This window comes from Dama dama, chromosome 11, assembly GCF_033118175.1.
Source record: "Dama dama isolate Ldn47 chromosome 11, ASM3311817v1, whole genome shotgun sequence".
Lineage (NCBI taxonomy): Eukaryota > Metazoa > Chordata > Mammalia > Artiodactyla > Cervidae > Dama > Dama dama.
In genome coordinates this window covers 77,143,595-77,287,773 of record NC_083691.1, presented here as the reverse complement: position 1 = coordinate 77,287,773, position 144,179 = coordinate 77,143,595, and the positions used below count along the sequence as shown (strand labels likewise).

At 37.3% G+C, this 144,179-nt stretch overlaps 1 protein-coding gene across 5 annotated transcripts; it reads left to right on the top strand.

The window, feature by feature from the left end:
* Positions 1–43,343: 43,343 nt before the first annotated feature.
* On the top strand, positions 43,344–136,267 carry PPM1B (protein phosphatase, Mg2+/Mn2+ dependent 1B). Of its 5 annotated transcripts, XM_061155501.1 has the most exons (7): positions 43,344–43,769; positions 98,350–99,209; positions 107,257–107,374; positions 111,149–111,260; positions 111,667–111,724; positions 131,661–131,705; positions 132,403–132,521. In XM_061155501.1, exons 2-6 carry the CDS (start codon positions 98,364–98,366, stop codon positions 131,703–131,705), a joined length of 1,179 nt encoding a protein of 392 aa, XP_061011484.1. In that variant the 5' UTR covers positions 43,344–43,769; positions 98,350–98,363; the 3' UTR covers positions 132,403–132,521. The 5 variants fall into 5 exon arrangements, with proteins under 5 accessions (XP_061011484.1, XP_061011483.1, XP_061011485.1 ...); XM_061155500.1 differs by lacking the exon at positions 131,661–131,705 and having other exon boundaries at positions 132,403–136,267; XM_061155502.1 differs by lacking the exons at positions 131,661–131,705; positions 132,403–132,521 and adding an exon at positions 121,717–123,458.
* Positions 136,268–144,179: the final 7,912 nt, after the last annotated feature.

Here is a 144,179-nt window from a genome sequence, read left to right as displayed (position 1 = left end):
TTGCTGTTTTATATTTATTACTTCCATAAACTGCTTTTAGACAGATCAGACCCTGAATTTGCAAACCCTGCTATGTTATAGAATGACTGACAGTGCTGCCTCCTTGCACAGCTCCAGGGGACACCATTCACCATGGAGGTGACACCATCCCCATAGGATTAGACACAAGTGGTAGGTGTCCCGTGGAAATAAAACAGATTCCTGGCCCTGAATCAGAGATGCCAAGTAGATATCACAGACATGAATCTCAAGGTCCAGCAGAAACCCCCATTCTTCCATGAAATCTGCCGTGAAGTCTTCTGTTCTAACAGTCCATTATATGCATTGTATATTTTGGTATTTCTTTACACTTAATTTTATTAATTTTTTCATTTTTAATGGCATTTATTGTTTTCTTTCTAATTTTACAAGCAATGCATGTTTATTGCAGACAATTAGGAATATAGAAAGGCATAAGGTAAATAATAATTATCATCCATAATCTCCATCCCCTAGAAATAACCACCAGTTTCCCATTTCCCCTCATTTTAACTAGAATTTATCTTTGTACATTACTCTTCCAAGTTTCATCTTCAAGGATTTGACTCCTATAAGTTTTATCTCTTTCAAAATATGGTGTGACTGAAAGTAGAGACCATATTATTTTCTACTTCTCTAAGCTCTAAGCTTTCTTAAGCATAGTATAAGTACAGTAGTCAACAATTCAACTGAATAAGTCAGTTTACCTTCAATAATTTGCATCATGTGGTATTATAAGTACAATAAAGAATGTAAGTAAATCTACAAACATATCAGTTATGCTGTGAATAATAGTTTCCTTTCAATTACTAAGTTACTTACATTTTATGTATGTAATTTTTTTTATTGTTTTCTAGTTAGTTTTGGTTACATTTGGGAGATCTTTATTTACTTCCCCACATCACCAGTCATGGACTGGTTAAGGCTTTTGTCTCCTCAGGAAAACACAGCACAATTGAGCGACTATCACATTCTTCGGAGAACTTCAGTCTTTGGTCACAGCATTTAAGACCCTGGTGGTGATCCCACAAATGACCCACATATTTTGTGTTTTGATGGTGGGATTATTATCTTAAATCTTTTTGCTTCTATTTGATGAGTCATGTGGATAACACATTTGAATTCTGTTTATTAAGAATACTAGTAAGTTTCAAGTGTCAACTGGTGGTAGAACAAATAGCCAATCATTTGAACTGCTAAAAGAGAAACTGAGGCATATTAAAAATTTTAAGAGTTTATTTGAGCAAAAGTCACTTTGAATCAAAGAACCAAACTGAAAAGCGCTCCAACAGGAGATTCGAGAAAGATTTTATGGAGAAGAAGGAAGCGAAGCAAGGAGATTATTTGATGGGCTATCACTTAAGCATTTGCCTTATTTGGAAAAAAATCTTATTGGCTGTTTGTCATCAGTGTTCTTAAGTTTTAATTTCTTAACCTTGAAGCATTTACAGGATTGGATTTGGTTTGCTTAGGTAATGCCAGGAAGGCATTAGAACCATCTCAGTTTAATGACCTCCTTTTAAATTAACTTAACAATTGCTATATCTGGATTGCATTTTCAAAGAAAGAAGATATTTTGTAGCTCAGAATTCCAAATAGTTAATCTAAAAGTCAGGGCTTTAAGGAAAATTCTGCATGCATACGTGCTAAGTTGTTTCCGTCATGTCTGACTCTTTGAGACGCTGTGGACTATAGCCTGTCAGGCTCCCTATGTCCATGGGATTCTCTAGGCAAGACTACCAGAGTGGGTTACGATTACCTCCTCCAGGGGATCTTCCCAACCCAGGGATCAAACCCTCGTCTCTCATGTCTCTGGCATTGGCAGGCGGGTTCTTTACTATTAGCGCCACCTGGGAAGCCCAAGGAAAAGTCTAAATTAATTTAAAACAAACAAGTATTTCTTAAAAATATTAGTATTAGTGTCTCATGGGTCAATTGTAATTGGACAACATGCATTTCATTTGGCAGTCATAGAAGCAGGCTGTCTAGGGCTGGGGCAGCTGCTTAAGGCTGTTAGCAAGCTCCTTCTAACATTCTACTCTACTATCCTTTCTTCATGGCTTTTGTCCTCATGGTTGCAAGATGGATGCTCTACCTCCAGGCATCTAATCCATGTTCTAGGCAGGAAGACTGAGGGAAAGAAAAATGGAGAATACAATAGCTTTAAATCAATTGAGTTTGATCTTTTGAATCAGGGAAACAATAGCTTTTCTGGAAATTCCATTTCACAGACTTTCTTATGTTTTATCTGCCAGAACTGGGTTGCCTGCAGAGATGGGGAGTAAATATTTTTAACTGGGTACTCTGCCACTGTAAACACATTGGATTCCATTAGGAAGGAAAAAGAGAAGGGTAGACATGGGATAAGGAACATGTGATATCTGTGGCTGAAGGTAAAAGTAATTTTCAACGTCTATTTTGAATTTTATTTTGACCACACAAATATGCATAGTGAATTTGGAAGGTGAAAGAAACTCTAAAGATAGAATTTCCCATTGATAGTCTTAACTAGTTTTAGAGTCCTCTACCTTCCTGAGAAAGTACTGCCCATAAATTTAAGAATAGCCGTAACTCTAGAAAATTAATGGGGAAAACTAAAGAGACTGTTGGTAGTTTTGCCTCAAAAATGGAAATGGGGTCCCTGGAGCCACACCCAAATATTATAGCAAAGAAAGTGGGTCTCTTGCTATAAGATGCATACAGATTATGCATACTGATTTACCAAAGTCCGTTAAAAGAAATTCATTTAAAATATTAGCAATAGGGAATTCTATCTCCATAGGCCAAAAACTCTTAAACCTGATAGAACAACTGTCCTTCCATTCAACACAATTTTACAGTAAGGTTTTCTCCCTAAAGTATTACAAGTGTGATTTTTCTTACCAAGAGACAATTAGCTAACACCAGACATTAACACTTCTCTCGACCTCTTCAAGCAATTAGCATCCAATTATTTCTTGTGAAAACTGAAAAGAAAATTATTAATAAATGGTACCAAATTACAATACTTTTTTTTCTACTTAGTATTTTATTTTGCAGTGGTTTAACAAACACTACTGGTTCTTTTTTTACATCAGGAGTTTTACAATTGTGATGAGACATTTTCTGCCAATATCAAAACGAGTGGCTCATCTAATTTGGGACTATCAAAAGCTGTATCATGTGATGTCTGTAGTCAGTTTCATTTTTCTGTACCAGTAAAGAAGTATATGTAAAATTAGAACATAATTTTCACCATGACTAATGTATTTCCAGTAATTATTACTACAAAGATAAATTCTCAAAGAAAAATAGACATTTAATTGTACAACACTTTTTTCATTTTGTTTTGTTTTTACAGCATGGTGCCTGTCTGTCTTTATTAAGGTAATACTTATTTGATTTCTAGTTAAAATAAAACATTTTTATCCAGCTGAATAAGCAGCATAATTATCTTGTCAGGGAATAATGAAAATGAATATTCCCTCCATTTCTTGGACTGGTGTAGTTTTTACAAGCTCTACAGAAGATATCATTCAGATAAGGTCACACCAAATAGAAGTTTTGCTCACTGGATTAAAAATAGATCAGCTCAATGACTCAGCAGGTAGCTTATTGCAGTTGCCTACTAAGAACACCCTAATTCTTCCTTGTACTACATCGCAGTCAAGTATGCATGTAGCTTTATCAGGATTAGCTTATTCAGCTATTAGAAATAAGATCACAGTATATCTAGGACATTCTGTGAGCTGCAACAACACTCAGGGTATTATGGGTCAAATTCTGATTAGGTATAAGCAAGTACATATTCAAAGATTTAAGTTCCTTTTAATAATTTACAGTAATGTGACTAAATTGAAAGTGAATGGTGGAATCAGATTACAGAGAGCACATGATTGTGCTTAGATTTTTAGGGCAGCACCTGTTTCATTATTCCGTCAATCTTTCTACCTGACTTCCCCTACGCCTGCCATATGGGAACCCTCAGGGGGGCCTTTAATGGTTCCCTTTTTTCTTACTCACATTCAGGCAGCGGCCAAGTCACTAGCTTCAGTCCCTGAACATTCAAGGATGGTCTAACAAATAGAGTTGATATTTCTCTTGAAAGGAGACACAGATAGGACTACCTTCCTCAAAAATATCTCCCTCCAAATTATTGGCTATTCATTGGGAAACACTTTCAGCCAGTATTATTCATTAACATATAATAATATATCCAGCAACTACTTGAAAATCATCCTTGTACACCCTCCAGATATTAGGCGCCTGAGTAACACAGATGAATAAAATTAGACCTTGACCCCTACAGGCTCCATTTAGCTCTTGATTTATCAGACCCCTGAGTAAATAGATAGGTAAGTTACAATGTGAGGAAAGACAAAGTAGGAAGGTGAGAGAGTCAGATTTTGCAAGGCCCTGTACTAAGATAGCATGAGAAGGAGCACAGTGAGGACTTGTACGGGTGTTGAAGGGAGGAAAAAAATTAATGAAGAGGCTCTGAGAAGTACAAAAACAAGTCTCATTGTCCTAAAAATTTGACCTCAGTCTCACCTTGGAAACACTGCCTGGTTCACCCCATTCCTTTCCTAGGTCTGGCCCTCAACAAAAGAGGTAGCTGCAATTTATCTTTGGCAGACAGTCTATTTTCCATTTAGGTGGCTATCTTTCCTCCAGAATCACTAGATTTACTGCCATCTCCCTACACTCCCATGTGGAGACCTATTCTAGAGCTACTGATTGATAAGAAAAAGTTAAGGAAGACATTGATAAAGGCTAAAAGTGAGATCCCTCCTGGTAATGTTTGCATTTTTACATAGGGGTTTGGGAAGCTCTTAATATTATTCAAATCAGACCACTAATCTCCAATTTAATGCCAACTTATAAAGTAAACTTAAAAGCTGTTATATGAATTCAACAAGGAGGGCATTAGACTGAAGCGGCTCTGATGCCCTGGCAGCCTATGTAAGCAAAACAAAATCAAAGCTTGCAAATGCTGAAAAGTTAGGAAATTGAAACTTAAGAACAACCAATCACAAACTGCCATCTAGGCTTTAGCTATAGGCAATCTATAATCTATGATTAACTTATGCGTGCTTAGTCACTCAGTTGTGTCCAACTCTTTTTGACTCCATGGACTGTAGCCCACCAGGCTCTTCTGTCCATGGGGATTCTCCAGGCAAGAACAATGGAGTGCGTTGCCATGCCCTTCTCCAGGGGATTTTCCCATCCCAGGGATCAAACTCAGGTCTGCTGCATTGCAGGCAGTTTCTTTACTGTCTGAGCCACCAGGGAACTCCGTGTTTCACATGCCTCAGCTTATCTTTGCACAAGGATTAATTTTACTCAGTACCCCAAGTCTCTGTCCTAGACTTCTAGTTTTACTTATTTTTATTGTTCATTAGTTATCCTTGTAAATGGCTTTCCATTCATTTGTTCACAGTGAATGCTATTTTTGTTGTCAATTATCAATCCCAATGAGAACATTAAATAAAAAAATTATACTTCCTTTAAGAGTAAATTTGACTGTAAAAATAGATAGATCGATGAATAGGTAGGTGGACTGATGATTTACTAAGCATTATTTCAAGGTTCATTGATCTGGCTTGCTCGGGAGTCAGCAATAAGGCAAATGAATATATCCTCTACTCATGTATTTCTTAGAAACATGATTATTTATAACCTCTAAGAGAGCAGAGTCTCATCTATTGTCTTTGGTCCCCCAGCACATGGTTCTTGCCTGACACTGGTCTGGGATTAATGGATTGAATTACAACAACTTCACAGTTGCTCCCAGGTTCTTGGAGCTGAAAATTGTCACAAGGTTTAGTGTATCTTTTTCTTGGCAGAGGAATTGTGAGTCTATATAAAGAGAGTTTACATCAGTCTAAGAAAATGACTTGAAAAAGTGTACAAAGCAATATAAAATTGAGTATAAATAAATGGAGTGAAAATACAGTGTTTAAAGTTAATCTCTGAGAATACTGTGTGTGTTATTCCTCAGTCATGTCTGACTCTTTGTGACCCCATGGAATGCAGTCTGCCAGGCTCCTATGTCCATAGGATTTTCCAGGCAAGAATACTGGAGTGGATTGCCATTTTTCTCCGGGGGATCTTCCTGATCCAGGAATTGAACCTGGGTATCCTACATTACAGGTAGACTCTACTATCTGAGCTACCAGGGAAGCCCTTGTTCATTCTTAAGTGTTGGAACAAATGTAAGGGCAAATACAAATTTTCTCACCTCTGAAAATAAACAAAGATTTTCCCCTTCTTCTTCTTCTTTCTGAATTTCTTTCTCTGTCCTTTTCAAATGTATGTAAATCTTCATGGTAGCTAAATAAGCCTCTGGCCTGTCTCATAACTCAGGAATGTTTCCTCAAGGACCTGGGAGCCATCTCTTTAAGTATAATCATCAAGGAAAGTAATTCCAATCTCCCAGTTTCCTGGGAAGAGATGGTCTAATTTGTCACCTGACTGCAAATTATAAAACCTACCTAAGTATTGAATGATTTGTCCACTTAGCTGTATAAAAGGAGATTGATTCCCTTCTGTCTTTGTAATCCCTCTAACAGATGATGTGTGTGGCATATCACGTTCTGGTTTAATCTTACTCAATGTAAAACTTTTCATTTTTTTCTACTTTTGTGGAGACCTTTTGCCAGGCTTCAGTAGTTGTGACTCATGGGCTCTAGGGCACTCATGCTCAGTAGTTGCAGCACATGGGCTTTGTTACCCTGAAGCATGTGAAATCTTCCCGGACCAGGAATGGAGCCTCTATCCCCTGCATTGGCAGGCAGATTCCTAACCACTGGACCACCAGGGAAATCCAAGATTTTGTTTTAATTCTATTTCTCCAACACAAACATGGGCTGAGCTTCCTGGCAGCTGAGATACTGATGTTTGGTAGATTTCAATCATGACACTAATTTTATTTTCTTAAGTAATGGAGAATTCATGCAGTGAGCATGGTGGTAAAAAATGTGAACTCTGGAGTTAAGACGCTTGCCTTTTAAATCCTGGCTCAGTGATTTACCAGAAGAGCGACCTTGTATAAATTAATCGGAAATCATACTGATTTTCCTCCAAGTCTAAATTTCCTTATCCTCATCTAAATTTCCTTTATAAAGCCTCAGTTTCCTCACCTTAAATGGTGAATGATGAATCAGTGCTTCCTGAACCTCATGGGAAGCATCCCCCACAAGGAAGAGAGGCTCTATTGTTGATGTTAGCACAATTTATGTGCCCAACGCATAGTGAAGACAAACCCACCAAAATGTTGGAGTTTGGAGCAAAGGTTTATTGCAGGACCATGCAAGGAGGCAGGTGGCTCAAGCCCTGAAAGCCCTGAGTTTCCCGAGGGTTTTAGTAAAGCCAGGTGAGGGAGGAGGGTGCAGGGTAAGTGATCAGCTCATACACAAGTCTCTGATTAGCTGATGGTGAGGGAACAGGGTGGTGTCCCAGGGGTGAACATTATCAGTCCTTAGACTCCAGGAGGCTTGGGGCTACGTGAGCATGGTCATCAAGTAGTTAGCATCTTCCATTTGGTGGTGGGTTTTCACATCTGTAAAACAACTCAGGGAAAAAAAGTGAAAGTTGCTCAGTTGTGTCCGACTCTTTGTGACCCCATGAACTATATAGTCCATGGAATTCTCCAGGCCAGAATATGGGAGTGGGTAGCCTTTCCCTTCTCCAGGGGATCTTCCCAACCCAGGGATCAAACCCAGGTCTCCCACGTTGCAGGTGAATTCTTTACCAGCTGAGCCACAAGGGAAGCCCAGGGTTTTCACATCTGTAAAACAACTCAGGGAATGTGCATCAAATACTGTTTTTTAGGTACTTCAGAGAAGAGCTAAAGCAGAGGATATTGGGGGAAGGCCTGTCCCAGGAAGGCCCCATAGGGTCCTGCTCAGTTACACTGGGAGAAGTGGAAGGGAAAGCTAGCCCAGCCATGAACACTGCGGCGCAGACAACAGCTAATCTCCCGATTGATGAGAAGGCTCTATGAGGGATGGGGCTGTGTCTCCCTTTAGAGTTATATACCCCTATATAGCTGTGGGCTGTGTCTAGTACCTTGAAAAGTATAGTAGTACCAGCTACATCACCCCTGCTTTTATGTTTGTACCTTGAAAAGTATAGTAGTACCAGTTACATTACCCCTGCTTTTATGTTTGCTTCTGGACATCCTGGGCTTGAAATAAATATACTGTACCACTGTACTCTATGCAGTACTGTATAATAAAGTACACAGAACACAACTGCTTGTCGAGGTTGCATGCTTGTGACAGTGTATGCCAGACATGTGAACTGACTTGTGTGTTTGGGCATGCAAATAGCCATTCACATATTTGAAAGTTCACGACTTGAAGGTTTCTGTGTAGGCGACTTACTGTCATAGGGAGGCTTAAATGCTAAACTGAGGTATTTGTGCATGCTTTCCTGGTGGCCCAGTCAGTGAAGAGCCTGCCTGCAATGCAGGAGACCCAGGTTCATTCCCTCAGTCGGGAAGATCCCCTGGAGAAGGAAACGGCAACCCACTCCAATATTCTTGCTTGGAGAATTCCATGGACAGAGGAGCCTGGTGGGCTACAGTCCATGGGATCACAAAGAGTCAGACACAACCGAATGACTAACACTTTCACTTTCAATTCATAATGTAGGCAGTGGGGAACCACTAAAAGTTTTTGGGCAGGGAAATGATATGATCAAAGCTAAATCTTATGAAGAATTAGCAAGAAGTAGCAACGTCTAGAGTGAACGGGTGGTGGGACTCCTAGTAGATGGGAAGATGTTACTAATTAAAAGCAAACATTCAAGCTAGAGCAGTGGTTCTCAATCAGGAGTGATTTTGCCTCTCAGGGGACATTGGGAACTGCCTGGAGACATATTTGACTTTCACAAGTAAGGGGGATACGATAGGTATCTAGTGGGTAGAGGCCAGGGATGTTGCTAAATATCCTACAGTACATCCTGTTCAAAATGTGAATTTTATCCCACTTAAGGAACTCTGGGTTTGACATCGTTAGAATGGATAACAAGAAGAGAACAAATGGGGCAGACATGAGTGGCCCTGTGGAAGTGGATTGTACAGAATTTTGCAAATGACTGTATCTGTAGATCAGAGGAGAATTCAGGATTTAAAAAAGAAAAAGAAGAAAAATTCCAAGATTTAAAGCAGATAATTGAGAATACGATATCAAGAACAGAAACAGAGGAGTCAGAAGGAGGGCCAGATTTTAAAGGGGAATGATGAATTTGTTTTGAGTTTGAGATTTAACTGGATACCTTAGCACAATTCTGGAGGCAACTAAAAATGTACTTGTGGAAACTAGTAAGAGGCTAAGACCAGGGATGTAGATTTTAGGAGACATTTGAAGTGAGTTATTGGTTAAAGGAAGGGGAGCAAGATAAGGGTATTGAAAAGGGGCAAAGAGGAGATGAGGTCTGAGAACAGAAATTTTGAAAGACTATGAGAAAACGCAAAGGTCATATTACTATAAGACCATGATGTTTATTAAATCATGTTATTTTTCAGAATATTTCTCTATTCTAGCAATTTTCTCCCACAAATCCAACATATTAATTAGACTACCTGGAAGTTAGTTGTTCCTAACTGTTCCTAAACTCTTGTTAAATCTGTATCAAAGAACCTCTTGTTCTCTTATTTTTAAATAATAGTTTTATTAAATTCCTCAAATCCTCTTATAAATCCCAAACATATTCTTAAGCTTGGCTCAATAGAATAGTATTTTTAAAGCATTCTTTTCCTTTTATTCTGTGACTGTCTTTTGCATTTAAGATTTATTTAGAAATTATTTTCAAGACTGGCCTTCTGCAAAATTGAGATGTTATTTGATTTCAGACCATAGCAAGCCTCTGGCTTATCTGCTGTCCATAGAGGAAAAAAGTGTGGGCATGAATCTATATCTCAACTCTGCCACAAGGAAGCTGTGTGATCTTTGGTAATATTCTTTCTCTCACTCATTTAGAAAATTTAATTATATCTACAAAAAGTTACATGAGTTTTGTTAAAGACTAGTGTAAATGTTTATTGTGGTAGTTACCCACAGACCCATCTCAGTATAATGTATAATATTACTCATAGCTTCAGTGTAAATTCCTAGGCACAATTCAGAGCATTACAGATTTTTGAAAATTTCCCAAAGTTTTTATTTTGAAAAATATCAAACCTACAAAAAGTTGAAAAAATATTACAATGAGCAGCCATATACCTTCACCTAGATTCACCTATCTTTAACTTCTACAACATTTGCTTGTTCTGTCTGTCTGTGTCTGTTTATCTATCTACCTACCTATGTTTATTTTTTGCTAATTGACTTGAACGTAAGTTACAGATATCATGAAACTGTATCCCTAAATACTTACTAGACATGTGCTACCAACAAGGACATTTAGCTGTAAAACCACAATGTTATTATCTCACTCTAAAAATTTAACTTTGATACAGTGTACTATCTAATATCGGCTTCCTTGGTAGCTCAGACAGTGAGAATTCCATCGGCAGTGCAGGAGACCCAGGCTCAATCCCTGGGTAGAGATCTTTGGAGAAGGGAATGGCAACCCACTCTAGTACTCTTGCCTGGAGAATCCCAAGGACAGAGGAGCCAGATGGGCTACAGTCCAGGGGGTTGAAAAGAGTTGGATATGTCTGAGCGGCTAACACTTTGTATTTTGTACTATCTAATATATATTCAAATTTTAAGATAGTTCCCCAAATGACTTTGAAACAGTTTTTTTTTGTTTGTTTTTTTCAAGATAGGATTTAATCAAGGTTCATGTTTTTCTAATCTGCTTTAATTTAGAAAAGTCTTTTGCATTCTTTGGTATTTTATGACACTAATGATTTTGAAGATTACAAGCAAGCAGTCCTGCAGTCTGGAAATGTGTGATTTTCTCCCCTGATTAGTTTCAGGTTGCGTATTTCTATAAGTACACTACACAGATGATGCTGTACCCTCTCACTGTATCACTTCTGGAGACATGTCAATCAGTTCGTCCCAGTATTAGCAATATTAAGTTAGACCACTAAATTAAGTCTGTCAGTTCTCTCCTTTGTAAAAGTGGCTGTTCCCTATTTTAGTTAATAAGTAATCCATGGGGTGATATTTTAAGACATGTAACTAGCCTATGTTGTGGTCTTGGGGTTCTCATCTGACCTATATTCTTAGTAGTTTTTGCCAGTTTGTTCAGCATGGTTCTTCAGAAGACACTTTTTTTAGTATGTAAACTATCCTATATAATTTGTTTTCACTTGAGTTAGCCAGAATTGGCTTCTGTTATTTTCCACCAAATACCCTGAACCCTACAAAAATTGTGTAAAATGCCTACTGCACTAGGGGAAAGATCAACATTATCTTCAGGGTTTCAAATGTGATTATGATACCACACACAGGCCGATCCATATGGGACCTCCAGATTTATTCAGGTTACATGTAGAAAAACATTTTTTTTTTAATCAGATTTGTAATTGATGGGCCTGACCAGACTTGCTTAGACCAGTCCCTGCTAGGCCTCAGATAAATGATACACAAGCCCATGGACTGCTCGTTGTTACCTAGTTGCAATGAGACTGTGCTGTTCATGATGCTTAGTCATTGTCATAAGTCTGGACAATGTAGCATGATGAATCTAGTGACAGACATTATACCCAAATCCTAGTTGCTAAATACAGATGACCTGACTTGCCAAAGGCAGATTTTATAACCATATTAGGTAATTTCACTGGAATTTCAGGGTGACATGGGTTGTATTTGTTAATATAATAGCCGTAGTCATAGAAAAACTAAAATCTCAATAACAATTTAATAGAAATTTAATTTCTTTCTTAATCAAAGTCCAATTGGTGTTTGGCAAATGATCTTCTACTTAACAACTCAGACTCTCTGATTTCTTCCATCTCATTTCTTCCATTTACTGTCTCCTGGAGCCTTGGAGTCCTTCGCTTCCAGTAGCAGACAAGAAAGATCATGTAGGTTTTTGTTTGGGTTTTGGAAGTGTGTGGTTTATAGAATCAATTTTAAACATAGAACAAAAGGAAAGAGAAGGAGATAAATAACCAAAGTTAAAATAAGGTGCCAGGCAGGTGGAAGGATCACGGAACTCTGTGTGATGCGGTGTTCACAAATGGTTTAGCGAAGAGCTTCAATGTATGGAAAAAGTCAACACAGGCTGCTTCCATTGGAGAAAAGCAAGGGCAAGGACACCTGGCCAGAAGCTGTAGTTCACCAACCACTATGCAGGAGGGTTTAATAGGCCAGGCTGAAAGTGCTACGTATCACTTCTACCCACATTGACCTTCTATCAGCCAAACCTCAGACCATACTCATCTGTGAGGAAGGCAAGGAAATATGGTCTAGGAGCAAAATGATAACAGCTTTGGAAAGGGCCAATCATTTTGTGCCACAGAAGCTGGAGGCGTTGGGTGATCTGTGATGCTGAGAGGGACTATGGATGCTAGAGAAGTTGCAGTCACTAAACACCCCAAGCCTGATGGTCTCTGTTGGTTTTGGCTGGTTTGACCTCACCGCCGCAAACGTTTACTTGTATTAAATATTTGTCAATGAGTGCTACATTTCACTAAGGCCTCAAACTCACTCCTTTGCAGGATTTCTTCAGTAGCTGAGAAGCACTCCTACTACTCTCTTAATGTTTCTTTAGAAAAATTGAAAGCACCTCTAGCTAGTCACCTAATTGCAAAGAGTTGTGTGATCAGTTTTAGATAGAAGCTGAGTTCAGCAATGTGCAAGTATGAAAATTACCCTATTCATCACCACTAATTTTAGTTAAACATCCCTGCCTGGGGGGATGTTCAGACATACATCCAGTTACTCTCCAGACAACAACAAGTCCTTTGGTCTCGTTCAAACATGAGGGGGTTTTGTCTAGATTTCCAGAAGTGGGTGCCTCCAGGAGGAAAGTGACACAGATTTGATGAGCAGCCAAAAGGCTATAAAAGATTTGGTAAACCCTAATTTGTGCTTTACCTGGAATACATTACTGAAAAAAGTATTTAAAAATGTGTTGCTGACTGTGTGATACAGTGAGACCTACCACGGTCTAAAATGAAGTTAAAGCAGGAACTCGAAGACATAAAGTGAGCACCAAAGTTTCTAAGGAACTCAGGTGACCTTGGGATTCCACTTTGATTCCATTGCACAGAATTTGGGGGACCGGAGACCAAGGTTAGGACCTACTCAAGTAGAGAGATCTGAATAAAACCAGAATCCCAAAGTCCCAAAGAAAATTTAACTTATCGCTCAGGGGCAGGCAAGAAACTTGCATCTTTAACTTGATCCTGGTTGAAGACAATAAGATAGAAAATTTCCCCTGTGCATTTATAACACAAGCTGATCTCCAAGTAGATTCTCATTTCAAAAACTTCCTCCCTGTGATGTTTGAAAACCTTGAATGATCATTGAACTTAAAGTGGTCTCAGGTTGGTAGTCCCCTCAGGCAATAGGCAGGACTGCAATTTCAACCTGGACCTCAAAGAAATTCCACAGATGAAATGCCAAGGCCAATCATTCAGCTCACAGTAAAAAAAGAAAAAGGAAAAAAAAAACTAAGAATGTAAGGAAATAAGGCACTCCAGGCAAGGACTAGCAGAAACAAAACAGATGAATCAGATCTGCAAAGACTTCAGAAATTGCAATCATCAGGCCCAACATAAAAGTACTAGGTTTAAAGAAATAAGAGTGGCTTGAAAATACAAGCAAAGAACAAAAGACTATAAAAATGGTTGAGCATATATGACAAAGAGCTAAAGAGAATTTCTGGAGATGAAAATTTTAATAAATAAAGATGAAAACTGAATAGTCAAATTAAGCATCAGAGTATTTTACCTAGCAAAGTTATCATTCAGAACTGAAGAAGAGAGAAAAAGGTCTACAGACAAGCAAAAGCTAAAGGAGTTTCCCACCACTAAACTTGTTTAACAAGAAATGTTAAAAGATATTTTCTAAGATGAAAAGGAAGAGTGCTACTTAGTAATAAGAACACATATGAAAGAGTAAAGCTTCCTGGAATAGTAAATATATAATCAGAGTAGTATGTTAATTATTTATAAAGCTAATATAAAGGCTAAAAGACAGAAGTAGTTAAAACAAGTATGATAATAATAATTAGTCAAGGGATATACAAGATGTGTGTGTGATCAGTAGTGTCTGACTCTTTGTGAACTGGTGGACCATAGCCCACCAGGCCCAGCTGTCCATGGTATTTTCCAGGGAGGAGTAGTACTCCAGGCCTCCCTGTCCATCACCAACTCCCAGAGTTTACTCAAACTCATGTCCATCGAGTCGGTGATGCCATCCAGCCATTTCATCCTCTGTTGTCCCTTTCTCCTCCTGCCCCCAACCCCTCCCAGCATCAGGGTCTTTTCCAATGAGTCAACTCTTCGCATGAGGTGGCCAAAGTATTGGAGTTTCAGCTTCAGCATCAGTCCTTCCAATGAACACCCAGGACTGATCTCCTTTAGGATGGACTTGTCGGATCTCTTTGCAGTCCAAGAGACTCTCAAGGGTCTTCTCCAACACCTCAGTTCAAAAGCATCAATTCTTCGGCGCTCAGCTTTCTTCACAGTCCAACCCTCACATCCATACATGACCACTGGAAAAACCATAGCCTTGACTAGATGGACCTTTGTTGGCAAAGTAATGTCTCTGCTTTTTAATATGCTATCTAGGTTGGTCATAACTTTCCTTGCAAGGAGGAAGCATCTTTTAATTTCATGGCTGCAGTCACCATCTGCAGTGATTTTGGAGCCCCCCAAAATAAAGTCTGTCACTGTTTCCATGTTTCCCCATCTATTTGCCATGAAGTGATGGGACTGGATGCCATGATCTTAGTTTTCTGAATGTTGAGCTTTAAGCCAACTTTTTCACTCTCCTCTTTCACTTTCATCAAGAGGCTTTTTAGTTCCTCTTCACTTTCTGCCATAAGGGTGGTGTCATCTACATATCTGAGATTATTGATATTTCTCCCGGCAATCTTTATTCCAGCAAAAAGCAAGAGAGTTCCAGAAAAACACCTCTTTCTGCTTTATTGGCTATGCCAAAGCCTTTGATTGTGTGAATCACAATAAACTGTGGAAAATTCTGAAAGAGATGGGAATACCAGACCACCTGACCTGCCTCTTGAGAAACCTATATGCAGGTCAGGAAGCAACAGTTAGAACTGGACATGGAACAGACTGGTTCCAAATAGGAAAAGAAGTACATCAAGGCTTTATATTGTCACCCTGCTTATTTAACTTATATATTGTACCCAACATAGGAGTACCTAAATATTAAAATAAATATTAACAGGCCTAAAGGGAGAAATAGACAGCAGTGCAATAAGAGTATGGGGACTTTAATATATCACTTACATCAGTAGATAGATCATTTAGACAGAAGATCAATAAGGAAACATCAGCCCTAAGAAACATGTTAGAACAGATTGACTTAACAAATATTTACCAAACATTCCATCCAAAAGCAACAGAATACACATTGTTCTCAAGTGCATATGGAATATTTTCCAAGATAGATTATATATTAGATCACAAAACAAGTCAATAAATACAAGAGAATTGAAATCATGTCAAGAATTTTTTCTAACCACAATGGTATGAAACTAGAAACTACACAAACAAGACAGGAAAATTCACAAATATATATAGCTTAAACAACATGCTACTGAATAACCAATGGATCAAAGAAGAGAAAAAAAATACCTTGAGACAACTGAAAAATGAAATGAAACATATCAAAATGTATGGAATGCAGCAAAAGTACCTTCTAAGAGAGAAGTTCTGAGTGATAAATGCATACCTTAAGAAACAAAAAAAGTCTCAAGTAAATAAGATAACTTTACACCTTAAGAACCTAGAAAAATAAGAACAAATGTTGCCCAAAGTCAGTAGAAGGAATGACGTAAAGATTACAGCAGCATTAAATGAAGCGGAAAATAAAAAGAAAATTAAAAGGATAATGAAACTAACAGCTGCTTCTTTGAAATGATAAACAAGATTGCTAAACCTTCAGCTTGAATCGCCAAGAAAAAAATAAAGAGGATTCAAATAAATAAAATCAGAAATGAAAGAGGAGATATTACAACTAATAACACAGAGATATAAAGGATCATAATAGAAAAATTATTTGCTGATAAATGGGACAACCTAGAAGAAACGTATAAGTTTCTAGAAACACACAGTCTACCAAGATGGAATCATTATGAAATATAAAATTTGAACAGATCAATTACTGGCAAGGAGTTTGAATCAGTAATCAAAAGCCTTCCAACAAACGAAAGCCCATGACCAGATAACTTCACTGGTGAATTCTACCAAACATTCAAAGGACTAATATCAATTCTCAAACTCTTTCAAAAAATTGAAGAGAGGGGGAAATCCTCCAAATACATTTTATGAGGCCCGCATTTCCCTGATACCAAAGTCAGGCAAGGATACTATTTAAAAAGAAAATTATAGGCCAAGATCCCTGATGAACATAGATGCAAAAATCCTCAACACAGTATTAGCAAACCACATTAAACAATACATTAAAAGGATAATACATCATGATCATGTGGGATTTATTACAGAGGTGCTAGGCATAAAAACATACCCACAGATCAGTGGAACAGAATGGAGAGCCCAGAATTAAACCCATATATTTGTGGTCAATTAATTTATGACAAATGAGCTAACAATATACAATGGTGAAAGGATAATGCCTTCAATAAATGCTATTGAGAAAATTGGACTGCCAAATGCAAAAATTAAACTGGACCACTATCTTACACTATATACAAAATTTAAGTCAAAATAGATTAAAATTTTGAAAGTAAGAACCTGAAGCCATAAAACTAGAGGAAAACAGGCAGCAAAGTCCTTGACATAGGTCTTGGCAGTGATTATTAAAGTCTAACACTAAGAGCAAAAGCAAAAACAGCAAGTTGGGACTACATTAAAATAAAAAGCTTTTGCATAGCAAAAGAAACCAACAGCAAAATTAAAAGGTAACCTACTAAATGGGAGAAAATAATTGTAAATCATATATATGCTAAGGGGCTAATATCCAAAATACGCAATGAATTCATACAAATCAATAGTGGAAAAAAAATCTCTTTAAAAATAAACAAAACATCTGAACAGACATTTTGCCAAAGAAGACCTACAGATGACCAACAGGTACATGAAAATGTGTTCCACATCATTAATCATCAGGGAAATGCAAATAAAAACCACAATGACATACCACATCTGTTAAAATGGCTGTTATCAAAAAGACAAGAAATAACAAGTGTTGGCACAGACACGGAGAGAAAAAAAAAAACCTTCTGCACCATTGCTAGGAATGTAAATTGGCACAAGCACTATGGAAAACAGCATGGAAGTTCCTCAGAAAAATTATAAAAATCGTACTACCATATGATCCGACTATCCCACTTGTGGCTATTTATCTGAGAAAAACGAAAACACTAATTCAAAAAGATATATATATTTTCATGTTCACTGAGGTATTGTATACAATAGCCAAGACATGGAAACAACCTTAAGTGTCCATTAGTGGATGAATGAATCAAGAAATTGGGTATACAAATGCAATGAAATATTATTCAGCTATAAAAAAGAATGAAAACTTGCCATTTTCTATAACATGGATGGACCTCAAGGGCATTATGCTAAACGAAGTATGTTAGACAAATACAAATGCTTCATACTTCTCTTACATGTGGAATCTAAAAACAAGCCCATAGCTACTGAGAACAGGTTGGTGGTTGCAAGAGGTAAAGGCTGGGGAGTGGGAAAACTTGGGACATGGGAAAACTTTTTTTTTTTTAGTTTAAATTAATTGAATAAAATTTATAAAAAATAATTTAAGTTGGAAACTCAGTGGATGAACTAAGCTTTAGAGTAGAAACAGCTGAGAAGAGAATTTGTATGAGTCCTGTTCAAGCTTTTAATCTTGGAACTTCAGTTTGGTTGAGGGCAGTTGCACAATTCCGAACTTGTTCAAAGCTGAATCTTCTCTGCTTCTTCAGCTCAGACCTGCTTCAGGCCTCTGAGCCTGAGGTAGGGAAGGTGGCCTTACTAGCTGCTTCTTTTCTACCAAAATACCTCCCTCACTTCCAAGGGCCATTTCTGACCTCACCATTCCAGTGTCAAAAGAAAAAGAGGATTGGGGAGAAAGGGAAGCAGTTTCATTTGCCTGGTACTGTGTCATCTGGTGTCCATGCCCTCTGGGAATGAAGACTACCCAAAGATGACACTTTTCTCCAAAGATGACACTTTCTCTCCAGACTGTTTCTCAGAAATACACCTGCTTCCATATACCCTGCTTGCAGCTCATTGTTGCAGACAACACTTCTCTGACTGTGAGCTTTTAATAACTCCCTCCAACCTGGGATTTGGGCACTTCTTAGAGAGCAAGGAGGCGTGATTCCTTTTCAGATGATCAGAGACCAATGCTTCTTGTGGATTCCACTTTGTTCCCTGAAAGATACTACCCATTGCCTCCTACATGTGAAAGGCCATTTTACACCCACTCAAACTACTGCACAATTGCACTCATCTCACATGCTAGTAAAGTAATGCTCAAAATTCTCCAAGCCAGGCTTCAGCGATACGTATGTGAACCGTGAACTTCCAGATGTTCAAGCTGGTTTTAGAAAAGGGAGAGGAACCAGAGATCAAATTGCCAACATCCCCTGGATCATCAAAAAAGCAAAAGAGGTCCAGAAAAACATCTATTTCTGCTTTATTGACTATGCCAAAGCCTTTGACTGTGTGGATCACAATAAACTGTAGGAAATTCTGAAAGAGATGGGAATACCAGACCACTTGACCTGCATCTTGAGAAACCTGTATGCAGGTCAGGAAGCAACATTTAGAACTGGACATGGAACAACAGACTGGTTCCAAATAGGAAAAGGAGTACATCAAGGCTGTATATTGTCACCCTGCTTATTTAATTTATATGCAGAGTACATCATGAGAAACGCTGGGCTGGAATAAGCACAAGCTGGAATCAAGATTGCCAGGAGAAATATCAATGACCTCAGATATGCAGTGACACCACCCTTATGGCAGAAAGTGAAGAGGAACTGAAAAGCCTCTTGATGAAAGTGAAAGAGGAGAGTGAAAAAGTTGGCTTAAAGCTCAACATTCAGAAGACTAAGATCATGGCATCTGGTCCCATCACTTTATGGGAAATAGATGGGGAAACAGTGGAAACAGTGTCAGACTTCATTTTTGGGGACTCCAAAATCACTGCAGATGGTGACTGCAGCCATGAAATTAAAAGATGCTTCCTCCTTGCAAGGAAAGTTATGACCAACCTAGATAGCATATTAAAAAGCAAAGACATTACTTTGCCAACAAAGGTCCATCTAGTCAAGGCTATGGTTTTTCCAGTGGTCATGTGTGGATGTGAGAGTTGGACTGTGAAGAAAGCTGAGTGCCAAAGAATTGATGCTTTTGAACTGTGGTGTTGGAGAAGACTCTTGAGAGTCCCTTGGACTGCAAGGAGATCCAACCAGTCCATCCTAAAGGAGATCAGTCCTGGGTGTTCATTGGAAGGACTGATGTTGAAGCTGAAACTCCAATACTTTGGCCACCTCATGCGAAGAGTTGACTCATTGGAAAAGACCCTGATGCTGGGAGGGGTTGGGGGCAGGAGGAGAAAGGGACAACAGAGGATGAGATGGCTGGATGGCATCACCGACTCGATGGACATGAGTTTGAGTAAACTCTGGGAGTTGGTGATGGACGGGGAGGCCTGGCATGCTGCGATTCATGGGGTTGCAAAGAGTTGGACACGACTGAGCGACTGAACTGAACTGAACTGATGGTCCTGCAGGGATTCCCTAGTGGCTCAGACAGTAAAGAATCTGCCTGCAATGCAGGAGACCCAGGTTTGATCCCTGGGTCAGGAAGATTCCCTGGAGAAGGGAATGGCTACCCACTCTAGTATTCTTGCCTAGAAAATCCCATGGACAGAGGAGCCTGGTGGGCTACATTCCATGAGCTTGCAAAGAGTTCAACACAACCTAGTGACTAACACTTTCACTTTCACAGCCCTGCAAACAGGTGAAGCTTCAGCTATGTCCCCAGCCTTCACACTTGGCAAGTCTTTCTTGCTGAAACTCCTGGAGATGGTTCTGGGAGGTCTTCTTGAGGTACTTCTCATTTGTCTTGAAGTGACGGGGGAGCACATTCCTCCCTGACCACATGTGAAGGTGAAGGGAAAAGAGAGCCCTTTTCAAAGAAATCGTCGTCTTTCCACCTTCCCTACCTCCATCTCTTTACTCTGTCAAGGTCAATGGTGGGTTCATGAAAGGCAGAGTATTTACACACTTAGTCCAGAATGACTTGGGAATACTGCTCACCCATTGTATTGATTTCAGCTTTGGGAGCCTGGCCAAAATGAAGAGAGAAGTGTCATTTGAATATTTTGTTTCATTGGATTTTAACCCAAATAATTAAAATCATTATATTTTTTAATGAAGCAAGAAAATGCAAATAAGATGTTATAATTTCTTTGATGTCAAAAATTCAAGACTGAGAATGCAAACCACATAGGGGCAGAAGATATTTACAATGCATATTCCAAAGGTTAATACATATTACTCAGACTACATAAAGAATTTTTACAAAGTAATAGAAAAATTGGCAAAAATTTGAACAGGCCCGTTACAAAAGAAGATATCCAAATAACCAGTGAACAAAAAAAAATGTACTCAAGCTCAGCAGTTATCAGAGAAAAGCAAATCTACAATATAGTAATATATACTATCATATACTCACTAGAACAGTACTCATAAGAAACAGAAAATACCAAGTGCTATTGAGAATAAGGAGCAACTAAGTTTTTCCTTTACCAGTGGAGTGGAGTATAAATTAATACACCCATATTGCAAAACTGCCTATTGCTAGCTATTAAATCTGAACCTTTGACCCAGCAATTTCATTCCTTGGTTATTTACTCAATAGAGCATATATGTGGTACACCAAAAGACATTCTTATGAATGTTCATGACGGCATCATTCATGATAGCCTCAAACTGAAAACAATTCAAATACCTATAGATAATATAATGGATACATAAATTGTGATATATTCATAAAATGGAATACCATGCATGAATAGAAATATATGAACTACTGTTACACACAATAAAGTATATGAATCTCATTTATGTGAAAGAAGTTAAGCACAAAAGTATTCATACTGCACAATTTCATTTATATAAAGGTCTGAAAAAAAAGGCAAATCTATAGTATTGAGTCAGGAAAGTGATTTCCTTTTGGGAAGAAGGAGAGAATAGTGATTGGGAGAAAAATAGAAATGACATATTCAATTTCACACCCTATTGGTTATTACATGATGTATTCACTGCGTGATCATTCATTGAACTGTACCCTTACGATTTTTATACTTTTCTGTACCCATTTTATACTTCAGAAGAAAAGCAAGTTTTTTTTTTCCATTTATTTTTATTAGTTGGAGGCTAATTACTTTACAATATTGTAGTGGTTTTTGTCATACATTGACATGAATCAGCTATGGATTTACATGTATTCCCCATCCCGATCCCCCCTCCCACCTCCCTCTCCACCCCATCCCTCTGGGTCTTCCCAGTGCACCAGCCCTGAGCACATGTCTCATGCATCCAACCTGGGCTGGTGATCTGTTTCACCCTTGATAATATACATGTTTTGATGCTGTTCTCTCGAAACATCCCACCCTCGCCTTCTCCCACAGAGTCCAAACGTCTGTTCTGTACATCTGTGTCTCTTTTTCTGTTTTGCATATAGGGTTATCATTACCATCTTTCTAAATTCCATATATATGTGTTAGTATGCTGTAATGTTCTTTATCTTTCTGGCTTACTTCACTCTGTATAATGGGCTCCAGTTTCATCCATCTCATTAGAACTGATTCAAATGAATTCTTTTTAATGGCTGAGTAATATAGAAACGTGCTCTAAGAAAACAAAGATCAGGGACTTCCTTGGTGGTCCAATAGCTAAGACTCCACACTCCAATGCAGGGGACCCGGGTTTGATACCTCTTCAGGGAAATAGATCCTACATGCCACAATTAAAGATCTTGTATGCCTCAAGAAGATTAAAAAAAAAAAGCCCCATGTGCTGCCATTGAGACCTGGTGCAGCCAAAGAATTAAATATATATATATTTTTTAAAATCAACACTGATCTTGATTCCTTCCTAGGTCAATGATACCAAAGAAATCCCTTGATCTCTTTGAGCCTCAGTTTCTTCATTTATGAAATAGGAATGATGTAATTAATCCTTCCCCGGAGGATTGTTGTGACTGTCAAATGAGAGGATATGTAGAAACATACGTTGAAAACCGTAACAAGCATCAGTTATAATAGCAGTTATATCTATAAATGACAAAAAATTTCAAGGCCAATTTTTTTTCATGAATTGTTCTCTTTCCAAAAAATCATATAATAGCCAGCTCAGGTAACGGAGCCCTCCCATACTGTTTAATTCTCATGAGTCATGAATAGATGTACTATATAGCCACACAGATATGGGAGTCTACAAGATAAATTTAGAAGTGTTCTTGGATCGGGATGGGGAACACATGTAAATCCATGGCTGATTCATGTCAATGTATGGCAAAAACCACTATGATATTAAAAAAAAAAAAAAAGTGTTCTTGGTAGCAAAATATTGGCATCTTAGCACAATTGACATTTCAATGAACAAATGTGGGAAAGACTCTTAATCTGGATATCTCAACTGTTTGGTTGCAAATAACGGAAACCATCTCAAGCTAACTTAAGAAAAAACAATGTGGAGATGTCGCAAGGAACTCAAGGGCAGCAAAGATGTTGGGCTTCCGGAATCAGAAACTACTCAGCCTTGACGAACGTGGCAGAACTTGCTGTCTGTCTCAGCAGTGCGTCTTTAAGGATTGTCTGCATCATTCTTCTCTCCCCACTGGATCTCTTTCCTTCCCTTCGCACAGAATGGGGAAGAGTGGTCCGAAAACAGTTCTTAGCTGACAGCCTTTCCTCTTAAAAGACCAGCCGAGCTCGAGGGCAAATTTCTTGGCTTTAAAATTTCCTGGGAGAAAATCAGTTTGATCTGGTTTGGGATGAATGATCACTCTGGTTTGGTCAGCTGGCCAGAAGTCCAGGGTCATTTAGTACAAATAGGCAAGGTATACATTTTCAGAAAAGGGGGATAGTGAGCTGGAAAGACACCCGGAAAAACTTCTGTTGTAATTTCCTACAAATTTTAACTGTAGTAGTGCATCACGCAAATTGCCTGCTTTCTATCTTTTCTCTTCTCTGAGAGTTGTTCCCACAATCTTGGTGAGAATGGATATCAAACCACTTGTTACTTGCTATCCAGGTAACAGCTGATTGGGCCAGGGATTAAGATCTGATACATTACAGGCCACTCATAGTTTTTGTGTATGAAATTTGGAAATGGGTTGTAAAAGCTGGGTCAGTTACTCATGGATCCTGTACTTGTAAAACCATGAAGATTGATGTTGGAGTAGCCATGCTAAGACACATTCAGGTAAAAGAAACTGACCTACAGATACACAGTACAGTGAGACAGAAGCAGCTGGCTGGAGAAATGGAAGAAACACCATGCTGGTTTTTAGAAAAAGACACTGACTTGTTTCTGACCTTCTGATTCCCAGGTTCAATCTTGGTGCAGTTTTAACCACCATTGTGCAGTTGGGTTCCATGAAATTATCTTATCTGTTTTTTATAGATACCCAACTCCCTCAATCAGCTTGAGTAGATTTATGTTGACTGTAACCAGATGAATCTGAATGAATTTGAAAACTCAGTGAGTGTCCTTTCTACCCTACACAGGTGTGAGATTTTTTTTGCTTTGAACTCTGGCCACAGTTGTACAAAATCAATGACTATTCTTCGATTTTCCAACAAGATGTTACTTCATGCCTACTGTGTTTAGCATAAAGAGGATTAACAAAGAAATAAGACACATGGTCCTAGCCTCAGGGGTTACAATCTAGTTGAGAAGAGAATACAAACACACCTAAAACAATTAGAAACTAGCACACAACAGTTCATAATTAAGTATGAAATTGGAGGGCACAGAAACAGTACTACCACACAGGAGACAGAGCAAGATCCTTGTGGTTGGAACTGGCTGAGCTGAGAGAGGAGGGGGCAGGCTTACACAGTGAGGCAACCAGCAGGACTGGAGAAAAGTGTTCATGTGGCTAATTGGTAGGAAATTTGCTTAAAAATAGTTCTCGTATATTTGATTACTAGCTTCTAGTTGTTGGAGAGTTCTCTTGTAATGTTGGGAAATTATAAAAGCACACTGCTTTAATTGAACTTGTTCTTCTCTATAATCTTACAGCATTTTCAACGCACAATCTGCTTTCACTCACTTCAGCTTAATATAAGGAGATTAAATTTCCTGGGGCCAGTCAGTTCTTTGTCCTACTCAATGAAGTATTTTGCAACAAACATTAACAGTTGTGCCTAAAACCTCACTTTTTTTTATTGTATGTTGTCCTGTGTGATGGTGATTAATAGCAAATAAATCATAGCACAATTGTCTAAATATGAACAAACATGTGCATATTCATATAGCAATTGAAATTCACAAAGCACTTCACCTTATAATATAATCACCCTACAGTGAGTATATAGAACAAATACAAAGAAGTTATAATAAAAGAAAATTGTTATAGTCATTATATATAGTCTACTAAGACACATGAAAATATATCCTAGAGAATGAAACAAAAATATATGTACATTCTTTAATGATTTATTATTACAAAATTATTATTAGAATTCCAGAATTGACCTATATAATTAATGAACAATGACCTTTATTTGGTGTTAATCTTGCCATAGATTTTATGAACCCTGTGTTAATAAAACTACCAAAATAGTTGTCCTAGTGGTTTGATGACTACTATGATACAGTTTGAAAATTATATTTACTTTGTTGTTGGTGATCAATCATGTTCCAAAATAATACAATGAAGACTTTGTTTTAAAAGATGATTCATTTTTTTTCTCTCTATAGCTATTTACAGTATCAAATTTAACCTTATAGTGATGAACACAAAAGAATTCTGAATAGAGAATTTTCACAATCCTTCTGTCCTTTCTATATCTTTGTTTAAAATGATTTTCTGAAAAGGATAATTTTCATTTAATCTTTAATGATTTATTTGATCTTTGTACTTCATAAATGATTAATTAGCATTTATTTTAATTATTTTTTAGAAAATTACAATTTTGTGAATTTTGTATCTCTTGAATTTTATTTGGAATCAATACTTATCAAAAACTTATTTATTCATTAGTAAGAGAACCAGCAAGATGGTAAAACTTGTCTAAAATATATCTCTTTAATTTTAAAAGTTGTTCTATTAGAACTGGGCCCACACATTTTGTGAGTAATTGGAAATTATATTTTGTTACTTTTTAAATGTCCTGTTTTAAAGATATAATACCTAAATAAAACTAAAAGCATATTTACATTAAAATTTTAATTTATGATAGTAATGATTTTGCCTTAAATTGTTTTTAGAAGTACTTTTTAGAAACCATTTTACATAATAAACTCAAAATGAAGGTGCACAGATATTACCTCCAAAACATAACCCCAAAGCAAGCAAGGTAAAATGTAGTGTAAAACTCCAGTTTGGATTTTTTTTTTGCAATTGACTTGACAACAAAATGTTCAAAGAAAGAATCATACTCAAGAAGTTTACCAATCTGGAAATATCCTATTCTTAGACAAAAAAATAGGGAACTTAGGTGAAAGAAACCAGCATTCAGGAAGCCACTATGCTATGCTAGGCATTCACATTCACATAATTATCTCGTAGTAATCCTTACTTTACAATGTAGATGTGATCTCTCTTTTATGCAGCAGAAAATGAACCTCATAGCAGCTAAATAACTTCCTCAAGGAGTCCTGGTTGGTGATTGCTTAGAACTCAGTTATTATCTTGTAAAGTCACTGTTTTCCCTTCTCTCTTCAGTGGCTATTTTATCTGAAACCATATCAGCCAATGATCAGGTTAAATTTCAAAATCCCAGAAACTCAGAACAGCAACATTTTTTGAAAAGGTGAAACTAAAAAGTGTCTTTCTTATAGAATTATTTGACATTATTAAAACTGTTTCTGCCTATCTCTTTTCAAAGTAAAAAAGAAAGAGGGAGAACTCTTTTAGATTAAAGCAGGTAAAGAAATTAATGGGGTCCATGTGGACAGAGGAGCCTGGCGGGCTACAGTCCATGGAGTCGCAAAGAGTCGGACACGACTTAGTGACTAAACCGCCACCAGGGCAGTGGTCAACTACCCTCAAAATATGGAAAACTTTTTCTTCCTCTACAAGATGTAACAACCAAATGTGATGTGTAAAACTTTACTAGATCCCATTTAGGAAAAAGGAAAAAAAAAAACACATAGACATAAGACATATTCCTGGGATAGTTGGAAGAAAATTGAATAAGAGCTGGATTTTGAATGATATTATTATTAAATTGATTATTAGCTTTGCTGGGTATGAGAATTTTTCTTATAGTCATGTAGGAGAAACTCCCTTTTCTCAGGGATGCATACTGAAATATTTAGGAGTTAAGTGTTATGATACCTGCAAGTTGTTTTTAAATCAGTCAGCAATGATATAAAATATTTATAGATAGATCATTGCAAAGTGATGAAATAAATATGGTAAAATGATAAAAATTGTTGAATCTAGGTGGAGAGTGTACAGATATTCATTATAATTTTCTTTAAATTTCTCTCCAGGTATGAATATGTACATAATGACTTTTCATTGGAGTGATAAAAATCTAACCTGTAAATTTCTGCTTAACCTCAGTTTTTTTTTCTTTCTTTTTTTCAAGGACACCACAAATTACGTAAATTAAACAGGTGAACTTCAGTCAGCTGTCCTACAAATTCAAATCAGTTTCATTCAAACAGTGTTTCATTCATTTGTTGAATGTCTACCCAATTGAAAACATACCATTTGTGAAATTCTGATTCAGTGATGGAGAAGATAAGAATACAGCGTTTGAGATTAGGGTTAGCACATGTTAGGAAATTAGGATAATAAAATAATCAAGAGTGCTGGAGAGTTTAAGAGTAATGGAGAATCTCAGAGGACTGCACTACTGGGATCTTCAACCTAATTCTTTAGAAATGTGGAAGATTTGAATACAAAGAATTAAGAGATTACAGTTGAATGAATCAAAATGAGCAAAAACAGAGAAGTGAGGAAGAGTTTACATGTCTTATAAATCAAAGATATAAAATTGCTATTCTAAACTTCAGATCACTTGAAGATAACTGGTATTTCTTCACTGAGTTGACATAGTTCCAGACTGAAGGTAAGAAATATGGCCAATTCAGCCATCTTACAAGTATGTGCATGATTTCCTTTAGATTTTTTGAAATATTGAAAATAGCCATGTTAACCAAAATTTCATCAATGGAGACCTAATTGAAATTAAAAGCTTACTTATTTGGGGTTTCTTAGGACTGCAGCCTAGGAGACACAGATTCAAAAAAAAAGCACTTGAACTGTGTTCCACCAGCTACAAAGAGGGGGAGGCTTATAAAGATGAAAACAGCAACGGTACATTAGTTACATGAGTTGTTTATCAAGAATTATAATTGGAGCTGGCAAGAAGTAAAGGTGCTTGTTAAGTAAGGATTGGTTGGGGTCCAAAATGGCTGCAGTGTTACAAGGGAAGACTTTGAGACCCATGAGGTTGCAGTTGGCAAGTGCTGTTCAGAATATGGCTGGTGGTGTCCTTGGGACTGTTATAGTTCAAAGAAAGGTCAGGTCTTCAGTGGTGCAGAGATGTGTCTGAGACCAAATCCTCAATGGCAGCCCAGTGCATTTTTGTGTGCCTGAACTGTGAGGTCTTAGGTTCCTCTGATTACTTTGTGCATCATTGGAGGTGCTAGCTAGTAATCTAAGGGCTGGTTACTTTCACTGCCAGTAGCTGTTAGGCTCTTTAGGTGTAATGAAATGATTGTCTGTACTAAAATGGTAGGCGATAACTAGTGGCAGCTAGTAAAATAGACCCCGTGTGAAAATTCATCTGAGTTCCCCACTCCCCCGAGCAAGGGGCTCCAACATATGAGGGAGATGAACAGTTAATATCTCTGCACTTTGTATGGTTTTAGTCAGGCCAAGAAGTCATATTCAAAAGTATAGTCCCTGGTTCTTATAAGCATTATCTCAGCCAATTTTAATAACATTCATTTTCACATAAAACTAAGACCTGCTTGAAACCTACTGAGTTATGGAGGGTTATGAGTTTCTGATATTCATAAACCAAAATTAGTGATTTGTTAGAATTTAGTGAGGACAAATGCAGTGTTCTAGGAAGATAGGATGCATGCAGAGCTATCAGTTCAGTTCAGTTCAGTCTCTGTCGTGTCTGACTCTCTGTGACATGGACTGCAGCACACCAGGCCTCCCTGTCCATCACCAACTCCTGAAGCCTACTCAAACTCATGTCCATCGCGATGGTGATGCCATCCAACCATCTCATCCTCTGTCGTCCTCTTCTCCTCCCACCTTCAATCTTTACCAGCATCAGGGTCTTTTCCAATGAGTCAGTTCTTCGCCTCAGGTGGCCAAAGTATTGCAGTTTCAGCTTCAGGATCAGTCCTTCCAATGAATATTCAGGACTGATTTCCTTTAAGATGGACTGGTTGGATCTCCTTGCAGTCCAAGGGACTCTCAAGATACTTGAACACCACAATTCAAAAGCATCAGTTCTTCGGCACTCAGCTTTCTTTATAGTCCAACTCTCACATCCATACATAACTACTGGAAAAACCATAGCTTTTTTTTTAAAAAAAAAAAAAACCATAGCTTTGACTAGATGGACCTTCGTTGGTAAAGTCAAGTCTCTGCTTTTTCATAAGCTGTCTAGGTTGGTCATAGCTTTTCTTCCAAGGAGCAAGCATCTTTTAATTTCATGGCTGCAGTCACCATCTGTAGTGATTTTTGAGCCCAAAAATATAGTCTGTCACTGTTTCATTTGTTTCCCCATCTGTTTGCTATAGCATATGTCTATATATGGTTGGCAGAAATTCCCATGATTTTCAGAAAGGACCCTCTTGTTATCAGTACTTCATCAGTATTGTTTTATGTTGCTTATGGTTTTTAAAAGTTGCTATTCTTCCATTCCATGTTTGATTTAGCTTCATCAGGGGTTTTGATTAACTGACAACATGCAGTAGTGTATGTTTGCCTCAATAGTGTTTCAGCATGGAATTTTACAATATTAGACTTCAGGATATGTACACATTGTTCAAATAATAAATAAGTCAAACTAGAATTACAAAAATAGGTGTATACCTAGTGTTCCCCAATTTTCCCATAGAGTGGCGCTTCACTGTTATTCCCAACTTTCTTTCCATTGGGAAATGAGAATGAGTATATAAGAAAGCAAATATAGGGTGTAGATTGTTCTAGAGTTTTCTCTATTGCCTAAAGCTGTCATTGGCAAAAACTGTTTGAGACCAACAGTTCTATTCCTATTACCTGCTATTAAGTGTGGGAATTTTCTCTTTATTTTGAACAAAACAGCAGTCTAAACCATACAGGGTAAATTTGACAAATACTGTGATCTTTTAAGGGGCTTCCCTGTTAGCTAGTTGGTAAAGAATCTGCCTGCAATGCAGGAGACCCCGGTTCGATTCCTGGGTCAGTAAGATCCCCTGGAGAAAGGACAGGCTACCCACTCCAGCATTCTTGGGCTTCCCTTGTGGCTTAGCTGGTAAAGAATCCTCCTGCAATGCAAGAGACCTGGGTTTGATCCCTGGGTTGAGAAGATCCCCTGGAGAAGGGAAAGGCTACCCACTCCAGTATTCTGGCCTGGAGAATTCCCTGGACTATTCAGTCCATGGGTTGCAAAGAGTCAGACACAACTGAGCGACTTTTACTTATGATCTTTTAAAATATCTGTCTGTTTACATTTCTTCACTAGAGCATAAAATTGCTAATCTGAGAAGCAAGCTACTGATGGCATTCAGACAAACAGAATTTTTCTAAAAAGATTGTTTTAATGGTCAACCATTTAAAAAAAAAAGCAACCCAATGAAGTAATGTAAGAATTATTTGCTGTAATAGTAGTTAGAAGTGACAGTATAATCTTCTTAGATACAAATAATACAAATAATGGTTTAATTTTTCTGAGTAACAACTGTTTCAAAGTATTAAATTGCAATTTTATTTCTGCACATATGTTACATGAATATATAAAATGTATACAAATATTAACTATTTACTATAAGCTTATAATGGATAAAGTGGTCAAATGTGTTTTTTTTTTTCTTTTCTAGGTGTATTTTAAGACACCTAAACTACAAAAAATTCTTTGCCCTGAAAAAGGTTAGGCCACAGAAATTCAGCATGAGTGATTGCTCACTCTTCTGTGTAATATGAGTTTACAGGTATTTATCTAGTTGTGAACTTGGACCTTAAAAGATGTTGTTGATAGACTGATTGGTCTAAAGCTGGCAGAGGTGTGTTTGGCCCATGCAATTTTTTAAAAGGTAATTTAATTAATTCTTAATATTGAAAAGCAGGGAAATTTACATAAAAATCCAGATGTGAGGTTTCTCTTGGAAAAAAAAGAAAGAGGAATGCTTCAGGCACTGGGCCTTTATTCAGTACTCAGCCAGAGTGGTGAATTGGCTGGCCCTTTAGCTGAGTATCTGTTATTGCCTGACACTAATACTGAGGACCAACTGCCATTTAATATCCTAGTGTTGCTCAGTTGTGACCAACTCTTTGCAACCCCATGGACTGTAGCCTGGCTGGCTCCTCTGTCCATGGAATTCTCCAGGCAACAACACTGGAGTGGGTTGCCATTCTCTTCTCCAGGGGATCATCCCAACCCAGGGATTGAACCCAGGTGTCTCCTGCATTGCAGGCAGATTCTTTACCATCTGAGCCACCAGGGAAACATAACTTAACTAACTTAACTTAGCTGAGTACCTGTTACTCCTAACACTGATACTGAGAACCAATTGCCATTTAATAGCATGCTAGTGCTGTATGTTTTTTTATACTCACCTGCTTCACTCATTTACTTCCTGGCCTCTGTAGAGATTTGAGTGTAGGATATCTGAGTTAACTTACAGCGGCCTTGGGATATTTATGGAATTTCACCTACTGTATTATTCTGTAGGCTCAGTCCCATAAAAGTGGGAGGGGGTTCCAATTTCAGCATGCTGCCTGTATATTTTTAAGAAAAATACAAGTTAGTTGATTTCTATTCAGGTACAATTTCATTTGTTAGTTAATGATATCATGTTCTTATAAAAGTGCACTGCCTTAACATTTCCAATTAAGTTCTGTGAAATTCCAGAAAATGGTGACTGGAAAACAAATGCCTGTGAGTCAATTAAGTTAGAGAAGCACTAAACAGTAGTGCTTCTTGATTCATAATTCATGGAAATTTACAGAAGGCTCTGAGGAGTCCTGGACCAACTTCAGTGAATGGTTAATCAAATAAATGTATTTGGCCAAGGAAGATTTCTCTGAAAAAGTATTCGTTAAAAAATCTTCACTTGGAAAATGTCTCCTCCATCCATCCAATCCCCCGTTCACTTATTCAACAAATAGATATTGAGTACCCACTAGACTAGAGTCTGTGAATAAGACAGAGATGGCCATGACCAGTACTTTTACTTTATATGAGTCCCTCGTTTCTCATGAAGGCTATTTCAGGCATTAACCGCACTAATTTTTGTTTTGCCACTAACAGTAACTTTGTCAATGGAGAAAACGAAAAAGTTGGAAAGAAATATTGACAAATCTGGCTAGATATGGGGTATTATAAAGAAGACTGAATGCGGAAATTGCAATGCCTTGACAGATGCAAAAAATCTGAGCAAACTTTGGGAGAAAGGAAACTTATTTGGGGCATATGTATCAATTAGGATGCTTTGGGCTATGAATAGTAGAAAATTCAACGAAAGAGACACATTTAATAAGGAAAATTATCTTCCTTATTGAGAAATTCAGGGGTAGAATAATTCCAAGCTTGCCTAATTCAGTAGCTTGACATCATCAATGATTAAGCTTCTTTCCACATTTTCTCTCTTTGATGCACAGTGGGCTGGTCTTCCTCCTCAAGCTTGCCTCTCCATAGTCATAAGACAGCTGCCACAGCTCCAAGCATCACATCCTTACAAAATAATAATCATAGCTAAAATTTAATTTGCAGTTTTGATAGGCCAGATACTGTTCTAAGCACTTTACATATATTAATTCCTTTGTTCCTTACAACAACCCCATGAGTTGGTTCTATCATCCTATTTCACAGATAAGAAAATTGAGGTACAGTAAAGTTATGTAACTTGTTCAGAGTCACCTAGCTAGTGAGTGGCATCACTAAGATACAACTTCAACAAATGAAGAGGGTACTTTTTCCTGTTCCCTTATAACAGCAAGAAAAATTCTTTAGGACCTGCTGCTGCTGCTGCTGCTAAGTCCCTTCAGTTGTGTCCGACTCTGTGTAACCCCACAGACCACAGCCCACCAGGCTCCTCTGTCCCTATTCTCCAGGCAAGAATATTGGAGTGGGTTGCATTTCCTTTTCCAATGCATTCAAGCATTCTCAGTCGCTTCAGTCGTATCTGACTCTGTGAGACCCTAGGGACAGCAGCCTTCCAGGCTCCACCGTCCACAGGATTCTCCAGGCAAGAATATTGGAGTAGGTTGCCATTTCCTTCTCCCTTAGGACCTCCTACTTCTTGCCTATTTCCCCTCAAGTGTTGCTAGCCTGATGTGCATCACATGCACATTCCTAAACCAATCACCCTAAGGGGAATGAAATTATCATGGATAGTTTAGAATAACCAAGATTAATCTCTGGGACTGGAAAGAAACATACACCAACTAAATGTGGTTTATTAAAGGATGGGGCTGGTGTTCCACACTTGGGGCTCAGATTCACTGAGGCAGTAGTGGGACTCATGAGGGCATGAAACAAATTTCCAAGGAAGATGGTATAAAAATCAGAGGGCTATAAACCAAACCTTAAAAAGGCTGAGGGGAAGGATGGTTGAAGCAATATAACCCGAATGTTGAGAATTGTGGTAGGTACATGGGGTTCATTATTTAATATCATTGTCTATTTTCATGTGTGACTGAAAATTGCCCTAATAAAAATTTTTTGAAAAACAAAACAAAAATCAACCATGGAGACTTTGGAAACTCTCTCACCATGAAGGCACTTCCTGTTGTTTTTCCAACCCTTCTGCGGCCTTGTACTTTCCTTAACGCTTGTCTAAGGTTTGAACCCAACTCGTGCTTTGAGACAATTTCAGGTGCCAGGCTGGGAGAATATAAGCCCTAGGACTTCCCAGGTGGTCCATGGTTAAGAATCTGCCTGCCAATGCAGGGGAAACGGGTTCGATCCCTGGTCCAGGAGGATTCCACATGCCATGAGGCAACTCAGCCCTTGAGCCACAACTCCTGAGCCCAGGCACTGCAACAACTGAACGCCTAGAGCCCACGATCCAGTGCAAGAGAACAGCCCCCACTTGCCACAACCGGAGGGGCCTCCCGGGTGGTGCTAGTGGTAAAGAATCCGCCTGCTAATGCAGGAGACGGAAGGGACTCCCGGTTCAATCCCTGGGTCAGGAAGATCCCCTACAGGAGGAAATGGCAAATCCATTTCAGTACTCTTGTCTGGAGAATCCCCATGGACAGAGGAGCCTGGTAGGCTACATTCCATAGGGTCGTGAAGAGTCAGACATGACTGAAGCGACTTGGCACGCGCATATGCAGCAATGAAGACCCAGGGCGGCCAAAAATAAATAAATACAACTAAAAACTACAAAATAAAAAAAGAAGCCCTCGTTTGGTCTTTCACTGGTTCAGTTTCTAGTCATTTCTGCCACTGATGTCCTCTGGCTAGTCTCTGATTCCCTGACTTCCTCTCCTATCACCATTTCTACTTGTCTTAGAACCTAAATTTCTCAACCCTGATCTTCAGTCTTTCTATGGCCTGGTCCTGATAAGATACCTGCCTCTAGACAAGTCGTCTAACTGCTGGGGCCTGTTATTTTCCAGAAACATAAGGTTTTTATTAAAGGACAGTAATTGTGGGCCTTATTATGAAACCTTTTAAACTAATAGCATTCAAGTCTGGCATGTCCCTTTCACCATGAATATTTCATCTGAGAGTTTTCTTACAACCATATCCCCATGTGCTTATTGATAATATAACCAACCTGAGACTTGACTCCCGTGCTCATCTCCTTGATATTTGCTTGATCCTGAAATTCTGCTTAGATTCTCAAGATCAGCATTCATATCCAGCTTTTTTTTTTTTTTTTAATGCAGTTCCTGATTTGTTTTTAGGGCTTCCTTTGTGGCTCAACTGGTAAAGAATCCGCCTGCAATGCAGGAGACCTGGGTTTGATCCCTGGGCTGGGAAGATCCCCTGGAGAAGGGAACAGCTACCCACTCCAGTATTCTGGCCTGGAGAATTCCTTGGGGTCGCAAAGAGTCAGACATGACTGAGCAACTTTCACTTTCACATGTTTTTATTTATTTATGACTGCATTGGGTCTTAGTTGCAGCTCATGGGCTTCTCTCTACCTGTGGCACTCGGGCTTTGTTGCCCTGAGGCATGTGAGATTTTAATTCTCCAACAAGGGATCCAACCAGATTAAACCCACATATCCTGCATTGGAAGGTGAATTCTTAACCACTGGACTGCCAGGGAAGTCCCCTTGCACAACTTTAATAGCAGGAAATAAAGAGCTTTCAGAGAAGGTAAACTGGAAACGAGTCCTTGCAGTGGAAGGAGTGGAAGAAAGGAGTGGAAGAAAAATAAGGGAAAAGTAGCACAATGTTTCCATTTAGGTTTTTTGAAATGTGAGCACACTACCATATTGCACAAGCAAATGACAGTGCTAACAAGAAGCAAAAGATGAAGTTGGCAGAAATGTATAGTTTATTGTAAAAAGAAAACAAAACATAACAAAGCAAATGAATAATGTAAATGAATTTGGGCATAAATGCTCAACTGCTTACATAAATGGCTGATATTAGCGTTTTCCACAGCCAAGCATGTTTAAACATTTTGTAGTTTTGCAGAATTTATATCACTGGGCTCCAAGTAAAAAGTGTTTCTGATACCACCCACTGTGTTGTAACCATAATCTCAATCATCTCTTGTGCATGACACTCCCTTTAAAACACAAAAGCGCATCTGGCTCTGAGGCAGCCAGCTTTGGCCTCCAAGGCTGTGGGGATTGCATGCAGGATGGTGATAGCTTGATCAACTTCCTCTCTTAAGAGGAAGTGGGGCGGGGAGTTGGGGAGAGGGGAGTTGGGCCAACCTCTGCAGAATGGTGCCAAGGAAAGGGAAAACATCCAGTGAACTACTTGAGATCCCCCAAATTTAATTCATTAAGTAATTACTGAGCAACTACGGTGTACAATGTACAACCAAAGAAATAACATCCTTGCTGAACTGGAGATTACTATCTCAGCAGGGGTTATTATTCCCCATACTATTTTTTTTTTTTTTTTTGACAAAGCGTTCCTTTGGTGAATCCTGTGGGATCCCTTCCCAGGATAATGTTCTAAAATATGTAAAATAAAGTTCATAAGATTTCAAAGGAAACATTTATATTGAAATAGTCATCAGAGTATTAAAGAAACTAAATTTGTAATACAGTAATATGTATGCTCTTTATGAATACCTTAACAAGATCTAGTGGTGAGTCTAATAATTCCTGTAATTTTAAAATAACATTGATTGTACATGTTATTTTGAGAGCTTTGTAACAACTCTAACGTGATATTAAAATATCAACAATCTCTGATGACTACAAAGTCACAGGTATTATTGCTCCTCCTGTGGTTTGTTGTCTACATTCATAAAAAAGAAATGCTAAATTTCAGTTAGAGGTTAATAAAAATAACTAATTTTTCCCCCTCCAGGTTCATAAACTTGTGAATTCAATCTCCTTGGACTTTGTGGACCTCAGGTTAAGAACTTCTCATTGCGGGGGTGTGTGTGTGCGCGCCTATGTGTGCGCACATGTGCTCAAACACATCCTTCAGACAGAGTAGCATGTTGAAACAATAAATTACCTAAATAATTAAAATAGGAGATAGAATAGGATAAGTAGTCTAGGATTGCAGGAGCAAAGCGCTACAGGGAATCAATAGGGAGAGGGAATCCGAAAGGCCTAAAAATAGGTGAAGGGGAAGAAAAGAGAGGGGAGATAAAGGAAGAAGGCATTTTACCTTCTTGGCCATCTTTTTATTCTTCCCATTCTCCTCCTTCGCTCATTATACTGACTAAAGCCGACTGGCCTTTGGAGCTAGCCCTAGGTGGGACATGGTTAGAGGAGCTCTCACTTTGGTCTCACTGTCTCTTGGCCCTCATAAATTATTGAGTACCCAAAGAGCTTTGTCTCTGTGGGTTATATATCTATGAACATTTATTGTACAAAAATTAAAATTGAGAAATTTAAAAATATTTATCAATTTATATGTTCACATAAATAGCACTTTTGGTGACACATCACTTTTTATTTTATTTTCAGTTATTATTCCTATAATAACAAAAATATTAGTGAGGAAGGAGACATTGTCTTATATTTTTGCAAATCTTTTTCAACTGGCTTAACAAAAGCGGGTTGGAGTCTGCCTTTGCTTTTGCATTCACTGTGTTGCAATAGCACCTGTTATATAGCCCCTGGAAAGCTCCACTGTATTCTCGTGAAAGAACGGGAGTAAAACAGGCAGATAATATCTTAATATCATTGTGAAAATGGTTTTTACCTTGTTGATCCTCAGGGGCCCGAGACCTTACTTTGACATCTTTGAGTGAAGAATTTCTTCTGACATTTTTCTTCTTTGTTTTACGATTTGAATTTTCTTCAACTATGGAAAAAGACAAGTTCTATAACTAGAAATAAATGATATGCATGTGCTTGTTGTCTTTAAATATATGTGTTGGATATCTCTTGTTGTCCCTCCATATGTCCAGCTGTCCCTCCATTTCTCCATCTTGTTCTGTGACCTACATGGATAATGTCAACAGGCTCCAGTTGGGCTTGGCCCATGGGTAGCACCTTTGGGAGATCAAAGGGTGGAGGAGAATGAGGTCGGGGTACTTGAAGAGAGCTCACTTGGTCCTTCACCACAGGTCAGACCCTCTGTATATAAGGCTTTCCAGGTTCAGGTTTCTGCAAGCCCTTCCTACTCTTATCCCTTCAGGCACAGAGGTGCTGCCATGTTTCCCTATTATTAGCCTGAGGGGATTAGATTTTATGATTTATCTCTACCCTGCCTGCACCTTTGAAAACATTCCCTTTATTACACTCTCCTCAAAATTCCTAATTTGGGTGCACCATCTGTTTCTTGCCAGACTCTGACTAATGCAAGCTATGAGAGTTACATGACCTTAAGGATAAACTTCAGTTAAAGTATTACCCATGGCATCCAACCCACCTGATTTTTAATGGAAATTGGAAAGCTCTGAAGCCCTGGTGTCTCAGAGCCTAAGGTCTTTAATGGCTTGGGAAAGAGAGGGCTGGGTGCCTTGACAACCTACTGACGTCTGCAGAGATTTCTTGGTTTTGTCTCTGCTTGATTTTACTTTCATCTGTGCACAGATAAAACAGAAACATAGCTGCAAAACTATTTATAAATGCTCTGGGCAGCAGTGTGCCCATGCCAGGCAATAGATCATGAGTAGCCTGAATCAGTGGTTCTCAAAAATGTGGTCCCTGGACTGGCAGCAGTGGCATCTTGGGGGCTGTTGTTAGAAAGGCAAATTCTGAGGCCCTACCTGAGACCTACTGTGTCAGAAACTCTAGGGGTTGGGTCTAACAATCTATATTTTAACAAGTCCTCCAGCGGATTTAGATACTTGTAAAGTTTAAGAACCTCTACTCTAATCAACTCTGACATCACAGTTCTCTAATTTCCTGGCCTCCCTTGCACTTGGGGGTGGTCATGTAACTCCCTCACACCCTACTGCCTTCAACTTGGGCATCTTACTCTGAAGACACGGGAACCATCTTGTGATCTTGGGGCAATAAGATCATTGTAGAAAAACTGACCCTGACATCACTGCTCACCTCCAAAGTTCTTATGTGAAAAAAATGCCACCCCACAGCCTCCAGTTGTTTAAGCCTCTGTTTAAGTTTTCTGCTAGTTGTAGTCAAACATTTCTAACCAACACAATATGATTTTTAGAAAAGACTTTTTCCCCTCATGATGATAAGAATTGTAAACAATATTTTAATATTAAAATAAGTGTTAAGCATGGGGTAGAGGGCAAAATTCTCTGGATTTTTAAGATAATTTTTAGTACATATAGCCCAATTCTTGCTAAATTCTCAGATACCCTGGGATAAAAGAGCCTCAGTACTAAGAAGTCCTTCTCTGAAATTGTTTGAGAAACACTTTCAACAGAAACAATATTGTGGATTCATGAAAGTCAGAGTTGAACATTTCTAAGAAAGTGGCAGTGGTCAATAAAAGGGAAAACTTGTTTTCCTGTCTTACTCACCACACTTCTGACACCAAATGTGTGGGTTGTTTTCCTCATGTTATACAATTCTGACACTAACTACCCGGAGTTAGCACAGATCCCACAGGTTTCAAGGTTTAGTCCCACAAGACCAACCCTGACTTCATCAGTTCCAGGTTGTGACCTGTACTTCTAACCAATTAGGTGTAAGTCAGGAGTTTCTACAACCCCCTCCTTGGGTTTGATACTTTTCTAGAAGAGCTCACAGAACTCAGCTCACAGGGAAACACTATCACCTGCTTTTGATAAACGATAAAACTCAGAAACAGCCAGGGGCTTCCCTGGCGGTCCAGTGGTTCAGATTCTGTGCTTCCAATGCAGGGTGCATGCGTTCTATTCCTGGTGCAGGAACTAAGATACCACATGCTTCTTGGCAAGGCCAAAAAAAAAAAAAAAAAAAAAAAACCACCAGAAACAAAATTCAGGAAGCCAAATGGAAGAGATTCATAGGACAAGCTATGTGAGAACGGTGTGAACTTCCATGCCCTCTCGGGGCTCACCACCCTCCTAGCACCTTGATGTGTTCAGCAACCCAGGAGCTCGCCAAAACTTGTCATCGAGGGTTTTTATGGGGGCTTCATTATGTAGGCAGGATTGATTAATTCATTAGCCACTGGTGATTAAGCCCATTTCCAGCTCCTCTCCCCTCACCAGAGGTCAAGTTGAAAGTTCTAACCTTCTCATTACATGGTTGATTCCTCCAGCAACCAGCTCCCATTCTCCAGGAGCTACCTCATTAGCTTAAATTCAGGTAGGGTTCAAAGGGGCTTATTATGAATCACAAAAAATTCTCCTGTTACCCCTATCAAGAAACTACAAAGGTTTTAGCAGTGTTGAGAAACCAGGGATAAAGACCAAATATATAATTCTTATTATAACCACAATATCAGTTAACAAATTCCATAAGCAGCAATACACATCATCTACCATAGCACGTGATTCACAGCGAATGCTTAGTAAATATTTGTAGAGTGGAGCTGGTGAATTTTTTCTTAAGTGAAGAAAACAGGTTTATTAGTGGAACATTTATTTTCAGTGGTTAAGAAGGGAGTGGATCAGATGAGACTACTTGAAGTTTGACACTGAAGCTCATTGTCAGAGACTACAGTATCTGCATATAGGAGGCACATAAATATGCTGAATGAATAAATGAAATTTCTTCTAAATTTCTCCTAAAAAATTCTTTATAGAGAATTTCTTTCTCTATAAAGAGTCTGATTCAACTGTGACAAGCATTACATTAGGTGCTATTACGTACCATATCCCATTTAATCTTTAAAAGTCATGTGAAATAGGCAGCCCTGGATTACCAAGGGTGGGCTTAGTGCACCAGCAAAACTGGGGCATCCAATCTGTTTGGAGAAAATTGATACCTGGTGTCTTATTTAAAAAAGAACTTGAAAGTACTACAGTCAACATTGGAAAAATCGGGACCTTTTCTACATTACGTTTAGCATTATTTCTGTTTAAAATTATGTGTTGGGAAGTGCTTTGTATTACTAAGAGTGCCCAAAGCTCTTCATCTGACTCTGGGAGAAGATTTTATGATTCCTATTTTACAGAAGAATAAACTGAGGCTTGTTTACTAGCTGAAGAGCTCAGTTACTAGCTAAAGCCACATAGCTAGTTTTTAAAAGAGCCCACTGTGATGATACTCAATGACACATCATATGTTAACGATGATACACACCAATTTTGCGAATCTTCTTGGACCTTCCCTATTAGTTTAGCGTTTTAATTAAGTAGAGTATATAACAAAGTTAACTTAAAATCTTTTTGATCCTTGTTGTATTCTCAGCACCTAGAAGAGTATTCAGTACATCCTTATTTTTAAAGTACATCCTTATTCCTGATTGAAAGAAGGAATGATGGACAATCATCAGTCCACCTAAATGATTGTGCTTTGTATTAATTCTGAGACCAACCAAGGGAAAGTGAGAAGGAAATCAAGCAGACCAAGAAAATTCTCTGATGCCCTTGCTTGGATTCCCAAGATAAGGGTCCCAAGATGTCTCCACTTGTAGGATCTTTAGCATGATTCCTATTTTGGAAGCTGGGATCCTAGATTCCCTTACCCCTATCTAAGGCATGTCAGGCAAAGGAGTGTGATTTAAAGAAATAGATTCTATAAGTCATTTCTTTAAATTTCCTGAGAACTGTATGATCCCATACTGATAATGAGGGGGACAAGGGAAAGACAAAATCTAAACGGGCTATTTCTTTGTTTCTTATTATTTTTCTTCCCAACATGCAAAAGTAGGGAAACTGAGTTTTAACTTACAGTGTTTCCATTACCTATGCTACCTCAATCACTGGAGGGCGTAAAAACTACCCGGGAGAATTGTTTAAAAATTCACTTATCTTATCCCCTGGGTCCCTGCTATTAGAGATGTGAGTGGACCCAGGTGATTCTGATGCTGGTGGTCTAGCCATCAGGCTGTAAGAAACACTATCCTTACACAAACTTGAGTAGATTAAGAAATCTGAATGGCAATCAAGCCTTTATTTCTGCTATCCTCATGACAACCAGGACAATCACCCTATTTTTTTTTTTTTCACCCTATTCTTAAATCTGCCCTTCTCCCCCAAACACTGACAGCACCTAAGTTGAGTAACATTGTTTTGGGTCTTAGCTTAACTGTCTGCCCAAACCAATTTACACCAAGGTATGCACAAAGGTTAAATTCTCTTTCAAGGCATTTTCATTGGGGAAAAAAAAAAGTAACTTAAGGTATTAGAATTTCTTCATTACATTTTAATTTTCTTTTTGTTGGGGGTGGGGAAGGAGCAGAGAATCCCATGGACAGAATCACATAGATAGGTGGGGAAGGGGCCTGGAGAATCCCATGGACAGAGGAGCCTGGCGAGCTACGGTTCATAGGATCATAAAGAGTCAGACACAACCTAAGTGACTTAGCACGCACGAATGCACCTTTTAGTCTAATTCAGTTGCTGGAAGAATTATTTCCACTTCTCTCAGCCTCTTCTTGAATCATTCATTCTAGATTAATCCTGCATTAAGCCTTCCTCCGTAAACTTACAGGAAAGATCCTTTTGGTCATCACCGTCTCTATCATGTTTCAGTTACAGCAACCATCATCTTATACTGTATTTTTGTACCTCAGCTCTACGTCCAGGGCCTGACAAATAGCAGGCGCTCAATAACCGTGGAGCGAACGAATGTCAAAGACTAGGCCAAGAGTTTCTAAAATCAATGTTGACTAAGAAACAAAACACGGAAATGCTAAGGGCTTAATGCCAGGCAGTGCGGGCCTAGAAGGAATAAAAATAACCCCTTACAGCACAGAGGGAGAAGGCGATGGCACCCCACTCCAGTACTCTCGCCTGGAAAAACCCATGGACGGAGGAGCCTGGTAGGCTGCAGTCCATGGGGTCGCTAAGAGTCGGGCACGATTGCGCGACTTCACTTTCCCTTTTCACTTTCATGCATTGGAGAAGGAAATGGCAACCCACTCCAGTGTTCTTGCCTGGAGAATCCCAGGGACGGGGTGGGGGGGGGGGGGGTGGGGGGCTGGTGGGCTGCCGTCTATGGGGTCGCACAGAGTCGGACACGACTGAAGCGACTTAGCAGCAGCAGCAGCAGCAACAGCACAGAATCCTTCCGAAGAAATCACCTGTCTCATTTTTTTACATCGCTTTTTGGTCTCTCCAGACACCCCAATTTCCCGCTCTCTAACTCCTCTTCCCTTATGGCGACAGGTCAGGCAGGTATTCCAGTGCAGCTGCTCTGATTGGTCGGCGATGATTTCATTGTTAGGGAACATCCGGGCCTTTCTCCTCCCCGCACCACCTCCCCCAGAGCCCTGCCTTCTGAGTTTCCCTCTCCCGCGTGCGCCCCACCCGCTGGCTAAAGCAAAACAACCGCCTCTCCTAGGATCGCTTCTTCTGCGCCATCCTTCTCGTCTCTACGTTTAAGAGAGGCGTTTATATCTTCCAATGAGGGCCTAGTCGGACTTTGTTTGCCAATCAGCAGCGAACCCCCTGCAATTCCGGGTGGGACTAGGCCTCCACACCTATAATTGGACAGCCCATTGGCTCCTTTATGGCGTTGGGTTTTACGCAAGGCTTAGAGGTCAAAAATAAAGGGGCACGGTCCTCGCAGAACGAAAAGGCTCCACACAGACTCTCTGGGTTTGACCGTTTTGGAGGACTAGCCAATCGCTTTTCGAATACTTCCCCGCCTTTTGCGCGTTTATTTAAAAAAAGCCGGTGTGACGGACTTGGAAATTGGTTCCGTGACAGACATGTAAAGAAAGCCAATGATTGAAAGTTCGGGCCACCATTTGGGCCAATAAGAAAAGTGAATCACTAGGGTCTGGGCTCTGAGAGGCAGAGCGCAGGTGGGCGTTACTTGATTGACGACGGTCTCTACTTATGGCTGTTAGCGTGGGTTGGTCCTGACGTCTGGGAGGCATAGCAGAGGCGGGGCTGAATGAAGTAAAGGGTAATGAAGGGTTGGGTCTCACTCAGTGGGCGGTGTTTGATGGATAGCTAACCTTGCCAATTGAAGATGGTCACTTGTGTCCAATGGGAAATTAAGAACCCAGGGGCGGGGCCTTGTGGGCGGGGAAAACTAAGGACGGAGGTACTGGGGCTGCCGGACTGGGAGGGCGGTGATTGACGGGCCGGCCAGCCAACCGGCTTCAGTGAGAGGCCGCGCGGCGTCCCAATGGGTGGGAACGGGGGCGGGGCTCTTCGAGGGGCGGGGAAGGACAGGGTGCGGGGAGGGGGTTGCAGAAGGAGCGGAGCGGCTGCTGCTCAATGGCGGAAAAGCCGCCGGTGCTCTGACCGCCTCGTCCCCCTAGCAGTTGCGGGGGAGTTTCCTGCCGGCGCGGCTGGAGTCTCTGTTTCTCAGGGTTTGGTGGCTGGAAGATGCTCCAGAGAGACGAGGCTGCGGCGGAGGAGGTGGCGGCGGCCGAATCGGCAGCGGCGCTAGGGTGGAGAGAAGGCGGCGGCGGCGGCGTGCGGGGCCCGAGGGTGTAAACAGCCCCGGAGGCGGCGGAGGCGGTGGCCGAGACCCCGAGCGGGAAGCGGCGGCTGAGGCAGGGTTGCGCCTCCGTTGGAAGCCTGGGCTCAGTGCAGCAGGGGGGCTCTGCGGCGGTCGCGAGCGGACGCCCTAGACCTCGCCTCCCTCCCTAGCCCCAGGTAAGGCCGCTGAGCGACCCGCCGAAGGGGAAACGGCTCGCGGACACCTCGGAGGCCCCGGGCCGTTTTTCGGGGTGCCGCCGAGCCTCGGCTGGGATCTCTGCCCGCCTAATCTTCGTCTCTTTTCTTGGGCCGCGGAGCCCGGGGGAGCGGTACGCCGGGCCTGGCTCCTGGCTAGGCCCCTTCCCCAGCCGCCGCCTCCGCGCTTGTCCGAGGCTGGGAGAGGCTCGGGGCCGAGAATTTTAGTTTGCTTCAACGTCTGAAAGTAAACTGCTTGTTCCTGTTCTCTGCGAGCATCTCTATCATCTGAAAGCAGTGGGGCTACTCCAGGCCTTAACTCGTTCCTTCCTGGTGCATGCCTATATGAAAACACTACCTTTTCCCATTTGTTTCCTCATTAGCTTCTGCCCTTTGCGCTCCACTTCACTTCCTTGTTAAATCTTCTTTCTCGCTCTTCTGTCTCTGCGTTTCACCACCTCCTTTTTCCTTAGTGACTTTAAGTCGTTTCTCTTTCTCTTCTCAGCCGACTCCGGGCTTCCTTCCCTGCTTTGCCCAGCAGTCCTTTTCGGATGTCTATCTTTTTACCAGTGAAGCTACTATCGTCAGTATTCCATATCTACCAGAGGCCCATTAATAATAGACTCAACAGTTTTAAGCGGCAGATCAGTTTCTTAATTAGCCGAGCCTAACATCCTTTTTAAAAAATTGTGTTTTTAAATACAGAGTGTGGAAATAGCCCTGAGGTTCTTTTAAAAATGAAGAGCTCAGTGAGTGTTGGAAGTAGTATTTCATTTTTCAAGTTGCATGACCTCCAATGTCAGATTGACTAGCTCTAGAACATTTGCCCATTTTAAGCGTTTAATAGCGACTCACATTCATCAGTATTCAAGTTGGCTTAAAAACAACTTGGAAACTTTAGAAAGAAGACATAACAACAACTAGGAAGCTGTTTTGATGAAGGGACTGCTAACTACCCTTTAAAATAGGCTCCACATGTTTAATGTATCAAAATAAAGTTGGCGGGAGTCTTGTAAAAAGGATTATTTAGGAATTTGAGTAGTCTCAGTGTTATGTAGCTATTTTAGGAAAAACATTCTTTTTCGGTTAACAATCGTTTACAACTCCTGTGATGTGAGAATTACCGAGGTTTATTGCGGGATTAACACAGGAACTCATTTTATTTGCGCTACTGCATGGATGTAGAAGTGGTAAATTGTTCAGGGTAGATAGTGCAAGCCAGTATGTTCCAGTGGATGGAAAAGTATGCCACCAACACTGAATGCTTAATGGACGTTATTTCATTTACTTTTTCTGTTGTGCAATAGCAAAGTTACTATTGTTGGCCTACTTTTACATAGTGCATTTCAAAACAAATAGGCAGGTTATTCTAATTATTATTATAGTAGTTTTTTCCAAGTGTACAGCCTTTTAAAAAATATAGCTAAAATTACACTATTGAATAGTGATAATTTATTAAAGGAATAATTTTGTAGGCTTCTTAAATGGACAATGGGTTGTTTCAGTAGCACTTTTATGTAGTAGTTGAACAGATTTTGTTAGTCAACAGATTTTCAGGGATAATCCTGATTTTTACTGTGCTGCTTTCTCTCAGTGGCTTCTTTGTCTATTTTTTTTAAATGGTCGTTTGTGTTTTCTCATCATTTATTTTTGCTCTCGAACTCTTACCACAGTTTCTGCAGTGTTTCTTTATGTTGCATTGTCAATATGGAATAATAGTATTTTTATTTAATCTTTCGTAACTGTTAAGATTTCCAGTTTCTTGGATGTTATCCTTTAGATTTGTTCATGTTGTGATTCTTCTCTTAGATGTGACCAACAGAGCTTTCAACACCTGTTTTCTTATACTGGGTGTCTGATTTTCTGTAAAGACTTGAGGAATAAGTGAAAGCCTTTTCAGTTTGTCTGCTAGGTCAGTAAATACTATTTTATGTTAGTAATTCACATGTAATTATCAAATCCTTTAAGAGTACATCATTTGAAGAAGTGGGATAGTGTCTAAAATAAGAACACCTCAGTTCACAATTTGACAAGGTCAGAAAAAGTGGCTCTCATTGACAGTTTATTTTCTTACACAATTTTTTTATGGAGTCCTTTGAATTAAAATGTTGTGTGGATAGACTCTCTCTTGGCATTCATGGAAGAGTAGAATTTGCCATTGGATTGTTTAGCAGTCTTAGTGTTTCATTAAAAATTGGCTGAGCCTGTAATGGAAGAATTGCAAACATGTCCTTGTAGGTGGATTGGTAAACATTTATTACACATGATACTGGGAGTGAATGTTCCCCCTTAACACAGACACACACATGAACTCATTGGTGTTAGTTACACATTTTGTCTACATATATGAATATGAATATTTGTATACTACATGTAATTATTTAGAAATATTTTTTGACATATAACATAGAAAGTAATAAAATAGTATGACCCTAACTCTACAATAGTTCTTCATAAGATATTAATAGTGTGAATAAAATTAATTTTTTATAATAAAACTCATAGTATTTTACTTTTCTGTGAAATATGACTGTTACAGTTCACTGATTTTAAGCAGAAACTAGTTGACAAAAAACTGACAGTTTCAGAGTTCTAAGAGTTACAAGTTTTTCAAACTCCAAAATTTTCAATTAATACTTGTTTTAAAATTACAGTGAGCAGTAAGAGGATTTGGGGGAAATACGGATTTTCAATGATTTTTTCACACTGTAGCTGATTGTTTAATTTTTTCCTTAGCTAATTTCAGAATTTGGATTGAAACTAAATACTGAATTTATTTTAGCAACTTTAATGTTTTATTTTAGAATATATTTTATATATTCTATCAGAATTGTGAATTAGGAGGATTGATTAATTGGGGATTTGAGATAAGATTCCGGGAAATTGAGAAAACCTCAGAAGTGTAATCTAGATTACCACCCATCTTGCTGACCTGTGCTCAAACTTAACAGTCAAGATAAAATATTGTAGATTGGGAAGTATTGATTTTTATAGTTTTTGCTTTGATTGTCATAATAAAATTTACAGAATGACAGAGCTTGTCATCAGCTTCTAGCAGCTGACCTCACAAGTATAGGTGAAGAAAAAGATACATGGAGTTCAATATCCATTTAATTTTATTCTTGTTTTAGGTGGTGATACTTCTTTACATCAAAACTTTGATTTAAAATAAAATAACTTTCAGTGTTTTAAACTAATTTAAGTATGCTGATATCTCTGATTAGCCATTTTGGAATCTTTTTTCAAATGAAATATTTCTAAGGTGATTTAACCTCCTTGTGTATATTTGACTTGAGTTACACTTTTCAGCGTTTTCTCTGGTTTGTCCCCAAACCACCACCATTTAGAATGATTTGATCAAGTAGTCGAATCAGTGTTATGAAAATAAGTCTTCACTGAATTCTTGCTAAAAACTTTGAAAAGTGTAGTCTGTCTACTGTAGTTTAATTTATCAGACTTTATGATGATTTTGAGATTCAGTTTTTAATATCATCTAGCAACCTAGGAAACAAGTACATATGGTAGCTTATACCTTTTTTTTTTTTTCTCAAGTTTTCAGAGTGTTTTATTTCTACCCTTAATGTTAATAACAGACATAAACATTTTGCTCTGAATTATGGTTGTCATGATACAGAATTTCTCAAGTTTTTTTCTTTTTCTACAGCTAGCTTCTGACCACATCTTCTATACCGTAACATATGTACACTTCATAATAACTTATTTAACTTTGGAACCCAGTGGTTTAACAGTCAAGTGTAGCATTTTAACTTCTTATAATTAAACATTTAATTGGTTTGTAACATTTAAAGCATAGTTTGCCAATTTAAAGCTTTTATGACTTAATAAGTATAATGGTAAACTTATGTGAAAATGGATTCAGAGTTTTCTTTTGGAGTATGTTGAAATATCAAGATTATGTTTATTGGCTTTAAATTGATTTCTTGAAAATTAAAGATCTTAAAGTTTAGAGACATACTACTAGTTGGAAAACGTGCTTTGCATGCTTTTGAACAAAAGAAGATCTATTAAAACATGGTCTGATGTTTAGAGGAGAGAGAAACATTGGAAGATTTCTATTTAATATTAAGGAACTTGTCTCACTTTTAGAGATGGGACCAATTACTGGTAGTCATTTAGGAAGGGTCAGACCTGTGTCTGTCTGGCTCTGTTTTTAATCTCTGTAGAATGACCTCCACTTCAAAATTGCTGGTAAATGAAAAGTACATTTGTATGAAAAACATGAAAAACCTTTTCATGGAAAACTTGTCAAATGTAGTTATGTCATTAGGTATAATTGAATTTATTATATAAGAAAAAAGCCAGGTGTATAGATTTTGTTTGATAAGTAGTACATACCTGAGAAATAGGTTTGATAAATTTGTGAAGTTTTGAAGGATTTCAAAGCACTTTTAAAAGCTTGAGAGTAATGTTACTGATTCTTAAATATAATGGCATTTTCTTGATGTTGGTATATATCTGCACTCCTAACCTTGAAAAGGGATGGTTAATAGATATTCTTATGAGTAGGAGAATCTAAGAGTGTTCATATAACTCTTAGGTGCTTAAACTTGGCAGAGAGTTTTTCCTTCTTCAGATTAAAACAATACTTGAGTTAACGAACTGGCGTTATCTGTTGAACACAGGTGGCCCTTCTTAGTCTCTTAAAGAGAGGAAATAAAGCAACTCTAAAAAGATAGAATGTAAGGGAGATAAAATTTAGATATGAGGAGCTTCCTGTTGCTTTTACTTACTTTAGGTTACCAAGCCCAGTGAGAAGTGAAAAAATTGATAGACGTTAATAGTATCTAGTCTGTAGGCTCCCCTGCGCTCCTGTGTGCGCTCACTGCTGTCTGACTCTATGCGACCCTGTGGACTGTAGCCTGCCAGACTGCTCTGTCCATGGAGTTTTCCAGGCAAAAATACTGGAGTGGGTTGCCATTTTCTACTTGCCAGGCAGGAGTCCCAACAAAACAGACAAAATCCTTGCCTGCAGAGATCTTACGTTCTGATGACAAACTCTTCCTTAGTTTACAACTCTACTTCCTTTGTGGATGACTTGAATTATGAGTGGGATTTGGCATGTGTGATGTTTTCTACACTTTGCTTAAAAGCTGTGATTAGAGCTTTACTATTTTTAACAAGAAAGAAGGAAGAGGAGGTTTTCTATAACTGGACAAAAACTGGAATATGAAAAGAGGAAGTGGGAAGGGGGAAATAGTGTTGTACCTAAGATTAAAATGTGAGCCAAAGATAAAAAAAAAAAGTGATTCCTACATTAGGCATGTGGGAAGCTGGGGAAAACACCATTACTGTCCAATCTTGGATAGGGGAGTTCTTGGACAGGAGAATGGGAGAGAAGATTGAATAGTGGGAGAAGGGTAAACAGGGCTTTTAACAAGTCTAGTTAAAGTAACTTGGGATGTTCCTATAAAATACATGTTCTTATTTGTGTTTGAAAAAGACCCTTTTCCTTTTTCTCTTCTTTTGTGAACATAGTTGAAAGATTAGTGGTTGGCCAGTAGTGTCTGAAATACTGTCACTGATTTGTGACTGCTAATCTGTCTCTAGTTAGTTAACAGTTCTTTTGAGGTTAGCTCATGGAGTCAATCCATCTCTTAGTTTATTGTTCTCAAATTGCCCCATATATCGAACTGCATCCCTTAATTCCATAGCTGTTTATGTATTACTTGAAGTTGTGCCTTTGTTTTCCTGCCTTGTAAGTTTCTGCATGATGATGTCCTGTTGCACTTAAGAGATGAAGCAGGTGCTTAGTTTTCTACTTTCTGTTTATAGCTTGTTTTAGTGATGATCCAGTTTGGTAAAGAAGTCTCTTCTTGAGTTTACACAAAACATTGCACACTTTTAAAGATAAGCATGAGAGATCTTGGATGCTTGTTTTTGTTTTAATGCATAATTGTTTTTTGCTCTCATTTATGAGTCATTCCGTCAGAGTCTCATGTGATCTTGCTTGCTGCAGTGAATTGAGATTAATTTTTTTATTTTAAAGCAAATCAACTTGTGTTTATTTCAGTGCTCCAATATGAAAATGAACACTAGTTCCATTCATGACCTAAGAGACTCCCTTTATAACACCCGAATAAGCCTTCAGAGTACTGGTTTCACTTTTAATGTATTTTTGTAACTGTATTTATCACTTTTATCAAAACTCCGATGTGCAGAACTTGAACTTTTGAATATATTAAATTTAAGACTGTAATTCAGACAAGGTTCATTAAGCTGTTCAACATCTGGACATCTTTGAGTGTCTATTTTAGACTGAAAAATGAAACAAAAATAACCTTACTTGATTTCTAAAATTATCTTTTATAATTGGGTTTGTTTATATAATTCAGAACTTAATTAAGGTGTTGGTGATTCTAGGTCCTAAATGTAAGGAAATTGAGTTTAGCTTCTTTCTATTCAACTGTTCTGGAGTGTTTTGAATCAGAAAGTGAAAGTGAAATAGTAACTTTTAGCTTAAGACATAGTAGATTCAGTTACACTTTCATTTTGTTTTTGTTTTATAAAATCTGACTCGTTTGTAAGGGAAGTAGAGGCTTCTAAGGATTAGTGATGATTTAAGATGTTATTACTCTTAATATCTTGAGTCTTTTTCTCAGTGATAGGTTTGTATTTTAGTTCAGTTTATTTGCTGTTGGGCTTTTGATTTATGTTGCTCTTTCTGCCTCTGTCTTTGCTTACTTGCGTTTTTTTAAGTACAGGTTGGCCACCAAATCTGGAAACAACAACAACAACAGTAAAAAACCATACACAGGAATGGTTTATTGATGTTATAGAATATGTTAACATAATACCTATGTTTTCAGACTTTATGACCATCCTATAGAGTGGAATTCATGTACGTAGGTTTTCTGTTTTTGTTTGGATATATATTAATTACATGGCTGTTATGGAGTCAGGTATAAGGTATTGAATATAAAGGAGTAGAGATGCATAGTTAATGATAGCTGGCTAGAATAACATTGATCCTGGGATTTAAGGGGACTGAAAACTAACAAGGTAAAAATAAGTGTGATGGTTAGTTGGTGTGTAATATTTGGCTACCAAAGTTTGGGAGATGCTGGATAAGCAGTAGCTTCAGGACTATATTTCAGAGATGGTCAGAGGTGCTGACCAAACAGTGATGCTGTTAAAGAGTGTTTTTAGGCCTTAACTCTGTTGTTTGAAAGTAATGCCTTTGGTAATGGTAAAATTCTTAAGTCACTTAAGAATGAAAACTGGTCTACATCCACAGAACTAGATGAGAATGACTTTCACAAATGTGTGTGAGGCATCTTTGCAAAAGATTTAGATATGTATTTCTGAGTTTTTGCTACTCTATGCTTTTCGGTAATGCTGTCCGATGCTTGGCACTGTTAACTTGTATATGTTTGTAGGTGTGTATTAAGTGTAAGAAACCTTTGTACTAATAGGGGTTATGTTTCTTGGAAAGATTTCCAAAGAAGAAAGGTGATAGGAAGCATAGACTCTATAAAGTCAGAATGCTTACATCTGAATCCCTCTTCCACCATTCTATAGATGGGATAACTTAAAGCAATTACTTAATGTTTCCAAGCCTCAGTTTTCTCTTTTGTACAGTGAGGATATTTCATAAAATTGTTGAGTTGGACTATTCCATGTGAAGTCGTTACCATGGAGCCTTGGAATGTTATAATTTGAGTGCTTTCTCTTATTGCTATAACTGCTATTACTACAGCTTCTAAATGATATTGGTAAATCAGAAGGCGGAAGGCCCTGTTTGAGATTCCCGCTGAACCTTTTAATGATTTTGTGACTTTGTGAGTTATATATTCTTTCTTGGATTCAGTGGCCTTAGTCTGGACTGTAATGTTTTTGAGTTAAGGTAGAGAGCTGGACCATATGATGTCTTGAGGTCCTTTTGATTCTTAAATTTAGAGCTCAGTTTTAAAATTGTCATTTTCTTCCAAAGTGTAAGCTACATAAAGATAACTATGTTTTGTGTGGAGATTTATCCATTTATCTCTATTATATAAACATTTGTTGAATACATTTTCCCATAAAAACAATATCTTTTAGGGGGAGGAGGATAGAGAGTAAGAAGAGGGAAGGAAGGTTTGCATTCCTTCTCAAGAACTTGATGCTTAATGTGTTAAAGGTATGAACACAGATTTCCTGCTCTTCAGTTTTTATTTAGTACATAAATAGTGTCTGCTAGCTTTATATACTTTGGGGGACAAAGATTATCAGTCTGCCATGTGTGGGATGAGGAAGGGAGTAACTGTGTATATGAATTGTCATACATGGTGAAAAGTAAAGATGCTATAAAGGAACTGTAAGTGTATTTTATTGGAAGGATTGATGCTGAAGCTGAAACTCCAATACTTTGGCCACCTGATGCGAAGAAGTGACTCACTGGAAAAGACCCCAATGCTGGGAAAGATTGAAGGCGGGAGGAGAAGGGGACAACAGAGGATGAGATGGTTGGGTGGCACCACTGACTCAATGGACATGAGTTTGAGTAAACTCCAGGAGTTGGTGATGGCCATGGAGGCCTGGTGTGCCTGGTGTGCTGCCGTCCATGGGGTCGCAAAGAGTTGGACGCGACTGAACTGAAGTGTATTTTATATATTAAGAATCCTTATAAAATGTATAAAAAATCAAATGGCAGTATAATTAGATTGTCTTGTAATTTGCTTTGTTCTCACTTTTGGAAATCAGATGCTTAAAAGGAAAAGCATCAGGGTTGTGAACTTTAGGAAAGTTTACAACCTTAAGAACTTTTACTGAAACTTACGACTAATATTTGCGGAGGAGATCGATGAAAAAATTTAATATATAATCCAATCTCATTTTGGCCTTTGTATTATGGAAATTTTTAATCCTATGGAATATTGTAACAGTACACAGAGTTCCCATGTGAAAGTGAAAGTTGCTCAGTCGTGTCCAACTCTTTTCGACCCCATGGGACTGTAACCTGCCAGGCTCCTCTGTGCATGGAATTCTCCAGGCAAGAATGCTGGGGTAGGTTGCCATTCCCTCCTCCAGGGGATCTTCCCGACCCAGGGATCAAACCTGGGTCTCCCGCACTGCAGGTGGTTTCTTTACTGTCTGAGCTAACAGGGAAGCCCCCATATACCACCAGCTAAATTCAGTGGTATTTTATATTTTTGCCATATTTGCTTCATCCATAATCTTGCTGAACCGTTTAAAAATCTATTAGAAACATCATGTCATTTCACCCCTAAATATTTAAGTATGAATCTCCAAAAAATGACATTTCCTTTATACTTAAAATATACTTATATCATGCATAGCATGGTTATCTAATCCCTAGAAGTCATGTAATCCTCGGTCAGAATGTCTTCTGTAGGTTTTTTCCTCTCCACACCAAGGTTTAGTGAAGGATCTTGCATTACATTGCATTTGTTGTTGTATCTCAATTCTCTTTTAAATTTAAGCACTAGTTTTAAAAAGTGAGTTTCTGAAGAGACCAATTATTTTGTCAAATGTCCAGTATTCAGAATTTCTCTGATTGTTTCTTTGAAAATTGTTTAAAACTTCACTGAAGACTGTGTTAAGTTCAGGTTAAACATTTGGCCATGATACTTCATAGGTGATGCTGCTTTGTGTTACATCACGTCAGGAAGTATTACAGAATGATTGGCGGCACTGTTTGTGGTGCTGAGTTTGAATGCTGGGTTAAGATGGTGATTGTTCAGTGTCTCCCTGGACAAGAAACATTTTCTCTTTTGAGATTACCAGGTAATTCATGGCATATTTTGTTACTGTAGAAATCTTTCTCCTTCAGACTTTGACTTAATGGGTTTATTGATATCTTTTTAAAAGGTAGATCTGAACAGGGATTACCAAACCATAGCTTACTGGCCAAATTTGGTTTGCTGCCTGATTCCATAAATAAAGTTTTATTGGAACACAGCCATGCTCATTTGTTTACATACTGTTTCACTACTTTCCCACTACAGTGGCAGAGTTAAGTAGCTGTGACACAAACCATACGGCCCTGCAGAGCTCCACATATTTACTGTTTGGTGCTTTATAGAAGAAGTTTGCTGACCCCCTGGTTTGTATTCTCCTTTTTCTCATCATGTTGTTAGTAGTGGTATAAATCTGGTGTTTATATGTTGCCTCTCCTGCATCCTGATGTATTATTCAAGGTATAATTGCTTTTCACATGGTTGAAATTGTGAAGTTTTTGCTTATGTCCCCCCAAAGCATAAAGTATATCTGGTTATGGTCCTATACATAGTATATGAAATCATATGTTAAAAAATGAATATTTCAGACATAGAATGAAGAACCCCAAAGTACCCACTGTGCACCTTTAGTTTACGACGTAGAACATTACTAAGACAGTTGAAGCCCTTCTGTAGTCTTCCTGGATACCATCCTTTCTTTCCCACTGTCTTGAATGTTGTGCCTTCTCTTGCATATACAATTTCCATGTATATATGTATCTGTGTGTAACTAACATATAGAAGTGTTTTAAGAGATTTTGTAGTTTCTGTATATAATTATATGTGGAATGTCTTTTTATACAATTAACCTTTTTTAACTTAACATTTCTGCAGAGTTCTTCCTTGTTGATCTAGTCCTCATTTTAAATAGTGTTGCATTGTATCCCGTTGTGTGATTATAACACATTTGTCTAATGTCTAAGCATGAACATTTGGGATTACTTTACATATGTATACAATTGTGCCGAAACATAAATTACATCTTTTTATATATATGTGTTAAAGTTTCTCTAGAACACAAAGTTAGGAGTATAGTTGCTAAATTGTAGGTTATTCTTATCTTATAACCTACCTAGATATTTCCCAAGTTCTCTCCAAAGTGGCTGCACCAGTTTATACTCTGGCCAGTGGGATATAAAACTCCGGTTTCTGTTGCTCTCGGGCGTCCCTAGTGGCTCAGCTGGTAAAGAGTCTGCCTGTGATGCAGGAGACCTGGGTTTGGTCCCTGGGTTGGGACGATCCCCTGGAGAAGGGAAATGCTACCCACTCCAGTATTCTGGCCTGGAGAGTTTTGTATGGTCTATGGGGTCACAAAGAGTCGGACATGACCGAGCAACTTTCAGTTCATTTCATGTCAATGTCAGTGCTGCCTTATATAAATATAATGTTGGTCATACATGTAACTTAAAATTTTTTTAGTCATTACATTAACAAAAAAGGTGAAGTCAATTTCAGTGATATATTTTATTTAATCATTATATAAAAAATAACATTTCAGTATATAAACAATAAAATTAATGATATTTTTGCATTCTCTTTTCTATTAAATCATAAAAATGTGGCATGTATTTTATATTTAATAGCAAGTCTCAATTTGGGTTAGCCACACCTCAGATTCTCACTAGTCATCAGTGGTTAGTAACTGTTAGCACAGCTCCGCATCGGGACTAAGTCTCCATTCGGGACTAAGAATTCCCCCCGCCCCCCATATTTCATTATAACTTTAATTTTGTATTTCCTGTTATTTGGGAGGGTGAACATTCTCATATGTTTATTGGCCATTTAAATTTCCCCTTCTGTGTATTTACTGTTTTCTTTTGCCCTATTTTCTATTTTCCTGGTTTTTTTCTTAATGACAAAATTTTATAGGTGTAAATATGGGTATACTTTGCCACTAGAATGCTGGTAATTTGGTCAATTGTGTTTTCAGAGTTTTTACAAATTACTTAGATAAGTGTCTCTTTTATAAAAGGACACATTAAACATTTTAACCTAAAGCTAGTTTTCAAATGACTCCAAAAATATTTGGATTGAAGTGGATGCTCGGAAGAGTAGTATTTGAACGCTTATCAGGTGGTGCTAGTGCTAAAGAACCCGCCTACCAATGTGGGAGATAGAAAAGACGCAAGTGTGATCCCTGGGTTGGGAAGATCCTCTGGAGGAGGGCATGGCTACCCACTCCAGTATTCTTGGCTGGAGAATCCCATGGACAGCGGAGCCTGGCACAGTCTACAGTCAATAGGGTCGCAAAGAGTTGAACATGACTGAAGTGACTTAGCACGCATGCATAAACTTGAGGGAGAAAAGGGGGATGGGGTGATTGCTTTACACCTAAATAATCCTTTGTGTGTATTTCTTTTCCTTTCCTTTGTTCAGCTTAATCTTTTAGTCTTGCTTCTTCTTTGCTTAACTGTAACCTCAAGGTCTCTAGGAAGAACTAGCCTGAATGGATTCTGGTCTAGAGTTAAAGATGTTCTCAAAAAAAAAAATAATTCGGGGAAAAAAAAAAGCTGCAAACATAAATGGAGATGGAGTGGGAATGTTAAAGGAGATTTGAGAGACACATAATCACATAATCAATAAAATATTTTAACCCTGGGGGGGGAAAAAGGCTATAGGGCTCCACTGAGGTAGGGACTTGGGGCTTCTTTATATGCTGCATCTGAAAAAAAACCAGGTGACAAATTCATTAGCATGCCCTCTGTCTGCAGTTAAGTGGGTGTAATTGACTGGGTGCTTTAAATGTGAAGATCCCCTGGAGAAGGAAATGGCAACCCACACCAGTATTGCCTGGAGAATCCCAGGGACAGTGGAACCTGACCGGCTACATACAGTCCATGGGGTTGCAAAGAGTTGGACGTGACTGACTGACTAACACCTTAAATGTGAAACACCAAAAGTAAATTTGCTGAAAATCCAGAACTGCTTGTACTTTATAAATGCTACCATAGATGACGGGTTAGTTAGTCTTTTGATATAATATTTTTATGAATGTTAGAATGGCTACCTTGGAATCTTTTCTTACAGGAATATCACAGGAGTATCTTTTAACTTACTACATTTTTTTACTCAACCCCTGTTAGTTGCCAGGGTCACAAGTTAGGATATGAGAGGAGATAAGAAAGGCAAAAATGTTAAAAGGAATATGGATGATTGTATAAGAATGGTGAGATGGTGGAATGAAGGGTTGGAGAAAGCATCAAGGAAGTATTATTTCATAGTTACCCTGAATGATCTGGTTATCTTAGTTAAAGAAGGTAGGGCAAATTGACCATGAGGTAGGAATAAGCGTGATATACTTGATCTGTGTAAGTCCTCAGCAGGCAGATTAGAGAAGAAGGTTCCAGACTGGATATTTCATACTTAATTTTAGTTGGGGAGTGGGAAGAAACTGTATTTTTTTGGGACAGTTAAGGTATGTTTTAAGGAAATCAAATTGGTAGTAATATGGAAAGTGGATGGAAGGAAGGGGAGATTGAAGTCAGGGAGACCAATTAGGAAGCTGTGAGATAATCCAGAGAACAGGTTATATTAAAGGCTTAAGATTGGAGGGTAAGTGATACACTTAAATGGAAAATGTGGTGGGATGAGGTGTTGAAGTAGTTGAATTGATATAAAAGGTTTATGGTTTCTAAGCCCCAGTTAATAAAAGAAGGATTACAAATAGGTAGGTAAACAGGTGGTTAATACAGATAGTAGTTTGGGATATGAAGGTGTTTTGGTGGCAGAGATGAAGATTTTGGTTATGTTTGAAGAAATATGTGCAAACATATTTTGATTAAAATCTGCACTAAAATTCACCTGAGAAGTCAACCTAGGAGTGATAGCTGAAGCAGTGAGATTGGATCAGAGGACAGATACTGTGTTTTAGGTTGAAGGCTACTTCATGTTTTGGGGGGCCCAATTCCCTCTTGAATTTAGGAAGCTGAAGGAAAAAGAATGAACATGAACGGTTGTATTTTGAATTTGAGTGTTTCCAGAGTCAACAGAAGTGTCAAGAGTTTCAGAAAGGGTGGCATTTTCAGTAGCGTGAAGTGTCACAAAGTAGCTTATCTTTTGAAGCCTCCTTTTTAGGACCAGTCATTGTTCAGTCGCCCAGTCGTGTCCAACTCTTTGCAATCCCATGAACTTCTGTATGCCAGGCCTCCCTGTCCCTCCTCATCTCCTAAAGTTTGCCCAAATTCACATCCATTGCATCAGTGATGCCATCCAGCCATCTCAACTTCTGACGCCCTCTTCTCCTTCTGCCTTCAATCTTTCCCAGCATCAGGGACATTTCCAGTTGGTCAGCTCTTCGCATCAGATGACCAAAATACTGGAGCTTCAGCTTCAGCTTCAGCATAAGTCCTTCCTATGAATATTCAGGGTTGATTTCCTTTAAGATTGACTGGTTTGATCTCCTTGCTGTCCAAGGGACTCTCAGGAGTCTTCTCCAGCACCACAGTTTGAAGGCATCAATTCTTCGGCACGCTCCCTTCTTTACAGTCCAGCTCTCACAACCTTACATGACCACTGAGAAGACCATAGCCTTGACTTACATGGACCTTTGTCGGCAGAGTAGTGTCTCTGCTTTTCAACACTTTGTCTAGGTTTGTCATAGCTTTCCTGCCAAGAAGCAAACATCCTCTGATTTCATGGTTGCAGTCACCATCCACCGTGATTTTAGAGCCCGAGAAAAGGAAATCTGTCACTACTTCTACCTTTTCCCCCTCTATTTGCCATGAAGTAATGGGGCTGGATGCCATGATCTTAGTTTTTTTTTTTTTTTAGTATTTAGTATTAAGCCAACTCTTTCAGTCTCCTCCTTCACCTTCATCAAGAGGCTCTTTAGTTCCTCTTGGTTTTCTGCCTTTAGAGTGGTATCCATAAATCTGAGGTTGTTGATGTTTCTCTTGCCTGTCTTGATTCCAGCTTGTAACTCATCCAGCCTGGCATTTCTCATTATGCGCTCAGGAGTTCTCAGGAGACAGGCAAGATGGTTTGGTAATCCCATCTCTTTAAGAGCTTTCCACAGTTTATTAGGACCAGACTGTTGTATGTATGAACTAATAAGTCTTTTAAATGGGAGCTGATTCTACCAAGCAAAACATCAGTGTTTGAGTTGTTTTTGCCAGGAATATTATGTGACGCAGTCTAGATAAGTTGTTCATAATCTAACCGTGCTCCAGGGTAAAGTAAATTCACTTTGGTGGATATTAGGACTATGACTGTACTTTAGAGTCTTATCTATTCCACCTCACTAACTTCTCGTAAATAGATCACTAAAAGGATTATATAATCAAACCTACAAATGAAAATTTCTCCAAAAACTTTTTGAAACCTTTGCTGTCAGATTTTTTTTTCCTCTACTTTTGTAGCCTGAAGTCATTTATTTAGGATAGAGGGGAAGACAAAGAACAATTGGAAGTTAAATCATATAGACCTGAACTTATTTATTGTCATTGCTAATTGAAAAACCTTTGGAATTAGGAAGAGCAGTTACGTTATTCCTGAGCTGCTTTGCTGAAGTTAAGAAAGGTCATTTCTGTCAGTATGTTTGAAGTCAGTCATGGAGTAAAATGAGCAAGTATAAAATCATGACAAAGTCCAAGCTACCTTTAGCTCTTGTTTCATTATTCAGGTAGTCAAATACAGGTAGGACATGAGCGACTTCTGATTTTAGCAACATGAGCCGAAAATTATAGTCTTAGGGTTCAAAGGGAAAATGCTTTTACCTTATAATATCAAGCTTTTAATGGACACATGCAGGTACCTGGTAGTGTGTTCTTTATACTGGCCTAAACTACTTTCTTTGGGTTTTGCCTCAGCCTTTTTTCAAGTCTGTTAGGGCTGAAAATTTTCAAAAGCCAAGGAAGCAATTAAAAGAAACTAATGATAACGATAACATGGATGGATCTCTGAAACATGCTAAGTGAAAGAGGCCAGATGCAAAGGAGTGTGTACTATGATTCTGTGTACATGAAATTTTAGAAAAGGCTGAAGCACGCTGACAGCAGATGAGTGTTTACCTAAGTCTAGAGGTGATGGGGGGATTATCCTCACAGGGGCACAGAGGAACTTTTTGGTGAGATAAAAATGTTCTGTACCTTTATTGTGTATAGCGGTGGTTACTCAAGTGTATATGCTTGTCACAGCTCATCAAACTATATATAAAATGGGTACATTTTATTATACATAAAACAGCAGCAGCGAGAGGTCTTCAGCAACAAGGATAAGTTGGGCCACAGAATGGAACTTTATGGATTGGACTCTAATCCCAGGTTTTCATAGTGAAGTGAGCTTGACCTGCTTTTTGACAGTAAAGCTAACACTGATGTTACCTCTTCATGTGTGCTGACAGGGAGTTATCCATATGAGAAGGTAATTCAGATAAATGCAGTGTTTGTTACTACATCAGAAATAGAAGTAAACGTGTGTGTATATATCAACTGAAATGTTCTGATAATATATAGTTTATTAAAAAATTTTTTTCTGGTTTGCTGGTTTCAGAAGTCATTGAAAGGATTTCAGAAATGAAAAAAGCATTTAAAGAATATTTAAATAGTATAGTTCAGCCTAGTTGGAAAAACTTGAGACATCAGTATATTAGGGCAATCATTCTCTTATATCAGATAGTTTCTCATGTCAATTTATATATTGTTGATCTGGGATATAAACTATACTTTTTTAAAATTTAAGTATATCTGATTTAATTTATGTGTTAGAGTGCTTATGATAGACTAAAGTATGATTTGTGGATTATAATGGTAATAATAGCTAATACTTTTAATGAAGCACTTACATTATGCCAGGGACTGACCATGCAGTTAACCTGCACTATCTCATTCGGTTACTACAGCTGCCCTGTGATACAGGTGTCTTTATTACTCTTCCTCTCTTAGATGAATGCGTCACGGCTCTGAGGAAATGAAATAATTAGGTCAGGGTGGCACAGAAAGTGGTTGAGCTGGCGTTTGAATTTGTTTACTTTGTGTTAACACCCATACTGCGTGTGGTGTTTTTGTTTTTTGTTTTTTTTTTTAAATGTAAACTCTTGAGAGGAGAGTGGTGATTTAACAGAGAGGGCATAACTGCAGATGCTCTGACCCATAATTGTACCTTTGATACCGAAGAATCTGGCATTTCTAGCTTTTGGCAGCCCATCATGGCAGGCAGTGCTTCATGGATCTGGTCATGATGGCCATTGGGAATGAGGTTTCTGTCATTCCTAAGCACTTTGATGCAACAGTTCAGCTGTTTGCCTTCAGGAGACCTTTTCACCTCTTACTCTTCCTCATCCTCATGGGCTTAGGTCATTGTCTCAAATCAGGTTCCCCTGGAAGGCCTCATGGGAACAGTATTTCGTGGGTTCCTGTGTGTTCATGCAGGTTTGTCTATACTCTTCTGTACTTGAAAGTTAGTTTTGCTATATATAAAATCCATGAGAAACATTTTCTTTCCATATCTTAAAATATCACTGTTTGCTGGCGTAGAGCATTGCTGTCAAAGTTTGATGACAGTCTGACGTAGTCTCACTGTATATTCTTCACAGTTCAGATGCATGTGTGGTCTAATTTTTAGAGGACACTATACAAATCCAGAGGATTGGGAAAATCCCCTGGAGGAGGGCATGGCAACCCACTCCGGTGTTCTTGCTCTTATTGACAGAGGAGCCTGGCAGGCTATGGTCCACAGGGTCGCGTAGCGTCGGACGTGACTGAGCGACTTAGCACAGCAGCACATGTGTATCCAAACAGTGATGGGTGTTTGTTTTCTCACTGAATTGGCAGCTAAAGTGAAATGCCACTGTCAACAAAGCTGTTTCCATTTTTTTACCTACTTTTTCTTTATTGAAGGACTATGGAAAGGATTAAGAACTGGTACTGTTGTCCTAAATTTGACATCTCTAACTATGCTTACTCCTTGGAAGGAAAGTTATGACCAACCTAGACAGCATATTAAAAAGCAGAGACATTACTTTGCCAACAAAAGTCAGTCTAGTCAAGGCTATGGTTTTTCCAGTAGTCATTTATGGATGTGAGAGTTGGAATATAAAGAAAGCTGAGTGCAGAAGAATTGATGCTTTTGAACTGTGGTGTTGGAGAAGACTCTTGAGAGTTGCTTGGACTGCAAGGAGATCAGTCCTGGGTGTTCACTGGAAGGACTGATGTTGAAGTTGAAACTCTAGTACTTTGGCCACCTGATGTGAGGAGCTGACTCATTGGAAAAGACCCTGATGCTGGGAAAGATTGAGGGCAGGAGGAGAAGGGGAAGACTGAGGATGAGATGGTTGGTTGGCATCACCAACTCGATGGACATGGGTTTGGGTGGACTCCGGGAGTTGGTGATGGGCACGGAGGCCTGGTGTGCTGTGGTTCATGGGGTTGCAAAGAGTCGGACGTGACTGAGCGACTGAACTGAACTGAACTATGCTTTTGAGTTTGAACACGAAAATACTCTCATATATGATGAACTTCACTTATCATAAATTAATTTCACAAAATCTGACTTACTGAATTATTGTCATAATCTAATCTAAAGCTGTAGTTTCCAAATTTGGGGGGAATTCTAAAACTGCCTAGCATGGTCTCATCATGACATCTCTTAATTACTGGAGCTGGGTGTGGTCAAGGCTAGTTGGTTCTTAGTCATGTCCAACTCTTTGTGACCGTGTGATGGACTGTAGTCCACCAGGCTCCTCTGTCCATGGGATTTCCCAATAAGAATAGTGAAGTGGGTTGCCATTTCCTATTCTGAGGGATCTTCCCAACCCATGGGTTGAACCCATGTTTCCTTCATTGGCAGGTGGATTCTTTACCACTGAGCCACCTGGGAAGCCCCAATGCCTAGTTACCCAGCTAGTATTATAAAAACTGTTAAAAGTATCAATTTAACAGCTACTCAGACCCTTTTGAACTTTCCATATCATTTTTTATAAAAATATTAAACAAATGCCATCCATTTAACAATTCACCAAAGTTGACTTGGAGGCAGGGACAACTTTGAATTTAGTTATAAAAGTATTAAAAATTGGAAGGAAGGATAAGGGATAAAACCCAAATGTTGTCTTTAGTGAACGAGAAAAGTGTTCTTCCTTTGCTTCTTATTCAGATACTAGTATTTAGTATTTGATGCAGATATTTCTGAAAGAATATGCTTTTTAAGGCTCTGGATTGGTATTAGTACTATGTGACTCTTCATGCCTCATTTCAAGCATGAGGGATTTTATTACTACTGTCATTAACTTTAGTGACATATTCTAGTGAAAAGTAGTCATTGTGTCTAGCAATAGGCTGGCAGTGAAGAATATTTGGCTACATCTTAGAAACATTTCTTGATAACCCATAGGAGAATACTGAATATAGAAAGAGACACTGTTCAATGTATTTCATGTGCTTGTTAACTTCTGTTACACTTTGAGGGTAGGTTTTATTCCCTGTGTTTTATAGAAACTGAGGCAGAGTTAAGGTTAAGTAACTTGACCAAGGTTACCTGTTTTGTAGGAAATAAAAGCAAATTGAGATAGTTTGGCTCTAGGTCCTTGCTTTTAACTGCAAGTAAATAGAACCATGCATTATATTGAGGAAGAATGCATTACATTAAGAGGTAATAGCTGAGAATTTTCCAGACTTGATGAAACTGGATTATCTGATTGAGAAAGGTTATCAATTTTCAATCTCAAAGTAGTATTTAAAAGTTTAGAGTGCTTAGTCAGTGATCTAGGTCTGTAGTCTACAGCATGAAGTTAATCAACTTGTATGCTGTTCCTGCTTCTTTTTGTCCTGCTATTGAATTACAGATTTTTAGTCTTGTGCCAAGTTTAAACATAACTTCAGTTAGTCAGTTATTAGCTCAGTTGTGACTCTTTGAGACTCCATGGACTGCAGCATGCCAGGCTTCCCTGTCCATCCCCAACTCCTGGAGCTTGCTCAGACTCGTGACTATCGAGTCGATGATGCCATCCAACCATGTCATCCTGTCGTCCCCTTCTCCTCCCACCTTCAGTCTTGCCCAGCATCAGGGTCTTTTCCAGTGAATCAGTTCTTCGCATCAGGTGGCCAAAGTATTGGAGCTTCAGCTTCAGCATCAGTCCTCTCAATGAATAGTCAAGACTCATTTCCTTTAGAATTGACTGGATTGATCTCCTTGCAGTCCCAAGAGACTCCCAAGAGTCTTCTCCAACACCACAGTTCAAAAACATTAGCTTTCTTTATAGTCCAACTCTCACATCCATATGTGACCACTGGAAAAACCATAGCTTTGACTAGATGGACCTTTGTTGGCAAAGTAATGTCTCTGCTTTTTAATACGCTGTCTAGGATGGTCATAACTTTTCTTCCAAGGAGCAAGTGTCTTAATTTCATGGCTACGTCACCACCTGCAGTGATATTGGAGCCCATAAAAATAAAGTCTGTCACTGTTTCCATTGTTTCTCCATCTATTTGCCATGAAGTGATGGGACCAGATGCCATGATCTTCGTTTTCTGAATGTTGAGCTTTAAGCCAAGTTTTTCACTCTCCTCTTTAACTTCCATCAAGAGGCTCTTTAGTTCCTCTTCACTGTCTGCCATAAGGGTGGTGTCACCTGCATATCTGAGGTTATTGATATTTCTCCCAGCAAGCTTGACTCCAGCTTGTGCTTCGTCCAGCCCAGCATTTCTCATGATGTACTCTGCATTTAAGTTAAATAAGCAGGGTGACAATATACAGCCTTGACAGTACTCCTTTCCCGATTTGGAAGCAGTCTGTTGTTCCATGTCTGGTTCTAACTGGTGCTTCTTGACTTGCATGCAGGTTTCTCAGAAGGCATAAAAGGTGGTCTGGTATTCCCATCTTTTTCTCACACTTTGTTGTGATCCACTCAGGCAAAGGCTTTGGCGTAGTCAATAAGCAGAAATAGTTGTTTTTCTGGAACTCTCTTGCTTTTTCGATGATTCAGTGGACATTGTCAATTTGATCTTTGGTTCCTCTGCCTTTCCTAAACCCAGCTTGAACATATGGAAGTTCATGGTTCACGTACTGTTGAAACCTGGCTTGGAGAATTTTGAGCCTTACTTTGCTAGCGTGTGAGATGAGTGCAATTGTGCAGTAGTTTGAACATTATTTGGCATTGCCTTTCTTTGGGATTGGAATGAAAACTGACCTTTTCCAATTCTGTGGCCACTGCTGAGTTTTCCAGATTTGCTGGCATGTGGAGAGCAGCACCTTAACACCATCATCTTTTAAGATTTGAAGTAGCTCAATTGGAATTCCATCACCTCCACTGGCTTTGTTCATAGTGATGCTTTCTAAGGCCCACTTGACTTTGCACTCCAGGATGTCTGGCTCTAGGTGAGTGATCACACCATCGTGGTTATCTGAGTCATGAAGATCTTTTTTGTATAGTTCTTCTGTATATTCTTGCCACCTCTTCTTAATTATCTTCTGCTTCTGTTAGGTTCATACCATTTCTGTCCTTTATTGTGCCCATCTTTGCGTGAAATGTTCCTTGGTATCTCTAATTTTCTTAACTTAAACATAACTTGCCAGTATGCTATTATGAATGCTATAATTATAATTACTATTTGTTATAAGCAAGGATGTTTCCATTAAGTTTTTTTTTGCCTTAGATTTCTTTATTTTTAAATGTCATTATTATAACTGACTTTTTAAATTCAGAGAAACATGTTTCATATTTTATAATGAAAAGCAAAAAGAAAAGGTAAATTTCAGTTTATTTTGGTGATCTATTAAGTGAGTAGTCTTATCAGCTCAGTAAGGGTGCTTTTATATTTAACAGTTTAAAAAAATCAAAGTAGGATGTACACAGTTAAAAAAACCCAAATTATATAGAAGGCTTGTAAGAAAGAAAATCCTGCTGTACAGAAACAGCATTTTTGATACTGTCTGTGGCTTCTTCTGGTAATTAACTTCCATTATCTTTAACTAAAATGTTTATACAACTATTTAGTGATTTATGTTTTAGTTAGGTAGTATTATTTGATTTTTGCTGTGGGACTTCAAAGGAATTTTCTGTCACATAGTTTTGATGATGAAACATCCCATGTCATCTGGATTCTTGTTTTTATGTAGATGACTTCCTTGCCCTATTTTTACCCCCAAAAGCTTAAAAAAATTTTTTTAAAAATCGTGGTTAAAAAACAAACAAAAGTTACCATTTTAACCATTTAAAAATGTACAGTAGTGACAGGTATATTCATATTAGTTTGAAATAGATCTCTAGAACTTTTTCATCTTGCAAAACTGAAACTATTCCCATTAAACAACTTCCCTCTATCCCGTCCCCCCATTCCTTGGTAACCACCATTCTGCTTTCTGTTTCTGTGAATTTGACTGCTTTACATAGCTCATATAACTGGATCCATACATTATGTATTTGTCTCTTTGTGACTGCTTATTTCACTTAGCATAATGTTGTCAAGGTTCATCCATGTTGTAACATATGACAGAATTTCCTTTGTAAAGCTGAATAATTATTCATTGTATGTATATACCAAGTTTTGAAAAATCCATTCATCTGTCTTTGAATACTTGGGTTGCTCCTTCCTCTGGACTGTTGTGAGTTTTGCTGCCATGAACACTGAAGGGTGTGCAAATATCTTTTTGAGATTCAGCTTTCAGATCTTTCGGATTATATATACAGAAGTGGGATTGCTGGATCATTTAGTAGTTCCATTTTTAATTTTCTGAGAACCACCATATTGTTCCCAAAAGCTTTAAAGACATCTTAATTTTTGGCCATGTGACAGTTCACAAGAATCTGTTTACACATGCATCTTTCCCGCTACTCCCCTTCTCCCTCAGGCAATAAGCTTTAAATATTTGTATCTTCCCTCAGCCTTGAGAGATTGTTTCTCTTTTATTCTTTCTTTGATCATTAATTCTCTTGTTCTGTTTCTGGAATACTTATTTTGTCCTTTGTTGTACTTCCTAGATTGAACCACTATGATGTTCATTTTTTGTGTGTGTATTTGTTTTACAGTCTGGGAGTTTGTTGTGACTTACTTAAACTCCCAGAAACTCTCCAGTGAGAGTTCTTTGGGGGTGAGAGTGGGAGTGGTAAAGTAGTCATATATTTAAATCTAAAGATCTGTTTCTCATCCTGGGTTCCATTTTCATAGCATCCTGTTCTTGTTTTTATGGAAGCAAGAGCCAGTATCTTTTTCAGTTTCTAAGGATTTGGATTTCTGATTTTTTTTAAAGATTCCCTTTTCTTGTTGAAATTCCCTTTACAGTAATACCTTTGTCCCGTCTCCCACTATTTTTCATGGTCTTCGCATTTGATGCTGCTGGGTTTCCTTATATATGTGATTATTCTAGGCTGTCTTTCCACTCTTACTCTTAAATATGAGTAGAAAATTCATCTGAAGTTTCTTGAGAAAAAAGCACTTCTGATTGTTGTTTGAAAGTAAGTCTGATAGAAGCTTTTCTGGATATGGACTTAAGTATGAGGAGAGGGTGAGGTCAGTGGTTCTCTGTTACTTCTGCTAGCTCCCTCTGTTTTCATTTGTGTGTAGTCTCCATTTTCCTGTGTCCACACACAGTCTGTGTCTGAGTTCAGTCTGGGAGTCTCATCACTTCTGATTTGTTACTTGCATTTTCTAAACTGCCAATCCTTCCATTCTGTTTTGTTAATTACCATACTTCCATCTGCTTAACACCTTCCAAAGATTTTTACTATCTCTACCCATGGTTGGAGGGGGCTTCACAGGTATTGCGGTGGTAAATACGCCACCTGCCCATTCAAGAGACACAAGAGACGCAGGTTCGATCCCTGCGTCGGGAAGATCCCCTAGAGTAGGAAATGGCAACTCACTCCAGTGTTCTTGTCTGGAAAATTCCGTAGACAGAGGAGCTTGGTGGGCTACAGTCCATGGGGTGGCAAAGAGTCAGACACGGCTGAGCACACATACCACCACCCTCCATGGATGGCGTACATCTTACTTGCATCTTCTCCCTTCTAAGATGTCATCATTTATTATGTACTTTAAAAAATTTCCTTTACTAACATTTTGATGGTGTATTGGGAGGGATCAGAGATAATGATTGTGTTTTATGTCCTGAACTAGAAAATCCTTTATCGCATAGGTTAGTATATCAATATGAGTGATTATTTTTGTTACAACAATATTTTGTTGAAGAGTAAGCTACCATGGGGCATTTGTTTGTGCACAGATCATTATTTGATAATAGTATAGAGAAATTTAAAAACAACAGGATTTTGAAAAAATACTAAAACTTTAAGTAGCATGTCTTCTTTCCTATAGTACTCTGAAGCTTTTCTCCCATTTCCTTGTTCCCATTTTTAAAAAAATGTTTTTCTTTTCTTTTGAAAATGATTTTAAAGAACCCTCAAAATTTAGTAAGCTGATAAAGTTAAGTGAGTTGATCTTTTATTTGTGTTAGACTAGACGTCTGATAAAACAAGTGACGTTTATTTTGGCTAAACAGTTTCCCTTCTTCATGTGTGTTTACGTACCTTTTTCACACTCCATAAACTGAACAAAGCAAGTACTCATATTTTGGGGTTGACTAAATTTTATTGTAACATTTGTCCAGGAAATGGGTATTGATGACCATTTAATAATAAGAGAAATTGTTGTGGAATTACTGTGTTTCAGTGAAACTGTACTGAGATGTGAATTTATTATATCAAAGTATGCAGCTTTTTGAACAGCATTAAAATTTTCTTGCAGTGTGAAAATTTGATTCTTGACATAATTCATGTGCTCATCATCAAGATTTCATGGACATTAAATTTTGCTATTTGTTTTAAACTGCTCTCATAAAGCAAATGTTATCAGCTTTGTCTGAATATTATCTCATTCCATCTCCTCTCTCTTAGAAGTTGAGTATTATCAAGTAAGTCTTCATAGTAATTTTAGTTTTTATACTACTTTGGCATGTATTTAATACCTTTGCTGTATATTCATGCATCTAAACTAATCTGTTTATTGGTTTGTAAATTTTATAATTTTACATAAATAGCATTACGCTGTATGTATTTTATTCCAGCTAGCTTTGTTTTTGAGATTGGTTTATGGTGGTACATATGGTATGATCCATACATTTAACTTCTGCAGAAGTTATTAATACCTTGCATCAGTGCATGCTACCCTCTAGGGTGAGTATTCTGTAACCCAGCAATTCCATGGGAAGTTACGTGCCTCTTTACTTTATCAGATACTACTCTGAGATTGCTGGTGCTGCCTGGTTCCTGATTTTCTGTGTGACCTGTTTTTTTCCCACTGGGAATTTGCAGGGTTTTTATCTTACCAGTGTTTTGAATTTCAGTTACCTTTTTTGTTGTGGTTGTGGTTGTGCTTTCATCAGTTATTAGGCACTTTCAGTCCTGACATTTTATACTTTTTAGTGCTGGGAAACTTTTCTGAATCATTTCTTTGGTAAGTTTCTTCTCTTTGTTTTTCTTGTTCTTTCTAGAATATCTGTTGATCGGACAGATCCCAACAATTTCTTAGTTTTATTCTGTCCTATTTTATGTCTTTGTTGTTGGTTTTGACTGGGGATGGGTGTGAGGCGCAGACACATCCTTTTTAGGTTGTTTTTCCTACTTGATTTTGTGATCTTTTTATTATTATTATTATTATATACTTTTTGGCTGTACCCTGTGGCAAGTTGTATCTTAGTTCCCCAACCAAGGATTGGACATGCACCCCCCTGCATTCCAAGGCAGAATCTTAACCATTGGGCCACTAGGAAAGTCCCTGTGACCTTTTATTGAAAAACATCTGTCCTCATTTTAGTTCCTAGGAGTACTTTCTTTCTCTCTGGGGAAAAAAAAAATTTTTTTTTTTTTTTTTGGAAGCATCTCATTCTTGTTTCTTGAATATGGTGCTCTATTTCTCTTGATTTTTTTTCCTCTCTTTTCTGTCTGATTTGTTTATGTTTTTGCTTTGATTCTGTTTTGCATATTGTATGTTTTCCTTCAGTGTCTGGTTATCTTTGAATGCCTATTGATATTTAAATTTGTAAGCCTTTTGTGAATGGACAGGGATCATCAGAGATAGATAGACTCAGTAGGATGACCTGACGATTTTGTTGCTTATTCCTTAAATAGTCTGTAAGGGACTACTGAATTTCCAGTTTTACTGTTGCCTTCCTGAGGTTTGTAACATATTTGGAAGTTGAGTTGGGAAAGAAGAATGAGAATTTCAGTAATGCTTTTTACCTGACTCAACTGAGTTCAGTATCCGACTCTTTGCGAACCCATGGACTGCAGCACGCCAGGCTTCCCTGTCCATCACCAACTCCAGGAGCCTGCTCAAGCTCCTGTCCATTGAGTCGGTGATGCCATCCAACCATCTCGTCCTCTGTCGTCCTCTTTTCCTCCTGCCTTCAGTCTTGCTGAGCATCAGGGTCTTTTCTAGTGAGTCAGTTCTTTGCATTAGGTGGCCAAAGTATTGGAGCTTCAGCTTTAGCATCAGTCCTTCCAATGAATATTCAGGACTGATTTCCTTTAGGATGGACAGGTTTGATCTCCTTGCAGTCCATGAGACTCAAAAGAGCTCTCCAACACCACAGTTCAAAAGCATCAATTCTCAACTCTCAACTGAATTTGTTTCTAAATCCAGTCTTTGTAGTTCAACCTTTTCAAAGTAAGTGTCCAGTCTTTGCCCAGGTATAATTTTAGTACATCTGCAAGTTTTTAAATCATCTTAGGTGGGGGGTAATATATGTGTCCTTCTGAACTGGCCTTCGTAACTCGCTTTTAACCTACAGCATGTAGCGGTGGTGACGCTCAGAAAAGGCCACGTAGCTTCTGCTTGGTTCTCTTGGGACATTCTCTCTGGGGAAAGCCAGGTGCCATGTAAGAAGTCTGACTACCCTGAGATAGTCAAAACTGGAGAGACCACTTACAGGCTCTCCAGGGGACAAGTTGCAGCTGAATTCTAGCTAACTGCTTCCAGCAGCTGCTAATTAATAGATGAGTTTTCAAGTGACTACTGTCATCCCTTGGTAATAGTTACAGGACTCCCCACAGAAAATCAAATTCCACAATTGCTCAAATCCCTTCTATAAAATGGCAAACTATTTACGTATGCACATCCTACCGTATACTTTAAATCATCTCTAGATTACCTGTAATACTTACTACAATGTAAATGCTATGTAAATAGTTGCCAGAGCAGGGCAAATTCAAGTTTTGCTTTTTAGGACTTTCTGGAATTTTTTTTTCCCCAAATACTTTCAATCTGTAGTTCGTTGATTGCACAGATCCAGAATCTGTGGGCATGGAGGGCTGACTGTACCTCCCCAGGCTTTACCTATGTGCAGTAATATGAGAAACCCCAAGTGGGAACTGCCCAGTTGAGCCCTTATGATTAATGAGCGAGCCAGTATTGGTTATTGTTAACTAAAGCTCCCATCTTTTTAAGAATTTTCCACCTTACTTGCCTCCTGAGAAATCTGTATGCAGTCAAGAAGCAACAGTTAGAAGTGGACAGGAAACAACAGACTGGTTCTGAATCAGGAAAGGAGTACATCAAGGCTGTATATTGCCACTCTGCTTATTTAACTTATATGCAGAGTACATCATGAGAAATGCTGGGCTGGATGAAGCACAAGCTGGAATCAAGCTTGCTGAGAAGAAATATCAATAACCTCAGATATGCAAATGACACCACCTTTATGGCAGAAAGCAAGGAAGAACTAAAGCACCTCTTAATGAAAGTGAAAGAGGAGAGTGAAAAAGTTGGCTTAAAACTCAACATTCAGAAAACTAAGATCATGGCATCCGGTCCCATCACTTCATGGCAAATAGGTGGGACAACAATGGAAACAGTGACAGACTTCTGTTTTTTTTTGGGCTCGAAAATCACTGCAGATGGTGACTGCATCATGAAATTGAAATATGCTTGCTCCTTGGAAGTAAAGTTATGACCAATTTAGACACCTTATTAAAAAGCAGAGACATTACTTTGCCAACAAATGTCCATCTAGTCAAAGGTATGGTTTTTCCAATGGTCATGTATGGATGTGAGATTTGTACTATAAATCTGAGCACCGAAAAATTGATGCTTTTGAACTGTGGTGTTGGAGAAGACTCTTGGGAGTCCCTTGGACTGCAAGTAGATCAATTCAGTCTGTCCTAAAGGAAATCAGTCCTGAATATTCATTGGAAGGACTGATGTTGAAGCGGAAACTGCAATAATTTGGCCACCTGATGCAAAGAACTGACTCATTGGAAAAGACCCTGATGCTGGGCAAGATCGAAGGCAGGAGGAGAAGGGGACAACAGAGGATGAGATGGTTGGATGGCATCACTGACTTGATGGACATGAGTTTGAGGAAGCTACAGGAGTTGGTGATGGACAGGGAAGCCTGGCTTGCTGCAGTCCATGGGATCACAGAGTTGGACACGACTGAGCAACTGAACTGAATACTGAACTAAAGCTTGTACTTATTCAGGGTCCCATTTAGGATATACCACATTCTATATAATCATATGTCTCCCTAGGCCCGTCTTGGCTATGTGTGTTGCTCAGACTTCTTTGACCTTGACAGTTTTGAGGAGTACTAGTCAGGTATTTTGTAGAATGTCTCAGCTGGACTTTGTCTAGTTCTTTCTCATGATTAGATTGGAGTAATGGAGTTTGTGGCAGAACACCACAGAGATCAAGTGCTATTTTCATCATATTGTTTCAGGAGAACATACAATGAATGTGATTCTGACTATGATGTTGACCTTGCTCACCTGAGTAGTATGTGTCAGGTTTCTCCACTGTAAAGTTACTCTTTTTACCCGCCTTTCCATGTTGTGCTCTTTGAAAAGGAGGTCCCCATGCTCAATCTACACTTATAAGGGTGGAAAGTTTCTACTTATTTGTGTAGTTTATCTACATAAAATACTTGGAATTTGTCCACACTGGAGGTTTGTCTGTTCTTTCATTTTCTTCAATCATTGATTTTTATCAGTATGGACTCGAGTATTTATACTTTGTTTTTTAATCCAGTACCACTTTATTTTATTGCTCAGACTATTTCAGCTTTGACCAGAAAAAAATTTTTTGATCTACCACGGACCAGGAGTGGTGAATTAATTTTACTCTGTTGTTTCTGGTTCTTTACACTTGTGTTACTGGTAGTTTTTACTTATGTGTTGTGGTGCTGTGTTATTCCATTTATAAAACAAAAGACTTTTAGGAAAGACAAATAGGTCTTCAGGAAAGTAGATGGCAGTTATGATAGTTTTGTGACTGTTGACTTCTCATCTCAGGTGATAGGAGTTAGTCTACGCTGTTATTGGAAATCTCCTTTGAAAGAAGCATTTTTGTCTAGATAATTGTTTTAGACTCTGCTCTTTAGATAGATATGGGGAATGGGGTTTAGACAAATCCTTTTCTGCATCTGTTGATTTTCAAATGTCTCAAAATAATTTTTATGCCACTGGGATGAAATTTGCATCCCTTCACATGTTTGAAAGAACAGCAGTTTAGTTTAGAGATAAGACACTTCTGTCATGCCTCCTTCCTTGAAATCTGACGCGGTGCCTCTTCCCTGTGCATTGCACTTCGGAAGACTGAAACTAGCCTGATATCTACTCCTCTCCTGCTTCAGGTGGCTTTATTTAGAAGGGTGTGGGAGAGAGTGAAGGATTGAATTCTTATGGAATTCTTTAATTGCCTTTAAAATCAAATAGCTTAAATATAGTGTGCTGTTTTTTCCTTAAATTGTAAATATGTTGCCCCCAAGTCCTTTGCTGATGCGACTGTATGATACTTCGTCCTGTAGATGAGGGCTTGTTAGCCTCAGCGCGCCGTTGACATCTGAACTGTTCTTTGCTGCAAGGCTTTCTGCAGCATAGAATGTTTTGCAGCCTTCCTGGCCTCTTCTCACTAGATGCCAGTGTTGTCTTCTCCCCACATCAGTTGTGACAACCAAAAATGTCTCTCGACATTGCCAGATGTCTTTCTCTCCTGGTTGAGAACCACTGCTAGAGATTGTTCCATTCCTCTGTTGTTAGATATACAGATTGTTTATATATTCAGTATAAATAACATCATAAGGAGGCTTATTATACACAAAGATTTTTCTCTCTTGATCTGTTATTTTGGAGAATTATATTATTTCCAAATACATAACTTTTTCTGTTCCTGTTATAGAGAATTATTTTTTAACATACTGATAGATCCTATTTGTTAGTATTTTTAATCTTTCAAAATAATATTTTTGTACAGTTGGGCTTATTTCTTTAAGATAACTTCTCAGAAACAGAACCACTGCGTTCGAGTTTCCAGGTTTATATACTGTTGGTATTTTGGGGATACATTTATAAGCCACCCTGGCATGATTGGCCAAATCACAGGTAGAAAGATTTTCTATAGCCAATTTATAATCTTTGCTTTATCCAACACTTTGGTTGGTAGGGGGTGTTCTACTTAATTTTGGTAGAACCTGAGACTTACTTTTAAATTTTTTAAAATAAATTTTAAATTTTGAAGTAATTTTAGTTTTATAGGAATGTTCCAAAGATATCCAAAGATAGTTCCAAAGGTGTATGTTCCTGCATACACCTTAAGCAGTTTCCTCTGTGTCAACTTCTTATGTTACTGTGGTCTAAACTAAGAAACCAACATTGGTGCTGTTCTAACTAAGCTCCAGGCTTTATTTGGATTTCACCAGCTTTTCTAGTAATTCTGTTTTTCTTTGCCAGGATCCTATCTGGGTACGACATTACATTTAGTACCCTTGCCTTTTGGGTCCCCATGCAGTTATAGGACTATCGTTGATTTTTAAAAAAGAAGGAAAAGGTTTTTTTTTTAATGCATTAAGCACTTAAGCCTTAAGTTTAAGAAGTTGATCTCTAGACTAGTCTGCTTTGGTTTGAATACTGACTTGCCACCTAAGTGGTATTGTGAGTATACTAGGTATCTCACTTTTCTCAGTTGTAAAATAAGAATATTGATAGTGCTAACTTTACTACATTGTTATTTGATTTAAATGATATAGTACTGTCAGTCTCTTAATATAGAGCCTGACAGAAAGAGCTCACAAAAAAATTACGCATTTTTGTTACTGCTGTTTATATTAGTTTTTTAGTCAGACCAAAGGAAATGGCAGCCCACTCCAGTATGGAGCCTGGTGGGCTGCTGTCCATGGGGTCGCACAGAGTCAGACACGACTGAAGTGACTTAGCAGCAGCAGTCAGAACACCATACTTTTCTTTAGAAACTCTTGAGGAAAATCTTGTCCATGGGCCTGAGGCCTCCCTGACACCACATCTTCTGTTTGATAGGAAGCAGATGGGATCGACAGATGATGCTGTTGTTGAATAGACTCACCAAGATCCACATGCCCCCTCTAAGAAAACCGTGCCAAATGTAGAAAGGAGAGGGGGAATTGTGCAATATACGAATGTCCTTTGTTGAAATTATATGAGTTGCTTTCTTTAAAGATTTTTGGCTAAAGGTCTCTTTGAAAATTGTTTGCCTTTTTGATATTTGTTATTTTTGAGAGTAGAATTTCAATGAGTTAATGTTTTGTGAAGCATTTGAAACAGTGCCTGTCACAGAATGAGTGTTATAGAAGTATTTACTTATTCTTTGGTGCCTCAAATAAGATAAAAAAAATTATGATTGCTCGTTATGAGAAGCCTCTGTATCTAAAGTTAACTTTATATATAATAAGAGGTGAGAGGACCATTAACCCTCTTAGATTAGTCACCTAGTTGTCCCTGAGAGGGTTTTGTTGCTGACCAAAGAAAGCACTCTGCAGTCTGCCCCCTCAAACTGCTGAGACAGCAAAAGATTCTTACCTTTGGCCATGAGGCTGATAAAAGTGTGAGTGATATTTAGCATTTGTAATCATGAAGGAGTAAAGGCAAAATGACGGAGAAGGCAGTGGCACCCCACTCCCGTTCTCTTGCCTGGAAAATCCCATGGACGGAGGAGCCTGGTAGGCTGCAGTCCATGGGGTCGCTAAGAGTCGGACACGACTGAGCGACTTCACTTTCACTTTTCACTTTCATGCATTGGAGAAGGAAATGGCAAACCACTTCAGTGTTCTTGCGTGGAGAATCCCAGGGACAGCAGAGCCTGGTGGGCTGCTGTCTATGGGGTCTCACAGAGTCGGACACGACTGAAGTGACTTAGCAGCAGCAGCAGCAGTGCATGTAAACTGTTAAATGACTGAAGGACCAGCTGCACTCCAGTTTTTAATTTAATTGCATCCTTTCTTTCAGCTTCTGTAATGAATAACAATTTTTAAAGAAATGTTTTAATGTTAACTAGACACCTGGTAGGTATACCATCAGGAATAGATAAACATGCCATTTCTTCTTTTATAAGGACTCAGGATTCACTGTCAGCCCTGCTGGGACTTAAATGTGTGTGTGTGTTAGTCACTTCAGTTCAGTTCAGTTGCTCAGTCGTGTCCGACTCATTGCAACCCCATGAACCGCAGCACACCAGGCCTCCCTGTCCATCAACAACTCCCAAACTCATGTCCATTGAGTCAGTGATGCCATCCAGCTATCTCATCCTCTGTCGTCCCCTTCTCCTCCTGCCCTCAATCTTTCCCAGCATCAGGGTCTTTTCAACTGAGTCAGCTCTTCGCATCAGGTGGCCAAAGTATTGGAGTTTCAGCTTCAGCATCAGTCCTTCCAATGAACATTCAGGACTGATCTCCTTTAGGATGGACTGGTTGGATCTCCTTGCAGTCCAAGGGACTCTCAAGAGTCTTCTCCAACACCACAGTTCAAAAGCATCAATTCTTCTGCACTCAGCTTTCTTTATAGTCAAACTCTCACATCCATACATGACTATTGGAAGAACCATAGCCTTGACTAGATGGACCTTTGTAGACAAAGTAATGTCTCTGCTTTTTAATATGCCGTCTAGGTTGGTCATAACTTTCCTTGCAAGGAGTGTCTTTTAATTTCATGGCTGCAGTCACCATCTGCAGTGATTTTCGAGCCCCCCAAAATAGAAGTCAGCCACTGTTTCTGCTGTTTCCCCATCCATTTGCCATGAAGTGATGGGACCAGATGCCTTGATCTTAGTTTTCTGAATGTTGAGCTTTAAGCAACTTTTTCACTCTCCTCTTTCACTTTCATCAAGAGGCTCTTTAGTTCTTCTTCACTTTCTGCCATAAGGGTAGTGTCATCTGCATATCTGAGGTTATTGATATTTTTCCCAGCAAGCTTGATTCCAGCGTGTGCTTCTTCCAGCCCAGTGTTTCTCGTGATGTACTCTGCATATAAGTTAAATAAGCACAGTGACAATATACAGCCTTGACATTCTCCTTTTCCTATTTGGAACCAGTCTGTTGTTCCATGTCCAGTTCTAACTATTGCTTCCTGACCTGCATATAGTCACTAATCCAATTCTTTGCGACCCCATGGACTGTAGCCGGTCTGGCTCCTCTGTCCAAGGAATTCTCCAGGCAGGAATACTAGAGTAGATACTCAGTCCTACTAGAGTAGGTTGTCTTTTCCTTCTCCAGGGGATCTTTCCAACCTAGGGGCCTAACCCAAGTCTCCCACATTGCAGGCAGATTGTTTACCGTCTGAGCCACCAGGGGAACCCTGGGACTTAATTCCTCCTCTCTAGTCTAAGCGGTCCCAGCTTCTTCAGATGTTTGTTGCCTAATGTATTTTTCGAGTTGTCTGCTGTTCTCATTCTTTTGCTTGGGATATATTTTAATTTTGTCAATGTTCCTCTTAAAGTGTGATACTTAGAATGAAATTTGTTGCTGTATATGTTTGAATAAATCACGGTGTTGAACCTTATATCAATCTAGACTATTGTATTTTTTAGCTTTACTGAGCTTGAGTTGGGAACTGTGGTTCAGCCATTTTCAGTTGCAGTAGGCCTCCCATAATGTGAGCATTGTCCAATGCAGATTGTTTCTGGTAAGCCAGCTACTTCATTTGGTGCTCACTTGCTCATTCATTCATTCCATATATATTTATGGGCTTCCCCAGTGGCTCCCTTGGTAAAGGATTGGCCTACAGTGCAGGAGTCCCGGGTTCGATCCCTGGATTGGGAAGATCCCCTGGAGAAGGAAATGGCAACCCACTCCAGTATTCCTGCCTGGAAAATCCCATGGACAGAGGATCCTGGTAGGCCACAGTGCATGGGGTCACAAAGAGTCGGACATGACTGAGCAACTTCACTTCACTTTAGATTGGGTAGTCAGGAAAGGTCTCTTTGAGTTGACCGCTGGGCTGAGATCTAAATGTCAAGGAGCCAGCCATGCAGGTATGCGGGCGGAGAAATAAGGGTGATTCCAGGAAGAGGAAGCAGTGAAAACAAAAGTCCAGAGATAGGGAACAAGCTTGACATGTTGAGTGAAAAGAGAAGTCCACCGTGGCTAGAGAGCTTAAGTGATGATGGAAGAGTTATAAGAAGTAAGATTGAAGAACTAAACAGGAATCAGATCATAGAGGGCTGTAGTAAGTTTTTCTTTAAATTTTCTTTAAATTCAGTGGGAAGTCAAGAGTGAAATGCTTTCACCACATTGGAGAAAGATCACTTACTACAAGTTATTGCAGTAGTCTACGCAGTGGACAGTGATCACTTTGCGATGGTGCAGCTACAGATGAAAGATGTGGGATGGATTCAGGATATATTTGGAGATAAAATTGATAGGATTTGCTAGTGAATTAAATGGTGTGTTTGAGAGAAGGCAGAGTCAAGGTTCTGATAAACAGATTTTTTTTTATTCATGTGAAGAAGTAGAGATTTGTTTAAACTCTGGAGGAAAAAAACTTCACATATTTTAAGTATTTACTATGATGTGTGTTGTTGATGGCTAAGTGAATGGACTCTGGAGTCAGACTGCTTGGTAACAATAGCTCTGCTGCCTACCTTGGACAAGTCACTCAGCCATTCTGTGACTCACTGCTCTTGTCTACAAAATGAGGACAATAATAATATCCATCTTATAAGTGTGTTGCAGAGATTAAGTGAGTTGATTGATACAGGTGTAGATAATACAGGCTCCAGCGCCTACGCATATAAAGAATCTATATAAATGTTAGCTTTTATTATCTTAAAGGTCTTTGCAAGGGTAATGTTGAGTCTATATAATGATAGCCATGTGCTGACTTTATATACTAATAGCTATATAAGATACAACTCTTCTCTTTAATTGCAGCTTTATATTTTTTGCCTTTCCCCAGGAACATCTGTAATTTTTTGTTTACTGCCATTGTGAAAATATGAAAAAGATTATTTTGTGTTTTCCTGTAGCTCTGTGTTGCTAGCTAAAATCTGCTTAGGACTGCATTTGTATCAAATCTCTTTCAGTGTATGCTGTACTAGAGTATCTTACACTGAAGAAATGTCTTGCAAAGAGGTACCAGAAATGCTAAGGTTTTGCTAACATGCCTCATAATACAGCTTTTATATTCCTTTTTGGGAAGTATCTATTAATCCTATTTCTGTAAAATTATAAAATGCACCATGAGAATTTTCTCACCTTGTTTCTTACAGAAAAGTACAGTTCATTTAACTAGAATTTGATATTTTGATTTATAGCATAGTAAGTAATACTAAGTATTCAGTCGTATTCTAAATTCTTTCCAGAAAGGAACTTTTCTGTTAGTGGTATATACATCTCTTTATGAATTTATGATATGTTTTGCCCTAGATTGGTGTTAATTTTAGAGATTATTAATTACATCCCAATTTTTTTAAATCTTGCATTGAGTGTAGAATTCATACTTTTTATTTATTCAATAGTAGGATTTTCCAGTGGGTTTACTACTTCAAAGAAGTGCCAGTGTATTGAAACAAGCAGGATGTATCTGCTGGGTGTTAATCGCTCCCTTCACCATGTCACTTTGAGTGATTGTTTCTTCGTTTGCAGAGAGGAAAACCTTTGGGTGTCAATATATTGATATTTCTAATGGTTTACATTTTTATAGGTTATAGCTTTGATTACTGAAGGATTCGTTATAAAGGGATTTTCCTAGTTGAAATAACATTCATGAAATGGTACTAAATTTAAGTATTTAATGTTCATTACATTTACATGTTTTAAATGGTATATACATGGTATATACATTTACATGGTATATAATGGAAATTTTCTCTTTAATTCCTGTCTTCCTGCCTCTTGATTTCTCTTCCCCAAAGGTATCAGTTCTGTGTGTGCTTCCAGGAAATGAATATAAACATTTATGCAGGAATATATACATCTATGCACTTGTCCACACGTGTATATATTCTTTTTTAAAAGTTGTAGGGTACTATGGTTTATATTTTATCTTTAAGTGTATATCATAATTCATCTCTGTTAATAAAATTTGCTGTTGTTCAGTTACTCAGAAAATATTTCATTTTTTAGGCACTGTAAGTTTCTTGGTTCTTTTAAAGTCTAGATTGATATGTATACTCAGAGGTGTAGTTTTCTAGAGTTTCTGTCACATGCGGATTTCATAGATCTTTTCAGTAAAATATGGCACATGGTTCTGATGTTGTTCAGTCACTCAGTCGTGTCCAACTCTTTGCGACCCCATGGACTGCAGCATGCCAAGCTTCCCTGTCCTTCACCATCTTCTGCAGCTTGCTCAAACTCATGTCCATTGAGTCGATGATGCCATCCAACCATCTTGTCCTCTGTTGTCCCCTTCTCCTCCTGCCTTCAGTCTTTCCCAGCATCAGGGTCTTTTCTAATGAGTCGACTCTTTGCGTCAGGTGGCAAATGTATTGGAGCTTCAAAGTATTAGAATTGATAATAAAATTATCAGTTGCCAAATGAGTGATACTAAAATTGTTTTGTCTGCTTTACCGTTGCCACTCACATGTCTGTCCGTCTACCTACCATTCAGTTAACTATTCATCTGTCCACCCACCATCTACCATTTGTACTTTTAGGAGTAAACCTGTAGGTAAATTTTTAGAATGTGGTTGAAGGGTATGTGCAACTGTAATTTTTGGTAGACTTTATTAAATTGCCTTCCAGTGAGATTGTACCACTTTCTTGGTACCAGCAATGTATGTTCCTGCATCATGTCGTCAAGAGAATGATTATAAAACCTTTGACCTTTGCCAGTCTGACACGTGAAGATATTATCTTAGTGTAGTCTTAATTTTCATTTCTTTTATGAGTGTGAAGTTGGACATAGTTTAAGATCCATCTCTGGGGGGTTTTTTGTTCCATTTATCTATCATGTTGTTCATCTTCTTACTGATTTATGGAACCCTTTTTATATTAGGGAAATTAGTTCATGATATGTAATACAATTTTTTCTTCTCCATGCAGTGGGCTATTGTTTTACTTTGTTTCTTTAATATATTTTATTTTCTTTTTTAATTAAAATAACTATGTAGTTTATAGAATCAAATAATTCTTAAAGCTCCTCTCGGAGAAGATTCTCCAGAACCAACCATTTTTAACTCTTGTAGCTGATTCCTTTGGAATTTAGCTTCAAATTTCTAAACAAATGTGCTTCTTGATTTTTCTTTCTTTCTTTTTTTTTTTTAGTTTTAGGAATTATCTGTCCCATTACAGAAGAAGAGATTTAACCACTCCACTACCCCAAACATACATATTCCCTACATACCCCTCTCCTTTCCACCTCCTGTTCTTCCTCATCTTTTCCAGATAGGGTTACTTTTTATTTCCAGCACAATTTCTTGTCTTCTTTGAAGTTCTTAAATTTCATCTGGTGTGCTCATCATTAATTTAACCCCCAACTTGCCCCCAGTTGAGACCGATGCCATTCTAATTCTTGGGGTTTTAAATGAAAACTTTTGACTCAGTGAAAGCACCCTACCTACCAGTTTTGCATGTCGTGCCTTTGTAAGTCTTCTATTTTCATCCACTGTGCTTGGCACAGAGCACACCCCTTCAGTCTTGAAAATCATGGCATTCAGTTTGGAAATTTTCTTAGATTATTTTTTAAAATTATTTCCTCTCTCCAATTTTCTGTGTTCTCTTACTCCTGTTTTTTGACTCCTGAACCCCCTGGACTGATCATGTACTGTTTTACCATGTCTGCCTCGTGCTGTAATTTCTGGGAGTTTCCTTCAACATTTATCTTTCCAACTTTCTCTTTTCTGATTATGTTTTTACTTTACAGGAGCTCTTTGTTCCTCTGAATGTTCTGTTTTTCCTTTTAATAACATCTTGTTATTTCATAGATTCAAAAATCTTATCTTTCTGAAAGGAGTTTGCTCACTTGTTTCCTTCATCTTGTCTGTCCTTACATTTTCTTTTCCTAACCTCATCCCTTTTTCTTCCAAGCTGCCCTTTTCTGCTTGTTTTGCTTGTGAACCCCCCACCCTCACCCCCCGCCACCCTTCTATTAGGGGACTTCTGTGTTTGGCCGTGGGCTTTCCGCTTATATTTTAAAGTGGGCATTGAATAGCTGATTGGAAGCTCTGTGCTTGTCTGTGGAACTTACTGGCTGTGGGCTTCACTACAGGGTAATCTGACTGGCCTGTTTGTGTGAGTAACCTCCAATATTAGCACCTTTTGGTCTTCCCTTAGGGCCGGTGGTGTTCTGAAGAGTAAAAAACTCTTCTCATCTTTTTAAGAGGGTATAAATTTGATTGCCATCATTTTGAAAATCAGGTGTCTGGAAAAGATTTTCAGTTCAGTCGCTCAGTTGTGTCCAACTCTTTGTGAAAAGATTATTATGTCAAATAAAACTTTCACTTAATTTTATGTTTTTTAAATCTCACTTCCAACCTTCATCTCTCTGCCTGGTTTTCTTCAGCACCAAAAGTCCTGTTTACTTTCTTCAGAAATATTATTACTTTAAGTGAAGTGAAAGTCTCCCAATCGTGTCTGACTCTTTGCGACCCTATGAACTATACAGTCCATGGAATTCTCCAGGCCAGAATACTGGAGTGGGTAGCCTTTCCCTTCTCCAGGGGATCTTCCCAACCCAGGGATTGAACCCAGGTCTCCCACTTTGCAGGCAGATTCTTTACCAGCTGAGCCACAAGGGAAGCCTTTAATATAAGGCTTATCATAAAAAATATGTAGTTAATTGTCTCGTGTGAGAAACGCTGCTTCTAGGAGTTCAGAAGGATGATAAGTGATTTGGAGAGTTTTATAAAATTTCATTTAAGGGGATATGCTTGACTTGAAGGTTGTTTCTTTTTAAGTTGGAGCAGACAGTATGGTGGCTGTTACTTTGGGAGCCTTGGGGAACAAGCCCACAAAACTTGTAAGTTTCATTCAGAAATCAAGAAATCTGGTTAAAATTCTTAAATCCTTTTTTCTTCTCTTTCTTTTCATGTATCATTTTTATGAACTATACTTTGATCTTACAGTGTCATATTTAATCTTTTAGCTGTTGGTAGCTGGTAATTCGCTTACTAATCAGATTTTAATAACACAGTTTCAAAGCAGGAGGAGATGCTCAATATTATTGTATATAACTTTTTTCCTAAGAAAACAGATAAGTGGTACAGCCAGAAATCAAACCCAATGTTTAGGCATTCTTTTTCTTGTTTCCTATAGTTCATTGTCTTGATATGTTTATTGCATGTGTATGTATCTTGAGTACAAGTTCAGTTCAGTTCAGTCACTCAGTCGTGTCTGACTGTTTGCGACCCCATGGACTGCAGCAGCAGGCCAGGCCTCCCTGTCCATCACCAGCTCCTGGAGTTTACTCAAACTCATGCCCATTGAGTCGGTGATGCCATCCAACTATCTCATCCTCTGTTGCCCCCTTCTCCTCCCGCCTTCAACCTTTCCCAGCATCAGGGTCTTTTCCAGTAAGTCAGTTCTTTGGATCAGGTGGCCAAAGTATTGGAGTTTCCACTTCAACATCAGTCCTTCTAATGAATATTCAGGAATGATTTCCTTTAGTACACGTTAGTATGCTTTTATTTATTATCAGAAAATACTTCATTTTTTTAGGCACTGTAAGTTTCTTGTTTCTTTTAAAGTCTAGATTGATGTGTATACTCAGATGTGTAATTTTCTAGAATTTCTGTTGCATGAGGATTTCATAGATCATTTCAATAAAATGTGGCACTTGGTTCTAATGTTGTTCAGCCACTCAGTCATGTCCAACTTTTTGTAACCCCATGGACTGCAGCACGCCAGGCTTCCCTGTCCTTCACCATCTCCCGAAGCTTGCTCAAACCCATGACCATTGAGTCAGAGTCAGTGATGCCATCCAGCCATCTCGTCCTCTGTCGTGCCCTTCTCCTCCTGCCTTCAATCATTCCGAGCATCAGAGTCTTTTCAAGTGAGTCGGTTCTTTGCATCAGGAGGCCAAAATATTGGAACTTCAGCTTTGACATCAGTCCTTTCAATGAATATTCAGGACTGATTTCCTGTAGTATTGATTGGTTTTATCTCCTTGCAGTCCACGGGATTCTGAATAGCCTTCTCTAACACCACAGTTTGAAAGCATCAGTTCCTCGGCGCTCAGCCTTCTTTCTGGTCCAACTCTCATATCCATACACGACTACTGGAAAAACCATAGCCTTGACTAGATGCACCTTTGCTGGCACAATAATGGCTTTTTAATACTTTGTCTATGTCCTAATAATCTCTAATAGATACTTTTGTAATTCATATGAGAAACTTCATGGCCAAGCGTTTTAGATGATCCTATTAAATGAAACTTAATAATTAATATGACTATGAGTATGTGTGAGTAAACTGTTACTTCTTAAAAAAAAAAAAAATCAAGGTCTATGCAGGTAGTGGCCAGTGCTCTCATTTGCAGTTCTTTTTCTTAAAACAAAATTACTTTCCCCCTTGGGAGACTCTGTCCATTTTTATTATTGCCTCTCAGTATTAACTCAAGGAATACAGAGATCATTCAGTTTATCTTTAGCGCCCTGTATGGAACATGGACTTGAGACTTTCTGCCCTTAATTTGACATGAGATAATTGAGGTAAAACAGTCAGCAAAAACAAGACTGACTGTGGCTCAGATCATGAATTCCTTATTGCCAAATTCAGATTTAAATTGAAGAAAGTGGGGAAAACCATTGGACCATTCAGGTATGACCTAAATCAAATCTCTTATGATTATACAGTGCAAGTGAGAAATAGATTTAAGGGACTAGATCTGATAGACAGAGAGCCTGATAAGCTATGGACTGAGGTTTGTGACATTGTACAGGAGACAGGGATCAAGACCATCCCCAAGAAAAAGAAATGCAAAAAGGCAAAATGGCTGTCTGAGGAGGCCTTATAAATAGCTGTGAAAAGAAGGGAAGCAAAAAGCAAAGGAGAAAAGGAAAGATATACCCATTTGAATGCAGAATTCCAAAGGATAGCAAGGAGAGATAAGAAAACCTTCCTTAGCGATCAATGCAAAGAAATAGAGGAAAACAATAGAATGGGAAAAACTAGAGATCTCTTCAAGAAAATTAGAGATACCCAGGGAACATTTCATGCAAAGATGGGCTCAATAAAGGACAGAAATGGTATGGACCTAACAGGAGCAGAAGATATTAAGAAGAGGTGGCAAGAATACACAGAAAAACTGTACAAAAAAGATCTTCACGACCCAGATAATCATGATAGTGTGATCATTCACCGAGAGCCAGACATCTGGAATGTACAGTCAAGTGGGCCTTAGGAAGCATCACTGTGAAGAAAGCTAGTGGAGGTGATGGAATTCCAGTCAAGCTATTTCAAATCCTAAAAGATGACGCTGTGAAAGCGCTGCACTCAATATGCCAGCAAATTTGGAAAACTCAACAGTGGCCACAGGCCTGGAAAAGGTCAGTTTTCATTTCAATCCCAAAGAATGCTCAAACTCCCGCACAGTTGCACTCATCTCACACGCTAGTAAAGTAATGCTCAAAAATTCTCCAAGCCAGGCGTGAACTTCCAGGTGTTCAAGCTGGTTTTAGAAAAGGCAGAGGAACCAGAGGTCAAATTGCCAATATCCACTGGATGATCGAAAAAGCAAGAGAGTTCCAGAAAATATTTCTGCTTTATTGCCTATGCCAAAGCCTTTGACTGTGTGGATCACAATAAAGTGTGGAATATTCTGAAAGAGATGGGAATACCAGATCACCTGACCTGCCTCTTGAGAGGTCAAGAATCAACAGTTAGAACTGGACATGGAACAACAGACTGGTTCCAAATAGGAAAAGGAGTACGTCAAGGCTGTATATTGTCACTGTGCTTATTTAACTCATATGCAGAGTACATCATGAGAAACGCTGGGCTGTAAGAAGCACAAGCTGGAATCAAGAGAGCCGGGAGAAATATCAATAACCTCAGATATGCAGATGACACCACCCTTATGGCAGAAAGTGAAGAAGAACTAAAGAGCCTCTTGATGAAAGTGAAAGAGGAGAGTGGAAAAGTTGGCTTAAAGCTCAACATTCAGAAAACTAAGATAATGGCATCCAGTGCCATCACTTCATGGCAAATAGATGGGGAAACAGTGGAAACAGTGTCAGACTTTATTTTGGGGGGCTCCAAAATCATGTGCAGAAGCCATGAAATTAAAAGATGCTTACTCCTTGGAAGGAAAGTTATGACCAACCTAGACAGCATATTAAAAAGCAGAGACATTACTTTGTCTACAAAGGTCCATCTAGTCAAGGCTATGGTTTTTCCAGTGGTCATGTATGGATGTGAGAGTGGGCCTATAAGGAAAGCTGAGTGCCGAAGCATTGATGCTTTTGAACTGTGGTGTTGCAGAAGACTCTTGAGAGTCCCTTGGACTGCAAGGAGATCCAACCAGTCCATCCTAAAGGAGATCAGTCCTGGGTGTTCATTGGAAGGACTGATGCTGAAGCTGAAACTCCAATACTTTGGCCACCTGATGTGAAGAACTGACTCATTTGATCAGACCCTGATGCCGGGAAAGATTGAGGGCAGGAGGAGAAGAGGACGACAGAGGATGAGATACTTGGATGGCATCACCGACTCAAATGGACATGAGTTTGGGTGAACTCTAGGAGTTGATGATGGACAGGAGGGCTGGCGTGTGCAGTCCATGAGGTCGCAGTGAGTCACATGACTGAGCAACTGAACTGAATTGAGGTAAGAACTTTCAAACTTTATTAAAGGTAGAGGACATCTGAAGGGAAATAAGCGCAGAGCACCGTGTGTATGTGTTTGTGTGTGTGTTAGTCGCCAATTTGTGTTTGACTCTCTGTGACCCCATGGACTGTAGCGTGTGTGTGCGTGTGAGTGAGAGTCGCTCATTCGTGTTTGACTCTTTGTGACCCCATCGACTGTAGCGTTCCAGGCTCCTCTGTCCATGGAATTCTCCAGGCAAGAATACTGGAGTGGGTTTCCATGCCCTCCTCAAGCGGATCCTCCCAACCCAGAAATCAAACCCAGGTTTCCTGCATTGCAGGCAGATTCTTGATTGTCTGAGCCAGAGAAGCCGAAGGGCTGTTGATCATGCAAAGTAGCATGTGCTAAGGGCTCAGTGAATGGTAAGGAACCTAGAATTAATGAGGTTTATTAGAGCACGACGGGGTAAGGATTTCTGGAAAAGGAAGGGCTGAAATATGAGTGTTCAGGAAGGATGGGAGGTAATTAAGGAAGGAGGGCACAATTTTAAAAATAATTCATTGTCTAAATTATGGTAGACTAAATGGTCCTGCTTTTGAATTTAGACTATATTAGAATCAGTACACATTCAATTTAATAGTTTTTTTCTTCACTTTTATATTTCCAAGGTACTTTTTATTTGAAAAAATGAAGCTGTGTTCTTTGATGACCTGTTATTGTTTCTTACTGTGCTGTCACTTTTGTTTATAAATACGTAACCTGGTCGGACTTGATTGTAAACTGAGGGCAGCTCCAAGGTAAGTAGGTCCCTCTCACTTTATTGATGAGAACAAGTCAGCCTCAGTCTACCAGGAAAGGCAAGGGAGCTGGAGCACTAAATTCAAAAGAATTTTTAAAACATAATGCTTCAGATAATTTTTCTTGTTCTTTGTCAGAGTTTGTCATCAAAATAAGTTAGTAGCCAAGTGCATTATATTTACTGTTTTTAGGAGTAGTAGAGACTTATACAGGAAATTAACCTTTTTTTTCTGCAGCAGATATGAATTCAGTTCTTTAGATGAAATTATATTCCATAGATATGTTTAGGTCGAAAAGGAGAAAAGGACCTCTATTATATGGATCAGTTGACTTAAGGAATAGAGATGACTCTGAGTGAGCTAAAGCGAGTGTTTAGAGAACAGGAATCTAATATTCAGTTTTGAACGTGTTTTATCTGGGCATGAGTAGTATTAGTATCTTCTTAGCATGTACCTTTGCATGTATGTGACCTTATTTTTAACTTTATAGTAGTAATATTTTAGTTTGAATATTTAACAGCCCTTTAGGTTTCTTTCAACTGTATTTTGGCTTGTTATATATAAAGATTGTCCACCCTCTACCCTCACCCCTTTCAGAGTTGGTTTGTAAGCAAACTCAAAGGTACCAGAGTTTTTTAATGTGGAGGCTTATTCTAGAAAAGGATGTTAGCTATAGATCTGCCTGTCTAAATTGCAGGCATCTAAAATTTTTGTCCAGATTTTTTGTTCTTAGTGGAAAGCATTTTCAGTCTGGTTTGCTGCTTCCCTAGGCAAGGACAAGGACATCCTTGAATTCCCAAATCTATGATTCTAAGTAGACAATGGATATGTCAGTAGGAAATAATGTTATTATTAGGAGTTTTGTGCTTCTGCTTTACTCTGTGAAATACTCATGTACGCACACAAACACATACACATCAGCTCTGCCAAATTAACTGTTCTTCCTCTTTGTTTGGTCTTTGTATATGCTGGCTAATTCCTTCTCCTACTTCTACCTTTTAGGTCTCATCTTAGGCTTCTTCCTTTGGAAAAATTTTAACTACATGAGACTTTTGATGCCTGTTCTTGACATACCTCTACTTATCCCCTTAGATCCCCTGTATCACCATGTGCCTTCATAACACGTGCACTGGCCCTTATCTTCTACCAGATTATACTTTCCTTTAGGGAAGAGGTCATCATATTCCTACCACCCAGAACAGTGCCTGGCTTGTAGTAGGCACTTAGGAAATGCTTGAATGAGTGACTATTGGGTTGGCCAAGAAGTTTGCTTAATTTTTTTTCTGTATCCAATACTACTGTTAAAGTACTTTTAAAGTATTCCTGTGGCAAATACATCATGAATATATATTATTTATTGCTGTATTTTATGCGTTGACTATGAATGAAAAATTTTAGAATCACTCCAGAACTGAATGCTATATAATATGTATAAACACATGTGAAACCTTTTAAGAGATTTTAAAAATGTGGTTACTTAAAGTGATTTAAGCAAATTACTTAAAAAAGATAGCTGGTAGTTCCATCTTCCGTGTATGAGAACTCTTTTTAAAATACTATTTCTCAGGTGCTTACTTTATAGTACAGTTACTCTGTACCATTGGTTAAGCAAGTAAATAATAACGTTATGCTGCTTTGGGTGCAGTAGTGTATTTTTCCTCAAAGAAGGCAATGGAAAAAGACCGATGTGCAGAGAACATTGTTTATTCAGTCTTCAGACGATGTTTGCTGTACATATATTCTCAGTCTTGTAAAAACTTAGGGCCACAGAGTGGTATAGACCAAGTGATCTCTATAAGGACTATACAGGACCATCCATCAGTATTAATTTTTAAAGATTGAACCTCTATTGTCTTTCTCCCTGAAAAAGGCAAATTGCCTTTAATATAGTGATAATATAGTGATTGACATTGGCTTTCCCACGCTGCTATGTCACATGGGCTGGTGAGGGAGCCTAAGGAATGGTAACATTTTCACTTCCTCAGCTGTATTTGTTGTTGCACCACATTGAGGTTTACATGTGATTACAGTGATATCATGGATCTAGTGTTAGCTAAACTGTCTTCCAAAAATTAGCAAGTGATTGCAAAAGATTCCTATCAAATTAGATTGATTGTAATTATAATAAAGCACATGCAAGCACACAACATAAAAAAATGTTAGAACTCTTAATCCCAATATGGGTTCTTATTATGGGGTAAAAATTATAATATCACATCTCAAATATCAACCTCTCAGAATTTGAGATTGTCAAAGATTATTTGAAATACGTGTTTCTCTTTACTGTTGTTGAAACTGTAGCTTGCGTAAGTGTACATACAGTGTGCTTGATAGGTGGCTAAGTGATAGCATAAAATCATAGCAAATTAGCAAGACGTTTTAAAAAATATGCATTCTGAGGATAAAAACTAAGCTTTATGAATTTTTCCCCCAGAAGTGTTTGATAGAGCCATACAACTTTACAGTACTATAGAATTTCTCGATGTTTACAAGGCCCTTTGAGGTTTCTTATTCAGTAGTAAAAGATAGAAAGCATGCCACTGGGGAAACACTAGTTTTTCAGGCCTTGGTCAAAATGACTGAAATAATGCATAGAATATTTGGCCAAAAATTAAAATACGTTCCTTTGTCATCAGATGTCTTTCAGACATGTAGTAAACAGTGCCAAGTTGATGAAACCAGCATGAGACCAATTATATGTGGGAGATTTACTTTAAGAAACTAAAATAAAACATTTTCCCTTACTATTTGCTAGATTTTGTCTTTTGGTGGGGAGTGAAGAGTTACAGCAAAGAGATGCTGGACAAAAGTATATTCTCAACAGTAAATATTTCTTTAATGAAAATTAGCCTTTTATGGAAGAAAAATCATAGTCACTTAAGGTGATAATGGTTCACTGCATCCTTCCTAGGAAGATTACTGCAGCAAAGAAATTGAACCAGGAGTTCAGAGCTGTTAGAGTGTCATCAGTGTAGTTAATTTTATGAAAACAAGACCTTTAACTTTAAAATCCAGGGAGCTGTTTACAGCGGTGATACCAAAATATGCAGATGCTCAAGTCCCTTATATAAAATGGTGTGGTATTTGCATATAACCTATTCACAACCTCCCCTTCCCGTATACTTTAAATCAGATCTAGATTACCTAATACAATATAAATGCCATGTAAAAGTGCGGGTGCTTGGCATATTCGAGTTTGCTTTTTGGAACTTCCTGGAATTCCACGTACACCCCCCCACCCCCCCAGGATTTTCGACTTGTGGTTGGTTGAACCTGAAGACGTGGAAGCAGCGGATACTGAGGGCTTGCTGTGAATGAAATGAGAAATGACCAAGAAGTTACAGTCTGCCACATAGAGTTTTGATGATTATCTTATAACAAAGAGTTTTGAAGAGTTAGAGAACTTAAAATAGTAATTACTAATTGCTATGCAGATATTTTTGGATAAAAGAAAATACACACTTTTAATAATGCTATTCAGGGTGAAGTTTGCTTACTAAGAAAGTAAACTTTTTTTTAGAGAGAGTCGTGTTAGCAAAAGAACATTTAGGAAACAAATGTTTGGAGATGGTTTGTTTTGTGATTTTTGTTGAGTGGAAAAAAAGATATATTACCTGAACTTTAAGCACTTTGAAATTTAGGTATATCTTCTAGGAAAACTCACATATTTGCACCATGATCTTTTTTTTTTTTTTTTTTTTTAAACAGCACTGTTTCCTACTTTTAAATGAGAAATAACTGAAATAGTCATTGACAGTGGAAGGGGGGTACAAGCATGCAGTGGCATATAGTGAATGAGTTACAGCTCTCTCCATCAATGTGAATGAAGTACAATGTTGAGCTGGAAATAAAAGAGTACTAGAGTAATATGTAGGGGTGAATAGTCAGTGCCTGTTGCCCTGGCTAAGCCATGAGAAAATCACCGTGGGAAAAGAATAAAAGCACAATATAGCAATACAGCATAACCCAAATAAAAGTACATTGAGTTGGTTAGTTTGGGGTTGTCATACTCTACTAAGCTAAGGGAAAACATAGTGCGGACCTTGGAAGGCTGGGTCAGCACAAGTTCAGAACACTGCTTGTGCACACACTGAGATGTTTTCCCAAGGCATGTGCAGGTCCATGACCTCCAGCTAGGTGATAGCCCTTGTACAAGAAAATAACACAGATAGTTTAAAGTAATCCATAAAATTGGAGACGTGACCGGGGACGCAGGAGGCTGACTTCATCGTAGCACAACAGATACTTTCTGCTTGCCAAGACACTAAATAAGAGTGATGTGGCTCCGAGGAACAGGGCTCTTGACCCAAGAGGTCTTGAGTCCCCTGATCCCATCTTTAAAACTTTAATTCTGTCTCTAGTTCCTTTTTCCCAAACTGTGCGTCGATCACTTTCCATCCTTACCTGCTGTGCTGGCCGCGGCAAGTGGCGCCCAGCACAGGGCTCGAAAGTGAAGGATCGCCAAGAGCGAGACTGAAGCGGTGCGTGGTCCTGAAGAATAGTGGGGTGAGGCTCTGAAAATCCCCCTTTGTGGTAAATAACACTCTGTTAGGCATTGAAACCGGGGTTAAATATGGGAAGTTCAGAAAGCTCAGAACAGTACCGGCCGTATATATGCTATGCCTTTTAAGGCACCTTTTTAAAGCAGGTACGGGGGAGGTGGCGGCTACAAAAATAAGCGAGGGCCAGCTATTGGGGCTTTTTACAAACCATTGAGAAACATTGCTCATGGTTCCCTAGGAACTTGGGAGAAGGTAGGTAGTAAATTAGAGAAACTTCTTTGCAAGGGAGTGCCCTTGCCTCTATCTGTCTGGTCAATTTGGACACCGATAAAATCTATTTTAGAACCTCTTTCAGACCCCAGAAAGCTCAGAAGGGAGTGAGGATGAAGGTGAAGCCCCATTAAAGGGAGAACCTGAATATGCAAAGCCTGAGGGGAGAGAGCAAAAAACGCTGGAGGCTCTTAAAGCTACAGTTCCTTCTGCACCTTTGGGGAGGACGAATTTCCTTTACCTCCTTTTCCTCCTCCTCCTGTCTTAACGGCTGGAGTGACTCAAGCTTTTCCTTCCATGCCACGGACAATGGTTCTGTCACCTCTCCAGAAAGGCATTTGGTGGCCTCGACAGGAGGGTGACTTGGAGGCTATGACTATGACATTTCCAATGACAATGCATGAACAAGTAGCTCCTGGGGAAGATCCTAATAATTCTAATGGGGTGTATGAGGCTGTACACAGATTCCCTTCAAAATACTAAAGGAACTTAGGCAAGCTGTTCAGAGTTTATGTAGTAAATTCTCCTTTTATCTTGGGAATAGTGCAGGGACTAGCTGAGGGTGATTGTGGTGGTTCATGACCAAGTCAGATAGATCCCCATCTATTTAGATCAATTGATAGGCAGTGGAAATGGGGGACAACTCAAGATCAAGTGCCTTATGGAAGATTAGGCTATAGAACAGGTGAGGCAATACTGCATAAGAGCCTGGGAAAAAATAAAGGTTAAAGGACAGGCTTTCTTTACTTTAAGAGACCGCCCCTCCCCAAAGAGACAATCCCTACTGGGACAACATTACCCCCGTCAGAGGAGCCAATTTGAACACTGGTTTAAATTTTAGTTAAGAAACTGTGACTACAAGAAGGAGAGATGACGTTTTTGACACTGAATGGCCATGATATTCTTTAGACTCCAGAGAAAACTGGTCAAAATGAAGTCCTTTTTGAAATTGCAAAACCGGTTCTTCTTGCACGTGAATTAAAAAAAAAAAAAAGTTGGCTTGTTAAAATACTTTTCTGGAGCTCCAATTCTGCCTGAGAAACAAAAACAGGCCTGGGAAAAAACCTAAAGTTAACTCTTATCGTGTCCTTGGGATCCACAGCCCACTCTGTCTGGGACTCCAGCCATGAACAAATTGGTAGAACTCAAACCAAAAAGAAAAAGAAGGGGCAAAGAGACATTTTAAATAGTAAGCAGAAAACTAGGAGATCTCTGCCTATATGTCTGTCTAAATTTATGTGTGTCTCAGTGTGTGCGTTCATCCTTGGACAAAATTGCTTAAGGCTGATTGGTTTGATGAGCTCTATTTAATTGGCCTAAAGAGAAGTAAGTGCTTACGAATCAAACAATTATAAATTCAAAAAATTAAAATGAATTTCAGGATTGTGTGAACTGGGAAATATTCACTATTAAATTGATACCTAGTATTAATGTTTATTTATTGACTTTGTGAAGATACTTTTGCAGATGACATAGCTTTGGGTGATTTATACTTACCAATCTACAGAATGATGATATAAAGTACAGTTCGTGGTTGCTAAAGGAAAGTAAGATGTGTTTTTAATAGAAAGGTATAAGGAATGGAATTACATTCTATTACGGAAAAAGGAAGTACATCTGAACTTACAGGTGCTATTCTCTGAATGGGCAAATAGAGTGATAAATACAGAAGTATAATAAAGGTTTGTGACAAGTCGAAGAGAGTTTTGTACATGATACAAGTTTCTTAAAGACATTAAACTGCCTTTGAAATCTTTTATTGTTACTTTGACTGGGTGAATAGCTATTGTTTTACAATGAATATAAGCTGGTACCAATCTGAAATTTGATTTTCTCTTCCTGTTAAAAAAACAAAGGCTTCTTGGAATATGGTTTTTGATAACAGACTATGTAAATTTCTTTGTCTTTAAGTGATTGATACTTGCTTTTAAAATCTTTTGTTACTTTGATAAAATGAATGTTATATCACAATGATCTATGGAAACTATGGCACACAGAGACAAAGCTCATTCTGCTTCTACAAAATTAACCCCTCTTCAGAAAATTTAAAATGGATAAAAAATAGCTCTAAACCAAACAGTCGGGGCTTTGGGAAATCCAGGGCAGCCTCTTGGCTTTTCCCAGCTCCCTAACAAACCTCACTTTTATTTGATAGGATAAAGCCTTTCCTGGCTACAGGGTTAATATGTCACAATTCTTTTTTTAAAAAATGATTAAAATACATTTTCTGCAGTCTCCAGTGATGAGGGCACCCACATTGCTGGACAGGTTGTACAGACACTGGCAAAAATTTCATGAGCTTCTTAGAGACTATCACATTCACTGACGTCCTTTGTCGTCAGGCAAGGACTACAAAACAAAAGGACTGGTTACATGAGATTGAACAGACTGCTAAATATGACTGCAATTTTCATGACTTTTTGTCTGACATATTACTGGCTTCTAATCTTTGTTTTCAGATATAGAAAAACTCTTCTCAAGTCACTGATGGTTTAAAACAATTTAGTGATTTACACCTGTGGGTAAAATTAAAACATTTTTCTTTTCTCTGTCTCGTCCCTCCAGAAATTGGAGACATTTGGGTTCTGAACAGCCTCATCAAGGTACAAAAAAGACTGACTCCAGACGTACACAAGAATGTCAGAGTATACTGGGAAATCCAAACTCATATAGATGATTTTAACAGTTTGGTGGATTTAGAAAATGCAGTGCTACTCTTAGGAAAAGAAGTACAAAATCTTAAATTACAATGCATTTATTTTTATTTTTATTATTTTTTATTTTTTTATTACAATGCATTTAAAGTGTGACTGGAACATTACTACTTTCTGTGTGACCCCCCCAGGAATATAACCAATCTAAACACTCCTGGGAAAAGGTTGAAGGGCCATGCGCTGACAACCTTACACTAGATATTAAAAAGCTACAAGCAAAAATCATTGGCATGCAGCATGCTTCTTTCAGACTATTATCAGATACAGATACACTTCATGGACTAGCAGAGGGCCTTAACTCATTGAGTCCTCAAAGGCATCAGAGGTGGTCTCATTGAAACACTAGCTATGTTTTGCTGTTTCGCTATATAATCTTCTGTTTAGTCCCTAGATGCATGCGAAAAACCCTCCAAGAACTAATGAAGAAAAAAGTTGCGAGATCAACCTATCTTCTGCTACAAAAACAAAAAGGGAGATCTGCAGGGGTGAATAGTCAGCTGCCTGTTGCCCTGGCTAAGCCATGAGAAAATCACCGTGGGAAAAGAACAAAAGCAAAATATAGCAATACAGCATAACCCAAATAAAAGTACATTGGGTTGATTAGTTGGGGTCGTTATACTCTGCTAAGCTAAGGAAAAACATAGTGCGGACCTTGGAACACTGGGTCAGCGCAAATTCAGAACACGTGTTTATGCACACACTGAGATGTTTTCCCAAGGCATGTGCAGGTCTATGACCTCTAGCTAGGTAATAGCCCTTGTACAAGAAAATAACACAGTTTAAAGTAGCCAGTAAAATTGGAGACGTGACCGGGGACGCAGGAGGCTGACTTCATCGTAGCACAACAGATATCTTATGCTTGCCAAGACGCTAAATAAGAGTGATGTGGCTCCGAGGAACAGGGCTCTTGACCCAAGAGGTCCCATCTTTAAAACTTTAATTCTGTCTCTAGTTTCTTTTCCCCAAACTGTGCGTCAACCACTTTCCATCCCTACCTGCTGTGCCGGCTGCGGCAGTAATGCATATTGTATTTTACATCAGTGTAAAGTGTCAAACATAAAACTAAACAACCAACATAAATATGGTTAGACTAGAAGGAACACTAGTTATAAAGGTCAGAAATAATAAGACTTCAGTGGTCTTGATGATGTTGTATTTTTTAAGCTATATGGAAGGTATGTGGGTATTTAGTACTCTTTAGCTGTGTGTATACATTGTATACAATAAATATGGTATTTCATGATTAAATAATTAAATCATTATAGGACAACACTAACTTTAAAATGAGATCAATTTTGAGCTTTAGAACAAAGTAGTAATTTGTAAAAGAATACGATCCCGGTTACAGCCAGTGAGTGTGCCGGTGACCAAAGTTCAGTCCATTAGTTAATAGTTTCCTGGACTTTGAATCTTGAGCAAGTGACTTTCAGAAAGGAATCAAGCGGAAGGTAGAAATCACTGCAGCCCCAGGCAAGGCTGTTTTCGGTGTAAGAGTCTTCTATAGTTTCTGTTAAAGAAACTCCCGCTTCCCTTTTCTCCTTTCTGTATTCCTAAATTAAAAACAAATTTGATGATAGAAACTTTCAAGCTCTTTTTAAAACTCTTCTAAATGAGGAGTTCTGGTGACTTTGAGCCCATTTGTTGAAATTTGAAACAGCAGCACCTTAATTGGAAGAACATCAAGATAATGGAAATAACAAAGTTCTTTTTTGGTAATTGGTAGTTGGGACTGAAGAGTGGGTGATAAATACAGTTATCAATTCAGTTTCACTTGCATTTAGATATCTTTGTAAGGTGGTGATGTTGTTTTCTCAGCTGAAATAGGCATTAAAAAGAATCTAAAATATATTTAGAACTAGGCTTTCAAAATCATTGTATCAAAGTATTAAACCAGTGTGTTAAAAAATAAGCACATTCTGTTATATTGTTATCAATACTTTTGTATTATACTTGAATGAAAGTTATTTTTAGGTAAGAGTAAAACTTTGCCCTTTGAAAATTTCTTTTAATAAATATTTGTATTAATAATTAGTACATAATTAGTACACTAGTATATAATGAAAAGTTATAAAACTGCTGCAATTTACAAATAATATGGTGGTTCATTGGGTTTTTAGGAATAGGAATATATATAGTTTTATTGTAGTTAGGTAACAGTTACAGCTGAAAAAGAGCTCTCTCAAAGATACCTAGAGTCAAATGAAAGTAAATTGATCTAGATTAATATGTCTCAAAATGTGATTCTTAAGTCACCAGCATGCTTTTTTGAAGACCCCATACAAGATCTATTGGGGGGCGGGGAAATGGGGGTGTGGGAATCCGCATTTTGAACAAATAGTAACAGCAAACATTTTGTGGTGTTTACTATGTCTCGGGAACTATTCTAAGCACTATATATTAATACATTCTTCCCTGTTAGGTGTAGTGAGTGAGTGAAGTCACTCAGTGGTGTCTGACTCTATGTGACCCCATGGACTGTAGCCTACCAGGTTCCTCCATCCATGAGATTTTCCAGGCAAGAGTACTGGAGTGGGTTGCCATTTCCTTCTCCAGGGGATCTTCCCAACCCAGGGATCGAACCCAGGTCTCCTGCATTGTAAGCAGACGCTTTACCGTCTGAGCCACCAGGGAAGTCAGGTGTGGGTACTATTGTTATTCCCATTTGACAGAGGAGGAATTTAAGGTTTAACAGACTAAGAAACTTACTAAGGTCACACAACTCAGGAGTCTTAGGGCCAGGCTTGTATATGGCAAACATATCAAGGCATTCTCATTCCCACTGCTCTAGTCCAGGCTGTTTAAAATTGAAAAGATTTTATTCTAAAAGTGAAGTTGGGAGGATGATGATGTGTAGTGGATTTCACAGTTCTCTAATGGGTAAAAGTAAAAGCACTTTTTTTTTAACTTTTACTTTTTTTTCTCAGTAAAAGTTGTCCTAATGCCACTTCATGGATTGTGAAACTCGGCAATATTAAGTAGTATGCTCTTCATCACATCATAATTTTATGGGTTAATGGGTTTCCGTCAGTCCAAGTAAAGTTCTTTATTTGATGTGCAGTACAACCTAGATGGAATCACATATTTGTAAAACTGATATTTTGTTTTAATTAATTTTGAGGGTTGTCAAGATCTCTGGTGGGGGAATATACTTGATTATAACACTTACTTTTGGAAATCTTTCTAAAATGTATTAGCATACTTTTCTACCTTAATAAATTGAGCAAGATGTTGCCAAGTTTTGAATATTCTCATTGTTCTGTCTTACATATTGAACCCTCAAATTATAAATTTAAAAAAAACAACAGGTTTTGTTTCTTGGTTTTCCTTTCTCCGCCAACAGTGGTTTTCAGCTTGCTGCACATGCAGATCACCAGCGAGGCATTTTTTAAAAGATAATAATATCTGGGTCCCACCCCTGGAGACTCTAGTGTGTAAGGATTGAGAAAGCACTGTTCTAGAAGAAGGATGTATGGGGCAGTTTGCTTGGTTTCTTTTTTGTTGTGATTCCTATAAGTTTTGATAATAATGAAAAATACACGAGATTAGGAGTTAACTAGAAAACAGATGAACTGTTGTTGATAAATGCTCTTAATTTAAATATGTAACATCTACATTTTTTTTCCCCCTTTCAGATTTATTACTAAACATGGGTGCATTTTTGGACAAACCCAAAACTGAGAAACACAACGCTCACGGTGCTGGGAACGGCCTGCGCTACGGCCTGAGCAGCATGCAGGGGTGGAGAGTGGAAATGGAAGACGCGCACACAGCCGTTGTCGGGATTCCGCACGGCTTGGAAGACTGGTCGTTTTTTGCAGTTTATGACGGTCATGCCGGATCCCGAGTAGCAAATTACTGCTCAACACACTTGTTAGAACACATCACTAACAACGAAGACTTCAGGGCCGCTGGAAAGTCAGGGTCTGCTCTTGAGCCTTCAGTGGAGAACGTCAAGAATGGTATCAGAACTGGCTTTTTGAAAATTGATGAATACATGCGTAACTTTTCAGACCTCAGAAATGGCATGGACAGGAGCGGTTCAACTGCAGTGGGAGTCATGATTTCACCTAAGCACATCTACTTCATCAACTGTGGCGATTCACGGGCTGTTCTGTATAGGAGTGGACAAGTCTGCTTTTCTACCCAAGATCACAAACCTTGCAACCCAAGGGAGAAAGAGCGAATCCAAAATGCAGGAGGCAGCGTAATGATACAGCGTGTTAATGGTTCATTAGCAGTGTCTCGTGCTCTGGGGGACTATGATTACAAGTGTGTTGATGGCAAGGGCCCAACAGAACAACTTGTTTCTCCAGAGCCAGAGGTTTATGAAATTTTAAGAGCAGAAGAGGATGAATTTATCATCTTGGCTTGTGATGGGATCTGGGATGTTATGAGTAATGAGGAGCTCTGTGAATTTGTTAAATCTAGGCTTGAGGTATCTGATGACCTGGAAAATGTGTGCAATTGGGTAGTGGACACTTGTTTACATAAGGTATGTAAGTCTTTTTTTGTTACAATTAAAATGCCCTATTAATTTCTAAAAGGCATGGTAAGTAAGATTAAGCAAACTTAAAGTTTTAAAGCTTTTAATATTTTCATTAGGAAAGTCCTAAGTCCTATATATTTTAAAGTTATTCTTTTCCCCAGAAATGAAATTATTTTTTGCCATCCTCATTTGTCTAAACCTTCTAATTTGAAAATTAAGTTTAATAAATTTATGGCATTTGTTGTCATTTAAGTTCTTTATGACTTGTTGTGGCAGAGGCATCTATACACAGTTGTGACTTGATTAAAATTCTCAACATTAGCAGTACCTGTCTTTTTTGGTTTGTTTTGGCCATTTGGCTTGTGGGATCTCAGTTTCCTGAGCAGGGATTGAACCCTGAGCCCAGGCATTGAAAGCCTGGAATCCTGATACTCGGCCATCAAGGAACTCCCGGCAGTAACTGTCTTATGCCTGATTATGTAGCAGTTTCATAAAAAAAAGAGTGAGAGCATGATTGTATATTAGATACACAAAAGATCAAGAGCCACATAAACTATTGGAAGATATAACAGAAGCCTTAAACTAAGTAACATTTTGTAATTTAGCTCTGAGCCTACTAGCCTTACTAGCAGCTAAGATAGAAACTGAAGTAAGAGTTGTATATTCTGTAGTAGGAAAAGAAGCTTTTTCTGGCCATAAAACCTAAAAGGAATTTATGTGTGACTCTGTGTAAATATGACATGGTGGATAATATAGGAGATAATCAAAATTCTTTCCATAGAGATGCCTTTGTCATCCCCAGTTAGAAAACCAAAGACTAGTATAAAATGTAGTTTTGTTAAGAATTCCTGTGGAACACTAAAGTTTAATTTACATTTGCAATATTATATGAATCTTATTTCGATAGAGTAATAGAGAGGAGAATCCAAACTAACAGGAGGTTAGCAATTTCCTTTAATGTCTTTAAAATATTCAGTAATTTCAGGTGGGCTTTTGACAGCATCTGTATAGCAGTCAATTAAAATTTGAGTTATCTGACTAGAAGCTAAAATATGTAAGTATTCTGTGACTCTGACTGAAGAAGGTATCAGGACAAAACTGACCTTTGGTTACGTGATGTAAAGATTTTGACCGACTGTCTCTGTCTAGATTGGAGCCACTCTATTTCCTCACCATGTGAGTTGCTGTGAAAGACACAAGCACAGCCAGGAGGTTTCTCTAAAGGTCTCTGAGTCTATGGCCATACTCAGGTTTTGTTGAAGTATCTTTTACTTTTCCATAGGATGGGAAGAGACAACTTCAGAAAGAGAAAATAAAAGGTCTGGTTTTCCAGCTTTTTTCTTGGTGGTATCTCTAGTACTCTGCTGTTCGTTTGTTTGTTTTTAAAGCATGTTGTATCTATTTTGCTTCTCTGGATGAATTAAGTACAGAAATATTGGTGGTTGTCAGTCATCAAATAGTAAGTTCTAAAATTTTCTAATCTCTTTGGACTCTATATGGAGAAATTCTGACCTGCGACTTTTTGAGATGAAAGCAAGCATGTGTTTTTTTGCCTAACTGGGAACTGAAAACATTTGTTTTCCCCAATTACTTAAAACAAAAAGTTTGTTTATTGAAAAAAAGGCCAGATAATATAGGATGTATATGTATATTTTAAGGTGATACGGAATATGTAAAGGAACACTCAAAAATTTTGCCACCGACCTAAATGGGCTGTTGTCTTAATTGTGGTATTTATTTTTTTCATCTTTTATGCCTGCCTTGAATGTGTATATTTTTATAAAAAGGAATTCATTGTACTTGTTATTCTGCAGTCTACTTTTTAATTCAACAGTATATTGTAGAGAGATCTCCATGTCTGTATCTATCGATCAAAATCATTTTTCATGGTTGTGTAGCAGAATGACATGTAGTTTTGAGGGGATAGCCAGAAATCTATTACGTCTGTAATTTAGAGTAAGGAGAGAAGTTTGTATTCTGGATAAACTGCACAGTCTCTTTCCTGTAAAGGATATTAGTTTTCAGGAATTTTGACCCAACCATTTTGAATGGGGTTTAAATGATTCTGGTGGTGTATCTTCCTTTGATGGTTTTTATTGGTTCAAAGTGATTAAATATTTTTGTTGATGGTGTTAAACGATTCTAGGCAGAGTCGAAGAATCTTAGAAATGATAAATGATAGTAAAGAGGGACAAGGGGTTGGAATGCCAAATCTCTGTATTGAATTTAGTTGAATGAAGTTGACCATCTATTGCCTTTGAATGAAGTTGCATTTATGTTGAAATCAGTTTTGAGATGCCTAGCTAGCTGTTATTGTGTTGAAATGGAATAGAGGTGAATTTTTTGAATCACCACATGTGACTTATGGAATTAAATAAAGCTCTTAGCCATTCCTGTTTTTCTGACTCCAAAATACTGTCCTTCCACTAGTTTATATTGTAAAGCCACCAGTTAGCAATATTTAAAACACTAGGATTAAAATAGAGCACATGATTGTTTTCACTTTAGTCTGAAAGATTGAATCTAAATTTTAAAATCCATGGAAAGCATGTTGGCCAGTGCTTGCCCTGAGCAATTGCTCAGTAAGTATTAGCTGATTTTGTGTGTGTGTGTGTGTGTGTGTGTGTGTGTGTGTGTGTGTGGTAGAATAAATTTTAAAACATTTTTTTAAATTAATTTTTTATTGGAGCATAGTTGATTTACGGTGTTGTTAGTTTCTGCTGTACAGCAGAGTGAGTCTGGTTACCTGTTTCGTGTATGTCAATCCCAGTCTCCCAGTTTATCCCTCCCCCTTCCCTGACAAGCTCTAAGTTTGTTTTCTACACCTGTGGCTCAATTTTTGTTTTGTGAATAGATTCATTTGTACTTTTTTTTGTAGATTCCACGTATAAGCAATCGTTGATATGTCTTTCTGTCTGACGTATTTCACTTAGTGTGGAATAAGTATATTCTAGGTCGAGGTATGATCTCTAGGTCCAGGTGTTAGCTGCTTTAGGAGAAGGTATGCATGGAGTAGATTGAATTTTTAACTAGATGCTTTTAAGATTTTTTCTGATAATAGATTTAAGTTAAGTGTTGGGAATTTCTTGATGATCCACTGGCTATTTTATAACTTGGCATTTTCATTGCCAGGGCCTGGGTTTGATTCCTGGTCAGGGAACTTAAGATCCTGCAAGCCTTGGGGCTCAGCTATATATAAATAAATAAATAAGTGTTAAAATTTTCTAACACTTTTAACATTTGTCATTCCCTAATAGTTTACAAGGATTTTTATATGTTAACTCACGAAATGTTGGGATATTATGATAACCATCGTAATCACAGTAGTATCAATAAATTGCTTTTTATGAGCCAGATGCTATTTTAAGCACTTTACACATTTTAATTTATTTAATTTTCACAACAACCATAACAGGTAGCTAGCATTATTGTTGTTAATGATGGTCATTTTTCAGAATTGCTATTCAGTAGTATGAAGCTACAAGAGTTGGATGATTCTGGCCAGGTATTACCCTGTTTAGATAATTAACTCTAGGGGAAAATGGTCCCTAAGAAAGCAGCTTTTCCATTTTATTGCCAGTGCTAGTAGCATTTCTGGTGTTTATGCTAACTAATTTCTGGTTGCATAGAATGAAAGTGAAAGTGTTAGTCGTTCAGTTGTGTCTTACTCTTTGTGACCCGCGGACTGTAGCCCACCAGGCTCCTCTGTCTTTGGGATTCCCCAGGTAAAGAATACTGGAGTAGGTTGCCTCATAGTAACCTTGAGGATAAATAGTAACCTTGAGGGAACAAAGTAAAAATTTTTATTTCCAATTTGTAAGTAAGGAAATAGAGGTTTGTCATAAAAGAGTTTAAAAAAAAGAGAAGCTGGAAGTCAGATATTTGATGAGTCTTGAATCAGAGTCTAGAATTCAAGTTTTCTGAGTCAAGTTTAGCATGTATGTTACCGAAGTTTCCCACTAGATTTGATGAAAAAAATTTTTCCCAAGGGAAACTTTAAGACCTTCCTTTTCTTTTTTCAGTAATTGAAAAATTAAAAAAAAAAATTTAAACAAGTAAAATGATATTTGAAGTGAAGTTATTAATCTTTATGTCTCTCCTTGTCAGTCTCATTCCCTTTAGGTAGCCACTCTTTACAGTTTGCTATATATCCTTCCAAATAATTCTCTGTGTTTATTCATAAAAACAGAAGTATAAAAAGTAGGATCATGTATGCATGTTACTTTGCTAGCTCTTTGTTTTTCTTAATCATAAAACTCAATATTTGTTCAAGGTTTTAAAAAATATAATTTGATTTCCTTTAATCAATCTATATACCACCTATTAGAAGCTTATTTATTTTAAAGCATGAGATATAATGCCTGATAATTGCATTTATGTTGAGGGGAAATTAATAACATTTTCCAAAGGCAATATCAATCTAAATCACTGATGAAACGTGGAAAAATGTACTTCTGTACCCACTTAAAATAGTTGTTTAACCCTACACTCAGGAGCTTTTTGATTATAGTTTTCAGAAAATGTAATCATATATAATGCAAAAGTAGACATAGATAGTATTAGAGTGGAGTGTGGCTGGTTTTTTTGAAGTATGGAAGATAAGGATGTAAAAATACAGTATATGTAATGTAGAAATTCCGAAACTTTCTTTGTTGATGGTGTCTGAATATTTCAGTAAGTTTTTTTGTAGTGCTACTTAACTATATTAATATCTAACAGTTATAAGTATTAAGTGGTTAGATCCAAACTTAATGAGTGTACAAATAATATTTAACAAAATAATACACATAGGTGGAAAAAACATTTATTCCATTCTTTAAAAACGATAGTTGCATGATACGATGTGTGTGCGCCTGTTGGACATGGCACAACTTCTCAAGCCTTGGGATCATTGGACTGTCACCCTGGGAGGACTTGACTTCAATCACAGTAACTCCCAGAACCTCTGCTTTGGGGAAAGAGCGTCATTGAGAGGAATATAGCGCTATCTAATGTTAGAAGTGTGAACTACCTCGAACTAGTTTGGAGTGTTCACAGACACTGAGTATCACTGTGCCCTTCCCGCCCTCATTTAGAATGTCTCTGAGCACAGTGCGGCCTCCTGGGGCTTTCTGGTACCCTGTTGAGAACCACAGTTTCCGTATCAGACATGCGCTCTTTGGAATCAGACAGCTTGGTTTTGAGTTGTGCTCTGCCACTTGGTGCAAAGCTTGAGTTTCTTCATTTTATAAAATAGAGATAGTAACATCTTCTTCATGGAATTGCTGAGAATATATAGCTTTTGGCAAGTGCATGAACAGTATCTGGTTTATAGTCCTCAATGAATTTTAGTTCTGTTGATGACAGTTATGAAATGAAGAGGTAAATTTGTGCAAAGGGAAATACAAGTTCAAGAGAAGGGAATGGTGGGAGAATTGAGTGTTTTAGAAAGGAAGTAATGATAGCCTTCCATCTTTCATGGGTAGGTGGAAATTTGGGCTATTCCTTAAAATTGGCTGTTTTGAACACTGTGTAAATGTAATAACTACAGTGAGTAGCAGATTTTAAAAAATTGATTTAAAGAATGAGTAATATTTATGGTTCATTTATCAGATACTCATTTACAGCTTTGTAGTGTTAAAGATTCTGTTCGCAGCCCATTTCATATGCTGTGTTCAGAACTTGATCCAGAACGCTTCGGAAGCATGCAGCATTCAACTCTAAAACTAACAGCATCAAATTATTTTCTGATTAATTTTAGACACCCTTACTTATGGCAGGGGCACTGGTTATTTTGACCTATTGTTGTTCCGTTGCTTAGTCGTGTCTGTTCTTTGCAACTCCATGAACTGCAGCACGCCAAGCTTTTGACCCATAACTATCTATTAAAGTAGTTCTGATTCCTTTAAGTACTGCTGCTGTGCTGTTGTCAAAATTAAAAAATGAAAAGGTGCTGAAGTAATCAGTGTTTAAACATCTGGCTGATTGCTTTAATTGTTCAAGTTGGTTTTTGCATATTTCATTTGTGGACTTTCCAAAAAATTATATTGAATATGCAAGGATGATTTATCTCTAGAAAACTAAAGAGGCATAAAGGGAAGGCTCTTTTTCAATCGCTACATAAAAATTAATGAAATACACCCATACTTTGTATTTAGGGGAAGATCATCTTTATGTAGAAATAGAAATACCATCATTGAAATCACACATGCTGAGATGTTTATGTTAATTGTTTTCTTTAAATATCTTCAGGTACTTAAAGTTCTTGAAATTATCTTTTAGTTAATTTTCCAAATAATAGGATGTATGTTTTATAACATAAAAATCTAATGGAAATTATACATATATGATAGATTAAGAATGGGTAAACAATGCTCATACTGTTGTTAACAAAGTAGAGAATAGAAGAAACTGGATTTCTAAAAATGTAAGGTGTTAATTCTGTTTATTCATAAAATTTCTTTAAAAAGTCATTGGTATTCATGTGATGTTTGATTCTTGAATATCTATGGTATAAAGAGTTTTCCTGACCTGAATTTACATGGTAAATCCTGATTCCTATTCCTATGGGTTGTATTGCTGTTTGGAATCATAGGGTGTATATGTGAGATGTGTGTGTGTGTGTGTGTGTGTATATTCATATAGCCAATGTAGTTTGGTTTTTGTTTTTTGTTTTTTGCCACACCACATGGCATGTGGATCTTAATTCCCCAACCAGGGATCGAATCCATACCACCTGCATTGGAAGCACAGAATCTTAACCACTGGACCATAGGGGAAGTGCCCGCCAATGTAGTATTTCTGGTACTAGGTCATTATGAAAGTTTTGGTGGGTTTCATTAAGTAATAAAATTCATTTGGGCCAGTTTGGAAATCCTGATTTTTTTTTCCCCCCAGATATTAAGAATTGAATTATATATTCATGATGATTCTTTTAAAGCATAAGAATTTGTATAGAGAATTACTCTTTTCGAACTCTTCTTAAGACTCAGCCTATACCGCCTTCAAACTTTGCTCCATTGAGGTTTAGCAGTAGTTTTTCAAGGCCTGCTTGTGTTTGACTGTGTCACGTGGGTCCCCAAAAGGTAGCGAATCTTAACCAAACAGTGCTTACCTAGATTCTGGCCATGATGACTGAAAAGAGTAGCATGGGTGTGTTGTTGGCTCTCTTCACTTGGGTTGACAAATCCCACCTCCATTGACTTAGTTTTTTAGAGTGGTAAATAGAAAAAAAAAAAAAGGAGTTAAAAAAAGATCACTATTCTTTCTAAGAGCAGTTTTATTCTGTTTTAAGAAATTCAGTAAAAGTAATATACCTTTAAGAAACTGTTGTAGCTTCATTGCTTATAGTCTGGTGGTAATAGAGTAGTGTATATCCCGTGTTTCCTTTTTGATATAGATCTTTTGTGATGGTGTGATTAAAAAGGCAGCAGTAAAATTAGTCCTTCAATTAGTAGTTTTAGCTGCTCTCTCCAAATCCTGACACTTAACTGTCTGATGTTATTTCTTCCAAAGTTATTTCATCTGACTACAGTTTATCTGTTTGGTCATTTGAGACTATACCCTCAGAACAGTTTCCAGTTCAACTTTTTTTCTCTGCTTGTTTAGTTTAGTGTCTTGGGTATTCTAATAATCCACAGGTTTCATCCATGTCAGTTTAGTAGAGTTTCAGTAGCATTGCTCCAATGCAGGTTAATTAGCTGGGGGGTGGGGGGGGGCGGGGGGAATGCATATTTTCTTTGGGAGGATGCATTTTGGGCTTAAGTCACTTCGGGAATATGCAGTCTTGAGTGGGAAACAGAGTTTTTAGAAGATTTAATATGTATGAAGATACCTTCATTTCTCATGTAGTGGAATGGAGGTAGATAAGAGGTACCTAGATTCAGAAATCTTAAAATAATTACGATCTACCCATACCTAAGAGTCCTTGTTTCTTCAAGGTGTGCTTCAAATAGTTCTTTGAAAATGAATATGTTGAAGGTGTACATTCTGGATGATTAAATAATTGCTTAAAGTAAATAATAGTTGTTAGACTGTAGAAGTATAATTTTTATTTTCTTTTTTTAATATACAGGGAAGTCGAGATAACATGAGTATTGTACTAGTTTGCTTTTCAAATGCTCCCAAGGTCTCAGATGAAGCAATGAGAAAAGACTCAGAGTTGGATAAGTACTTGGAATCACGGGTGGAAGGTAAGAAAGATGCTTTTTTTTTTAAATTAGAAGGAAAGCAAAAGTATTAATTCCTTGTTTGTCAAATAATTCTTTTAAAATTTCCTATAGATTTTGGACTAAAAATCCATTATTCAGGAATGAGAGAGGGGAAAGCTAGTCCCCTTAACTTCAACATAATTTGCTAATTGTTTGGGTTTTAATTGTTTTGTTTACGTATGTTCCGTCTATTCTTTTCTCTTTTTTTTGTTTCTCTTCCCTTTTGGGTTAATCAGTATTTTCTGTTTGAGTTCATCCCTGCATTTGCTTGTTAGTTATACATTCTTTGAGATATTCATTTAGTGGTTACCCTGATAGAGAATACATTTTAGAGTCTGTGGCAGGACCTCTGGTTTAATACTTTAGTTTCGTATGTGCTACTTTTTAAACTATTTTATATTGGAGTATAGTTGATTAACAATGTTGTGATAGTTTCAGATATATAGCTGAGTGTTTCACTTATACATGTATCTATTCTTTTTCAATTCTTTTCCCATTTAGTTGTTACATAATATTGAGTAGCAAGTTCAGGGTTACATATTGACCTATATTTTTTCCTAACACCTTTATGGCTTGATCATTATTACTTTTCAATAGTAAATTTGAATGATATAATGATTGTGGTGTGGTCAGCTTGTTGAATTTGGCCTATTTATGAGTCATATTTTAGATGTATAGTAGCTGTAGTAATTGGTAAAAGTTTTGAAATGCAAAGATTGTCGATTTCAAATGTGTAATTACCAAAAGAAAACTACATTCTTTTGCAGATTTGGTGGCGAGGGACTGATTTATCTTTTCTAGCTTTACAGTTGTCTGCACATCCTAAACAAAGGTGCCGTGAGGTTTTTTTGTTGTTGTTGGTCTGCAATTTCTTCAACCCTGAACTGTCAGTGAAGTTTTGTTTTCAGCGTAATGAAGAGATAAGGAACATGTGAAAACACTGGGAAGACCATGTCAGAAGCATTCATTCATTCTTGTTGATAATGTCATACTTACTAAGAGGAGCTGTTTATAGGAGTTTTTAATAACACAGGTTTTCTGGAAGGTCGAGGGTATTGGCTCAAATTTGTGAGAAGAGGAGGAAGAGTTTTCCTCGTTCACTGAAAAGAAACCAGATAGCTTTCATTTGGGGAAGAACTCTAAAATTTGGTCAGTTACATGTTATATGATCTTGACCAACTTGCCTAATATCTCTTAAGGCTCCAGTTTCTTCATTGTGAACTAAAGGTAAAAACACCAAACAGCTTGTTTTAAATAAATGAGAAGACTTAGTTAAGTGCTTGGTAATGTGCCTCCCACACAAGCCCTCAGCAAACTGCAGCTTTTATTAACTCTGCTGTAACAGCTAAATTTTAATTTCTTAAATGTGTGGTCATTTCAGCTCAATGTGGGTTGTTAACATTTAATATTATTTTGTATGGTTTTAAACTATCTAAAATATATGTTATATGACAGAGATAACAAATAGGTATTAATATGATGTGATCTTGGGGCCTGTGGTAGACACTTGATTATAATCACTCAATCAAAAAACTCTTTAAAATCCTTGAAAAAGCAGCCACTGCAGATCAATATGCCTCGGTACCTAACTTCTTTTTTATAAGCATTTGTTCTTCAAGAGCACTATATTTCTGTTAGGGTTTAAAGTCATGTAATCTGCTATTATAATTTTGAGGTAAAAGCATTCTGGTGTATTGGCAAGTCTGTGTATGTGTTTTTATTGGGTGTGCAGAGGGGAGGTATGATGTTAAGTAGTCTTTAACCTAAATTGATTAGATAGCTGGTGAATGCCTTCTGCATGTATTCAATACTTCAGCAGTCCCTGAGCATGAGAGTCACTGGGAAGGTAGCAGAAAGCAAAGCAAATATGTTCCTCATCTCATGGAGTTTATAATCTAGTAGAGACCAGTATGTATGTGTGTGTGTGTGTGTGTGTTTAATAGAAGAAAACAGAACAGTAGGCAGACAGTAGTAACAAGAAATATTGGTTAGGAAGGTCTTTTTGAGGAAAAACATTAGGCAGATGACTGTATATGGGAAAGAGTGGCGATTTGGGGAAAGAACACTCCAGCAAAGGGAGCAATAAGAACTGAGGAGTGAATGTGCTTAGAGTGTATGGCTGGATTAGAAAGAGCTGGTAGAAAAGTGAAAGACTAAGAGAAATTACTAACGAGCAGATGGAGCAGATCATGTAGGACTCTGCAGACGTAAATGAGGACTTTGGACTTTATTTAAATAGTGTTGGGAAGTCTTGGAAGACGTTGAGTGCAAGAGTAACTTGATCTGACTTTTTAAAGGACCTCTCTCTGTTGCTCTGTGAAGGGGTTGTAAAGAGGGACAGGAGAGAGGAAGCCAAGAAGCCAGTTAGAAATCATGCATTGAAGCAGGTGACAGGTGGTGGGGGAGGATTGGACTGCAGCTGCACCAGTGGTATGTGGGTGTTGGTTGGGGAAGTGCTAGACTGCAGTGGTTTTGGGTTGGGGGAGGTTGTCCCTCATGCCACATGTGGCAATGTCTGGAGACAGATTTGGTCTCATAAAGGAGAGGGTGCCACTGACATCCAGTGAGTGAGGCCAGAATGTTCCTTAACATTCTGCAGTGCACAGGACAAGCTTCACAGCAAAAAATTGTCTAAAACACCTGTAGTGCTGAAGTTGAGAATTCTTGGACTATAGAGATGGAGTGTAAGGTAGAAAAACATAGTCCTGCCTTCATGAAGTTTGCAGCCTGTAATCTAGTAAATATCGTGTACAGTGGGAGTACCTAGAGACACTCCTATCCAGGCATGGGTCAGAGAAGGATCTGAGAAAGTTACACATGAGGTTGAAACGTGAAGGATGAATACACTTTAACCATACAAAAGGGTTGGTTGAATAGGTTTAAAAAGTGTTTCAGACCAAGGGAGGAAGTACATGTGAAAATCGAGAAGACTTCTTTGAATAGCTCCTTTGGCAATATAGCTAGGGGTCGGGGCAGAGTTGAATAGGAGCAGTGAAATTTAAAGTCATGGTGAAGTCCTTGTGAGGGATGCATGGTAAATCGTTTGGATTTTGCCTCTTGAGGGCTGCTTAGGACACTGCTTTTTTGTTGTTTTAAAAGTAAGTTTGCTGTTGTCTGATTTTTCAAGTTTATTGTCTTGATACTGGCCAGATAAATCATACCTTAAGAATCTGTTTTCTGGAAATTGTAAATATAAATGAAACATATAAATGTTTTATTTTGTTCTAAGTATTAGCAGGTTCTGAGATTTGTTTTCCTTTTTTGTTTTAAATAAATTGTGCCTGGTGAAAATAATAAAGCAATGGATTCATAAAGGCAAAAACAGATTATAGAACATACTGTTTAGACAAAAACCTACAAGCAAATTTTAATCTTCCCTTCTTATAATCCTTATCCTTCCATTGCTTTTGTTTTCCTTTAATTATAGCATTAATAACTTTTATATATTCATGTAATGGGTCAAAAATGTGTTTCCGTGTGGCTATGCCTTGTTCATAGGGATCATTGTAGTGACTATAAGCCATTTCACTCAGTGGCTATTCTGAAGTTTTCTTAACTGTTCCTTTATTGGACATTTAAATGTTCCAGTTTTTGCTTTTATGAATAATGCTGGAATGAGTATATATATGCAAATAACTTCTTATCTTACCTTTTTTTGTTCGTCGTGTGATAGTATTGCCAAGTAGTACCTCTTGTTTCACTTGGTGAATTCTGAGTTACCACATTAATTTAGGAACTCTTTTTAAAAACCTGCAGAAATTATGGAGAAGTCTGGTGAGGAAGGGATGCCTGATCTTGCCCACGTCATGCGCATCTTGTCTGCAGAAAATATCCCAAATTTGCCTCCTGGGGGAGGTCTTGCTGGCAAGTAAGTAGAACAAAAAGAACTAATTTTGACTTCATTTATAATTAGTAATTAAATAATTTGGGGTTAGAAGTACATTAATTATCTACAGATGAAATGGGTTGACAGTTCTTATACTAGAAAAGAACATTTTAATTTCATCCAAAAGATTTTTTTTTTTTTTTAAGATTTTCTTTTTAAGGCATTATTTATTATATTCTTTGGGGCTGAATATCCTTCTTCCCTTAGTAAATGAGAACAAATGGATTGTGCAGGATCAAATTCTGAGTGAAATGCAGAAACTGTTCTTGGCAGGTATTTATTGAGGCAGTTAATTTTTGACTGTAGTCAAGATATATGAAGTATTATTTTAAATATGCAGAAGCTTAATAACTGTAATTTAATAAAACTAAAGCATAATTTTTTTTAGGCGCCATGTTATTGAAGCTGTTTATAGTAGGCTGAATCCACATAGAGAAAGTGATGGGGTAAGTTTTGTTTTATTTCTTAAGTATTTTAAATAGTCTTATTATCTAAACAGTGGCTATAAATATACACATACACAGTGACTGCTTTTCATTTTAAGGAGTCAATTAAGTTTAAGGAAATGTATTGAAGTGGAAGATAGAGCTAAAGTTGTGTTTTGTAGATAGGTTTGTTGTCATTTAATGGGCATCAAATACCTTTTTGTGTGGGCTGTACTTATTTCTTCCCTGTATGTCTTGCCTTTCCTTCTCCTTCTCCCTTAAATCTTAATTTTGAGGCAGACAAAGAATGTGCTTTTAAATGTGTCCATTTCTCCTCCAGCAGGCTGCTACCATCACTGGAAGTTAGTGATCGTGATCAGACTAGACCTTTCAGACTCTTATTTTACAGACTAGACCTTTCAGTGCCTCTTTTGCGCCCAGTTGAACACCTGAGAATAATTTCATTCTAGCATTCCTGTTGTGCTCTGGCTATATATGTTGAACTGGGATAACCGTTTTTTGTTGTACTCTGCTGTGCTTCATCAGAGCAAAACTCTTTGTCCCTTTGCCTTCCTTAGAAATGCTGATCAACTGCTCCTCTGTAGGTTTTTTATTTTATTTTAATACTAGTACTAGGAGGCCAAACAGTATCCTTTAAAAAAATAACTGCCCTAAATTTCAAAGTTAGTAATCCAAATAACTGTCTTCTCATAGAGTTTTCAAGTTTTTGGACATCTAAAAGTGAACAATTTAATTTGAACATGTATGCTTCAAAGATTTAAGAGAGCCAAACTTAGTAATAAAAATTATTGAGAGGAAATAACCTCCATGCTCCAGCTCCTCTTGGCAGGTCTTGAGAGACCACTCTCAGCCACTGGTAGTAATTATGTGTCATTTTAATTGCATTGTTTTCCAGGCTTCATTATTGCACAGCAATATCATATAATTTCTTTTTTCTTAGCAATAAAAGTTACATTGACAAAAAGGGACGTTTTTACAGCTAATGCTTTTTAGTTACCTGAATAAAATGATACTATATATTGCTAATAACAGAATTTATACCTGGGTTTAGAGCAGTGATTCTGAGACTTTCTTTAGTGTCAGGTACCCCTAAAGTATTAAGAATTGTGTCCAAAGCTGTGGAAATTAAGAACAAAGATAACATCATCTGATGCATTGAGACAACTCCAAACCAAACAATGAGGATAGGATGTCAAGAAAGATGGTGGCAGTTGGGAGGTAAAGAGAGCCTTACCTCTTCAGCTAGATTATAGGTTCCACGTAGCAGCCACTACCAAGGTTGGAGGAAGTAAGCCCTCCGGTAGTTATTGATTCATTATTAGCCATGTAATTACTTTGTTCCCTCGCATGTTTGAAAATGCAGCCCCAGTGTGTAATCTGAAAAATTATTTCATAACATACTTGCTAGGTTTCTTGGTCTCTCAAGAAAGTTCGCAGCTTTTATTCCAAACAAAAAAAAGTTTATAACCCAGAATTTCTGTTAAACGTATACCAAGGATGAACAACAACGAAAGGATGACTTTTAAACTTTCTTTAAAAATAGAAAATATGTATTATACATAGTAGCTATGTAAAAAGTGAATAAATAGGCAACAGAACCATAAAACTGAGGAGAGCTGCTCAGGATATAAAACTGGCCTTAAAGATGATTATTTGAGTTGAAATTGAAAGTGTTAGTTGCCCAGTCATGTCCAACTCTTTCCAGCCCCACGGACTGCAGCCCACCAGTCTCTGTCCATGGAATTCTCCAGGCAAGAATACTAGGGTGGGTGGCCATTCCCTTCTCCAGGGGATCTTTCCAACCCAAGGATTGAACCCAGGTCTTCCACACTGCAGACAGATTCTTTACTGTTGAGCCACCGGGGAAGCCCTGGTGATTATTATATGGTTATAATTTGAGGAAATGTACAGTTAATCACCTTTATATATAAACACTGATAATCCACCATGTAATGAATTGATGTGGGAGGAAATTATGAAACATAAGGCAGGGTCCCCCATCCCTACTCTGAATGCAGTTGGCAGTGTTGATACAAACAGACAAGTAATAAAAAGGTTTCACATCATTTACCAAAGAACAAGAAGAAATGCAAAATATAGACTGATTGCCATGTGAATTGTACAGTGATTGCTTGGAAAGTCAGATTTTCAGAGATAAGATTAGATTTGAAGAATGGTTTGAGTGGATGTCATTTTGGCTAGAGCAGGAAACTGCTAAGGTGAAAAATAAGAATTCAGGATGTCAGAAGTATTTCTGAAGAGACTGGGAATGATCACAGCGATATTAAGTGTAAACTCATTAGTTAAATAGATGTGTGAATTAGACAAACTTCCTTGTTTACTATAAAAACATGCTTTGAAGCCCAGAATCCTATGTTGGAAAACATTACTTTACCCTTTCAGAATAATCACAACCTTAGAAAAATGTTGAGCCATAATCAAAAGTAGAAGTGTACTAAAAAATACAAAAAAACCCAGAAAACTGAGGAAATGATAATGTTTGATTAAATTCTTAGGCCTTAACTTGAAGCACGGAAGTGCTCCATGAATGCTTCTCAGCTTGGTCAGATCTGTGCCAAGTGGAAGTTGCTGCCAGGAAGTACAGAGTGGCAGGGGCTGATAGAGTTACCTTGCAGAATGGGCAAGACAGGAGTGTGGTAGAAAGACAGAAGAGGAGATAGTTGTATGGGGTGTGAGGGAGCTCATTTTAAGAATATCTTTTAAATAAAAATAATTTTTTATTCAGGTATTTAAAAATACAAATGCTAGTCACAGTAAATCAAAGATCATTTAGAATCCTAAAACGTCTGCTTTATATCAAAGATAGAAGAATAGAATTGTTCTGCTATAAATTCTTATCAGCAGTACCAGAAATGGGTATTCATTCATTTTTCTTATATTAAAAAAAGTCTTTTGGTTAATAAAAGTATTTTTAATAGGTGAGATGAATTTTAGTCAGAATATATTTAAAATATATTCAGGAAAGTCATTATTTGGGGGAATTCTAAATTGTTTTACTTAATTTTTTTTTTTTGGGTTCAACTTTCTGGAATATGTTCAGTCTTCTTAATGTAAGCAACATTGATACTTTCCCAGCTTTAAAATCAGTATCTGGAAAAGAGTCAAGCTTGAAATTTTAATAAAGGGGTTTGTGAATCCTCCAAAAGTTTTTGCAGATATATTTATGTGTGTGCATAAATACTATTTAATGATTAGTATATGTCTGATTTTCATTAGTTCCTCAAAGGAGTCTGTGACCCCCAAAAGAATAATAACCTAGGGTACCAGAAAAAGTAAAAAATTACGTTTTACTCTAAGTTATTGTTATATTACGTAGGGCTCTGGGATAACCCCCACTATTTCTTCTGTTAAAATGCTAGTTTGTTATATATTTTAAAAACTAATTTGAGGTTGCTCATGAGTAGGAAAGTTTATTATTTGAGCTTTATATTTTTCATGCCAAAAGGTTAAGTTCTTCCCTCAAAGGAGACTTAAAATACTTTTGAATTATTATACCACTGAACAAATAGCTGTGTAAGTTGATGATTCTTCAGTGATAAAGAGGAATTTGTATTTTCCCAGCTCCTACTTGTGCTAAGCCAGATCTGCGTAACTGTATCTACATACTGTGTAGGTAACTCAACATCCTTACTTTACAGAGAAGACTAAGAATCGGTGCAAAGGAGTAGCTTGCCCAGGCTGCAAAGCTAGGTGAATCGAGTAGCTAGAATTGGAGTGTAAGTCAGAGTGCCTCTGAAACCTGTTCCCTTCATACCTTCCCATGCAGCCTCTCTGAGATATTTAGAGATTACATGTGTCTCTACCCCACCTCTGTCTATCATGTAAGAAACATAATTTCCAATTCTCATGTTTTGTAGTCTTAAAATATTCCATTTTTTATGAGGAATAGTTTATAAACTTGTTGAGATTAAGCAGTCAAGCCCAGTGTCTTATTAGTTATTTTTCATTTAAATACACACTTATATTCTAATTAAAAAAAACTAAGGTATTTGGATTTTGAGAATGGGAGGAAAGAAAACGAAAGCCCCCCAAAATCTCCCTGTTCTGTTTTCACATTACGAAATTTTATAGACAAATCTTTTTAATTTTATTTCAAATAGATCAATTATATTTTTATATCACAGTTTTAGGACTTTGTGAATACTGGTTTTTTTTGTAAATTGTTTCTCATTTACTTTTTCACTTGTCAAAGCATTTTTATGGAGATCTGCCTACACTGTTTTAAAACACACTAACTTTAGTCACTATTTTTTAAGGTGTCATTTGACATACTCCTCATAGCTTTGTGGTCTTGACCATTTTAAGTGACTCTTTAAAATTATTTCAGATTGAAGTTTACATGATACTTGCAGATGATATATAATTTATTAGATTCTTTATTAGTCATTTTTAATTGTATCTCATGAAGTCATATTTGAGACTCTTCTAAAGATTATTTTTACCTGACAAGCAGGGATGAGGACTCCAAAAAAGAAAAAAACCACACAGTAAATATCTATACTATCGTTCCTTAAGTTTTCTCCACTGTTTGAAAGAGTTTCGCTTATGGCGACTATGTTTTTAAAAAATTGCTGCAGATGAATTTGAGCTAATTAAATTCTATTTTTTAAATGTGCTTAGATTTCCCTACCCCCCTTTTGCTGTCTTTTTTGATTTATCTATGTTTCTGGGTCTTATTTCGTGTAAGGCAATGTTTTCATAATGAGAAATTTGATTCTCAGGCTGGGTTAGTCTAGGTGACAGTAAAACAGAATCTGAGGGAAGAGTCCTAAATTCCCATGTCTGTAATTGTCTTAAATTTATTTTGCAGAATAATTTAAACCTTCCCATCTAATATGGTTTTTTTGTCCTGTAATTTCATTAATTTTTCTATTATAAGAAAATATAGACTTCAATATGAAATAATTTGTGGTCCAGCTCAACAATAATTTTAATTATTTAGTAAGCATCTATTTATATGAGGCACTTTACTATGCAAAACTGTTACCGTAATGTAGTCAGAAGAACATTCAGAGGGACATTGATGTTGATTACACCTGTACACAAATATGAGCTCTGTCACTTACTTGGATTGTCATCCTGACAAATAATTTAAATCTCTCTGTGCCTTAGTTTCTTCGCTTATAAAAACTAGAGTTACAGTATTTATTACAATAGAGTACCTACAAGGATTAAATGAAATTATGTATATTAAGTTCTTAGCACAAGCATTAATTTTTCATCCCTAAGTGGCTGGGAGGATACAGAAAGGAATAGAAATTATCTCTGTCTAAAAGATTTTACAGTGTAACTAGAGAGACTTGTCAACAGTTGCAAGGTGGAATGAATTGCTCTGATAGATATGTAAACCTGAGATATCTTTTGTGTGAGTTCAGGTAAAGACGGTGCAGCTAAACAATAGATTCATTCTCTGATATTAATGAAAATCCATGACTGTTGTATAACAGTATTTTGAAACATCAGATGACATGGAGAGGTTTCACCTATCTACTATCTAGCACAATAGGAAAATGTAATTTGCTATAATATGGAATGACTTAAATGTGGTCATTAACTCAAATTCTTTTCAATTGGCTATTGTAAATCCATTCCTATTGACTTTAGAGTTTGGGTTTTAGTGTGTTTTTTATAAAGCAACTACTGCTGTCTCCCCAGATACCACTACTATAGCATTTCACAGAAACATAGATGATTACTGTGATGATAAAGATGTCAGATGGAGTGTGAGATACATCCACGTTAACAACTTTGATCCAACCTTATCAATAAGCTCAGGGAAGTGAGACAGTTTATCAGTCGTTCTCAACCTTTGCTGTGTATCAGAATCACCTGTCAGGCTTTAAGAAAATCATCCCAGCTCACTGAATCTGAATATCATGGGTTGGAGTTTGGCATCTGTATAATTTTAGAAACTCTACAGGTGATTCTAATGTGAAACCAGGGTTGAGTTCTCTTATTGTCCACTTGATTTTGTTTCAGTGTCCAAGGGAGTTGTCAAAGGTAGTTGTTGGTTTGAGGGCTTTTTATTTGGAGGGCAGAAAGGAGACTTATACCCTTCATTAAAAGTTCTTTGTGATACACTCTCAAATAGAAAATTTCCTTTTGGAAGATCTGATTAAAAATTGATAAGGTTTATGATCAGCAAGCATTTAACTCATTGTTCCATCTTAACCTTTCCTGAATGGATTCAAATTAGAAAATGTATTTAGGGAAATAATGTTTATTTAGTACAGAAGCAAAGGTAAATGGGGGGAGAAAAATCTTGAGAGACCACATTTTATTATGTTCTCTCCACACACTAAATTTTGCAAATTAAAAATTTATTTTGATAGTTAATATGCTTGATGTAGAAAATTGGAGTAGTCAAAGCATCTGAAACTTCATCACCCACTATTATCATTTCTGTATTGCTGTGTTTCCTTTCTTCCTAGGCATTTTACATATAATATCCTAAAGAATATGGGCACACATATGCCTACACATAAAACGTATGCTGCACACAGTATTATCTCTTGCTTTTTGCACTTAAAAAAAATATTCAAGCTCTCATTTTTCTAATAATAAGCATTGCCATTTACTATATGACTATAGTCATTTTACCTTTGTTGTAGAATTACAGAGTAACAACCTCCAAAGATGGTTAAGAGTTTGTATCAGATCTGTATCAGTAGCCTTTTTGTATTTTATTTTCCCAATGTTTTATGGTGAAAACTTCCAAACATAATAGAGAAATTGAAATGGTCATAGTGGACATCTGTGTACCTTACCTAGACTCAGTAGGTTTTTGCATTTTATCATATTTGCTCTCTTTGCTCTATGTGTACATTCCTGGCTTTTTTTTTTTAACTGACTGACTGAACCTTTGACAGCAAACTGCTGATCAAATATTTTACCTCTAAGTATTTTGGCATACAGCTCTTGAGAATGAGGACATTTGTCTACATAACCATAATTATTATTATACCTAAGAAAATTGGTAATAAATTTAGTATCATCTAATGTAAAGTCCACATATTCTCAGTTGTCCATAGAATGACTGTTAGAATTGTTTTGTGGTCTAGTGTAGTTGTTAACCAGTCAAGCATGTTAAGCAAGCCTTTAACGAAGCTCCCAATTTGTTTTTCCCCTTAACCCTGAAAATAAGTCTAAGCTAGCTTTAAATAGGATGTCCTACATTCTGGATCATATGATAGTTTCCTTGTGGTGTTTTTCCACATAATTCTGTGTTCCCTGTTTTCTTATTACATTAGGGATTAGCTTAATTAAACATTTTTGGCAAGATCACAAGACATAGCTTTGTCCTCCCTAGCACATCATGTCAGGAGGCACATATTATAAGATTGAGTTGTATCTGTCAGCATATCAGTATGATCAGCTTGGATAATTCTGCAAACAAGGTTAAGTAGCTACTATAGGAGAAATCTGTCAGTTTTACAAAATTAGTAAAATATAAAAGAATTGAGTAGTTTACTATTCATATCTTCTTATAATGTTTAAAATATTTCTTTTCAATCTAGAGATTTTTAGTAAAATATTTAAAGACAAAAAATAAGTAAAATTTTTATCCACAGAAATTTTACAGTTCCCCCAAATTTAGTTTATATAATACTGCATTTTGTTTCTCCTCTCCTTCCTGTCACTCAGCAGAAATGAAGAAACTAATGTTCTAATGGCCTGCTTTCTGTCCTTTCCTATTACTTTAAACACTAATTTCCTTTAGTACTAAATAATTATAGCCAATTATTTTCTTTTGAAGTCAGTTGCCTTTAGGAGATGCTGTGTTGCTGTTGAATTTTACTAGCAAGTAAATTTCAGATTAAGCTTCAAATATCAATGTAAAATAAGACGTTAATAGTTCATGATGCTCATTTGCTAAAAATAATTTGAGGTATTTTGATTGGAAATTTTTGTTAATTGACACAGTAACACTTGATTCTTACTTAATGAAATGTTCTCATGCTTAGACTATATTACTCTTGGTAGAGAAATGAGTGTTTTGCTTTGATATGTTATGAAATACATGTGATATCCTAGTTTGTCTACTGACACTGGGGTCTTGAATCTTAAAAAAAGGCCTCCGATGAAGCAGAGGAAAGTGGATCACAGGGGAAATTGGTGGAAGCTCTCAGGCAAATGAGAATTAATCATAGGGGAAACTACCGACAACTTCTGGAGGAGATGCTGACTAGTTACAGGCTAGCTAAAGTAGAGGGCGAAGAAAATCCTGCTGAACAAGCTGCTACAGCTACTTCTTCGAACAGTGATGCTGGAAACACAGTGACAATGCAGGAAAGCCATACTGAATCAAAAAGTGATCTTGCTGAATTAGACAGCCGTACTGAAGATGCAGGGACAAAGATGAGTGGTGAAAAGCTATGACTTTACTTTGTGGTAATATTTTTGTGATCTTTGATTTGATGGTTTTTTTCTTAGGAAGTATAATGTATGCATTTATATAACCATTTTGTTATTTGAAATCTTGGTAAACTAGTTTTATTATATTCATATATTATAGCCTTGTTTTTTAAGAAGGCCTTTGCATACATCTTTATCAGATAGTTTAAAATTGGCTATATTCTAGTACTTTGAATTTAATAAAATTACATGTCATTTCATATTGTATGCCAGAAATGAGGCTACCAGTTATTAAAGTCACTAGTTAAATTCATACTAGGAAAGGATTAGAAATTACCGATTAGCAAGATTACTTTATATTGTGGAAAAAATTGTTAATGTAGAATTATACTGCTTCACATATTAGTACATTCATAGTTAGCTTTGTAATGAATTTGTGTTTTCTTTAGTAATTTTAGTTCCTCAAAGAATGGCAGATGCTGTCCTGTAATTTCTTTTTTCAAGGATGATAATTTGTGTGTTCTTGGAATTGTTTATATTTTGCCTCTCTGTAGTTTTATTTTTTAGTAGTTCTGAGATTCCGGATGTGTGGTTATTTTTCCTTTTTCTGTATCCTTTTTGAAACATCATTTTTGAAATATCTATGTATTATTCATCCAGCTTTGGTTTGTATATTCTGTATAGCCTAACTACATACATCCAAATGTATGTCAACCAAGTGTTTAGAATGAAATTATAAGTGTTTAAGTCCAAATAAAGCATGTGATGTGGAATAACCTATGCATGTTGTACTTATTTTTAATTAAAAAAACAACAACCAGGTTTGGTATATTGGAAAAATAATTTGAATTTCATTTGTATCTATATAAAACTTAGAAAACTTTTGGTTTGGTGCGTTTTTCATTAATTAAAAAATTTTTGAGAAGTCTGGGTTACTCAAAGTAAATCTATTCTGTTTCTTAACCCCCTTTTGTGACACAAAATATTAATCTTTGGACAGTGTGAACACATGTAAACATGTCAGAAGGTTGTCATGATGAGCTTTTTAAAGATTGCAAGACTTTTGAGTTTTGCTAGAAGTATTCATCAGAGATTAGTAATGCAAGAAGTATAAGATATTTTAAATAGTGGTGGCAGATATGAGTTTGACTTCACCAAAATGAATTTTTAAAATACAAACAACTAAGTCACATTAGGGTATTTTTTAAAACAATTGTGTATGTAAAACATTTTAACTTTGCTTTTTCATGTTTTATATTTAACATATGTCTAAAGTTGCTTGAGGTCATAAGTTGAAGCTTTGGAATCTTTGGATATAGCTGATGTTTTGATCTATTTTTCCAATGCCAGAATATTTTTAAGTGGTTTGAGAAAGAGGAAGTCATTTGGTGGAAAGGGGAGGAAAAAGCCCAACCAATTATCTATCTATATTAGATAGATCCATGTGTGTATACACACAGTATACAATACACACAACTCTCTCTGTAAAAGTACCTTTTCAGACAAAGAAAGGAAGGTAACTTGTTCATCTGATTTTGTTTTCTTTTGAAATTCAGTCCAGCCTGGAAGTGGTGTAGGTAAATAGTAATAATATTCTTCCTTTTCTCTTCCTGTAGGGTGCTGGAGATCTAGAAGACCCATGGTAGCCTTATATACCTTCTAAAATGCTTTTGATTCTGAAAATTGGGGGAAAAAACTTTTAATCACAATTTTCTTCAATACAAGGGAAAAATATTCTTGTGGATTCCCAGCGTTTTGTGATATGAGCAGAAAATCATTAGCATTTCCCATCATTTGTTCATATTTGTGTTTTCTGGTAATTGCCACTTGTAGCATTGCCTGTACTACAGTATTTTTGCCAGCCTCAGACATACTGGTTACATCTGTATTGAACTTTTGACCCTAGAAACCAATGGAGTTATTTCACCACAAATAACGAATATGCCTGAGGTGCATGGGAATATAGTTAGCTGTACTCTGAAGATACATTATTTTTTTTTTTTAACTAAGGCACACAACATATAAGCATGTAAGAGTAAAGAACTGTATGAGATGTTCCTTTTTTCAGTTCACCAAGTTGGAAGCCTTTTGCAGCTCTGTGGCTTAAAATTTCATTTGAGCAATTTACTATAGGATTTATATTTATTATTAATTGTTATTTAATTTTTTTCCCAATTTTACCTGTATTACCAAACTGGGTTCTCCAATAATGTCCAAATTGTAATGTTGCCTGCTTCAACATAAAGTGTATTTGGCAATAATATTATAAACCCTTACAAATTTTATGCATGTGTCTACTACATCCTTCAGTTCTCACTAGAAAAATCTCTTGAAACCAAATGGATTAATTTATGCTATTTATAATTTGCTTTGACATCTCACTGCTGCAAATTTTTTTTAAATGATGAAATTTGCCTTTATAATGTAAATTGTGATTTTTGTTTTACATGTGGGTTTCTATAGTTTTAATTTTTCAGCTTTTAAGATACAACAGGTTTTGTGTAATTTGGTATAATTTTTAATTGTTTACGTTATTTTAAAAGCTCAGAATATCACATTGAAATGACTATAAATACATTTAAAATTATCTATTTTAGATCTAAGGAAAAATTACAGAGATATTTTCATGGGTTCAGTAACCTTTCATTTTATAACATTGGGCACGGTACGGAGTGGCTGTCACATAAGGTACTTGAAGTTTATTAGTTTAATTCTATTTTTACAATAACCTTGAATTCTTTTGAGTTTTGCATGTATCCAGCTAATGCTGAACATGAAGAGTGAAATGTTTATCTAAAAGGAGCGTGGGGGTAGGCGAAGCAATGAATGTGTCCGTTTGTACATGGTGTACACGTTGTGGATGCTTTGTAAACATTTTCCTATCTGTTCAGATTGTGTTTCAGCAGGATGTAATTGCCCTTGTGTGTAGTTGAAATGAGTCATCATCTGGTCCTGTGTGAAATGGAATTCATGGTATTTTCTGTAACATTTTCCTGAAGCTGTTTCTGGAGAGCCACACATTTAAATACAGCTTTCTTGATCATTTCGATTTATTGTGCACCTGATTTTTTGGTCTAAAAGGAATTATTGCCACAACATATTTTATTTATTCTTTAGGTTTTAGCCTTGTAAGTTAAAGTGCTTTACATGATGATGTTTAAAGCTATTTGTCCCTTGACTGGGCTTGGGGGGGTTGTTAAAAGATAGGGAATGAAGAATGCAAAATGGTTGTTGTTCAAACTGTCCACTCTGATCCAACCCTGTACTGATAGTACCTTTCCAGTATGATATTGTGATGTTTCATACAATGCAGTGAACATAACCAACTTGTTACCTAAATAAAGACTTGATAAAAACAGTGTGACAGATTACTATTTTGTATGCTATTTAAAAGTAAAAGTTCAGCTTTGAATGTTATCGTAAACATCTGATATAGTTAGAATATTTGTTATAAAAAATTTCACAGAAAACCATGTAGGTGAGTTACAATTAAATCCAAGGAGGTATTAACCAAACTCTGTAGGACAATACTAATTAACCTCTTATCCACTTCAAAAGCATTTTTATACTGTTTTAAGAAATCTTTTTCAGGGGACTTTGTGGCCATGGAAATAAAAATTTTGTTTAAGTTAGCAAAGGAAACACCCATACTCAGTATTTACTAATCTAAATTCCCTAGTCTAGCTGTTCTCAGGTGTTTTTGTTACCAGGACCCATTTATGTATCTAAAAATTCAAGATCCCGAAGGACCTTTGCTTTTGTGGGTTTTGTGTATTGTATAGAAGTTAAAACCAAGAAATTTTCCATACCATTTTAATTCATTAAAGATAAAACCATTACCTGTTAACATAAATAGCATGTTCTATTAAAATATTTTCCAAATCTAAACAATTTAGTGTGAAAAAATAGCACTAGCTTTCAGTTTTGTAAATCCTTGAATGTTGACTGGATTCTCTTATTTACTTTTGCATTCAATCTGTTGCAATGTGGCACTGTGTTCACAGTATATAATGAACTCTGGCCTCACACAAATAAGTATTGGAAAAGAGTATTGTTTTAATATCTTTGGGTAATTATGGATATTCCTCTTTGATACAGTATTAAAACATCAGAGCAGGTAGCTTCTTAAAGATTCGTTGTGATATGAAATCTGAAACTTTATTGTCAGCTCTGTTCTCTGTTACATTAAAATCCATTTGATCTGTCTTGGATTATAAGTAGTGGATCTTTGACATTTGCATGATTTTATAACATGCCTTGGTCATTTGGAAAATACTAGTTCATTAAGTTAATGCAGTTCTTTCTAGAATATTAACATCTGATTATGGTGTGTTTATAATTTTTAATAATATAACTGATCTCATCAGAAAAATCTTTTTAAGTATTAGAAAGCTGTCAAGCTCATGATGATGGATACAGATTTTTCAAAATTCTGATATTCCTTTGAAAAGTGAAATGTTATCATTGGCAACAAATATTATCAGTTGTTTTCTGTATATAACAGGCTTTCTTCATTTCAGAGAAAATGCTGAATTACCACTGTCTGTCAACAGTCATTCTTTCAAGTAAAAATGGTGTTCATGTAAAGTGGCTGCTAGTTCAGCACACATGCCTCACACTTCAGCATGCCGTAGAGCCAGCACTTCTCATTTCACTATAATAGGATATTAAAAAGATGTATACTCAAGGGTAGAAATTTTTACTGCTTAAGGACTTTGTTAACTGAAATCTGCCCCCCCCCCTTTTTTTTTCTTCTATGAGTACAAGGAAAATAGTGACTAGCTTGATGCTAGTGTCATGATTCATGCTGAGGTGCCTGCAGCTTTGCCCACCGTTTCTCTTGCCCAGTCAGTGCAAATTTTGATTCTTTGAGAAAGAATAAATACTAGTATTAATAAGAAAATATTTTGGATTTCTTGGACTTCCTTGAAAGATTCTCTGGGACCCCCAGACTTTCAGATTTGCTGCCGTCATCCTGTTGGACAGCTTGACAGTGTGTTCATTTATTCCCAACATTACAGTGTAATAGTAGATGAATCCAAAGATATACAGATTTGATACGAAATTTACTTGGGGGGAAAAGACGATGTTTATGTAGTTACCATTACACTGATCCTTAGCAAGATAAACAAAGTGGAATCTTTATATTGTGGCATTTTTTTCTCCTGTAAGTTTCCTGTAACTTGGAAAACTCATGATGTTTGTGAATGGCATAGATTTGGATCATTTTAATCTTTTAAGATGACTTCTGTTACAGATTTGTGTTACTTCTTTTGAGGAAGTCTCAGTTCTGTATTGAATTTTTAAAGTCATATTTTGAATAAAACTATTTACCATGACTGAGATGTCATTTCAGGTTGGCCCAATAAAGACAGGACTTTCCTTGTTTAATATTGATTAAGTGGATCGTGGTTTTATGCTGAATTTTTGTTAGATTTTTCGATTTTCTCAACATTCAGCAAGGTTGGGGAAAGTTACCATGGAGACTGTTTTTTTAAAGGCACGCTTGGGAATTTCCCGTGTGGTCCAGTAGTTAGGACTCTTCACAGGTTTGATCCCTGATCAGGGAACTAAGATCCTGTGAGCTGCATGGCACCGCCGCTCCTACCCGCCCCCCCCCCCCCCCCCACCAAAAACCCTGTTGATTTCTGTTATACATTTCATGTCCAATTATGAGGCATGGTACTCAAAATATTTACTTAAGATACTTACTACTTAAGATACTTTAAATGTGTTTGGGTAGCCAAAAAGGACTGCAACTCTGATTTGTCCCTGAGTCAGGTTTATTTTCAGACGGGTAGGTCTCAGTCAGGTGTTACTTTTCATAGTGCTATCAGGCAGTTTATGTTGCTTGAATTAAACTGAGTTTTAATTGAGATTAACCTGAAAACATCCATTGAATTTCTTTTGCTATCCAAATATTATCCTTGTCTTGAGTTTAGATTCATTTTAAAATGACATCTATGACATCTCATATTCACGTTTCCTCTTCCAAATTGCCTTTATTTGTGCCTTGAAATTAAACTGGTTTGATAAGACAAAGCATTTGATAAAAGATTTTAGAACACAGTCTGTTTTGGGTAGCTTAATAGTATTACTGAAAAATAGCATACTGTGATTTTCACATATTAATACATAATGTGCATAAAATCTGTTAAGATCATCAAATGCTAATACAGTAATCATTGAGACCAAATTTTTTAAGTTATTTCAAAGCAATCCTGAGAGTTACTTGGTTTTGCAGATGAATTCTTAGGTGCACATTCTAGCAATTTGCATTGTCTTTTTTTTTTTTTGGCTTGCTGGCTCTTAGTTCCCTGACCAAGGATTGAATCTGGGCTCAGAGTAGTGAAAGTGCCAAGTCCTAACCACTGGACTGCCTAGGAATTCCCATGCATTGTCATTTTTTGCCCAATTGCTGTGTGTTTTTTGTTTTTTTTTCTTTTTTTTCTATTCAACATTGGGCATTATTCTGTAAACCTTAATGAAAATGCTAAGCAAGTGTTTATTTTTGCCCATTGTTCTGGTGACTCCTGTACTGTATGCTGTATTGTGATCAGAAGTAAAACAGTGTAGCTACTAATATAAAAGTTGCTTTTCAGACAGCACACCACTGATTCCCCTTTTGCTAGCTTTCCTGGCAATGGTATCTTCTCTCCCTTATTTCCTGTTTGTTTTATTCTACCTGGCAAGTGTTTCTATTAACTAGTATAATACATTGTTTTCCACTCAGACATAACTGGTTGCTCTTCTAATTCAGGAGGGAGAGGGTGCATGATTTTGGTATTAATGGATTAGTAATTATTTCTTTTACCTCTTAGTATCCACAACCCTAGTGAAGCACATAAGAACCATAACTTATTAAATATAAGTAGAAGAATCAAAGATAGGGTTCTCCCCCTTGACTAAAATCCCTGCATGATAATGTTGACAATATTCATCTTTTTATTGATTAAATCTGTACAGCACAGGTATTCTTCTTTTACCGTATAATATCCACCTGCATTTAAAATACTTGCACATGTATTTGAGGTGAAGAACACCGGTACAATCCAAGAATTACTGTAATGTATGGATCTGACTGCTGCTTTCCCTTTCCTGAGTCATTTATGCTATTTTCAGTTGTGTGCTCATTATGAAGAGATGGTTTTGCTTCATTTCTAAATCTTGAAGACATGAAGTACACTTTATTTTGACAAAATTCCGCAGTAACATCATTTAAAAGACCATGTCGTGTATGTTCATGATGTTTTGCCTGTGAATAAGCATCTTGTAAGTAAATTGATATAGAGCTTATTTAAAAGATTTGTATTTAATATTTACTATTAATATTAGTCTTGGATAAAACTGGTTAGCTATTATAGCACTTGGATGCTATTGAAGTATACTCCTAAATTGAACATTAGTGGATTTAATTTTTATAGTTTCTTTGGAAACTACAAAGCTTTTCATGAAAAGTTGACATTTTAAAATATGTGTAGTCAAAAAACAAGAGACTTAAGAATTTTCATATATGGTTTACACTGTCTCTAAAATGTTATAATTACCAAAGGAAGTTCTAGGGTTCCAATTCTCAACCTCCAGAGCAGTTCTGCTTTTTTCTGTTGTTGAGATTCCATCTTAAGATTTCATTTGAATAAAAGCTCTTTGAAAAATTGGAAAATCACTGGGCTCAGAGAATGTATTTGTGGACTTAGGCAGAGGAAACTAGTAATATTTGTTTTGCAAGAAAGGAAACTCAAGTGTTTGGCTGAGCTGTGAACAGTATTTACAGGTTTTGATTCAGTTATCTACCTGACTATTATCATTGTTATATTTAGAAGAGGGGATAGGGGATGTTGTTGAACACCCTGTCATCTATCACCTACCTACCGTTAAGAGGTCAATCACCTCATTAACTCTTGCCCCACACTGACTACCCACCATGTTTGGTTAGTTTGGATTTTGCAGGGTGGATTATGGGGGAGGAAAAGGTGTTATTCCCAACATCAGCTTTGAATTTATTCATATTATTACCTCTACATTCCCCACCTCTTCTGTAAAACAAGTTAACAGTTAAGTAAACTGGTTTATTTTTGTTGAGAGAGATTTAGATTATTTATAACTAATTACTATTACAGAAAACTAATGCAGTAGGCATCCTAGTGTCTGTCCCTTAAGCATGTGTACTAGTATTTCTCTAGTATTTGCCTAGAAATAGAATTACTGGGATATAGAGTATGCTTATCTTCAAGTTAATATTGTAGATGCATTATACTCAAGGTGTGCTAAATTCCACTTCCACTAGAAATCTATGAAAATTCCTGTTCCTCTGTCCCTCCCCATCCTCAGTAACACAGTAAAATTGTCAGTCTCTAAATTTGCCAGTCATTTGAACGTGAAATAATAACCTAATTTGCATTTCTGGTTACATGTGAGGCAAACATCTTTCCTGTGTGTGTTGGCTATTTGAGTTTCTTCTTTGAGTTGAATGCCTGTACTTTTACCTCCTTTTCTTTGGGATTATCTTTTTCTCATTTATTTGTAGTTTTATTTATTTATTTTTTATGCAGTGAGGATACTAGTCCTCTGTTGCGCCTTGTAAAGTGTTAGTCTGAGTTGTGTCCGACTCTTTGCAACCCCACTGACTATAGCCCACTGGGCTTCTCTGTCCGTGGGGTTTTTCAGACAAGAATACTGGAGTGGGTTGCCATTTCCTCCTTCAGGGGAGCTTCTCAACCCAGGGATCAAACCCAGGTCTCCCGCATTGCAGACAGGTTGTTTACCATCTGAGCCACCAAGGAAACCCCAATGTTTTTGTAAAACCCAGTCTTTATTCTTTTACTTTGTGTGTGGAATTTTTTGTTGTTATTTATCCATTCTTTTCTTTATGGTTTATGTTACTGTCTTAAGAAGTTATTGTTATCTTAAGTTCTGTATTCTGTATTTTCTTTCAGTTTTTAAGTCTTCTTCCCACATCCCAAGTACATATATTTAGGTTTATGTTTCATGCTGAATTTTTTGCTGTTGTACATAGTATGAAATAAGGAATCCAGTTTTTTTTTTTTAATGTAGGTTAATTGTGCCAACACCATACCAACCCTGTCTAATACTAACTTCCCATGTGTATATAATCCATTTCTAGTTTCTGAGTTTGGTTCTATTGTCTTTTTGTCTAACCCTATGCAAATATGTTAACCTATGACACTTTTAATTACCGTAGCCCCATGAATGCTGATACTTAGCAGGTGTGTGTTTTCTTGATCTTATATAAGCCTAGTTCCTTTTAATAAAAATGGAGTTAATATGGAGAAGGAAACGGCAACCCACTCCAGTATTGTTGCCTGAAGAATCCCCTGGACAGAGGAGCCTGGAGGGCTAAAATCCATAGGGTTGCAAAGAAGCGAATTAGCATAGTTGTTACATAGCAATAAAATGTATTTGTATGCATTTATGTGTCTCCAACTCAGTTGTAAATGTCTTAAGGGCAGAGAATATAACTGTCTTTGTATTCTCACATTTCTCCACTAATGCCTAGTAAAATCTTAGGCAATCAGTAAATATTTACTGAATGAATGTACTTGCCTCTAGAAACCTAAAGTCCAATGCATAAATACATAAAATTTTGACTGTTAAAAAAAAAAAAAATGGAGTTAATAAATCTACATTCTTAGCTCTTGGTAGCCTGCATCCACTTGGAGGATCTAATACTGAAAATTGCTCACCCCACCTATGAAAATTTGTGTGTTCTGTTGCATATTTACATTTTAAACTATAGCAAGGTATCACATCTATCACCCTGACCCCTACCTTCTGCTGTAAGGCTGCACCAGTAAGAGTGCCCTTCCGTGTTCTGTTGGAGCTTAAAGCAAAGAAAAAATCAATAATTGTCATTTGCAATTTTTTGATATTTTGTTCATCATGGGTTTTTGCATTCATTTTATTCTTTTAAATGTTGCATTAAAATATTTCTCTTGATTACTGAAGTTTTTAGTACCCCTTATATTTTGTCTCCAAGGCAGGTACCTCACTTGGTTCATCTTAGTCCCAGCTGATAAATATATTAATTCCTGAACCTTTGAACTGACTGTCTCTAGACCATTTTCCTGGTTAAAGACAGACATTACCACAGAGGGATATCTCTCTATTGGTCCCCTTTAGCATAGATCAGTTTTTTTTTGTTTTCTGGGGCACTTAAGAGAAATGGAGGAAAGGCTTTGCTTCCCTAAGTAGTGAGCCATCATTTAATACTTTGAAAGCAAAATGCTGAGGGAAACTGCAAGTTCCAAAAAGATGTCATTTATGGAAAACCTTTAATCTATGAAATGTATTTGAAAATAATATTGTTACATATTTTAGTGTCTATGGGGAAGGGAGAAGTATCTTAAGTCAATGACACCTTACAATTGCCATTGACTAGGCAGTTGTCATGGCATAGTTGCACCAACTTGTCATAGCTGTTCACATTTTAATTCCACAGTTAGGTTTTAAGTCTTAAAAAACTTCTATTACAATAGATATAATCCTAAGTGTTATTAAAGCATTGTTTCGTGATTTAATTCGCACCTTTTTTTCCTTAGTCATACGTAAAGGAATGGCATGTAAAATAATGAAAGCTTAAAAGTTGATGGAGTATGATATATAATTTATAAGCACATAGTATGTATAAAACATGCCTGGGGGAAATGCCCATTAATTTAGCACAGTAAGTGTTTTGGGATGTGAGAGTTTTATTTTCTCTTCCCTCAAAATGTTACATAAAATGTTAACGTATGTTAAATCTAGTAGGTAAAGGTGTTTGAATAAAATTTTGAGTTAAAAAGTAAAATATAGAAACTAAATGAATTCAGTTTAGTCCTGGATTGCTTTCCATGAAGCAGGCACCAATTTATAAGCCCGGCAATATACAACAGTGCTCATGTTTTCTGTTTTGCCAGTATTCCAAATTGCCAGTCCTGTGGGTGTAGTGATTTGTGATTTTTTTTTTTTAATTCTCAATTATTTGATTACTAGTGAGATTGAACTTTTCTCTCTTTTTTTTTTTTTTTGGTAAATGTATGGCTTTTATCTAAACCTGTTTGCGTATGTTGCTTATTTTCTGTTAACACGTTGACTTTTTTCTTACTAATTTGTGAGAGCTTTTTAGGTTTTCAGGAGATTAGCCGTTACTCTGTTACTTATGTCACAAATCATTCTCCTGAGTTCACCAGTTGCCTTTCAGTACTGTTTAAATAGGAATGTCAAAGCATGAATGGGAGCAAACTGATCAGTTTAATCTGATACTGAAACATCCTAATTCCTGAAAAGCTACAAGCTCAAAGGCATAGAATTCCACGTCCCCCCTCTTATAGCATACTACCCTGTGTCTGCTTTTTCTTAGACAGTGTTTTTTTATTTCTATGCCAGCTTTATTTTCTGTATATTGTTTTAAGAATACAGTGGGGTTTATTTTTTTGTTTTACTTTTAAATAAAAATTTGAAGTAAAATTTAAATGAAAAGAGATGTTCAATTTGAGTTTTGAGAAGTCTCTTGATTTTTTTAAGTTTCAATAGTTTAGAACATTATCATTTTCTTCAACAGTTTGAACCTTCAGTTGTATACTTAGACAGTCTTTTCACATTCTGAGTAAGTATTTATATGTATTTTCTTTTACAATTTTGGCCTTTTTATTATAAATTTGTAATATAAATGAAACTATATATATAGAGTATTACTCCACTCCTAAAATCTAATGTAATATTTTCCATTATTCCCTCACAGTAGCTGATACATAAAGTCTTTGCTTATTTGAAGGTGCCCTTTTACTATATATTCTTGTATATACTTGTATTTTTATGAACATTCTATTTCATTACTTTGTATTGTATACCAGTATGTCATCTAAGTTATCATTGTTTTGTTTTATTTTTTTTATCTGATAGGGAGAGTGTGCCCTTATTAATCTATTTAAATAAAAATTGAACATTTATTCTTCCAGATGACCTTTTTAATAATTTGGCCAAGATTTCACTACCAAGTAAAAATCCTGTAATTTTGAGTTGTTATGTGGTAGATTAATTTGGGGGGTTTTTTACCAGAGATGAGTTCCATTCCAGAATTAGTGCTGCATCTTTTTACATAGAAATATTTCTTAGTGCCCCAGTAAAATTTTTATCTTTTTCTCCATATGTTCTATACATTTACTAAGTTCCGTATTTTACATTTCTTACTGTATTAAGAATGAACTGTTTTTCTTCCAATTCATTTTTAATTTGTACCTTCTTAGACAACTGATTTTTAATCATTTACAAAAACCATTTCAATTTCTTATCATTTCCACCAGATGGCAGTCTTGAGCACGTCCACTTGTAAACCCGCTGAGAGCTCTGGTGACGAGAAAGGCAGTGGCTGGCAGACCTTACAAGCCCTTAAAAGTACAAGAACAAAAAGGTTTTTTGTAAACCTGAAAGAAAACGAACCCAACATTATGTAATTATAGTATTTATACTGCTATTAACCTTTAATCTTAGAGCCCATTAATGAAGGCAGAGAACTGTCACTGTACCCTTCAAAACCATATTTTTCTCTGTCTTTGTGATAAATACCTGTGGCTTCTTGGCAGTACTTTTGCTTTTATTCCAGAGACTTTCATGGTTAAAGGCAGGCTATATTTAATAAATATCATTATTGTTTCCCTCCTCCTAAAAGCACTATTTATATCAGAAGTTACTGGATTTCTAAATGTCTATGTAAGAGCATCTTGTGACTCTTTTATGATGCCCAGAACTCATTTGAAGTATGAGGTACAGAGTTAATAGCTAATGTAAAGGGAAGTAGGTTTGTAACTGGCTTGTTCTACATGCATACACATCTTAATACCCTAAGTTAGACGCTTTTAGCTTAATTTTGGTGACTTCAAAGACCTATGTTTAGGAATATAGAAAGCAGTGAATTTCTTGATCCGACAAGGAATTGCTCAAGTGCTTTCTCATAGATGCTTTTCCCAATGGCCCAAAGAGAGTACCTTTGGACAGCAGTACATCACCTAGGTAAGCTCCCCTTTTGTACCTTTTATTACAGTTCCATTTGCTAATTTACTTTAATCAGAGAATAGTAAGTGACTGAACAGTAACTATGTACATTCCCTTTCTCAGATTTTATTTCTGCTCTGAGATTGAAAGGTACAAAAAAAGTAAAAGTATTATAAGAATGAAAAGAGCGGGTTTGGTACAATGGTATGCCAAGGTTAATTCTTGCTTTTCCAAAGAAAATTGATATAAATATCCTAGGAGGTGATATAGAAAAATTGCTGACAGATGGTAAATAATTTCTTTAGGGAAAATCGTGGAAAAGTTTCCTTTCTCAGTCCCTGATGATTCTAGGATGTAGTTACGTGAAATAGAAAATTTCTTTCATGTATTACATGGATTTATTCATATTTTGTGTGATCTCTGAGAATGAATGTTGAAATGGACTTCAAGGAATCCTATGCAGTAGTTATGCCTGGAGGTTTTGTGTAGTGTAGTGTAAAACATACCTTTAATTTTAGGACAAAATTGAACTTTGTTAGTTCGTACCACACATTTCCAAATAGTTTTGAGTAACCTAAATTATACAAATAAATCCATAAGTTAAATACACTGAAAGATTCGCTATGTAAAATTACTCTTGACAACCCATGTTTGTTTATGTAATATTTTTAAAGGCTTTTTCAGGATGGGACACACATGAATCCGGCAGTTAAGAATGTGTAATAGAGTATATACACTATTATAGTGTATTAGTGTATATACTACACTAGTCAAATGCCTTTCAGCATCAAAAGTTTACATGTCAATGCTGATTGCATTAACACTTGGGGAGATTTCACATCAGAGAGCAACACACACCATGTTTGTCAGTTTGAGAGAAATATTGGCCCATGAAGCGAACTCTGAATGATTGGTAATTTCGTATCAAAAGTTTTAACACAGTAGTCCTGAAGAATTGTCATCTATGTGTTCTTCAAAGAGTAATTTTGTAACAGGGCGGATCTTTAGATATGTTTTCATGAGGTCTCCAAGTTGATTGCCTACGTACCAGATGGGCCTTTAGAAGCTCTGATCGGATTCTCCAGGGGCCAGAAGCCACTTCCGTTTGAGGGCAGCTCTGCCTGTCCTGGTTGGTTCTTCTTCCCATCATTTGTGTTATGAACCCCTTGGGGCCAAACATTTAAGCACAGCTCTTACAGTGACTGGCAGTTATCTTTTCTAATTCTGTTCATTTCACTGATAAATTGTGGCTTCAATTGTCTTTACCATCCAAACCTCAATTCTCCAAAGACTCTAGTTTTCTTTCTTAAAGTATACAACCCAGAACAGACCCCAATATAGGTAGTAGAACTGTGGTCCTTTGTTCTAGTTACTGCTCTTTTGTTCTTCTATTTGACACTCAAATAATGAACTAGCTTTTCTGACATCCACATGAAAATGAGTCTTTTAGGTTATTATTTTTATTACTGTTAATAGTCTTTCCCCATCCTGCACTTGTGCAGTTGGTGTTTTGTTCAACCTGCTTCGCAGGACCTTCGTTTATTCTAAGTTTTCTTGTGTTAGATTTATTAACCTTTTGAAATATTTTGGGAATCATCTAAGATATGTTTACTATCTTATTCTTTTCAATCACCCGAAAGCTTGAAACTTGAACATTCAGTATTGAATGAAACAAGTCTGAGGACAATGACCTAGGAAACTTCTCTTTGATATGATATAAATTGACCGATGTTTTAAGCAGCATCCATTAGGTAAAAATTTTAGCAATTTACTGATTCATCCATCAGCCTGTTTCTCTCCAGGTCTGTCTGTGAGAGCATCATGGATCTTACATTCCTTGCTGAAGTCCTGCATTTCTCAAATGTTAGTCAAGTAACTGCCCTCCAAAGTTCATGAAGTACCTGCTGATACTTGGTGAACAGTGTTCTCTTGCCAAAAGGCTTAAGAAACATTATCACTGTAAGTAAGGTTTTATTCCAGGGCCTTTCCTGGGATCACTGTCAAGTTGTTGCCATCTTTTACCTCTTATAAAAATCGGAAAGATAGTCACCCTTTCTAATGTAAGGCCAGTACCCCCCCCCCCCCCACTTTTATATAACTACAGTGGGTCACCTAGAAATATTCTTAGATTTCCAGGATGATTTTCTTGTTTTCCATTAGCATAAAATAGAAAATCAGTTCTTATTGGCCTTATCACTTCTGTATAATTCAGTTTATTTGGAGTTTTCACTTTGACCCTATTCCCATAGGCCCATGCAAATTTATTTGTTTATTTTTGCTTATGGTGTTTCTTGCATCATTTATGTGTTTTTGAAACTCTGAACTTGTTACATTTTTTCCTGTGTAAACTGGTGGTTCTTGTTTTGTTGTTGTTTTATTGCTTTTAGTTACGTCTCCCTTTTTATTCTGTATATATGTGATTTATCAATTTAAAAAGTATTTTAAAAGTAACCTTGATGCATCTAAAAAAAAAAATCAAAATTACAACCTGGCCTCACGCCTGAGGCCAGCTGCAGCACGTGAACTGGACAGAACAGAACAGGGCCACATCCAGAAGATGCTCTTCACATCACAGACACTGGGGCCTTACCTACACAGCTTACCAGCAAGGGGAAGGAAGGTGTTCTTACCAATAAAGTCAGTGTGGTTATAGTGCAACAAATATGTCAGGTGACTTGAGAAAAGGAGTCCTTTATAAAGAGCTTTTTAAAAATTTATCAAAGATGCCACATGGGCCAGTAGTAACCCTGGAGCCTTATGTTTGTTCTAGGAAATGATGTAACTTCTCTCTTTATATTCTTCCCTACTTGTGTTATATCTTTGTTCCCTTAAAACTTGGGGTAAGGTAGCACTGTCGGAGTGTGGCAGAGGAACTGAGCAGCATATAGGTGATTGCAAAAGACCAGCTTTGGCTTTCCAGCCTTGAATTCAAGAGCCTCTCTAGGATAAACTTTTCGGTACCCTTCTGCCTCTTGTTTTCTTGTCTTTCTCGATTACCAGGGATTCAAAAATAGCAAGTAAAAAATAACAGGGAAAAAATGCCCCAGGTACAGACAGCCTTATGTATTTCTACAGATACATGAGTTACGTGTAATGTGTGTATAGATAGTGTGTTTCTTGGCACCTGTTTCTGTACACATGCTATGTACTTCAATAAAAATTTATTTCAAAAACGTCTTGGCTGGTGCAGTAAAGTCCTATGTATTTACGTTTATTCACATGAAGGTTTTGTCTGTTAATGGAACACATGAAAATATTGAGTAGATGTGGTGGGTATGCTTTAGCTAGTATGAACTGAAATATAGACTATGTGTTTTATGATAAACTCAGAGAAATGGAAAGCAGAGGGGAACCTTCAAAAGGTAGCATTTGAATCAGGGTTAAGCGAAACTAATATAACAAACAGAACCAAACCTATGATGGTTCAAAAAATAGATTATTGCTTGCTCATATGTATCACCAGGTTGAGTGTTCCAGGTAATGGTGCTTCTTTCTTCTATGTAGTGATTCAAGTCTGAGATTTTTAATCTTGGGGCTGTATCATCACCCAGGGCCTCGTTGTTGTCTGTGTCTAACCAGCAGAAGTAGAAAGTGAGCAAGGAAAAGGCACCCCTGGGTCTTAAAAGTCTCCTTAAATTTAAAGGGCATTGAAATTTTATATGTAAGGCATTGTTTTCCAAACACAATGGAATTAACATAAACATCAATAACAGAAAGATAAGGACAATATATTTAAATAATTCATATGCCAAAGAAATCATAAGAGAAATTAGAAAATATCTTGACTAGAATGAAAATAAAAGTCATAACATCAAAATTTGTGGGCTGCAGCTGAGGCAGTATTCAGAGGCAAATTTATAAATTTAAACACATTAGAATATAGTCTCAAGTTTCCAGCTTAAGTAAATACAAGTGCAAGAAAATAAGAACAGAAGTCAGTGAAATAGGAAACAAGGAAAAGCAAATCAGAAGCTGACTCTTTGTAAATATCAAAGAAGTTGATAAACTTCTAACCAGGCTGATCAGGTAAAAAACAAATTATCAGTGTTCGAAATGAAAGGGGAGATACCAGCATGAATCCTACAGACACTTAAAAAGGAGTATTATGAAATGGTTTATGCCAATGAAATTGATACCTTAGAGGGAACATTTGGAAATGAATGTAATTCCATGCTGGGAGTAAAATAGAAAAACCATATCATTACATTCAGAAAAAGCATTTGATGAAATTCAAGACCTATTCCTAGTAGAAATTCTCAGTAACCTACAAATAAAAGGGAATTTGCTCAGCCTGATAAAGAGTAACTAATACTATATTTAACAGTAAAAACTGAATACTTTCCCTCTAATAAACCAAACAAGGCAAGAACTCCTGATCCAAACACTTAACATTCAATACTGCCTGGAGGTTTTAGCCAGTGCAACAGAACAACAAAGAAAAACAAATTGGAAAGATACATATAACTGTCTTTATTTGTAGATAACATGATTGTGTAAGTAGAAGATAAACTATAAGTAAGACATGACAACTCATAAATAAGCTTAGCAAGTTCAACAGGATACAATGTCAATGTACCAAAATGTATTTTTACATACCAAGAACAAACAATTGAAATTAAAAAATAACACCATAGCATCAAGACCATGAGATAAATTTTGTGAAGTATGTGTAAGTCCTGAACATGGAAAACAAACCATTTTGAGAGAAAGAAAACCTAAATAAATGGAGAGAGATACCACATTCTTGGATGAAAGGTTTAATGCGGTGGTGGTTTAGTAACTCAGTCATGTCTGACTCTGTGACCTATGGATTGTAGCCTGCCAGGCTCCTCTGTCCATGGGATTCTCCATTCAAGAATACTTGAGTTTGTTGTGCCCTTTTCCAGAGGATCTTCCTGACCCTGGGATCGAACCCAGGTCTGATGCATTGGCAGGTGTATTCTTTACCACTGAGCCACCAGGGTAGCCCTTAATATGATTAAGATGTCAATTAAAATTAAACCGACTTATAGATTAAATGAAACCCTAATCAAAGTACTTAGCAGCCATTTTGGGTAGAAATTAACAAGCTGAGTCTAAAATTTATATATAAATGCAGTTGGACCTTGAATAGTCAAAACAGCTTTGATAAAAAGATTATATTGGAGGATATATGCCTGACTGCAAGAATTACTATAAAGCTATCATAGTTAACATGCTTTTGGTATCAAGGTGTATATGTAATCTGCTGGAAACAATGGAAACAGTGACAGTCTTTATTTTTTTGGGCTCCAAAATCACTGCAGATGGTGACTGCAGCCATGAAATTAAAAGACGCTTACTCCTTGGAGGGGAAGTTATGACCAACCTAGACAGCATATTAAAAAGCAGAGAGATTACTTTGCCCACAAAGGTCTGTATAGTCAAAGCTATGGTTTTTCCAGTAGTCTTGTATGGAGGTGAGAGTTGGACTAGAAAGAAAGCTGAGCACTGAAGAATGGATGCTTTTAAACTGTGGTGTTGGAGAAGTATCTCGAGAGTCCCTTGGACAGAAAGGAGATCCAACCAGTCCATCCTAAAGGAGATCAGTCCTGGGTGTTCATTGGAAGGACTGATGCTGAAGCTGAAACTCCAATACTTTGACCACCTGATAGAAAGAACTGACTTATTTGCAAAGACCCTGATGCTGGGCAAGACTGAACTCAGGAGGAGAAGGGGACAACAGAGGATGGTTGGATGTCATCACTGACTCAATGGACATGAGTTTGAGCAAGTTCCAGGAGTTGGGTGATGGACAGGGAAGGCTGGTGTGCTGCAGTCCCTGGGGTCTCAGAGTTCGACAGGACTGAGCAACTGAACTGGACACAGTAAAGAATCCAAAAATAGACTGTGTGACTATGTAACACCTATATGGTAACTTAATTTTTCACAAAACTCACAGTAATTTGATGGGAAAAAGGAAAGTCACTTCAACAAATAATTCTGGAACAAATATATAGCTATATATATGTTTTAATCAACCTTTATTCCTCTGTGTCACACAAAAATTAACTTGAAACACAGACTTAACTGTAAGAACTAAAAAATTGCTAGACCAAGACATTGAAGGAAATTGGGTTCAGCATTAGAATAGCTCAGATTAGATTAACATCTGCTCAGATTAGAATAACATCTGCACTTCCAGAGAGACACTCTTGAAAATGGAAAGTAAGCCTTAGACAAAACACATCTTGCCTAAGGATTGGTGTTTATAATAGATAAGTTTTAAAAATAGGTTAAAATGTTGAAAAACTAAGGATTTTATCAAGGAAAACATATGAATAGCAAATAAGCACCAGTGATCCGAGTTGTTATTAGTCATTAAGGAAGTGCAAATGGTAATACCACCACAACTCAGTAGAATGACTAATTAAAAAGACTGGAATTGCCAGTAGCGATAATGGGGAGGAAATGGAACACACACATTGCTCATGGAAAGGTTAAGGTCCAAGGACCTCAGATGACAGTTTGGCAATTTCTTATAAACTTAAATATTATACTAACCGAATGACTCAGTAATTCCACTCCTAAGTATATACCCAAGAGAAATGAAAACATGTCCACACAAAAAACTACATAAATGTTCATAAGCTATATTATAGTTAAAAGTGAAAACACCTCAAAAGTTCAGCAGATAAAAGGATAAACCACATCCATACAATGAATGCTAATTAGCAATAAGAGGAACAAATTACTAATTCAAGCAACAACAGATCTCAAAAGCATTATGCTAATTGAAGACACAAAAGACTGATTTCATTTATCTTCAGTTTGTGAAAAGGCAAAATTTAGAGAGAGCAGATTGATTGTTGCCAGGGGCTTTGGGGAGTAATGGGGCTGTTCGGTATCATGATTGTGGTGGTGATTACATAACTGTACATTTGTCAGAACTCATCCAATCATACACCTAAAAGTGGTAAGTATGCATTTTATATCTAATTCATCTAGCTAAAAGAAAAAAGTAGTAATAAAAAGAATCAAAATGTGTTCATGTAAATTTGGGTTTATGGGTATTCACTACAATATTCTTTCAAATCTGTTTTGCATTTAATAATTTTAATTTTTACATATTTCCAAAGACATGAACTTGAGATAAAATTAACAAGAGAAGAATAGTCCAAATTTTGTGCCCTGAATTACTTTTCACATGGGCTCCTCTATGTGACCTGCTTAGGGTAAGTAGCACCAGGGATCTACCATTTACTTATGTATTTAGTATCTGTGTATTTGTATGAGTTTATTGTTTAATTAGTTACTTGATGGTTTTCTTGAGCAACTGCTGGGCTGATGGGGTTGGATGATCAGGAAGCTTTGCTAAGTAATCTATTTAAAGGGGCTGAATTACATGACATATGGATATAAATTGATCAAATCCACTTTGTTATATAATCCCATTTGCTACCCTCTCCCACCTCCTGAAAATCAGGAAGACTTGCTAATAAAACATAACTTTAAAATTTTGTAAGAGTAAGTAAAATTTTTATTGAAATCCAGCTCTAGAAGATGCCCATAGTTGTTTTCCTCAAAAGCCACAGTTTAGCAACCTTTTAGAACTGTGTCTTTTGCATGGCATCCTCACTAATACGATATTCCTCAAACCAAAACCAATTTCATTTACTACATATAAAGAGCAATTACTCCATAATTACTCCATTTTAATTATGACTTTCACTTTGATGTTTCCTCAAGCTTAGGAAAATGGAATTCTGCTTTTTAAAGCAAGACTATTTCCTGTCTGGCAAAAAGGTATATAGGCTTAGGCTGGCATCCCTGAGACTTTGGGAGTGATACCTTTTTAAAATAATAACCCTTTAACATCTTCAGTTATTGTTCTTTATTCTGTAGATCCATGGTTGGCAAACTCTATAAAGGGCCAGAGAGTAAATATTTTAGGCTTTGAGGACCAAATGGTCTCCGTCTCTCAATTCTTCTGTTATGGCAAAGGAGCCACAGATACAAACAAGTACTGGTGGATGTATTCAAATAAAACTTCATTTATAAAAACATATATAGTTCTGGACTTGACCTGGGACAAAGTTTGCTGACCTTCATTGGAGATCATAAACACCCCGCCAAAGCAAATCTATTTATTTTGACAAACCAGCCCCAGACTCAAATAACTTAGGTGCTTCTATGAAGAGAAATAATAATGATAGCAATGGAGTTCAGACATGGGACCCCAAAATATGGCAGCTTGACATACTGAGCATTTAAAGCTGAAGGAGCTTGAGAAATGGCATGTGCAGGAAGGATATTCTGAGCTTCTCTGAAGCAGGTCATAAAAAAATAAAACAGGTCGTAAAAAAGTCTTGTGAGGGATTTATGCCCTCTGTCTGAAGACAAAGGGACACGGAGAGGACTCCGAACATTTTCTTTGCTAAGTTGCTCCAGATTCCTATGCTTACCTCATACCCTTTCTTCTGTTGTTATCTTTCCACCCTGCATCAAGCTTAGCATTAAAACACACGGGCTTAACTTTCTTCAAGTTTTCATTTCCTTATGAAGTCTCTTGTGACACATAAAGCTTATATTCTATGAATTTGTGTGCTTTTTTTCATGTTACTTTCTGTTTTGTTACAGGGGTCTTAGTCAAGAACTTAAAAGGGTAGAGGGGAAAGGTATTTTTCTTCCCCTATAGAAAATAACACTAATAAAGTGTTCATTAGGGAGGCTCCACACCAGAAAGTCAAGGTATGCATATTCTGCAACTCTGTGTGATTGTGTACAAAAATGTATAATATCTAGAAAACATGAAGATACCTGTCCAAGCTAGCTTATAAAATACTTCATGAATTTGATTATGACTTTGCTTGGTAAAGTTTGCTTTATAACTTGGTAAAGTTATAAATGTAGATTTTTATTTTTGTTCCCCTTTCTACAAGATTTTTGTTTGTTCCCTTTTCTACAAGATTATGGTTTTTTTTTTTTAATATATTTAGCCAGTAACCAAAGATGACCACTCTTCTTGCTAAAACAGTGCAACAAATAAAATTCACTCCTGTTAAAGATTTATTTCTGCAGTTTTTCACTCTTATTTGTAAGGAGTAGATAAGGACCTGACTAATATTGATGACTACAACCTGGACACTTGGTGTTGCTTCCTGTATTTAGATCATTTCCCCCAGTTTAAAGCAGAGTTACTGATGAAGGATTAACAGATGATCAATTATGATTCAAGTAGAAATACTATAATTAAGCAGAACTTGGAAGAACTAGAAGTCCTGGTCCTCATGGTCTTATCATTCAAATTAAATATATTTCTAAAGGGAAAACAGAAGAAATAGAAACAAGGATATGATGGTTTATGTTATAAAGCTGCTGCTTCTAGTCCGTGTTTACTATGAAAGAGAACTATTAGTTATTAATTTTTTGTATTAATACTTTTGAATACTAGAATATTTCTGTTTAGTGAGATAACTTTCCAGTTGCCTCTTGGAATAACTGACGATAGAGAAATTACCTCTAAGCAGGTCATTCTTGTGAAGAATAATTTAAGAAGTTCCTTTTAGTTCTGTAAACGTAGTGAGTAGACCCCTGTTGACCTGATACTTAATAGTAATGGTTATTATTATAATGTTAACAATAGCAACTTTTATCAAAGACATAGGCCTCACTCTGCAAAGCTCTTTGCTGAGAAGGAAGCTGACCAGCCTTTATAAGCAAGCCTGTTATCACTGGTAGGTAGTTTGTGTATGCTATTTAGTTAAATTTAAAACTTTAAGTTTTATTTCTATTTAAAATAAAGTTTATAATTTAAATGTATTTTATTTATAACAACACCATGAAGCAAGTGTAACAGATGAAAAAGTTGAGATCCATTCAAAGAGGCTGACTGCATTTACCCAAGACCATGAAACTTGGAGTGGCCGCTGTTCCTTAGGCAGGGCTTGAGTCTCCTGGTTTGCCACCATTCACCATCCCCCTACTAAATTTTTTTTAATTGAAGTGTTAATTAGTGCTGAAAAGCAAAGTGATTCAGTTATTTGATATTTTTTTTTGAATTTGATATTATTTTCTATTATGGTTTATCATCGGATATTGAATATCGTTCTCTGTGCTATACAGTAGTAGCATGCCCACCACTTTGTTGAGTCCCACCCTGCCTGCTTCACTCATTTATGTGCACCATCACAGCTTCAAGCAGTTGTGGTCCAGGTACCACAGCACTGGCATTACCTGGGAGGTGGTTAGAAATGCAGAATCTCAGGCTTCACCAAAAATCTAACGAATCAGAATCTACACTTTAACCATCTCCGAGAGATTCATATGCAGGTTAAAGTTTGAGAAGGCTTGCTGGAGGGGATCGCCAAGGTCCTCCCCCCACCCCCACCCCCACAGGATTCTGAATGTTGACCATGGGCCAAACCCTGCACTTATCATTGTTAATAGGTACAGCTCTCCATCGTTTAAGGTGGGAAAACCAAATAAAATCCTATATTAAAGTAACTGCCCTTACAAGGCTGGATATGCAAATGAATAACAAGTCAGGAATTCTGCGAGGGCTAGATCAGTGTCCGTGGGAGTGGGGGAAGGCAGATGAAGCAGGGCCTGTAAGAGAGGTGGAAACAAATGTCCTGAACAGGTCTCCCTAGTTGACAATGAGAGGACAGTGAGCATGGCTGATGGGAGTAGAGAGCTTGATTTGGGGATACTAAGACAGAAATAAGTTTAGAAATGTAGTAAGTGTGTAGACTGTAGCTTGGACATCTAGGCTGAGATATTTGGAGTTTGTTCTCTTTATAATGAGCAACCATTGATAGCTTTCAAGTTACCATTTGAGAGTTTTGAGAAGATTAGTGGTCTGACAGATTGTGTAGTATAAGTGGACTTCATTTTAAAGAGATATATTCACAGTGGTTTTATGTACATGGCTTGATGTGGGTAAAGCACTTTCCCAAAAGTATGACATGTTTAGTGTTTTTTCTGCCTATATTGGCACTTGTTCCTCTGATATATGTTCACAGAGATCCCAACCCAGCACCCAAACCATTTTGAATGTTTCTGGACTTTGAGGCAAGCCTTGCTGAGAGTGTGTCCATTAAAGGTCAGGGAATCATAAAGCCTCCCCCAG

What these genes read in the sequence shown, in the direction of transcription:
- PPM1B (XM_061155498.1), top strand. Translation starts at nt 98,364, where the DNA reads ATGGGTGCATTTTTGGACAAACCCAAAACTGAGAAACACAACGCTCAC. An exon ending in TGGACACTTGTTTACATAAG is followed by an intron (nt 99,210 to 107,256) that starts GTATGTAAGTCT and finishes TTTAATATACAG; the next exon opens with GGAAGTCGAGATAACATGAG. An exon ending in CACATAGAGAAAGTGATGGG is followed by an intron (nt 111,725 to 119,818) that starts GTAAGTTTTGTT and finishes TCTTAAAAAAAG; the next exon opens with GCCTCCGATGAAGCAGAGGA.